We start from the raw sequence: 144,179 nt of genomic DNA on the forward strand, positions 1-144,179 counted from the left end.
GAATGTTGCATAGTGGCACTGTCATCCCACCTACTGGCTTGATAGAGAATCCAGAGGGATGCCCTGAGGAGTGTGATACATTATGGTACGGTCACACAGGAAAGATTCGAGGGCCTAAGACAATAGGGACAGACCCCGACAACTATTAGTCTTCTCTTGTTAGTGGAACACATGACTGGTTACAAGAGCTACATACTTGGACAGGGAAGTAACAAAGTCTACAAAATTCTGATCCCCATACCAGAGCAATATCCAGATAAAGAATCATATCTTCAAGGAGGCCTGGGTGATATTACTTCTAAATGCAAGTTGAGTGCCTGCTCAAAGTCTGTATAAACAAACACAGGCTGGTTGTGAAGCCAGAAGAAACCAGTTGCAGCAGACAGATCCATACACATGGTAAAGACATTTTGTACAGGGGAGCTTTTACAACACAAATGCTCAATGGAGTATCAAGAATGATGGCTGATGCCAATGAAGTATACCACTGTCTACAACTATTTCCACATCGCATAGTTGCTCAAACATATGCCGTGGTTGAAAGTGCCGCAGTGGTAAAACTGCAATGATGAAAGAGACAATACATCAAAACATAAAGAATATTGTACCCACAGTCTTTATTAAATCTAAGGTGGGCGAAGATATTCGAGCTGTGAGGACGGAGTTTGAAAAATGTATTGACTTAAAATGGAAAATTAACAATGTCAGGACACCCAAAAACGTATTAATAGTTGAAACAGCCTCTCAGGAGGATAGCAAAAGAATAGCTGCTGCCTCGAGGTGGAGGGCCAATGTGGAGGCTGGCCGGCTGGCCTCGCCCCTTCATGCTGTCAGTGGGCAGGTGTCCGCTCCTTCAGCAGGGCCCGAGCAGGCACACGGGGGCAAAGGCTTGCTGGTTATTGGGAGCTCCAACGTTAGGCGGGTGATGGAGCCCCTTAGGGAAATAGCGTACAGGGCTGGAAAAATTCCAACGTGAGCTCAGGTTTTCTGCCGAGGGGCTTCATCCGAGGTGTGAAGACCGCTGGCCTCGCACGTGGGGTGCAAGCAGAGCTCTCTATTTGCAGCATCGTTCCCACAGTGGATCGGGGTCCTTCGGTTTGGAGCGAGTGGAGGGTCTCAACCAGAGGCTTCGTCGACTCTGTGACGGTCTCGGCTGCAGATTTCAAGACTTGCGCTATTGGGTGGGGAATTGTAGGACGCCCCTAGATAGGTCAGGGGTGCACTACACAAAGAAAGCGGCTACTCCGGTAGCAGAGTACTTGTGGCTTGCACATGAAGCTTTTTAGGCTAGGCAGTAGTGCGTGGTGTCCCGATGAATACTCACCAGTCGACGTGCAGGGAGGGAAATCAGGACACACTCAGTATAAAGACACTTCAGCTATCAAGATATTAGCAGTACATACTCAGAGTGTTCGGAATAAAGTTTCTGGATTTACTGCCCTCCAGGAAGTATGTGGCGTGGAAATTATTCTCAGGACTGAGACCTGGCTGAACCCTGAGATAGGAAGTTCTGAAATACTCAGTGAGGGTCGGAACGTGTACCAGAAAGACAGATTAGATACCGTAGGAGGTGGTGTCTTCATTGCAGTTGACAAAAATATTGCGTCTGCTGGGGTCAAAGTAGAGGGTGATTGTGAAGTTATCTGGTCACATTTAACAGGGGTAGGGGAAATAAAGTTAATTGTGGGGTGTTATTACTGGCCACCAGATTCCACCGTGACAGTTCTAGAATCATTAAAAGGGAGTCTACATTCTGTATCGCAGAAGTACCCGGATCACGCTGTATTAGTCGGAGGCAACTTCAACCTACCAAGTATAGACTGGGATGTCTACGGATTCATTACAGGTGGTACAGACAAATCATCGTGTGAATTACTTTCGAACACATTATCCGAAAACTGACTGGAGCAGCTAAATCGACAGCCAACGCGTAATGGAAATATTTTAGATCTGGTAGCCACGAACAGACCAGACCTCATCGACGGTGTCAGTGCTGAGACAGGGATTAGTGATCATGATGTTATTACGACTATGGTTACGAAAGTTAAAAAGTCAGTCAAGAAGGCTAGAACAGTATTCTTAGTAGAAAGAGCAGATAAGCAGTTGTTAGCATCCCGCTTAGCAAATGAATCGACTTCATTTACTTCCGGTACGATGGACGTGGAAGAATTATGGGCAAATTTTAAACACATTGTAAATCACACATTGGACAAGTGCATGCCAAAAAAGTGGGTTACAGAAGGAAAAGACCCACCGTGGTTTAACAGCGCAATTTGGACGGAGAATGCTCAGGAAGCAAAGGCAGTTGCACTCACGGTACACATTACATTTATGTCCATGGACCGGTTATTGGATGCCGTGTACACACATAATTTTGACGTATCGATTACAAGCGAAGAATTCGAAAGTCAGTTCAAGTTAAGATTTAAAGTAGGTTTGGGAGAGAAACTAACAGTTCATCATGTCGCTGAGGCGCCACCAAAATTATGGAAACTCCTGACAAGAATAGGCAAATTGTATGCTGGCTACTGAGTACTGAATATTAAAGACTACTAGGCAGTTCCTCCATGTACCACGTGCCAAGATCTAAACATACAAACAAGTATTGTGCTGAAGTTCAGACTGTATGTGCCCATTGTGGGCAGTCAGGGCACGAGAGGAAGGACTGTCCAAAAAAAGACAGGCCTCCGGTTTGCACACCGTGTAAAAAGAGAGGTCAAATGTCTGGAGGACCGAAGGACTGCCCGACCTACAAAATGTTTCTTGATAGGATGATTCAGTGAACCAATTAAGGTGACCCTTAAGGCGCCTAGGAAGATATCCCAAAGTAAAGCGAAAAGGGATGCAGAAAGGCATAGGCTAAGCAGTAAATTTATTTCTACAGGTTCACTTGCGAGTTCTGAGGATCCTTCAGGGTCCACCAGCTGTCCGACGGTGAATGTCAGCGTCTAGACTGATGCTGTAGTGGAAGCAGCTACGAGCTGGCTGACATGCCGGCCCTTGGGACCAGAGGTGGAAGAGGTTGCAGAACGCGAACTCCAAAAAGAAGATGGGGAAGATAAAGACGGTATTGTCCCTACAAGACTTTGTGCTGCAAATGGTCCGACATATGCAAATATTGTAAATAAAAATGGTAATGGTAGATTGTACGAAGTAGTTGGTCCTGGTAGCATATATAAGAATTCTGCTGACATGTTACGTCTATCAAGATTGGAAGAGCCTGCATTGTTAACAGTTGCTCTGAGGCAGCTTCTTCGAAATGAATGTAGTTACGGGGAAGACACTACATACCCAGCCTCGGAGGACGTTGACTGTATTCAATTAGAGGCGGCAAATATTCGGTCAAAGACCGAATAAACACAAAATGGTGGTTGAACAGGTGTAGGCTAGAAGGGGCCGTAAATTCGATGTCGAGAAAATCTTTAAAGATATGGTCAAAATGTACGGTAGAAACGTATCTGATCTATCAAATTCATTGCCTGCTAGCCACCTGCATGTTTTTTATCCCCCTGGATAATGGCGAAATTAGAAATGTTACAAATTAATGCCATGCATAGCCGTACGGTTACGCGTGACTATGTGAAATGGCAGAAAAGAGTGGTAAGACATCCTCGAGATACAAAAGCCAGGCTCCTGTGCTGGTCGAGTCAGGGGATTTCCAGCTACTGTGCAGGTGTTCTTCTCTGGGGAGCACCCCACGAATGTGGTTGTGATATTTAATAAATTGATTAAAATGACTGTTCTGATGCAGTTGTGTATTGAACATACAACAGTGCTTCAGCTTAATTTGAAGTCACCGAGTTTGCTTATTGTTAATGTTTACTGCCCATTTTTGCTGCATACTGTGGTTTTCTTGCGTCAGCTGAACTGGATTCTAAGGACATTAGCAGGACAGCCTATATTTGTATGTATGGATGCCAACTCTAAGTCCCATTATGGCACAGTGTGGAGCAAGATGAGCGGGGATCTGAGCTTGAAAATGTAATTATGGAGACACACTTACAACTTTTAAATCAGCCTGGACACCCGACTACTTTTTGAGGTAGGGCGGATGCTGTCACCTTAGCAAGTATTAGTGCAGTGTCCCATGTAATTAACTGGACAGCTGTTGAAAATCTCACTATCAGTGACCGTAACTGTATAATTTTCAGGTACGGCACTGTGGCCTTGGAAGGTACTGGAATCTGGCAAGAAAGGTACATCTACTCAAAAACTGACTGGGGTTGACTGGTGAAGGCGTTCAGTCCTTCAGAGCTAGGACCTGAGGTGGAGATACAGAATGTGAATGCGGCAGCGGGAGACTTGGTAACTGCTATAGAGATGGCTATTGCTGTGGCAGTTCCTCAGGTCGCAAGGTATGTCCACAGGCAGCCAACTCCGTGGTCCCCAGAACTGACCGCACTAAAACAATCTGTCGGGCGGGCACCACAGAACTATCAGAGGAGATTTCACCAGGAAGAAAGACGTTATCATTTACAGACATATCCCCATATCAGAGAGAGATATAAGAACCTAATACAGAAGACCAGACAGCATTCGTGGAACAACTTGTTATAGACCAGTTGGGGACGGACCTGTGGGGCGGCCCCTACAAACTGGTGAGGGAAAGATCAGGTCCCCTACAATGCTGTCCACTTTACAACTGGATGGGGGACAGAATACAACAACTTGGGCTGGGGCTGCAAGAGTGCTTCTGGACACTCTGCTGCCTGTGATGTAGAAGAAGAAGATACAGTAGAATAGCGGAGAATACGCCGGGCACTGCTGGACCTGTATATCGTTGATTCCGAAAGGGTCGCTCGACTCAGGATGCGATCGGTGAGGTGTCTCCGACTGTCCACTCGGCCAGAGAGAATTATGTTCTGAGAATAACGGTAGATATCTCGGGGACCTTCGACAACCTGTGACTGCTGGGCTTTTCTCTCGCTTGCGGGAGACGAGGTGCCCCGGGCTGCCGTATGATTGCCTGGAGGCCTACTGTGACAGTAGACGTGCCAGGATTGCAGCTTTTGGGACTGTGGTATCTCAAACGATATCCCAGGGTTGTCCCCAGGGATCAGTGTTTGGTCCCGTTTTTTGTGATATTAATATGGAATCTGTTAAACACCTTGCAGAGGGATGCTTCAGTGTTGGGTGTCGTTGCCTATGTGGATGACTGTGGGCCGTACCCTTATTCGGGGAACATGCTAGATAAGCTATTGGGTTACAGCAGAATAGGTGTAATCGGTCCAAGCTAATAGTTGCATCACATAAATCAGTATATATGTTGTTAAAAGGGACGCTTCACAGAGACCCAACACCTTGGATTAATGGTGTTACTGTTTCTAGATAAGGCTCAGCACGATTCCTGGGTGTGCATTAAGATGAACGTTGGAATTTTGGTGCACATATGGAACAAATAGCTGCTAAATCATTGGCTCTGTTCAATAAACGAATAACAATTGGACAACGGCACTTCCACCTGCCGGTGATACCACTCCCTAAATCACAATTGTTTATCAGCAACAATGGAGCAAGCGTGTGGACCCACAGATTAACCATGGCTCTGGCAGTCAGGAGAATCCTAAGAAATGTTTTACTAAGATGTGTAGATGCTTTTAGCACCAGCCCAACACATGCCCTGTTGGTTGTTATGGGGTTGTGTTCATTGGTTTTAATCATTTGGCAGCAGGCTGCATTTTACTGGTAACAGAAAAAGGACATTCAACGTGTTCATGATATAATGAGTGTGCCCCCACAACCATTAACGCAATAAAGGAACAGTTATTAAATATATGGCAAGAGGAATGGTATTGGTGCGAAACGATTCAGAGAGTACACACTTTCTTTCCAAGTGTTCTATGTTTAAATAATAAGATTATGGTGCCCTCTCAGGGCACCATACACTTTCTGACTGGCCACCGACCTACCCGATTTACTTACACCAGATAGAAACCTCTGCCAGGGTGTGTCTGTGGGTCCCCGGAAGGTACTCCGGGTATGCAGTGTTCCAATGTCCGATATATGAACAAATTACCTCGGAGGAGAAGCAGCTCCTACTAACACGTGACTTTGTTGACATATTCAACAATGAAAACCACTTTAAAACATTCTCTAATTGGCGAATGCTCTGTCTAGCGGCTCAGCGATTATACCTAAGGAGAGACTGAAATGAACACGACAGGGCACCATTTGGTACTGATTATCTTAAAGTAAATGGGACACAGTAAGTCCGCCCCAGGAAATGGCGACTATTGTTGGACCACCTGGGGTAAGGCAGCTGAGAAGTGCTAGAAAAGGACTCACTGGGAGAACAATTGTGTGAAGAGTATCTATTCAGTCGTTACTGCTAGGTAGCCCCGGCCCGCCTCCTCTTTGGCTAGGGATGGACACCTCTCTGGGAGTAGCCCAGATTCGCTAAGAGGCCAATTTATATTCACTGCTATAGAGTAGAATGCTCTTTTAATTTTGTTTGTGTTGCGTTCAAAAATTAACCATAATTGTACTATGTATCACTGTTTAGTCATTAGAATTCCAGTGAAAAACTCCTAGTAACTGGGTTTTTGTATGTAAAATAAATATGAAAAAAAGTACTTATGAAGCTATTTGTATATAGTTTTGAATGCTGCTTTTCCCAACGATTGTGTGGCAACAGCAGGAATTGTGCTGCCCCTCGCCACACTCGCCCACGCCTAACAGGCGGGACAGCAACTGCCTCCTTGCCAACTGGCGGACTTTCACTGTACCTATGAAACTATGAGGAAGACATCCACGAATTCCAGATGCACATCTGCAGTCTCCTATCAGAAAAGAAATTTGAGTGTACTTAATCCTTCCAGAGGACGAGTGTCCTCCTTAGATGGACAAGGCAATTAAAGATCTCCGCAGTCTTGGGATCAATTGATATACTGTTTGAGGAAGTTGATGGGAAAATATTACAAACTCTATTCGATGAGAATGTCCCACTTAATCCCTGAGTTGCTCATCATTACCAAGCAGCATACAATATTGTCCTTGAAACTGTCACAAAGGTGCATCAATACTTAGTATGACAGTACACCGCATAACTCCTGGAATCTCAGCAAAAGGTTTAAGAAGGCTTCCTTTCACATGGGACTGGACGCATTTAAGGAGATGCATGCAAAAAGCCAGAGAAAAGGATGGTCCATTTCAAAAAACTGGAAATAAAAGAAATAAATTATATGGCCCTTGAGAAAAGTCTACTATTCTGGCCACTTACGTCTTTTCACATTTGGCAATGAACATGACGACACTGTTTATGCATTAGATTATGAGGAAGTCATGATGACCTGTGACATCATATTGGCTACAACCTATTCCATCTGGTGTCATAACACCTTACCAAGAAATATACCTGGAAAACTATCAGAACAATTTCTAGTGAACTGTACAGCATCTATGATGCATCTTTTGAGACGTTAGGAAATTCTCTGTTTGAAGAAATCAGTAGACTTTAATCTATAGTTGTACGGTATACTCATTCACAATCATGATGATGTAGAGATTAGCAAAACATATTGGATCTAAAGTTTATGGTATACTCATTCACGATCATGATGATGTAGAGACTAGCAAAACACACCTTCAATGGCTTGAGGTGATACCTCCCCTTGTAACCAGCAAAGTGCAGCGAGACTTCTCAACTGTCACCTAACCAATTATCAGAATTACATGGCGCCTATAAACACTGGGTCATCCCACAATGGATGAGGAATCAGGTCGTTGGAAAGTGAAAACCATAAGAAAGACATGCAACCATTTAGACATAGTTTGCATAACAAACAACTGTATGCTTTCTCAAAAGGCAATTTCATGTGTCCTATTACTATAACCGTGGAAGACCTCCTCAAATGAAAAACAAAGCTTCTTCAGATGAAAGCCAATTTGGAAGTTTTTGGTTATGAGAGGGAAAACTGATAATGTGGACTTTTCTGAGCTCACATTACTAGAGTGGAGTATAGTGGAATTCTCTAAAACCTTTGATTTTGATTGCAGACCTGATTACACAGAATTGTTAGAACATACATCTCTTGTCCTGTTAAAAGAAGAATTAAGAGCCACTTATTGTTCCCAAAAACTAGGATACACCCCTCCCAAGGGGAGCACAACTAGGAGGGTCCTAGAAGATATATTAAATATAATCACTATTATAATTCAAGAGACATGCAAGTTGGTGGCAGATAGAAGGATTCCAGATAGCTGGAAAATTATAATACTAGACACAAAAGAAAGAAAACTCAAGATACTGGCATGCCTGTTTGCTGTGATGGTTTTGGAATTGCGTTCTTATTTTGTAGTCACTGAGTCAAACATTTCCAAATTCATCTTTCCATATTATCCTAAGGAGTCCCTGGTTTGTCAGTTAGAGGTGGGACTCCGTCACCTCCAAAGGTCCGAGGCATTTTGCTCTGATTGTTGCCAGCATCATATTTAAAGTACCAGGGAAGCAGTTGCTAGCCTTACTTGCCCTGAGTCCCATTGGGTTTTACCCCTAACGGCTGAGGGACTAACCAGTGGATTTGGTAGTCTTTGCCGTATGAGCACAAAGGTGACTACAACTCAGAATATGTCCAAGATGCCCAGCCTTATTCCAAAGTAACTGGTATCCCGACTGTCGGGACCACTTACTTGGCCACTCATACGTTGCCCGTGGTTCATGAACTAGGACATGACAACAGGAACCCACACCATGAGCCACTGGAAACAGAAAAGTTTGTAACAGCTACAGAGGCATCTCTTTAATCAGCGTTGTGGGTAAAATCTTCTCAGGTATTGTTGAAAGGAAAGTGCGAGTATTAGTTGAGGACCAATTGGATGAAAATCAGTGTGGGTTTAGGCCTCTTAGAGGTTGTCAGGACCAGATCTTTAGCTTACGGCAAATAATGGAGAAGTGTTATGAGTGGAACAGGGAATTGTATCTATGCTTTATAGATCTAGAAAAGGCATATGACTGGGTTCCTAGGAGGAAGTTATTGTCTGTTCTACAAGATTATGAAATAGGAGGCAAACTTTTGCAAACAATTAAAGGTCTTTACATGGATAGTCAGGCAGCAGTTAGAGTTGACGGTAAATTGAGTTCATGGTTCAGAGTAGTTTCAGGGGTAAGACAAGGCTGCAACCTGTCTCCACTGTTGTTCATATTATTTATTGATCATATGTTGAAAACAATAGACTGGCTGGGTGAGATTAAGATATGTGAACACAAAATAAGCAGTCTTGCATATGCGGATGACTTAGTTGTGATGGCAGACTCGATTGTAAGTTTGCAAAGTAATATTTCAGAGCTAGATCAGAAATGTAAGGACTATGGTATGAAGATTAGCATCTCCAAAACGAAAGTAATGTCAGTGGGAAAGAAATATAAACGGATTGAGTGCCAAATAGGAGGAACCAAGTTAGAACAGGTGGACGGTTTCAAGTACTTAGGATGCATATTCTCACAGGATGGCAACATAGTGAAAGAACTGGAAGCGAGGTGTAGCAAAGCTAATGCAGTGAGCGCTCAGCTACGATCTACTCTCTTCTGCAAGAAGGAAGTCAGTACCGAGACTAAGTTATCTGTGCACCGTTCAATCTTTCGACCAACTTTGTTGTATGGGAGCGAAAGCTGGGTGGATTCAGGTTACCTTATCAACAAGGTTGAGGTTACAGATATGAAAGTAGCTAGGATGATTGCAGGTACTAGTAGATGGGAACAATGGCAGGAGGGTGTCCACAATGAGGAAATCAAAGAAAAACTGGGAATGAACTCTATAGATGTAGCAGTCAGGGCGAACAGGCTTAGATGGTGGGGTCATGTTACACACATGGGAGAAGCAAGGTTACCCAAGAGACTCATGGATTCAGCAGTAGAGGGTAGGAGGAGTCGGGGCAGACCGAGGAGAAGGTACCTGGATTCGGTTAAGAATGATTTTGAAGTAATAGGTTTAACATCAGAAGCGGCACCAATGTTAGCACTGAATAGGGGATCATGGAGGAACTGTATAAGGGGGGCTATGCTCCAGACTGAACACTGAAAGGCGTAATCAGTCTTAAATGATGATGATGATGATGATGATGATATTATCCTAAACAAACAATGACCCTAGATGAGAATGAATTGCTTAAGTGCCTCCTATTCTTCTCTGACACAAGTTGAGACCCACCAAGATACTTAAGCATACTTTGTAGTATTGATTTTTCGTCTTGGAATGTGTCACACTTATGCTCTCACATGTAAGTTCTTTTCATTCTTGGACTCTCTATTCGGAACTCGGGGCCTGTACGCCAATACCCACTGGTTTTTCGAAAATTGCATAGTGGCACTGTCATCCCACCTACTAGTTTGATTGTGAATCGACATGGGTGCCCTGAGGAGTGTGATACATTATGGTATTGTATGGTCACACGGGAGGATTCGAGGGCTTGGGACACAAGGATTGGACTTTAATTACTATTGGACTTCTCTCGTTAGTGGAAGACATGACTGGTTTGAAGAGCTACATACTTGGACAGGCAGATAACCAAGTTTACAAAATTCTGATCCCATTACCAGAGCAATATCCAGATAAAGAATCATATCTTCAACAAAGTCAAGATGAAGTTACTGCTAAATGCAAATTGCTTATCCAGACTTTGACTGAGCAGGCACTCAAACTCAGGCTGGTTGCGAAACCAGAAGAAACCAGTTGCCTCAGACAGATCCATATACATGGTGAAGACAATCTGTACAGGGGAGTTATTACAACACAAACGATCAAGGGAGTATCACACACGATGCCTGATGCACATGAAGTATACCCAAACCTGTATACAAGTATTTCCACATTGCATACTTGCTCAAACATATGCCACAATTTAAACTGCCCCAGTGGTAAAAGAGCTGACGGCTGAAGAGACAATACTGCAAAACATATCGATAATTGTACCTACAGTCTTTATTAAACCTAAGGCGGGTGAAGATGTTCGAGCTGTGCAGACGGTGTTTGAAACATGTATTGATCCGAAATGTTATAAGATTAAAAAAGGTAAGACAAAAGATTAATAAGATTAAACGTATGAAGAGTTGAAACAGCCTCTCAGGAGGATTGCAAAAGAATACCAATCAACCATCAGCTAGCAAAAAAAGTAAAGCGTGAACGTCCACAAAGGAGACTACTTCTGACGTGTTTGTATATAGTGCCTACATTCATGTCCACGGACAGCTTACTGGATGACATATACACTCAGAATTACGAGGTATCGATTACAAGGGAAGAATTTGACAGTCAGTTCAAGTTAAGATTTAAAGTAGGTCTGCAAGAGAAACTAACAGTTCATCATGTCATTGAGATGTCACCAGAATTATGGAAACTCCTGACGAGAATAGGCACATTGTACACTGGCTACAGAGTACTGAATATTAAAGACTACTTGGAAGTACCTTGATGTACCAAGTGCCAAGATCTAAACATACAAACAAGTATTGTTCTGAACTTTAGGATGTATTTGCCCATTGTGGACAGTCTGGGCATGAGAAAAAGACTGTCCAAAAAAAGAGAGGCCTCCAGTTTGTATACGTTGTAAAAAGAGAGGTCTAATGTTTGGAGGATCGAAGGTAATCCCCAACTACAAAATGTTTCCTGACAGGATAATTCAATGAACCGATTATGGCGACTCTTAAGCCACCTAGAAAGAAATCCCAAAGTAAAGCAAAAAGGAATGCAAAAAGGGGTAGGGTAGTCAGTAAAGCTCTCTCCACAGGTTCACTTCCGACCTCTGAGAATCCTTTGAAGTCCTCCAGCTGTCCAATGGTGAATGTCGGCGCCAAGACTGCTGCCGATGTGGAAGCAGCTATGAGCCAGCTGACATGCCGGTCCTCAGGACCAGAGGTAGAGGAGGTTGCAGAGTGAGTATTTCAGAAAGAAGATGGGGAAGATAGAGAGGGTACTGTCCCGACAAGACTTGGAGGTGGAAAGGGTCCAAGTAATGTAAATGTTGTAAATAAAAATGGTGATGGTAGATTGTACAAAGTAGTTGTCCTGGTAGCATATATAAGAACTTTGATGTGACGTTATGTCTATCCAGGTTGGAAAAGCCTGCGTTGTTAACAATGGCTCTGAGGCAGCTAGTTCGAATGGAACATACCAATGGGGAATACAGGGCGTTTCAAAAAGAAAGAGCAGATTTCAAACATTTATTTCTCAAAAACTACAAATGATAGAAACACAATTCCAACGGTCCTTCACTCAATATGAGTACCAAATGTTACACAACAAATATCAAAACTGTACCTCAATATGAGCACCATTTGTTACACGACAAATATCAAACCGGTATCTCATTTCTTGCCACACACGACGCAACTGGTCTTTAGTTACCGAATTCACGGCCGCAACAATTCGATGTCGTACCTCTTGAAGAGTAGCGGGCATAGGTGGGACATAAACACAGTCCTTTATGTACCCCCACAAATAAAAATCGCAGGGAGTAAGGTCTGGTGACCTGGGAGGCCACAGACGATGACATTGATCTTGTGCTCCTGCTCTTCCAATCCACCGTCCTGGAATGGTGTTATTTAGGTACCGTCGTACAGGTTCAGAGAAGTGTGGTGGGGCGCCATCTTGCATGAAGATGAAGTGATTTGAATCTTCCTGAAGTTGAGGAAATAGCCAGTTTTCTAACATGTCCAGGTAAATGGTTCCTGTGATAGTTTTCTCCATGAAAAAGAAAGGTCCATAAACTTTGTTTACCGAAATTGCACAAAAGACGTTAACCTTTGGTGAGTCTCTTTCATGTTGAATAACGTCCCTCGGAGTTTCACTCGCCCAAATTCGTACGTTATGCCGATTAACTTTACCAGAAATGTGAAACGTTGATTCATCTGAAAAAATTAATCGTTCGGCAAAATTGTCCTCTTCCATGTCCTGTAGAATTGCAGTTGAAAATTCGAACCTTTTGTTGTGGTCGTCAGGACGCAATGCTTGCAATAACTGCAGTTTGTACGGCTTCATGTGCAGACGGTTACTCAGAACGCGCCATACCGTTGTTTTAGACATGTTTAGTTCGTGACTTGCCCGTGTCGTGGATTTTCTAGGGCTCCTTTCGTAAGCTGCACGGACACGCTCGACATTTTCATCCGATGTGCGTGGACGACCCGTGCTTTTTCGCTTGCAGATGCAACCATCTTCTACGAATCTGTGATGCCACTCATAAATTTGCTTATGACGAGGCGGCTGTTTGTTGAATTGACGGCGGAATGCACGTTGCACACCAACAATGGACTCTAACTTTGCAAATTGCAGCACACAAAATGATCGTTCCTGTGGTGTCGTCGCCATTTTCCTACAAACAAACGCCAGCGCCACTGCGGATTTGCATGGAACTTCTGCGCGGACCATTGAAAAACTTTGAACCTTTCTCTGACAAGAAACGTTTGAATTGTGTTTCTATCATTTGTAGTTTTTGAGAAATAAATGTTTGAAATCTGCTCTTTCTTTTTGAAACGCCCTGTAATGGAGTTGGAAAAGCCTGTGTTGTTAACAATGCCTCGGTGGCAGCTTGTTCCAATGGAACATCACAATGGGGAATAATGGAGGGCGTTGACTGGATTCAATTAGAGGTGGCAAATATTCCGTAAAAGACCGACTGAACTCAAGAGCTTTGTTGAGCAGGTGTATGCTAGAAGTGGCCGTAAATTTCATGTCGATAAAAGCTTTATATATAGGGTCAAAAACTACGATATTAATGTATATGATCTATGACAGCCATGGCCTGCTAGCCGCCTGCAAGTTTTTTATCCCCCCCGGTTAATGGGGAGATTTGAAATGTTACAAATTAATGCAATGCGTAGCCATACGGTTATGCATGAACTACGGGATATGGCAGAGGAAGAGAGGTTAGACACCCACATAAATACAAGAGCCAGGCACCTGTGCTGGTCAAGTCAGGGGATTTCCAGCACCCATGCAGGTGGTGATATCTCAGGAGCACCTCGTGAGTGTGGTTGTGTTATTTAATAAACTAATTAAAACGACTGTTCTAATGGATTTTTGTAATGAACACACAACAGTGGTTCAGCTTAATTTGAAGTCACAGTGTTTGTTTATTGTTAATGGTTACTGCCAATTTCGGCTGCATATTGTAGTTTTCTTGGATCAGCTGAGCTGGATTCTAAGAACACTAGCACCACAGCCTATAATCGTATGTATGGATGCCAATGCTAAGTCCCCATTATGGCACAGGGTGGAGCAAGATGAGTAGGGCTCTGAACTTGAAAATGTAATTATATGGAGACACATGAAGGACTTTTAAATCAGCCTGGTCACCAGACTACTTTTCCAGGTATGAAGGGTGCCTCCTCCAATATAGATTTCACCTGGATACGTAACTAGAGAGTTGTTGAAAATCCCACCATCCGTGATCATATTTGTATATTTTTCATGTACGGCAGTGTGGTCTTAGAAGAGACTGGGGACTTGGAAAAAAGGTACAACTACTCAAAAACTGACTGAGATTGACTGGTGCAGGGCCTCAGGGTCCCAGAGCTGGGATCAGAGGTGGAGATAAGGGGATGGGGACGCAGCAGTGGGAGACTTGGTATCTTCTATAGAGACGGCTATCGCTGTGGCAGCTCATCAGTGGTGAGGTATGTCCGCAGGCAGGCAACTCCGTGGTATCCACAACAGACCGCGTTCGAGCAGTCTGTCAGGTGGGCACGGGGCAACTATCAAAGGAGCTTTGTCCAGGAAGAAAGGCATAAACATTTACAGCTATACTGCCATCTCAGAGAGACATATAAGAACCTTATACAGAAGATCAGACGGCAATTGTGGGAACAATTTGCTAGAGACCAGCTGGGGATATAGACCTGTGGGGCGGCCCCCACAAACTGGTGAGGGAACGATCGGGTCCCCTACAATGCTGTACAATGTACAACTGGATGGGGGAAGGAAGACAACAACATGGGCTGGGACTGAAAGAATGCTTCTGGAAACTCTGCTGCCTGATGATGTAAAAGAAGAAGATACAGTGGAGCAATGGGGGATACATGGGACACTGTCGGAACCGTAAATCGACAATTCCGAAAAGGTCACTCCACCCAAGATACGATAAATCAGGTGTCTCGCACTGTCCACTCGGCCAGAGCGAAGTATGTTCTGGGAATAATGGTAGATATCTCGGGGGCCATTGATAGCCTGTGGTGGCCGGGGCTTTTCTCTCGCTTGTGGGGGACGGGGTGCCACAGGCTGCTGTATTGCTGCCTGGAGGCCTACTGTGGCAATAGGCTCGCCAGGATTGTAGCTCCTGGGACTGTGGAATCTGAAATGATCTCCCAGAGTTGTCCCCAAGGATCAGTATTTGTTCCCATCTTTTGGGATATAAATATGGAATCTCTGTTCAACACCTTACAGACGGATGCTTCAGTGCTGGGTTTTGTTGCCTATGTGGACGACCTTGTCATACTGGTCTCTTGCCTCCTACAGGGACGAATTAAGAACCATTTATTGTCGAGAAAAACAAGGATACACGCCTCCCTAGGGGAACACTAGTAGGAGGACCCAAGAAGAGATATTAAATATAATCACTATTGTAATTCAAGAGACATACTAGTTGGTGGCAGATAGAAGGATTCCAGATAGCTGGAAAATTATAATACTGCACAACAACGAAAGAGAACTCAAGATACTGGCCTGCCTGTTTGCTGTGATGGTTTTGGAATTGCGTTCTTATTTTGTAGTCACTGAGTCAAACATTTCCAAATTCATCTTTCCATATTATCCTAAACAAACAATGACCCTAGATGAGAATGAATTGCTTAAGTGCCTCCTATTCTTCTCTGACACAAGTTGAGACCCACCAAGATACTTAAGCATACTTTGTAGTATTGATTTTTCGTCTTGGAATGTGTCACACTTATGCTCTCACATATAAGTTCTTTTCATTCTTGGACTCTCTATTCGGAACTCGGGGCCTGTACGCCAATACGCACTGGTTTTTTGAGAATTGCATAGTGACACTGTCATCCCACCTACTAGTTTGATTGTGAATCCACATGGGTGCCCTGAGGAGTGTGATACATTATGGTATGGTCACACGGGAGGATTCGAGGGCTTGGGACACAAGGATTGGACTTTAATTACTATTGGACTTCTCTCGTTAGTGGAAGACATGACTGGTTTGAAGAGCTACATACTTGGACAGGCAGATAACCAAGTTTAAAATTTCTGATCCCCTTACCAGAGCAATATCCAGATAAAGAATCGTATCTTCAACAAAGTCAAGATGATGTTACTGCTAAATGCAAATGGTTTGTCCAGACTTCGATAATGGGGAGATTTGAAATATTACAAACTAATGCCATGAGTAGCCACATGAGTAGCCATACGGTTATGGAAGAACTACGGGAAATGGCAGGGGCAGAGAGGTTAGACGTCCTCATGATACAAGAGCCAGGCACCTGTGCTGGTCGAGTCAGGAGATTTCCAGCAACTGTACAGGTGGTGTTCTCTAAGGAGCACCTCATGAGTGTGATTGTGTTACTTACTAAACTGATTACAACGACTGTTCTAATGCAGTTTTGTAATGAACATATAACAGCGGTTCAGCTTAATTTGACAGCACAGAGTTTGTTTACTGTTAATGGTTACTGCCAATTTCAGCTGCATATTGTAGTTTTATTGGATAAGCTGAGCTGGATTCTAAGAATAAAAGCAGGACAGCCTATAATTGTATGTATGGATGCCAATGCTAAGTCCCCATTATGGCACAGGGTGGAGCAAGATGAGTGGGGCTCTGAGCTTGAAAAATGTTATTATGGAGACACATGTAGAACTTTTAAATCAGCCTGGTCAACAGACTACTTTTTCATGTAGGGCAGGAGCCGTCTCCAATATAGATGTCACCTGGATATGTAAATGGAGAGTTGTTGAAAATCCCACCATCCGTGATCATATTTGTATATTTTTCGTGTATGGCAGTGTGCTCTTAGAAGAGACTGGGGACTGGGAAAAAGGATACAAGTACTCAAAAAGTGACTGAGATTGACTGGCGCAGGACTTCATTCCCCCACAGCTGGGATCAGAGGTGGAGATAAGGGGATGGGAATGCAGCAGTGGGAGACTTGGTATCTTCTATAGAGATGGCTATTGGTGTGGCAGTTCCTCAGTCACGAGGTATGTCCACAGGCAGGCAACTCCGTGGTACCAACAACAGACCGCGCTCAAGCAGTCGGTCAGGCGGACATGGGGCAACTATCAAAGGAGCTCTGTCCAGGAAGAAAGACATAAACATTTGCAGATATATTGCAGTCTCAGAGAGACATATAAGAACCTTATGCAGAAGATCGGTATAGACCTGTGGGGCGGCCCCCACAAACTGGTGAGGGAACGATCGGGTCCCTTACAATGCTGTCCAATTTACAACTGGATGGGGGACAGAACACAACTTGGGCTGGAACTGCAAAGGTTGTGATCAGTGAGGTGTCTCGGACCATCCACTCAGCCAGAGCGAACTATGTTCTGGGAATAATGGTAGATATCTCGGGGGCCTTTGATAACCCGTGATGGCCGGCGCTTTTCTCTCGCTTGTGGGGGACGGGGTGCCACAGGCTGCTGTACTGTTGCCTGGAGGCCTACTGTGGCAACAGACTTGCCAGGGTTGTAGCTCCTGGGACTTGTAACATTATGTGATTGGCTTATCATTTTAAATCATTCACTAATCGAGCAGTCGCTCGGAAACAGCTACAGTTAGCAAATAATGTTGCGAGAATGTAAAAGGTGAAGGACCTGTGACGTAACTTGTTTATTGTCGAAGTGCTGTCAGAGATGCAGTGAGTTATTGACTTTGAAAACCACGGCGCGAAAAACGAACAGTTTTTTTTTTTTTTTTTTAGGTACGAGATATTCTCGATGAACAGTTACTCATTCTTCTCTTGTCTCCTGTAACTTGTGTCGGACGCGCATGTCTTGCCGCCATATTATTATTGTTAAAAATAATATTGTTCTAGTGTAAAGTAAATGTGTAATACTAAAAGTGCCTAGCAGTAGATTTATTGTGCGACGTGTATGTGAAAACGTCAAAGGAATTGTTTTCATTAAGAGAAGTGCCAGTCAAAACGGCATCCATGTTAAATCCTTCATTGCAGTGTAAGTTCGTCTATTAATTGCCATAAATTCAGAGTTAAATGGAACTGGTGTATGGACTATTCATTTACTATAGAATCTATGTCTCACTTCTTCATGAAATTATTTAATTTTCTGTATGTTTCTGCCAAATAGAGAGTTCACAGTCACGAATTCTTTCGTCGAGTTTGGACGGACGTTGCATGCGGTGAAATATTTTCTCCGCGCCATATTCTACTGGTAAATGCATGATAAAATACGGTCCCTTAGGAAATTCACGTTGAGCTATCCAAAATAATTATATTTTGAATAGGCATTTACTCTCCTCTGCAATGCAACTTCCGACTGATCAGACGATCCAACAAGAAACAGCCGCACACAGTCGGCGTTCCCAAATATGTTTCCACCGCTGATTATAGCTATATGTTACAGCACAAAAGTAACATATCGTTATAATTAGCGACTACGAACAGGGACATTTATAACTGTATGTTTATGTATACACATTACGTAAACATATCGTTATAGACTGTGGTATCTGAAATGATCTCCCAGAGTTGTCCCCAGGGACCAGTATTTGGTCCCATCTTTTGGGATATAAACATAGAATCTCTGTTCAACACCTTGCAGAGGGATGCTTCCGTGCTGGGTTTTGTTGCCTACATGGACGACCTTGTCATCCTGGTGGAGGGAAACAGCCGTACCGTTATTGAAGAGCATGTTAGCTTAGCTATGGGGTTACTGCAGAACTGGTGTAATCAGTCCCAGCTAACAGTTGCATCACATAAATCAGCGAATATTTTGTTAAAAGGGAAGCCTCACAGAGACCCAACAGTTTGGATTAATGATATTGTTTCTAGACAAAGTTCAGCATAATACCTGAGTGTGCATTTAGATGAATGTTGGAATTTTGGTGCACATATAAAACAAAAAGCAGCTAAATCATTCACTCTGCTCAATAAACTTATAACGATTGGACAACTGCACTTTCACCTGTCGGTGAAACCGGGACATATATATCACAATTGTTTATTAGCTCCTATTGTAGGATATGGAGCAAGTGTGTAGCCGACATACTACCCCTGTTGAGCACGACTCTGGGAGTCAGGAGACTCCAAAGAAACATTTTACTAAGATGTGTAGGTGGTTTTGGCACCAGCCCGACAAATGCCCTGTTGGTTATTTTGGGATTGTGTCCATTGGGTTTTATCATTCGACATCAGGCTGCCTGTCATTGTTGTTCATGTGTTCGTGACATAATGGGAGTGCTCCTGACAAGCATCAAGGCAATAAAGGAACAGAGATTAAATATATGGCAAGTGGAATGGGATTGGTCTGAGACAGTTCGGAGAGTGCATACCTTCTTTCAAAGTGTTCCATGTTTAAAGAGTAAGATTGTGGAGCCCTCTCAGGGCATCTTACACTTTCTGACTGGCCGTGGTTTAATTACACTTGATAGAAACCGTTGCTGGGGTGTAACTGTGGGTCCCAATAACTTACTACGTAGCATGTAGTGTTCCGATATATGAACAAGTAGCCACAGAGGAGAGGCACGTCCTAGAAACATGACATTGTTCACGTCTTGAACAATAAAGACAACTTTAAAACATCCTCTAAAATTGAGAATGATGTGCCTAGAGGCTCAGCAATTATACCTAAGGAGAGACTGAAATGCATATGACAGGACACCATTTGGCACTGATTATGTCAAAGTAAATGGGACGTAGTAGGTCTGCCTCAGGAAATGGTGACTATTATTGGACCACCTGAGATAAGGCCGCTGAGAAGTGCTATAAAAGGACTCAATGGGAGGAAAATTGTGTGTAGAATGTACTTTTTATTTCTTAGTTACACCATTCAGAAGCATGCTTGGTGATGGTAGGACACCCTCTCGCTGAATAAATCATGTGTAAATTTAAAAACCCAAACACAAGGAGAGGTCAAATTTGTTTTCCAATTTATGAATAAATAGATATTTGTGAATACATGTAGTTAGTTGCTCAGAATGGCTGGTGCAGGGAGTTAATGTATGTATTCAGTGGTGTCGCCTAAGTAGTAGCCGGATGCCTCCTCGCTGGCTAGGGACAGGCAACTCTCTGGGAGTGGCCGAGAGAGGTTAAGATGTCCGTTACTATAGAGTAGAATGCTCTTTTAATTTTGTTTGTCTTGTGTTTAAAAAGCAAAGACAATTGTAACATGTAGCATTGTTCAGTCAGTTGCATGCCCACACAAAAGTCTTAGCACGGGTGTCTTGTGTATGTATAATAAATAGGGATAAAAAATGTACCTGTGAAACTATTTGTATCAAGTTTTTGACACTGCTTTTCCGGGTGGCCACACCTGAAAGGCGGGAATTGTGCCGCTCGATGCCACACTCGCCCACACCTCACAGGCAGGCCAGCGACAGCCTGACTGCCAATGCGGACTCTCGCTGTACCTATGAAACTATGAGGAAGACATCCACAAATTTTTGCTGCTCACCTGCAGTCTCCTAACAGAAAAGAAATTAGACAGTGTTTAATCCTTCCAGAGGAGGAGTGTCCTCCTTACATGGCTAAGGCAATTAAAGTACTCCGCAGTCTTGGGATCAACACATACACTGTTAAAATTGACACTGAGAAAATTTATAGGAAAATATTACAAACACTATTTGATGAGAGCACTCAACATTACCAAGAGGCATACAACATTGTACTTGGAACTGTCACAAAGGTGAATGATAACTTAGGTATGGCAGTACCCTGCATCACTCCTGGAATGTCAGCAAAAGTTTATGAAGGCTTAGGCATTAGGTTATGAGCAAGTCACGATGATTTGCGGCACTGTATTGGCTAGGACCTTACCAAGAAATATACCGGGGAAATTATCAGAACAATTTCTAGTTAACCTTCACTCATCTATCATGGATCATTTCAGATGTTAGGAAATTCTCTGTTTGAAGAAATCAGTAGATTTGAATCTATAGTTTCAGTTATACTCATTTATGATCATGATGATGTAGAGATTAGCAAAACATACCTTCGAAGGCATAAGGGGGATATCTCCTCTTCGAAACAGCAATGCATAGCGAGAGTACTCAACTATACCAGATCAGCCCAACTGTCACGTAGCCAATTATCAGAGTTACATGGAGCTTATCGACACTGGGGTAGATAAGTGAAAACCACAGGGAAGACACATAACCAGCCAGACATACTTTGCATAACAAACTCTAGGCTTGCTTAAAAGACAATTTTATAACTCCTATTCCTACAAGCATGGAAGACCTCCTCTGGTAAAAAACAAAAACTTCTTGAGAGGGAAGCCAATGCGGAAGTGGGAAAATTGTTAATGTGTAGTCTTCTGAGCTCACATTACTAGATTTGAGTTTAGTGGAATCCTCCAAAACCTCTGATTTTGATAACAGACCTGACTACACAGAACTAAAAAGAAGATAAGTCTCTTGCCTTGTTAAGAAACAATTATGAACCTTTTATTGTCCAGAAAAACTAGGATACACCCCTCCCAAGGGGAACACAAGTAGGAGGGTCCTACAAGAGATATTAAATAGAATCACTATTGTAATTCAAGAGACATGCAAGTTGGTGGCAGATATAAGGATTCCAGATAGCTGGAAAATTATAATACTGCACACAAAAGAAAGATAACTCAAGATACTGGGCTGCCTATTTGCTGTGATGGTTTAGGAAATGTGTTTATGTTTTGTAGTCACAGAGTCAAACATTTACAAATTCATCTTTCCACATTATACTCAACAAACCATGACCCTAGATGAGAATGAATTGGTTAAGCATCACCTCTTCTTCTCTGACACAAGTCGAGACCCACCAAGATATTTAAGCATACTTTGTAGTTTTGATTTTTCCTCTTGGAATTTGTGTCACACTTATCCTCTCACATATAAGTTCTTTTCGTTCTTGGACTCTCTATTTGGAACTCCCCGCCTGTATGCCCATACCCACTGGTTTTTTGAGCAGTGCATAGTGGCACTGTCATCCCACCTACTAGCTTGATAGCGAATCCGGAGTGATGCCCTGAGGAGTGTGATACAGTATGGTATGGTCACACGGGACGATTCAAGGGCCTGTGACAAAAGGGATGGACTTTAATTACAATTGGTCTTCTGTTGTTTGTGGAACATGTGACTGGTTTGAAGAGCTACTTACTTGGGCAGGGAGATGACCATGTTTGCAAAATTCTAGTTCCCATACCAGACCAATATCCAGAAAAAGAATCATATCTTCAAGGAGGTCAAGATGATATTACTGCTAAATGCAACTTGTTTATCCAGACTTTGACTGAGCAGGCACTCAAACTCTGGCTGGTTGCAAAGCCAGAAGAAGCCAGTTGCAGCAGAAAGATCCATATATATGGTAAAGACACTTTTCACAGGGGAACCTTTATATCACAAATGCTGAAGAGAGTATCAAGAACCTTGCCTGTCTACAACTATTTCCACATTGCAAACAGCAGGAATTTCTGCTTCACAGAAAGGTTTTGAGTACACAACTGCATACTGTTTGGCAACAACTGAGTCTTTGGTGTCTATTATGGATGAGATAAAATCTCAACATATCGATAGATCAATTGCTGAAAAAAAATACATGATACTAATGGATCCATCAAGGTAACGATCTGTCGTCATCCCCTACTGACGCTAATACTGTCAGGGTGCCGATTCATCGGTACTCTGCTTTGTCTTGTTTAGCTTACAGGATCAGGCACTAGATAGTGTTGGCATGCTGATTACACATGCTCTTTGCCTTGAGCTATGTGTAGGTTGATAGCTATCGACAACTGAGCATAGTTCGATCATTCCACTTTTGCATTGTTTATCTATTGACGTCGTGTTTCGCAGTACATGTTTACATTCTGTTATTGCATTCCTTGCTCTTGTTTTTGCACATTACTGTTATTTATCATTGTTTCTCTGTGTTTTCCTTCATGTTAAAGAGTTTACAGCTTGTTTATTTTCTCCAATTTTTGTGAAAAATGCGACCTACACCAGGCCACAGCAGGGGACTTGCTGACAAAGAAACTTGTGAACTTCTAGAATTTACTAGTGATAAAGAATGTTTTAGCGAAAGTAGCAACAGTTCAGAAAGTGACAGTGATGTACTTGACAATATTGTAAACGAAAGTGAAGACCAAATGGAAGATGTACAATACACCGAAGTAATTGCACTTGAAACACTACAGCCATTACCACAGCCATTCCAAGAGCTACGAGGACCAAAACATATGCCACCAACAGGATCTCCTGTGACAGAGCGTTTCAATCTATTCTTTACTACAACGTTGCTGCAGCTTATTGTAACTGAAACAAATCGCTGAGCTAAACAGGGTATAACTAAACATCCTACATTGTACAAACCGTATAAGAAATGGAAGAATGTGACACGTACCGAGGTAAGAGGTTTTATTGCTTCCTTACTAAATATGGGACTCAATAAAAGGCCCACAATGCTCTCATACTGGAGCACAAAACTGTCACAGGCATTTCCATGGTTTGGTAAAATGTTTTCTACCCACTGATTTAGGCATCTTACGAAATTCTTTCATCTTGTGGATAGTGATAAACGTCCAACACCAGGGCATCCTGATTATGACCCGTGTATCAAGTACCAGCCATTGCTAGATCATGATAACAATATATTTATCAAAACTAGACATAGTTGTCTCACTGGGATTCCGCGATCGTCCATTAAATAAAATATGGATTTTCAGTCTTCGATCGCTATTCTTTATTTTCAATTAAATAAAGAATAGCGATCAAAGACTGAAACTCCATATTTTACAATATATTTAGACATCATTACACAACTCATGAACAACTTAACATTGATGAGAGCCTAGTTGATATTAAACGTCATACTTCCCTATTACAGTATTTGCCATACCAACACAAACATCGATGGGGAACCGAATTCTGGGTGCTGTGTGACTCTATAATGCACTATTGCCTTGGGTTTTATACTTACAGAGGTGCCAAAATCCAAGAAGATAAGGCTGAGATTGCAGGACATTGCTTAGGTTACTGTGTTGTCCAGCAGTTCCTGTGTTTGGGCAACTATATGAACAAGGGATGTCATATCTTTGTGGACAACTTTTTCATATCAGTACCAGTTGTAAAAAGTATTTATAAGTGCATGCATTACTGGCACTGTAACAAAAAAAAAAAAAAAAAAAAAAAAAAAAAAAAAAAAAAAAAAAAAAAAAAAGGAAATATTTGCCAGAGCAATTTAGAAAGAAATTTGGAATTGGGGAATAGATGTATTGTAAGTCAGGTCCAGTACTAGCATGTGCATATTGGGAAAAAAAAAAAAAAAACAGCACACCCTGTTCTCTTATTGTCAAGTTGGTGCTGGTGACATTGAAGTCCAAAACAAAAATAAAACGGTACAAAAGCCATATGCATATTTGGATGAGAGGCAAACTCTTCATTACTGGAAGAAGGTAGCTTTTAACATAATGTCAAGAGTGGCGCTGAACTCTTACATATTATACAAAGAGCATAATAAAGGAAGGAAAGTTGTTTGAAGATATGTATATACTGTAATGATAATTGAAGCCTTGTCAGATGATCCTTGTGGTTCTCCAGATTTGAGGAAACTTCCAGAGAAGAAAGAGTCAAAATGCTGTGTGTGTACTAGTGAGGGAAGGAAAAGAAGGTGAAGAACTGTTTGTAATAGATGTGATAAGGGGTTGCATGATGAATGTTTTCCTAAACGCAAATGCTAAGTCATCCTGTAGACATGGAAATTCTGTAATGTTTTCGTCAAATAAATTATTATTATTATCTTTCTAAATAATAACACGAATTTCATATCCCTCATGTAATTTTACTCAGAAATGTGTGTAGATGCTATGGACTGTAGTTAGACTTCTTAAACTAAAGAAAAGTGTTGGATATAAGGAATCAAAGTCAAACTTATAATATTAAAAAAAATGTATATTGTATTTGGACTGTCGAAATCAAATTCATTTGAAACATTGTGATAACCTGTGTAAGCCATAATATTCTACATACTTCTATGGATAAGTGGTAATTTTTTATATTTTTGAAGTGAATGCTGTGTGATTTATGGCAATTTAAATACAACATATTGTAGGGATATAAATCTGCGTGACATTTTTGGCACACACCTCTCCAAATCGGCTGACTGCAAAAGGGTTAAGAAATTTTTTATATCCATCAATTCAGATGTGGGAAGAAATCAAATTCTAAACCCTCTTAAGTTATTTATACCGTGGACACCAGGATGCTCTCTGCCTATACAACATACCTTCATTGAATCAAAGGTTCAAATTCTTGGGCCTTAAGAGTACTGCATATGATGGAAAATGAGTTGTTTACACCAAGATCACCTGATCCAGAAGTGTTGGTGTCGAACCAATGTGCTCTGAATTTGGAAGGTCCCCCAACAGTTGCTAACCTTCTGAAAAACAAACTGGAGAGTTTGTTAACACAAGTGACAAAAAAACATAGATTTATCTGAGATATTTTCAACTGCATCAGACAATGCTGACAAGAAATTCTTGGACTACTTGCTTTCAATTAGACCATGCCATCTCAGACTCGTCCTTGAGATGATCTTCAATTCTGTTAGAGGAACAATATCATAATATGTTACCAAGCACCAAAATACAAGAACAATTAGACTCTTGCTGATTAGAGCTGGTCTTGATACAAATCTGGTGAGTAGTCAATGAATTGGATTTCTTTTTACTGGCCAATTGGTTTAAATTGTATAAAAGAGGTCGCAAACTCTAAGAACAAATTGTCGTGTTTCTATGTGTCCTACTTCAGTTGCCAACCACAACAGGAACTATTCATGGGCTATCACAGTTCCAGAGGGGCTGCAAGGTGTGACAGTTCCCCACCCCATCCAGCTTATCAACTTCATCCTAAATGGAGATCATTGGAAAATGTTGAAGCACAAGACAGCCAAGACAATAGTAGTGAATTTGTCTTAAACCAGTGGACTGATCCTTCGACTGTAGACCACTTATCTACACAACATCCTTACAGTCATTTTATCAGGTCAAAAACCACTGAGAAAGTTACCGGGGATCGTCCAGGTTTTGTTTGTATCTAGACCACTAGAATACGAGCTAAGTGGGTATGTGTACTAAATGGTAATTTCTACAACATGTTGATAAAAATGGCAGCTTATAGAACAGATCTGGATTTGGAAGTTCTCAAATTGATAACCCACTCTGTAGTTGGAGGATCGGTAGTTCATAGATTGCATCATCATGTGAAGAGTGTCAGCACTAGACTTGGCTACAGTTTCTATGTTTCGATACAGTGTATCGGTATGTGGAACTGTTTCAGTGTTTCGGAACGGCTGTGGTTCACTGTTTCGAAACTGATGTTTCATTCCGCCCCTGTCTCGGATAACCGGACCAGATTCGATCTTGAGCCAGACACAGAAACTGTATCGCTGTTTCAAAATTGTTTCAGTCCACCTGTGCTTGGAACGGACTAATTGTATCGAAAGTGGTATTTCATTCCGCTCTGTGTCGGACGAGATTCGGGCTCGGCACAGGTACTGCAACACAACATACCACTTCATGAAACACTTTCAAGAGTGTCGAAATCTTTTTGACGGGCAATAGCATGAAGCTTAAGATATCCGAAAATAAAGCTTCATTTCCAGCTCACTGTCCGATTCCGAAATGGCGTAACATCTGCTTTATAAACACTAACCAAACAATAAAACAATGCATACTATTCAAATTCAAAATAATAAATATGTGAAAATCATTCAGTTAAATTACACTTTTTTTTATAACATACGCTTCTCTGTTCATGTACAGAAATCATATTAAGAAACACAAGTAAGCCTACAACATTTTGAATAAAAAAAGGCATAGAGTGACAGTTATTAGACATATACATAAATTTGATGTAAGTATAATTGCAAGCAATCTGAAAACACACTCTGTTTCACTGTTTCAAAACAGTGTATTGAAACATTACCTTGTACTATTTCATTTGTTTCGAAACAGATACGTGTTTCAGTTTGCGCACCTCTAGTCAGCACATTAAATGATGTTCGGACAAGTATCACCTCCCCCATCTATGTCTCAACTGATCTTATGGGAAGATTCTCCAGAGGGTTGGATAATTATAATGTGCATTTTCAAAGGAGTAGTACATTAGGGATTTCTTCTGGTTTCTTTTGAGTGTTGGAGGACTGGTGAGATAAACATCTGCATGGAGTTAAGATATAATGGTCATTGTTGTCAGGAGATTTTAGATGATGTAAAGTTAGACTCAGACTCCCCTGGATCTGATTTCAAAACATATCCAAATAACCTATTGATCTACAGAAAGATTGATTGCTGTCCACAGACGAGACATACTCCAGTGGCAGGTATCATTTCACTAGTGAAGAATCCAAACCCTGTACAAGCAATAGCTTGTATCTTAGTTTCCATGATCTTCAGAGAAATGAGCTTGCATGTGGTTGGCCACCTTGAAAAACCAGTACCGATTCACTCAGTTATCAGTTTGCCGATACATAGGGTTGCAGTCTAAAATGTGTTGTCTTGCACATTGCTATTTATCCGAGCCTCTGCTTGGGAGAAACTTTTTATGATCGTTACACTGCCTTTTACTCAATGTCATCGACTTGTTTTCATGATTCATCCAGCACAGTCCTGCTTTCAGAGCTGATTACAGAGGTTGAAGATCCGTATGGTGGAGGGTTTACCTGAGATCCCTACGCATTAAAAATTTGATCCGCAGGATGTTATATTGTACCTGCAATCCCTTGGGGATGAGAGGAAAACGTCCAGAATTATACGTGATGATGATGGTGTGTGTGTGTGTGTGTGTGTGTGTGTGTGTGTGTGTGTGTGTGTGTGTGCGTGTGTGTGTGGTGAAAGATCCGCAGTGTCTCACACTGCATGAAAGGTTGCTCGATGTGTGCGGATGATGCTGACTTGTTGGTGTCATCTGTGTCCGGCTGGTGACCTTTTTCACTTCAGCGGGAAAGAGGCGTCACGCGCACGGGACGTGGTGGCTCGGCCATAGCCAGGTCAGTTCTCGATCTGGATACTGGACTTCAGGTTGGCATTTCTCTTGCACTCTGAGGGAGAGTGTGCACATAGCCTCTCCTTCCCAAGTGCCCCTATCTGCCTTCTTGCAGTGCGGATGTTGAGCCTTCGAGTGGACAAAAGGTAGGGGTGCAACAGTGCTCTGTACATCTCGCGCACTGTTTCCGACGGCCTGGATCGCCAGGGCGGGATTCTGGCCCGAGCCGACAAGTATCCTTCACTGTGTGTCTGGATTTCAGGGACATGATCCACCAAGCCAGGGCACGGTGACATGTCCTCGGCTAGGTTGGCTGGGTCCAGACCCCTGAATGTCTGGGTGAACAGCCCAGCATCTGAGTAGTACCGGTTCCTTGGCCTTGCGTAGGAGCCCGCCCTGTAGCGGGGGTGAAGGACTGTAACGGTACTTTGACTACCGTGCCTCCACCAGAGCAAAGATGTGAATTACGATCGTGCATGCAGAAGAGCGCTGCGCCAGCAACAGATTTTCATAAGTAATTTTGATCTTCTCTTACTTTTGCGTAGGTTCTTGTTTTAACAACTAGTTCATTACTCTCTTGTTATATTGTCTTCATACGTTTAAGAAGTGTATTTTTTGGCACTGATGTTAAAGAATGATTTCAATTGGAAATTAAACCTATATTATGAAACAAACACACGGCGTCTTCAAGTTATTTCAGTAGTGATTCGCAATGGTTATCACCAAATTTATAAATCAATCCAGACAGTGAGAACTTCAAAAAATTTTCATCAGACGGAGAACAAGAGTACCAGCGAACAATGAAAAAAGGATATCCTACAAGAAAATCAAGAAGTATTCCAGATGCAGCCACGAAGAATCTATTATAATAGATACTACTTTTATGACTCAATTATAAGGTAAATTTCAACTTATTTCTAATGCTATTTCCTTACAGTAGCTTTTTGTAGTGTTGCTAACCCGGTCTGCCATTCACGGTCAAATTACGCCTTCCCGGAGTGTGGGGGCCACTTGCCAGGGAAGGAATGGATGAAATCCTCGATGGTGAGGCTTTCGAAGAGGACGAGAGTGCTGGAAACGGCTCACTCAACCTTGCAGTTCATATGTGCCCTTGGTCTAGGGGCGGGACCGGTGGGCCAGCTGCCATTAGCCTCCCCCCATTTTTCACGCTTCAAAAGTTACTATGGCGGAAAACATGGAGAGTGAATTGGCGCTTTCAGAGCATAACAACACAAGAAGATAGTTACAAAACGAGTGTGATTGAGAGAGTCACGTTTCCTACGCTTGTTGGATGGAAGCGTAAGACATGGAAAAATTAATACTGAACAGATAAAGGTCTTGGAGGAGAACATTTCCAACTGGGCTTAACCCCATGCCAACCTGGAAAGGCAGTATGCCGGAGTCAAGGCGGAGAATGAGTGTCTTCGAAAAGAGGTACAAAGTCCAATTAAGACATGCTGCAGTTGCAGCTGCAACACTGACAAGAATGACTGTGCGAGAAACCATTAAGCAAATCATTCAGAAGTCTCTAGCAACTGTCTTCGTCAAACCCAAGAAGGGTGAGGAGCTACGGAAGGTGAAAATGTTTTGAAAAAACCATAAATCCAAAAGCGGACAACATTAGAATCAATACAATTCAAAGCACCCGCAATGCCTTAACAGTTGAAGCAGCAACACCTGAGAACAGTGATAAACTATTAAACAATACTAAGTTAAAGTAACATTTCACATGCGAGAAGCCGCGGAAAAGACGTCCTTTAATGATGATATACGACTTTCCATCATACAGGTATATGAGCCAAGATGATTTGCTAGAATCCATATACTCACAAAACTTTGAGGAATGATTGTCCAGACAGGAGTTTCAGGAGAAATTTAAACTAAGACTCAAAGCACGATCTAGAGATCGGCCCACTGTGCACCGTGCTGCAGAAGTGGCACCTGATCTACGGAAAACAATCATAAAAATCGGCAGATTGTATATAGAATATAGTGTACTGTCACTAAAAGATTACACAGCACTACTGAAGTGCACTAAGTACCAAAATCATACACACGTGGCAAAGTATTGTGAGTTTAAAAATCCAGTATGTGTTCATTGCTGGGAAGATGGCCATAAAAGGAAAAACTGTCCAAAACAAACACAACCAGCAATCTCCATCCCACGTAAACATAAAAACGCACATGCAGCACTACTGGCAAGGAGTGCTTTATGTACATGTTGCTCTTACAAAGGCTAATACAATGTACAGATTACGGAGACCTGTGAAAAGACTCCAAAATAAAAGTCACCAAGTAAATTGGCTAGGGGTGCGGAGTGCTGGCAAAAGTTGAAGGCCTCCCAAATTTCTCTTACTTATGCACCAGCTGCTGCGGCTGGTCCGACTTCAGGCACGGTGCCAGGTTCCAGCTCGGAGCCTCCATCTGTGAGATCGGGTCGGCTAGAGCCCGGCTGCAGTGATCGGGCTGAGCCAGCAGTGGCTACTGATGGGGGCGGCCTGATGGATAAGTGTAAAGAACTTAATGTAGAAAACCTGGTAACTGGTGCAGGTTCAACAAAGTCTTTAACTTAGACAGACAGCTCCCCTGCTAGAGAGAATTATACACAACGCCTCTCCTAACAATACTTACACTAATTGCAAACATGCTGTGAAGCTTCGCAAAATAGAAGAACCGCCAGTGCTCACAGTGGCATTGAGGCAGCTTGTGCGGGTTGGGCACCCAGATGGGTTGAGAATTACCTTCCCAACTCTGGAGGATGTTGACTGCATTCAGATGGCATCGGCCAACTTGCCTCGTGAACACGAAGAACTTTCGAAGTTAGTTAAATAAGTGTTTTGTAGAAGGGGAAGGGAATTTAATTTACAGAAAATATATAAGGGAATGATAAAAATGTATGGCAGGGTTATGTTTGTTCCCTCCCTACAGTTTGCCAACAGTTACATATATACAAAGTACCCTCCCAATGACTGGTTTGAAAGTTCTTCAAATAAATGCAATGAGAAGCTTTTTAGTAACCCAAGAACTGTGTAGACTAGCAGAGGAGCATGAAATAGATATTCTAACAATTCAAGAACTGAACAATAACTCTGGTTGCGTCTCTGACTTTCCTGTAATAGCACAGGTAATAACTTTCGGTGATAATCCCATGGCTGCACTTGTAGATAATAAATTAATTAAAACAACTGTTCTAACTCAATTTTCTAATACACATGTCATAGTACTGGAATTGAATATGATGCAGACCTGTATGCATTAAGTCAATGTATATAGTCAGTATCGAGAATGTATAAATCCTTATCTGCAGCAGTTGACAACAATCCTTAGAGCATTAGAAGGAAAATCAGTAGTGGTAACTATGGATTGTAATGCTTCTTACATGTCCTGGGGAAGACTCTGGAGAAGTTACAGGTTAATTGATTGTCAAGCCACAGAGTCCTGAATGGAATGAGCGATTTGCAATTCGATTTCAGAAAAGGCAAATCAACATCTGATGCCATAAATAAAGTAACTGAAATTGTTCATTCATCCACCAGGAGATATGTCTTGGGCATCATGGTGAATACATTCGGTGCCTTTGACAAACTGTGGTGGCCGGATCTCTTCTCACGATTGAGGGAGATGGGATGTCCGGGTCCACTATATGGTTGTCTGAAGAACTACTGCCAGAAGAGGGTTGCCAAGATCACGGCTCCAGGCGCAGTGGCGTCAAAAAACGTAACGAAGGGATGTCCACAGGGTACTGCTCGCAGAGTCCAGTGTTCCGGGATGTAAACATGAACCCTTTACGGAACAACTTACAGCAGGACAATACTGTGCTGGGTGCTCTGGTATATGCTGAGGACCTCCTTATTATGGTGGAAGGAGACAGTGGAACTGAAGTTCCACGTCACAAATACTAATATAATGGTGCCAAGAATCAAAATTACAGGTTGCACCAAATAAGTTGAATTATCTTTTGTAAAAAGGAAAACTGACTTGGGACGCTATAATCCATATACCGTATTTATTTGAAGCTAAGCTGCCCTTTATTCTGCTTTTTGTAACCAAAAAAACCGCCTGTGGCTTAGAATTGAGTGCAAAGTAAGCGGAAGGTCGGAAAAATGTTGGTAGGTGCTGCCATCGATAACTTCTGCCGTCTAATATATGTAGCGCTACACAGGCATACTTTGCAGCCACAAAGTTAAATACTGGCGCCAAAACCTCTGTGTCATTAAAAAAAAAAAAAAAAAAAAAAAAAAAAATGCACATGCTAATACTGGACCTTATTTACAATACAATACTGTTTGCTATGATGGTTTTGGAGATGCGTTCGTATTTTGTAGTCACTGAGTCAAACATTTCCAAATTTATCTTTCCATACTATCATCAACAATCCATGACCCTAGATGAGAACGAATTCGTTAAACGGCTCCTATTCTTCTCTGACACAAGTCGAGACCCACCAAGATATTTAAGCATACTTTGCAGTATTGATTTTTCCTCTTGGAATGTGTGTTACACTTATCCTCTCCATATAAGTTCTTTTCATTCTTGGACTCTCTATTCGGAAGTCCCAGCCTGTATGCATTGTGGCACTGTCGTCCCACCTACTAGTCTGATTGTGGATCCAGAGGGATGCCCTGAGGAGTGTGATACAATATGGTATGGTCATACGGGACGATTCAAGGGCCTGCGACAAAAGGGATGGACTATAATTACAATTGGTCTTCTCTTGTTAGTGGAAGACATGACTGGTTTGAAGAGGCACATACCGGGACAGGCAGATAACCAAGTTTGCAAAATTCTGATCCCCTTACCAGAGCAATATTCAGATAAAGAATCATATCTTCAACGAGGTCAAGATGATACTACTGCTAAATGCAAATGGTTTATCCAGAATTTGACTGAGCAGGCAATCAAACCCAGGCTGGTTGTGAAGCCAGAACAAAACAGTTGCAGCAGACAGATCCATATACATGGTAAAGACATACTGTACAGGGGAGCATTCACAACACAAATGCTCAAGAGAGTGTCATGCGCGATGGCTGATGCAAGTGAAGTCTACCCAAACCTGTTTACAACTATTTCCACATTGCATACTTGCTCAAACATAAGCCACAACTGAAACTGCCCCAGTGGGAAAAGTGCCAACGACTAAAGAGACAATACTGCAAAACATGTAGAGTAATGTACCTACTGTCTTTATTAAACCTAAGGTGGGAGAAGATGTTCGAGATGTGAAGACGGTGTTCGAAAAATGTATTGATGCGAAATGTAATAGGATTAAAATTTAAAATGTCAGGACACCCAAAAACGTATGAACAGCCTCTCGGGAGGACAGCAAAAGAATACTAATGAAAGTGTGAACCTCCACAAAAGAGACTACTTCTGACGTGTTTCTATAAAGTACCTACATTCATGTCCACAGACAGCTTACTGGATGCCACATACACTCAGAATTATGATGTATCAATATCAAGGGAAGAATTCAACAGTCAGTTTAAGTTTAGATTTAAAGTGCGTCCGCAAGAGAAACTAACAGTTCATCATGTCAGTGAGATGTCACCAGAATTATGGAAACTCTGGATGAGAATAGGTAGATTGTACATTGGCTACTGAGTACTGAATATTAAAGACTACACGATGTATCAACTGCCAAGATCCAAACATATAAACAAGTATTGAAGTGAAGTTCAGGATGTATGTCCCCATTGTGGACAGACGGGGCATGAGAGGAATGACTGTAAAAAAAAAAAAGTCAGGCCTCCAGTTTCTTCGTATACAGTGTAAAAAGAGAGGTCTAATGTCTGGAGGGCTGGAGGACTGCCCCACCTACAAAATCTTTCCTGACCGGATAATGAAATGAACTGATTATGGTGACCCCTAAGAAGCCTAGAAAGTAATCCCAAAGTAAAGGTAAAAGGGATGCAGAAAGGGGTGAGCTAATCAGTAAAGCTCTCTCCACTAGTTAACTTGTGACCTCTGAGGATCCTTCAAGGTCCTCCAGCTGTCCGATGGTGAATTTCAGCGTCAAGACTGATGCCGACGTGGAAGCAGCTATGAGCCGGCTGACATGCCGGTCATCAGGACCAAAGGTAGAGGAGGTTGCAGAACGAATACTTCAGAAAGAAGATGGGGGAAATAGAGAGGGTTCTGTCCCGACAAGACTTGGAGGTGGAAGGGGTCCAACTAATGTAAATGTTGTAAATAAAAACAGTGATGGTAGATTTTACAAAGTAGTTGGTCCTGGTAGCATATATAAGAACTTTGAAGAAACGTTACGTCTATCAAGGTTGGAAAAGCCTGCGTTGTTAACAATGGGTCTGAGGCAGCTAGTTCGAAAGGAACATAGCAGTGGGGAATAATGGAGTTGGAAAAGCCTGCGTTGTTAACAATGGCTCTGAGGCAGCTTGTTCGAACGGAACATAGCAATGGGGAATAATGGAGGGCGTTGACTGCATTCAATTAGAGGTGGCAAATATTCCGTAAAAGACTGAATGAACTCAAGATCTTTGTTGAGCAGGTGTATGCTAGAAGGGGCTGTAAATTTGATGTTGGTAAAAGCTTTATATATATATGGTCAAAAAGTACGGTATTAATGTATGTGATCTATGACAGCCACGGCCTGCTAGCCACCTGCAAGTTTTTTATCCCGCCCGGATAATGGGGAGATTAGAAATGTTACAAATTAATGGAATGCGTAGCCATACGGTTACGCACGAACTACGGGATATGGCAGAGGAAGAGAGGTTAGACACCCTCATAAATAGAAGAGCCAGGCACCTGTGCTGGTCAAGTCGGGGGATTTCCAGCAACTCAGTAGCACCTCAAGAGTGTGATTGTGTTATTTAATAAACTGATTTTTCGTGCACAGCAGTGTGGTCTTAGAAGAGACTGGGGACTTGGAATAAAGATACAACTACTCAAAAACTGACTGAGATTGACTGGCGCAGGACTTCAGGGATCTGAGGTGGAGATGAAGGGATGGGAACGCAGTTGTGGGAGACTTGGTATCTTCTATAGAGACGGCTATCACTGTAGCAGCTCATCAGTGGCGAGGTATGTCCGCAGGCAGGCAACTCCATGGTACCCACAACAGACCGCACTCAAGCAGTCTGTCAGGTGGGCACGGGGCAACTATCAAAGGAGCTTTGTCCCGGAAGTAAGGCATAAACATTTACAGCTATATTGCTGTATCAGAGACACATATAAGGACCTTATACAGAAGATCAAACGGCGACTGTGGGAACAATTTGTTAGAGACCAGCTGGGGATATAGACCTGTGGGGCGGCCCCCACAAACTGGTGAGGGAACGATCGGGTCCCCTACAATGCTGTCCAATTTACAACTGGATGGGGGACAGAACACAAAGTAAAGTCTACAGTTCTGGTCACTTATGTCTTTTCACGTTTGACAATGAACATGATGACAATGTTTATGCAATAGGTTACGAGCAAGTCATGGTGATTTGCGGGCACCATACTGGCTAGGACCTTTTCCATATGGTGTCGTAACTACTTACCAAGAAATATACATGGAAAATTATCACAATTTCTAGTGAACTTTTACTCATCTATCATAGATCATTTCAGATATTAGGAAATTCTCTTTTTGAAGAAATCAATAAATTTGAATCTATAGTTTCTGTTATATTCATTCACAATCATCATGATGTAGAGATTAGCAAATCATACCTTCGAAGGCGTAAGGGGAATATCTCCTCTTCTAAACAGCAACGCGTAGCGAGAGTACACAACTATACCATATCAGCCCAACTGTCACCTAACTAATTATCAAAGTTACATGGAGCCTATCGACACTGGGGTAATACCACTGCAGATGAGGAAGCAGGTTGTTGGAAAGTGAAAACCATAGGGAAGACACATAACCAGCCAGACATACTTTGCATAACAAACACTCTAGGCTTGCTCAACAGACAATTCCATATCTCCCATTCCTATATGCATGGATGCCCTCCTCGGGTAAAAAACAAAAACTGCTTCAGAGGGAAGCCAACGTGGAAGTTTTTAGATATCGGAGGGAAAATTGTTAATGTGTACTCTTCTGAGCTCACGTTACTACATTGGAGTTTAGTGGACTTCTCTAAAACCCCGGATTTTGATAACAGACCTGACTACACAGAACTGATGGAAGAAAAGTCTCTTGCCTCCTACAGAGACGAATTAAGAACCATTTATTGTCCAGACAAACAAGGATACACCCCTCCCTAGGGGAACACTAGTAGGAGGGTCCGAGAAGAGATATTAAATATAATCACTATTGTAATTCAAGAGACATACAAGTTGGTGGCAGATAGAATGATTCCAGATAGCTGGAAAAATATAATACTGCACACAAAAGAAATAAAACTCAAGATACTGGCCGCCTATTTGCTATGATGGTTTTGGAAATGCGTTCTTATTTTGTAGTCAGAGAGTCAAACATTTCCAAATTTATCTTTCCATACTATCCTCAACAAGCTATGACCCTAGATGAGAACGTTGTTGTTTGGTTTGTGGGGCGCTCAACTGCGTGGTTATCAGCGCCCGTACAATTACCCAGTCTTTGCTCAGTCCAATTTCGCCACTTTCCTGGATGATGATGAAATGATGAGGACAACACAAACACCCAGTCATCTCGAGGCAGGTGAAAATCCCTGACCCCGCCGGGAATCGAACCCGGGACCCCCTGCTCGGGAAGCGAGAACGCTACCGCGAGACCACGAGCGGCGGACAGATGAGAACGAATTGGTTAAGCGGCTCCTATTCTTCTCTGACATAAGTCGAGACCTACCAAGATATTTAAGCATACTTTGTAGTATTGATTTTTCCTCCTGAAATGTGTGTCACACTTATTCTCTCACATATAAGTTCTTTTCATTCTTGGACTCTCTATTCGGAATTCCCGGCCTGTATGCTTTGTGGCACTGTCGTCCCACCTACTAGTCTGATTGTGGATCCAGAGGGATGCCCTGAGGAGTGTGATACATTATGGAATGGTCATACGGGACGATTTGAGGGCCTGCGACAAAAGGGATGGACCTTAATTACAATTGGTCTTCTCTTGTTAGTGGAAGACATGACTGGTTTGAAGAGGCACATACCTGGACAGGCAGATAACCAAGTTTGCAATATTCAGATAAAGAATCATATCTTCAATGAGCTCAAAATGATGTTACTGCTAAATGCAAATGGTTTATCCAGAATTTGACTGAGCAGGCACTCAAACCCAGAAGAAAACAGTTGCAGCAGACAGATCCATATACATGGTAAAGACATACTGTACAGGGGAGTATTCACAACACAAATGCTCAAGAGAGTGTCATGCGCGATGGCTGATGCAAGTGAAGTCTACTCAAACCTGTTTACAACTATTTGCACATTGCATACTTGCTCAAACATAAGCCACAATTGAAACTGCCCCAGTGGTAAAAGTGCCGACGGCTAAAGAGACAATACTGCAAAAGATGTAGAAAAATGTACCTACTGTCTTTATTAAACCTAAGGTGGGAGAAGATGTTCGAGCGGTGAAGACGGTGTTCGAAAAATGTATTGATGCGAAATGTAATACGATTAAAATTTAAAATGTCAGGACACGCAAAAACGTATGGATAGTGTAACAGCCTCTCGGGAGGATGGCAAAAAAATACTAATGAAAGTGTGAACCTCCACAAAAGACACTACTTCTGACGTGTTTCTATAAAGTACCTACATTCATGTCCACAGACAGCTTACTGGATGCCATATACACTCAGAATTATGATGTATCAATATCAAGGGAAGAATTCAACAGTCAGTTTAAGTTAAGATTTAAAGTAAGTCCGCAAGAGAAACTAACAGTTCATCATGTCAGTGAGATGTCACCAGAATTATGGAAACTCCTGACGAGAATAGGTAGATTGTACATTGGCTACTGAGTACTGAATATTAAAGACTACATGATGTATCAAATGCCAAGATCCAAACATATAAACAAGTATTGTAGTGAAGTTCAGGATGTATGTCCCCATTGTGGACAGACGGGGCATGAGAGGAATGACTGTAAAAAAAAAAAAGAAGTCAGGCCTCCAGTTCGTCGTATACAGTGTAAAAAGAGAGGTCTAATGTCCACGACGGCTGGAGGACTGCCCCACCTACAAAACCTTTCCTGACAGAATAATGCAATGAACTGATTATGGTGACCCCTAAGAAGCCTAGAAAGTAATCCCAAAGTAAAGGTAAAAGGGATGCAGAAAGGGGTGGGCTAATCAGTAAAGCTCTCTCCACTAGTTAACTTGTGACCTCTGAGGATCCTTCAAGGTCCTCCAGCTGTCCGATGGTGAATGTCAGCGTCAAGACTGATGCCGACGTGGAAGCAGCTATGAGCTGTCTGACATGCCGGTCATCAGGACCAAAGGTAGAGGAGGTTGCAGAACGAATACTTCAGAAAGAAGATGGGGGAAATAGAGAGGGTACTGTCCCGACAAGACTTGGAGGTGGAAGGGGTCCAACTACTGTAAATGTTGTAAATAGAAATGGTGATGTTAGATTGTACAAAGTAGTCGGTCCTGGTAGCATGTAAGAACTTCGATGAGACATTCCGTCTATCGATGTTGGAAAGGCTTGCATTGTTAACAATGGCTCTGAGGCAGCTTGTTCGAAAGGAACATAGTAATGAGGAAGATATAACATACCCAGCCTTGGAGGAGGTTGTCTGTATTCAATTAGAGGCGGCAAATATTCCGTCAAAAACCGAATGAACTCAAGATGTTTCTTTGCAGGTGTATGCTAGAAGGGCTCATAAATTTTGATGTCGAGAAAATCTTTCACTATATGGTCAAAATGTATGGTAGAAACGTATCCGATCTATCAAAGCTATGGCCTGCTAGCCGCCTGCAAGTTTTTTATGCCCCCCCAGCAGATAATGGGGAGATTTGAAATGTTAAAAATTAATGCCATGCGTAGCCATACGGTTACGCATGAACTACAGGAATTGCGGAGGAAGAGAGGTTATTCACCCACATAAATACAAGAGCCAGGCACCTGTGCTGGTCGAGGAAGGGGATTTCCAGCAACAGTGCAGGTTGTGTTCTCTGGGGAGCACCTCATAAGTGTGACTGTGATATTTAAAAACCTGATTAAAACAACTGTTCTAATGCAGTTTTGTAATGAACATATAACAGTGGTTCAGCTTAATTTGATGTCACAGAGTTTGTTTGTTGTTAATCGTTACTGACAATTTCAGCTGCATATTGTAGTTTTCTTGGATCAGCTGAGCTGGATTCTAAGAACATTAGCAGAATAGCTTATACTTGTATGTACGGATGCCACTGCTAACTCCCCATTACGGCACAGTGTGGAGCAAGATGAGCGAGGCTCTGAGCTTGAAAATGTAATTATGGAGACACACGTAGAACTTTAAAATCAGCCTGGTCACCTGGCTTCTTTTTCAGGTAGGGCGGGTGCTGTCTCTATTATAGACTTCACCTGGATGTGTAACTCGAGAGTTATTCAAAATCCCACCATCCGTGATCATATTTGCATATTTTTTGTATATGGCAACGTGGTCTTTGAAGAGACTGTGGACTGGGAAAAAAGGTACAACTACTCAGAAACTGACTGAGATTGACTGGCGCAGTACTTCAGTCCCCCAGAGCTGGGATCTGAGGGAGAGATAAGGGGATGGGAACGCAGCAGTGGGAGACTTGGTATCTTCTATAGAGACAGCTACTGCTGTGGTAGTTCCTCAGTGGCAAGGTATGTCCGCAGGCAGGCAACTCCGTGGTACCCACAACAGACCGCGCTCAAGCAGTCGGTCAGGCGGGCACGGGGCAACTATCAAAGGACCTTTGTCCAGGATGAAAGGCATAAACATTCACAGCTATATTGCCATATCAGAGACACATATAAAAACCTTATACAGAGGATCAGATGGCAATTGTGGGAACAATTCTTTAGAGACCAGCTGGGGATATAGACCTGTGGGGCGGCACCCACAAACTGATGAGGGCACGATCGGGTCCCCTACAATGCTGTCCAATTTACAACTTGATGCGGGACAGAGCACAACAACTTGCGCTGGGACTGGAAGAGTCCTTCTGGAAACTCTGCTACCTGATAATGTAAAAGAGGAAGATACAGCGGAGCAGTGGGGAATACTCTGGGCACTGCCGGAATCGTAAATCAACGATTCGGAAAGCGATACTCCACCCAGGATGCGATCAGTTAGGTGTCTCAGACTGTCCACTCAGCCAGAGCGTAGTCTGCTCTGGGAGTAATGGTAGATATCTCAAGGGCCTTTGACCTTCGATAACCTGTGGTGGTCGGCGCTTTTCTCTCGCTTGTGGAGGATGGGGTGCCCATGCTGCTGTATTGTTGCATGGAGGCCTACTGTGGCAACACACTTGCCAGGATTGTAGCTCCTCGGACTGTGGTATCTGAAATGAATCCCAGGCTAGTCCCCAGGGACCAGTATTTGGTCCCATCTTTTGGGATATAAATATGGAATCTCTGTTCAACACCTTGCAGAGGGATGCTTCAGTGCTGGGTTCTGTTGCCTATGTGGACGACGTTGTCATCCTGGTGAAGGTTAACAGCCGTACCGTAAATGAAGAGCATGTTACATTAGCTATCGGGTTGCTGCAGAATTGGTGTAATCAGTCCAAGCTAACACTTACACCACATAAATCAGCATATATGTTGTTAAAAGGGAAGCTCCACAGAGATCCAACAGTTTGGATTAATGATATTGCTTTGAGACAAAGTTCAGCATTTATACCTGAGTGTGCATTTAGATGAATGTTGGAATTTTTGTTGCACATATAAAACAAATAGCAGCTAAATCATTGGCTCTGTTCAATAAACTAATAACGATTGGATAACGGTACTTTCACCTGCTGGAAAAACCGGGACATATATATCGCAATTGTTTATTACCTCCTATTGTAGGATATGGAGCAAGTGTGTAGCCCACAGACTACCCCCATTGAGCACGACTCTGGGAGTCAGGAGACTCCAAAGAAACATTTTACTAAGATGTATAGGTGCTTTTGGCACCAGCCCGACAAATGCCCTGTTGGTTATTTTGGGATTGTGTCCATTGGACTTTATCATTCGACAGCAGGCTGCCTTTCATTGGTTACAGATACAGGACACTGAATGTGTTCGTGATATAATGGGAGCGCTTCTCACAATCATTAAGGCAATAAGGGAACAGATATTAAACATACGGCAAGAGGAATGGGATTGGTCTGAGACAGGTTGGAGAGTACATACTTTCTTTCCAAGTGTTCCGTATTTAAAGAATAAGATTATGGTGCCCTCTCAGGGCATCTTATACTTTCTGACTGGCCACAGATAATACCCGGTTTAATTACACTGGTGAGAAACTGTTGCTGGGGAGTGAATGTGGGTCGCAAAAAGTTACTCCGGTGCATGTAGTGTTCCGATATCTGAACAAGTAGCCTCAGAGGAGAGGCTATACCATATCAGCCCAACTGTCACCTAACCAATTATCAAAGTTACATGGAGCTTATTGACACTGGGGTAATACCACTGCAGATGAGGAAGCAGGTTGTTGGAAAGTCAAAACAATAGGGAAGACACATAACCAGCGAGACATACTTTGCATAACAAACACTCTAGGCTGGCTCAAAAGACAATTTCATATCTCCTATTCCTATACACATGGAAGACCTCCTTGGGTAAAAAACAAAAACTTCTTCAGAGGGAAGCCAATGTGGAACATTTTTATATGGGAGGGAAAATTGTTAATGTGTACTCTTCTGAGCTCACATTACTAGATTGGAGTTTAGTGGAATTCTCTAAAACACTGGATTTTGATAACAGACCTGACTACACAGAACTGATGGAAGGTAAGTCTCTTGCCTCCTACAGAGACGAATTAAGAACCATTTATTGTCCAGAAAAACAAGGATACACCCCTCCCTAGGGGAACACAAGTAGGAGGGTCCTAGAAGAGATATTAAATATAATCACTATTATATTTCAAGAGACATACAAGTTGGTGGCAGATAGAAGGATTCTAGATAGCTGGAAAAATATAATACTGCACACAAAAGAAAGAGAACTCAAGATACTGGCCCGCCTGTTTGCTATGATGGTTTTGGAGATGCGTTCGTATTTTGTAGTCACTGAGTCAAACATTTCCAAATTTATCTTTCCATACTATCCTCAACAAACCATGACCCTAGATGAGAACGAATTTGTTAAGCGGCTCCTATTCATCTCTGACACAAGTCGAGACCCACCAAGATATTGAAGCATACCTTGTAGTATTGATTTTTCCTCTTGGAATGTGTGTTACACTTATCCTCTCACATATAAGTTCTTTTCATTCTTGGACTCCCTATTCGGAAGTCCCGGCCTGTATGCATTGTGGCACTGTCGTCCCACCTACTAGTCTGATTGTCGATCCAGAGGGATGCCCTGAGGAGTGTGATACAGTATGGTATGGTCACACGGGACGATTCGAGGGCCTGCAACAAAAGGGATGGACCTTAATTACAATTGGTCTTCTCTTGTTAGTGGAAGACATGACTGGTTTGAAGAGTTACATACCTGGACAGGCAGATAACCAAGTTTGCAAAATTCTGATCCCTTTACCAGCGCAATATTCAGATAAAGAATCCTATCTTCAACAAGGTCAAGATGATGTTACTGCTAAATGCAAATTGCTTATCCAGAATTTGACTGAGCAGGCACTCAAACTCAGGCTGGTTGTGAAGCCAGAAGAAACCAGTTGCAGCAGACAGACGCATATACATGGTAAAGACATACTGTACAGGGGAGCATTCACAACAAAAATGCTCAAGGGAGTATCACGCACGATGGCTGACGCAAATGAAGTATACCCAAACCTGTATACAACTATTTCCACATTGCATACTTGCTCAAACATATGCCGCAATTGAAACTGCCCCAGTGGTAAAAGTGCCGACGGCTGAAGAGACAATACTGCAAAACATATCGATAATTGTACCTACTGTCTTTATTAAACCTAAGGCGGGTGAAGATGTTCGAGCTGTGAAGACGGTGTTTGAAAAATGTATTTATCCGAAATGTCATAAGATTAAAATTAACAATGTCAGGACACCCAAAAATGTATGAATAGTTGAAACAGCCGCTCAGGAGGATTGCAAAAGAATACTGATGAACCATCAGCTAGCACAAAAAGACAGTGTGAACGTCCACAAAAGACAGTACTTCTGACGTGTTTGTATATAGTACCTACATTCGTGTTGTAATGGGTCCGTAGGCCCTTACTATAAGTTTGCACTCGGCACAGGTCGACAGGGCAAACTATCGATTAGTGTGTCGTGTTGCGAGAGCGAGTGGAGAGTTGAGTGTGTAGTTCCCGTGTGGCGGGCCGAGCTGTGCGGAAGCCAGCAGTTGTTGTAATGCAAGGTTTACCGACAAAGGGAGTGGCCATCGCCAAGGTTTAACCCCTTTGTGTTAGAATAAAACGGGAAAGTGATAAAGTATATTTACGAGAGTGATCAGTGATATTTCTGTGCCGTTACTTTGATTTCGCGTCTACCGCGCCGGCATTATTTTGGATTTGCAGTGTTGGATTGCAGTGATTGTATCAGCGTGTGACGAATATGAATAACGAAGAAGCCTGTGCTGGGATTAGCCGTTATTAAAAGTGTATGACGAAGGCAGTGGCTGTATCCTTTTTCTTGTGTTGGCGTTATTCTTGTCACCAGACATTTCATTATTACAGCATTTGAGAAGGATAAAATGGAATGTAACAACTCCGTAGCAGTCCATTCCGACTGCCAGCCCCATTAGGTACACGGTCACTTATTTAATTATTCATTTGGGCAGCTATTAGATCCCGATCGAGCGGGATACATAAAATACGGACGTGTTACAATGTCCACGGACAGCTTACTGGATGACATATACACTCAGAATTATGATGTACCGATTACAAGGGAAGAATTCAACAGTCAGTTCAAGTTAAGATTTAAAGTAGTCCGCAAGAGAAACTAACAGTTCCTCATGTCATTGAGCTGTCACCACAATTATGGGAACTCCTGAAGAGAATAAGCACATTGTTCATTGGCTACTGAGTACTGAATATTAAAGACTACATGATGTATCAAGTGCCAAGATCCAAACATACAAACAAGTACTGTGCTGAAGTTCAGGATGTATGTGCCCATTGTGGGCAGTCAGGGCATGACAGGAAGGACTGTCCAAAAAAAGACAGGCCTCCAGTTTGTATACGGTGTAAAAAGAGAGGTCTAATGTGTAGAGGATCGAAGGTAATCCCCACCTACAAAATGATTCCTGACAGGATAATTCAATGAACTGATTATGGCGACCCTTAAGCCTCCTAAGAAGAAATCCCAAATTAAAGCTAAAACGGATGCAGAAAGGGGTAGGCTAGTCAGTAAAGCTCTCTCCACTAGTTAAATTGTGACCTCTGAGGATCCTTCGAGGTCCTCCAGCTGTCCGATGGTGAATGTCAGCGTCAAGACTGATGCCGACGTGGAAGCAGCTATGAGCTGTCTGACATGCCGGTCGTCAGGACCAAAGGTAGAGGAGGTTGCAGAACGAATACTTCAGAAAGAAGATGGGGGAAATAGAGAGGGTACTGTCCCGACAAGACTTGGAGGTGGAAGGGGTCCAACTAATGTAAATGTTGTAAATAGAAATGGTGATGTTAGATTGTACAAAGTAGTTGGTCCTGGTAGCATATAAGAACTTTGTTGAGACATTCCGTCTATCGAGGTTGGAAAGGCCTGTGTTGTTAACAATGGCTCTGAGGCAGCTTGCTCGAACGGAACATGGCAATGGGGAATAATGGAGGGCATTGACTGTATTCAATTAGAGGTGGCAAATATTCCGTAAAAGACCAAATGAACCCAAGAGCTTTGTTGAGCAGGTGTATGCTACAAGGGGCCGTAAATTTGATGTTGATAAAAGCTTTATATATACGGTCAAAAAGTACGGTATTATTGTATGTGATCTATGACAGCCATGGCCTGCTAGCCACCTGCAGTTTTTTATCCCCCCCGGATAATGGGGGATTTGAAATGTTACAAATTAATGCAATGCGTAGCCATACGGTTACGCATGAACTATGGGATAAGGCAGAGGAAGAGAGGTTAGTCACCCTCATAAATACAAGAGCCAGGCACCTGTGCTGGTCGAGTCGGGATTTCCAGCAACCGCACAGGTGGTGTTCTCTCAGGAGCATCTCATGAGTGTGATTGTGTTATTTAATAAACTGATTAAAATGACTGTTCTAACGCATTTTTGTAATGAACATACAACAGTGGTTCAGTTTCATTTGACGTCACAGTGTTTGTTTATTGTTAATGGTTACTGCAAATTTCAGCTGCATATTGTAGTTTTCTTGTATCAGCTGAGCTCGATTCTAAGAATACTAGCAGAACAGCCTGTAATTGTATGTATGGATGTCAATGCTTAGTCCCTATTATGGCTCAGTGTGGAGCAATATGAGCGGGGCTCTGAGCTTGAAAATGTAATTATATGGAGACACATGAAGGACTTTAAAATCAGCCTGGTCACCAGACTACTTTTTCAGGTAGGGTGGGTGCTGCCTCCAATATACATTTCACCTGGATATGTAACTTGAGAGTTGTTGAAAATCCCACCATCCCTGATCATATTTGTATATTTTTCGTGTACGGCCGTGTGGTCTTAGAAGAGACTGGGGACTTGGAAAATTAGATACAACTACTCAAAAACTGACTGAGATTGACTGGCGCAGGACTTCAGGGTCCCAGAGCTGGGATCTGAGGTAGAGATAAGGGGATGGGGACGCAGCAGTGGGAGACTTGGTATTTTCTATATAGAGAGACTTGGTATCTTCTATAGAGACGGCTATCACTGTAGCAGCTCATCAGTGGCAAGGTTTGTCTGCAGGCAGGCAACTCCGTGGTACCCACAACAGACCGCGCTCGAGCAGTCTGTCAGGCGGGCACGGGGAACTATGAAAGGAGCTTTGTCCAGGAAGAAAGGCATAAACATTTACAGCTGTATTGCTGTCTCATAGACACTCATATCAACCTTATACAGAAGATCAGATGGCAATTGTGGGAACAATCTGTTAGAGACCAGCTGGGGATATAGACCTGTGGGGCGGACCCCACAAGTTGGTGAAGGAACGATCGGGTCCCCTACAATGCTGTCCAATTTACAACTAGATGAGGGACAGAACACAAAGTAAAGTCTACAGTTCTGGTCACTTATGTCTTTTCATGTTTGACAATGAACATGATGACAATGTTTATGCAATAGGTTACGAGCAAGTCATGGTGATTTGCGGGCACCACATTGGCTAGGACCTTTTCCATAAGGTGTCGTAACTACTTACCAAGAAATATACATGGAAAATTATCACAACAATTTCTAGTGAACTTTTACTCATATATCATGGATCATTTCAGATATTTGGAAATTCTCCTTTTGAAGAAATCAGAAATTTTGAATATATAGTTTCTGTTATATTCATTCACAATCATCATGATGTAGAGATTAGCAAAACATACCTTCGAAGGCGTAAGGGGAATATCTCCTCTTCTAAACAGCAATGCGTAGCGAGAGTACACAACTATACCATATCAGCCCAACTGTCACCTAACTAATTATCAAAGTTACATGAAGCCTATCGACACTGGGGTAATACCACTGGAGATGAGGAAGCAGGTTGTTGGAAAGTGAAAACCAGAGGGAAAACACATAACCAGCCAGAAATACTTTGCATAACAAACTCTCTAGGCTTGCTCAAAAGACAATTTCATATCTCCTATTCCTATAGGCATGGAAGACCTCCTCGGGTAAAAAACAAAAACTTCTTCACAGGGAAGCCGATGTGGAAGTTTTTGGATATCGGAGGGAAAATTGTTAATGTGTACTCTTCTGAGCTCACGTTACTACATTGTAGTTCAGTGGACTTCTCTAAAACCACAGATTTTGATATCAGACCTGAGTACACAGAACTGATGGAAGATAAGTCTCTTGCCTCCTACAGAGACAAATTAAGAGCCATTTATGGTCCAGATAAAAAAGGAAACCCCCCTCCCTAGGGGAACACAAGTAGGAGGGTCCTAGAAGAGATACTAAATATAATCACTATTGTAATTCAAGGGACATACAAGTTGGTGGCAGATAGAAGGATTCCAGATAGCTGGAAAAATATAATACTGCACACAAAAGAAAGAGAACTCAAGATACTGGCCCGCATGTTTGCTATGATGGTTTTGGAGATGTGTTCCTATTTTGTAGTCACTGAGTCAAACATTTCTAAATTTATCTTTCCATACTATCCTCAACAAACCATGACAGTAGATGAGAACGAATTCATTAAGCGGCTCCTATTCATCTCTGACACAAGTCGAGACCCACCAAGATATTTAAGCATACCTTGTAGTATTGATTTTTCCTCTTGGAATGTGTGTTACACTTATCCTCTCACATATAAGTTCTTTTCATTCTTGAACTCTCTATTCGGAAGTCCCGGCCTGTATGCATTGTGGCACTGTCGTCCCACCTACTAGTCTGATTGTGGATCCAGAGGGATGCCCTGAGGAGTGTGATACAGTATGGTATGGTCATACGGGACGATTCACGGGCCTGTGACAAAAGGGATGGACTTTAATTCGAGATGTTCGAGATGTCAAGACGGTGTTCGAAAAACGTATTGATGCGAAATGTAATAGGATTAAAATTTAAAATGTCTGGACACCCAAAAACGTATGAATAGTTGAAACAGCCTCTCAGGAGGATAGCAAAAGAATACTAATGAATGTGTGAACCTCCACAAAAGATACTACTTCTGATGTGTTTAAAAGTACCTACATTCATGTCCACGGACAGCTTACTGGATGCCATTTACACTCAGAATTATGATGTATCAATATCAAGGGAAGAATTCAACAGTCACTTCAAGTTAAGATTTAAAGTAGGTCCGCAAGAGAAGCTAACAGTTCATCATGTCAGTGAGATGTCACCAGAATTATGGAATGTACAATAGGTAGATTGTACATTGGCTACTGAGTACTGAATATTAAAGACTACATGATGTATCAAGTGCCAAGATCTAAACATGTAAACAAGTATTGTAGTGAAGTTCAGCATGTATGTCCCCATTGTGGACAGACAGGGCATGAGAGGAATTACAGTCAAAAAAAAAAAGGTCAGGTCTCCAGTTCGTCATATACAGTGTAAAAAGAGAGGTCTAATATCTGGAGGGCCGGAGGACTGCCCCACCTACAAACTGTTTCCTGACCGGATAATGCAATGAACCTTTTATCGCGACCCTTAAGCCACCTAGGAAGAAATCCCAAATTAAAGCTAAAAGGGATGCAGAAATGGGTAGGTTAGTCAGTAGAGCTCTCTCCACTAGTTAACATGTGACCTCTGAGGATCCTTCGAGGTCCTCCAGCTGTCTGATGGTGAATGTCAGCGCCAAGACTGATGCCGACGTGGAAGCAGCTATGAGCCGGCTGACATGCCGGTCCTCAGGAGCAAAGGTAGAGGAGGTTGCAGAACGAAGACTTCAGAAAGAAGATGGGGAAAATAAAGGGGCTACTGTCCCAACAAAACTTGGAGGTGGAAGGGGTCCAACTAATGTAAATGTTGTAAATAAAAACAGTGATGGTAGATTTTACAAAGTAGTTGGTTCTGGTAGCATATATAAGAACTTTGATGAAACGTGACGACTATTGAGGTTGGAAAATCCTGCGTTGTTAACAATGGTTCCGAGGCAGCTTGTTCGAAAGGACCATAGTAATGGGGAAGACATAAGACACCCAGCCTTTGAGGACACTGACTGTATTCAGTTAGAGGTGGCAAATATTCCGTCAAAGACCGAATTGACTCAAGATCTTTGTTGAGCAGGTGTATGCTAGATGGGCCCGTAAGTTTGATGTCAAGAAAATCTTTAAATATATGGTCAAAAAGTACGGAATTAATGTATGTGACCTATGACAGCCATGGCCTGCTAGCCACCTGCAATTTTTATCCCCCCCCCCCCCTTCCCCGCGGATAATGGGGAGATTTGAAATATTACAAACTAATGCCATGCATAGCCATACGGTTACGGAAGAACTACGGGAAATGGCAGAGGAAGAGAGGTTAGACGTCCTCATGATACAAGAGCCAGGCACCTGTGCTGGTCGAGTCAGGAGATTTCCGGCAACTGTACAGGTGGTGTTCTCTAAGGAGCACCTTATGAGTGTGATTGTGTTACTTAATAAACTGATTAAAACGACTGTTCTAATGCAGTTTTGTAATGAACATATAACAGCGGTTCAGCTTAATTTGACAGCACAGAGTTTGTTTACTGTTAATGGTTACTGCCAATTTCGGCTGCATATTGTAGTTTTATTGGATAAGCTGAGCTGGATTCTAAGAATACTAGCAGGACAGCCTATAATTGTATGTATGGATGCCAATGCTAAGCCCCTATTATGGCTCAGTGTGGCGCAAGATGAGCGGGGCTCTGAGCTTGAAAATGTAATTATGGAGACACACTTGGAGCTTTTAAATCAGCCTGGACACCCGACTACTTTTTCACGTAGGGCGGGAGCTGTCTCCAATATAGATATGTCTGGATATGTAAATGGAGAGTTGTTGAAAATCCCACCATCCATGATCATATTTGTATATTTTTCGTGTATGGCAGTGTGCTCTTAGAAGAGACTGGGGACTGGGAAAAAGGATACAACTACTCAAAAACTGACTGAGATTGACTGGCGCAGGACTACATTCCCCCACAGCTGGGATCAGAGGTGGAGATAAGGGGATGGGAACGCAGCAGTGGGAGACTTGGTATCTTCTATAGAGACGGCTATTGGTGTGGCAGTTCCTCAGTGACGAGGTATGTCCACAGGCAGGCAACTCCGTGGTACCCACAACAGACCGCGCTCAAGCAGTCGGTCAGGCAGATATATTGCAGTCTCAGAGAGACATATAAGAACCTTATGCAGAAGATCAGATGGCAATAGTGGGAACAATTTGTTAGAAACCAGCTGGGGATATAGACCTGTGGGGCGGCCCCCTCAAACTGGTGAGGGAACAATCGGGTCCCCTACAATGCTGTCCAATTTACAACTGGATGGGGGACAGAACACAACAACTTGGGCTGGGACTGCAAGAGAGCTTCTGGACACTCTGCTGCCTGATGATGTAAAAGAGGTTACATTAAAGCAGCGGGGAATACGCCGGGCACTGCTGGAAATGTATTTCGATGATTCCGAAAGGGTCACTCCACTAAGGATGTGATCAATGAGGTGTCTCGGACTCTCCACTCAGGCAGAGCGAGGTATGTTCTGGGAATAATGGTAGATATCTCGGGGGCCTTCGAAATCCCGTGGTGGTCAGCACTTTTCTCTCGCTTGCGGAGGACGGGGAGCCCATGCTGCTGTATTGTTGCATGGAGGCCTATTGTGGCAACACACTTGCCAGGATTGTAGCTCCTCGGACTGTGGCATCTGAAATGATCTCCCTTGGTTGTCCCCAGGGACCAGTATTTGGTCCCATCTTTTGGGATATAAATATGGAATCTCTGTTCAACACCTTACAGACGGATGCTTCAGTGCTGGGTTCTGTTGCCTATGTGGACGACCTTGTCATCCTGGTGGAGGGTAACAGCCTTACCGTAAATGATGAGCATGTTACATTAGCTATCGGGTTGCTGCAGAATTGGTGTAATCAGTCCAAGCTAACACTTACACCACATAAATCAGCATATATGTTGTTAAAAGGGAAGCTCCACAGAGACCCAACAGTTTGGATTAATGATATTGCTTTGAGACAAAGTTCAGCATAATACCTGAGTGTGCATTTAGATGAATGTTGGAATTTTGGTGCACATATAAAACAAAAAGCAGCTAAATCATTCACTCTGCTCAATAAACTTATAACGATTGGACAACTGCACTTTCACCTGTCGGTGAAACCGGGACATATATATCACAATTGTTTATTAGCTCCTATTGTAGGATATGGAGCAAGTGTGTAGCCGACATACTACCCCTGTTGAGCACGACTCTGGGAGTCAGGAGACTCCAAAGAAACATTTTACTAAGATGTATAGGTGGTTTTGGCACCAGCCCGACAAATGCCCTGTTGGTTATTTTGGGATTGTGTCCATTGGGTTTTATCATTCGACATCAGGCTGCCTGTCATTGTTGTTCATGTGTTCGTGACATAATGGGAGTGCTCCTGACAAGCATCAAGGCAATAAAGGAACAGAGATTAAATATATGGCAAGTGGAATGGGATTGGTCTGAGACAGTTCGGAGAGTGCATACCTTCTTTCAAAGTGTTCCATGTTTAAAGAGTAAGATTGTGGAGCCCTCTCAGGGCATCTTACACTTTCTGACTGGCCGTGGTTTAATTACACTTGATAGAAACCGTTGCTGGGGTGTAACTGTGGGTCCCAATAACTTACTACGTAGCATGTAGTGTTCCGATATATGAACAAGTAGCCACAGAGGAGAGGCACGTCCTAGAAACATGACATTGTTCACGTCTTGAACAATAAAGACAACTTTAAAACATCCTCTAAAATTGAGAATGATGTGCCTAGAGGCTCAGCAATTATACCTAAGGAGAGACTGAAATGCATATGACAGGACACCATTTGGCACTGATTATGTCAAAGTAAATGGGACGTAGTAGGTCTGCCTCAGGAAATGGTGACTATTATTGGACCACCTGAGATAAGGCCGCTGAGAAGTGCTATAAAAGGACTCAATGGGAGGAAAATTGTGTGTAGAATGTACTTTTTATTTCTTAGTTACACCATTCAGAAGCATGCTTGGTGATGGTAGGACACCCTCTCGCTGAATAAATCATGTGTAAATTTAAAAACCCAAACACAAGGAGAGGTCAAATTTGTTTTCCAATTTATGAATAAATAGATATTTGTGAATACATGTAGTTAGTTGCTCAGAATGGCTGGTGCAGGGAGTTAATGTATGTATTCAGTGGTGTCGCCTAAGTAGTAGCCGGATGCCTCCTCGCTGGCTAGGGACAGGCAACTCTCTGGGAGTGGCCGAGAGAGGTTAAGATGTCCGTTACTATAGAGTAGAATGCTCTTTTAATTTTGTTTGTCTTGTGTTTAAAAAGCAAAGACAATTGTAACATGTAGCATTGTTCAGTCAGTTGCATGCCCACACAAAAGTCTTAGCACGGGTGTCTTGTGTATGTATAATAAATAGGGATAAAAAATGTACCTGTGAAACTATTTGTATCAAGTTTTTGACACTGCTTTTCCGGGTGGCCACACCTGAAAGGCGGGAATTGTGCCGCTCGATGCCACACTCGCCCACACCTCACAGGCAGGCCAGCGACAGCCTGACTGCCAATGCGGACTCTCGCTGTACCTATGAAACTATGAGGAAGACATCCACAAATTTTTGCTGCTCACCTGCAGTCTCCTAACAGAAAAGAAATTAGACAGTGTTTAATCCTTCCAGAGGAGGAGTGTCCTCCTTACATGGCTAAGGCAATTAAAGTACTCCGCAGTCTTGGGATCTACACATACACTGTTAAAATTGACACTGAGGAAGTTTATAGGAAAATATTATGAACACTATTTGATGAGAGCATCCCACTGAATCCGGGGGTTTCTCAACATTACCAAGAGGCATACAACATTGTACTCGGAACTGTCACAAAGGTGAATGATAACTTAGGTATGGCAGTACCCTGCATCACTCCCGGAATGTCAGCAAAAATTTATGAAGGCTTAGATTCACATGGGACTGGACACTTTTAAGGAGATGTATGCAAAAAAGCTAGAGAAAAAAGATGTCCCACTTCAAAATAGTTGGAAAGAATACAAAGAAATTATATGGGGTTTGAGTAAAGTCTACAGTTCTGGTCACTTATGTCTTTTCACGTTTCACAAGGAACGTGGCAATAATGATTATGCATTAGGTTATGAGCAAGTCACGATGATTTGCGGCATGTATTGGCTAGGACCTTACCAAGAAATATACCTGGAAAATTATCAGAACAATTTCTAGTGAACCTTTACTCATCTATCATGGATCATTTCAGATGTTAGGAAATTCTCTGTTTGAAGAAATCAGTAGATTTGAATCTATAGTTTCAGTTATACTCATTTACGATCATGATGATGTAGAGATTAGCAAAACATACCTTCGAAGGCGTGAGGGGGATATCTCCTCTTCGAAACAGCAATGCATAGCGAGAGTACTCAACTATACCAGATCAGCCCAACTGTCACCTAGCCAATTATCAGAGTTACATGGAGCTTATCGACACTGGGGTAATCCCATGCAGATAAGGAAGCAGGTTGTAGATAAGTGAAAACCACAGGGAAGACACATAACCAGCCAGACATTCTTTGCATAACAAACTCTAGCCTTGCTCAAAAGACAATTTTATAACTCCTATTCCTACAAGCATGGAAGACCTCCTCTGGTAAAAAACAAAAACTTCTTGAGAGGGAAGTCAATGCGGAAGTGGGAAAATTGTTAATGTGTAGTCTTCTGAGCTCACATTACTAGATTCGAGTTTAGTGGAATTCTCCAAAACCTCTGATTTTGATAACAGACCTGACTACACGGAACTAATAGAAGATAAGTCTCTTGCCTCGTTCAGAGAACAATTATGAACCATTCATTGTCCAGAAAAACTAGGATACACCCCTCCCAAGGGGAACACAAGTAGGAGGGTCCTACAAGAGATATTAAATAGAATCACTATTGTAATTCAAGAGACATGCAAGTTGGTGGCAGATATAAGGATTCCAGATAGCTGGAAAATTATAATACTGCACACAAAAGAAAGAGAACTCAAGATACTGGGCTGCCTATTTGCTGTGATGGTTTAGGAAATGTGTTTATGTTTTGTAGTCACAGAGTCAAACATTTCCAAACTCATCTTTCCACATTATACTCAACAAACCATGACCCTAGATGAGAATGAATTGGTTAATCGTCACCTCTTCTTCTCTGACACAAGTCGAGACCCACCAAGATATTTAAGCATACTTTGTAGTATTGATTTTTCCTCTTGGAATGTGTGTCACACTTATCCTCTCACATATAAGTTCTTTTCGTTCTTGGACTCTCTATTTGGAACTCCCCGCCTGTATGCCCATACCCACTGGTTTTTTGAGCAGTGCATAGTGGCACTGTCATCCCACCTACTAGCTTGATAGCGAATCCGGAGTGATGCCCTGAGGAGTGTGATACAGTATGGTATGGTCACACGGGACGATTCAAGGGCCTGCGGCAAAAGGGATGAACTTTAATTACAATTGGTCTTCTGTTGTTTGTGGAACACGTGACTGGTTTGAAGAGCTACTTACTTGGGCAGGGAGATGACCATATTTGCAAAATTCTAATTCCCATACCAGACCAATATCCAGAAAAAGAATCATATCTTCAAGGAGGTCAAGATGATATTACTGCTAAATGCAAATTGTTTATCCAGACTTTGACTGAGCAGGCGCTCAAACTCTGGCTGGTTGCAAAGCCAGAAGAAGCCAGTTGCAGCAGAAAGATCCATATATATGGTAAAGACATTTTTCACAGGGGAACCTTTATATCACAAATGCTGAAGATAGTATCAAGAATGATGCCCGTCTACAACTATTTCCACATTGCAAACGGCAGGAATTTCCGCTTCACAGAAAGGTTTTGAGTACACAACTGCATACTGTTTGGCAACAACTGAGTCTTTGGTGTCTATTATGGATGAGATAAAATCTCAACATATCGATAGATCAATTGCTGAAAAAGAATACATGATACTAATGGATCCATCAAGGTAACGATCTGTCGTCATCCCCTACTGACGCTAATACTGTCAGGGTGCCGATTCATCGGTACTCTGCTTTGTCTTGTTTAGCTTACAGGATCAGGCACTAGATAGTGTTGGCATGCTGATTACACATGCTCTTTGCCTTGAGCTATGTGTAGGTTGATAGCTATCGACAACTGAGCATAGTTCGATCATTCCACTTTTGCATTGTTTATCTATTGACGTCGTGTTTCGCAGTACATGTTTACATTCTGTTATTGCATTCCTTGCTCTTGTTTTTGCACATTACTGTTATTTATCATTGTTTCTCTGTGTTTTCCTTCATGTTAAAGAGTTTACAGCTTGTTTATTTTCTCCGATTTTGGTGAAAAATGCGACCTACACCAGGCCACAGCAGGGGACTTGCTGACAAAGAAATTTGTGAACTTCTAGAATTTACTAGTGATAAAGAATGTTTTAGCGAAAGTAGCAACAGTTCAGAAAGTGACAGTGGTGTACTTGACAATATTGTAAATGAAAGTGAAGACCAAATGGAAGATGTACAATACACCGAAGTAATTGCACTTGAAACACTACAGCCATTACCACAGCCATTCCAAGAGCTACGAGGACCAAAACATATGCCGCCAACAGGATCTCCTGTGACAGAGTGTTTCAATCTATTCTTTACTACAACGTTGCTGCAGCTTATTGTAACTGAAACAAATCGCTGAGCTAAACAGGGTATAACTAAACATCCTACATTGTACAAACCGTATAAGAAATGGAAGAATGTGACACGTACCGAGGTAAGAGGTTTTATTCCTTCCTTACTAAATATGGGACTCAATAAAAGGCCCACAATGCTCTCATACTGGAGCACAAAACTGTCACAGGCATTTCCATGGTTTGGTAAAATGTTTTCTACCCACTGATTTAGGCATCTTAGGAAACTCTTTCATCTTGTGGATAGTGATAAATGTCCAACACCAGGCCATCCTGATAATGACCTGTGTATCAAGTACCAGCCATTGGTAGATCATGATAACAATATATTTAGACATCATTACACACCTCATTGACGAGTGCCTAGTTGACATTAAATGTCACACTTCCTATTACAGTATTTGCCAAACCAACACCAACAATGATGGGGAATCAAATTCTGGGTGCTGTGTGACTCTATAACGCACTATTGTATTGGGTTTTATATGCCAAAATCCAAGAAGATAAGGCTGAGATTGCAAGACATGGCTTAGGTTACTGTGTTGTCCAGCAGTTACTGCGTTTGGGCAATTATTTGAACAAGGAATGTCATTTCTATGTGGACAACTTTTTCATGTCAGTACCACTTGTAAAAAGTATTTATAAGTACATGCATTACTGGCACTGTAACAAAAAAAAAAAAAAAGAAAGGAAATATTTGCCAGAGCAATTTAGAAAGAAATTTGGAATTGGGGAATAGATGTATTGTAAGTCAGGTCCAGTACTAGCATATGCATATTGAGAAAAACAAAAAAAAAAAAACCAGCACACCCCGTTCTCTTATTGTCAAGTAAAGTTGGTGCTGGTGACATTGAAGTCCAAAATAAAAATAAAACGGTACAAAAGCCGTATGCATATTTGGATGAGGTGAACTCTTCATTACTGGAAGACGGTAGCTTTTAACATAATGTCTTACATATTATACAAAAAGCATAATAAAGGAAGGAAAGTTGTTTGAAGATATGTATATACTGTAATGATAATTGAAGCCTTATCAGATGAATGGCAATTGATGATCCTCGTGGTTCTCCAGACCTGAGGAAACCCCCAGAGAAGAAAGAGTCAAGATGCTGTGTGTGTACTAGTGAGGGAAGGAAAAGAAGGTCAAGAACTGTTTGAAGTAGATGTGATAAGGGGTTGCATGATGAATGTTTTCCTAAACACAAATGCTAAGTCATCCTGTAGACATGGCAATTCTTAACGTTTTCTTCAAATAAATAATTATTATCATTCTAAATAATAACACAAATTTCATATCCCTCATGTAATTTTACTCAGAAATGTGTGTAGATTCTATGGACTGTAGTTAGACTCATCCTTGAGATGATTTTCAATTCTGTTAGAGGAGCAGTATCATAATATGTTATCAAGCACCAAAATACACAAGAACAATTAGACTCTTGCTGATAAAAGGTGGTCTTGATACAAATCTGGTGGGTAGAGTCAATGAATTGGATATCTTTTTACTGGCCAATTGGTTTAAATAGTATAAAAGAGGTTGCAAACTCCAAGAACAGATTGTCATGTTTCTATGTGTCCTACTTCAGTTGCCAACCACAGCAGGAACTATCCATGGGCTATGACAGTTCCAGAGGGGCTGCAAGGTGTGACAGTTCCCATCCAGCTCATCAATTTCGTCCTAAATAATTATCATTGGAAAATGTTGACGCACAAGACAGCCAAGACAATAGTAGTGAATTTGTCTTGTACCAGTGGACTGATCCTTTGACTGTAGACCACTTATCTACTCAACATCCTTACAGTCACTTTATCAGGTCAAAAACCACTGAGAAGTTACCGGGGTAATCTTCCAGGTTCTGTTTGTATCTAGACCACTAGATTCATCTAAACGAGCTGGGTGGGTATGTGTACTAAATGGTAATTTCTGCAACATGTTGACAAAAATGGCAGCTTCTAGAACAGATCTGGATTTGAAAGTTCTCAAATTGATAACCTGCTCTATATCTGGAGGATCGGTTGTTCACAGACTGCATCATCATGTGACAAGAGTAAGCACATTAAATGATGTTCGGACAAGTATCACCTCCCCTATCTACCTCTCAACTGATCTTATGGGAAGATTCTCTAGAGGACTGGACAACTATAACATCCATTTCCAAGGAGCAGTACATTTTGGATTTCTCCTGTCTGCAGATGCAAAACTCAGGTTCACCTAATTGCCAGCCGGTACTGAGACTGGGAGTGGCGAGTGAAGCATTTACAATGCTGGCTGGATCCCCACTGATTATGGCATCTCCCAACCCACATGACTTTCTACCTCTCCCTCTGCAGAAGGCAGAGATCCTGAAAAGCCCATCATCTTACCATGTTGGTGTAGCCTACCTACCAGGCCACGGGAGGGTAAATGTTGACGACATCACACGGAACAGCGTCCTAGGCAGGCCTTGCCTATTTGTGCATTGCGTGTACCCTAAGTCAACCCTTGCCAAATCTCTAATGGAGGTTGCAGCTCAGTCATACGATGACTATGAAGGGCAGTGGGAGCAATTTCTCGAGACATACAAAGTCGCAGCCACAAGGACTTTGTCAGATGAAATGTTGGCAAAGCTAAGTGCCATGTCTGTAATTTCAGATGACTAGGTCCTCGCCATAAGAAACTTCGCAAACAACCCCTCAGAGGCAACTCTCGGGAAATTCAATGAAGCAGTGAAAACTAAAATAGCTCTGGCTGTCTCATGCTGTGGGCCTGTAAGTTGCACGGGACCACGGTTGGCAAAAAGCAGTGTGGGGAAGGATGCGTCTCAAATAGCCTCTCCTTCCAAAGTGCCCTTGCCCGCCTTCTCGTGGTAGAGCTGTTAAGCCTCAGGGCAACCGAAGGGTAGGGGTGCGACAGTGTGCCGAACATCTCGCACACCGGTTCCGACGGCTGCGTTTGCCACAGTGGGGTCCTGGCTCGAGTCGGCAAAGATCACCCACCCTGCCCCTGGATTTATGGGGCATACGCCGCCAAGCGGGGGCACAGTGACATGTCCCTCGTCACGTCAGATGGGTCCAGACCCCCAGTGTTTGGGGCAGCTGGCCGGCACCCGATTAGAACCGGGTCTTTAGCCTTTTGGTGGGAACTCGGCCGAGCCGGGGGCGAAGGACGGAGAGTGAATCCGCTCGCCCAGAATGCAAGTGGTATTCAACGACAAGGGAGCTTCAACTTTGGTGCCACAGATGTCAAAGAGGACTAGTACACTGCACCCACATCGTGCTAAGCCTAGCAGCTTTATTTTAGAGCTCTTAATCAAGGGGCGGGACCGGCGTGCGAAGTGCATTGTAGCCTCCCCCCGTGCCAGAGAGGCCGGTCCGGGGCAAGAGACGGGCCTCCGATCTTTTCACTCTGCAACAGTATCAGATCAAATCAGGGTCGTTAAGGAGCACATAGCCAACTGGGCTTTAGCCGATGCGACCTTGACGGCCAATACGCCAAAATTAAAGCAGAAAACGACCAATTGCAAAAATAAATGGAAAAGCTGCAGAAGTCTTATTTCTGCTGCGATTGCAACAGTATCAGTATTCAAAACAATGGTCCAAAAGAACATAAAGCAAAATCTTGAAAAGGCAGAATCCACGATATTTGCAAAACCAAAAAATGGGTATGACGTGGAAAAGGCAAAAGAAAAATTTGTAAAAAGTGCCAATCCCTGCATGGATAAAATAAAAGTAAGTTCTCCCCGTCCATGGACTAGATGACAAAAGCCCAGCCTATTATTGACGAGAATATCTGGATTCAGTTACGTGCAGCTCTAAGAAAAGCAATGTACACCGGCACGTTCAGGAATTCCCTCCAGAGCTCAACCACATAGCAGTTCTCCCATTTTTGGACACAGTTCTAAAAATGATAAAGAGAACAAAGCACGGAATTCGAAGGAAGACTGAAAGCCAAAAGGAAGAATGGTTAGTACAAAATGTGGTGGCCCGCTTCCCTACCACAGGAGTATCTGTGATGTGGAATGGCCCAGTAGCTATATTGAAAATGGGAGGGAAACTACACACCATATGACAAGCCTATCCACTCTTCCTACATAATAGGATGGCAGATATCTTCTCAGTTCTTCTGAAAGCTTCTTATCAGGATGGAAAATCATTGGAAAAGATCACACATGTACAGCCAGACAACAGGGGTAAATGAGTCAGAGACGAAAAACATACAGATACAAACAGACAGTAATGAAAAACAACAAGGTACAATACAGACATAAATATATCCACTGCGCTATACAGTTCTTGAACACAACTTACGACTCTCCAGGCTCGAAGACACACTGTTATTTCACACAGCTCAGAGACTACTTGTTAAGAGAAGTTACCCAAAAGGCCACGATATTTGCTTCCAGACAACTGGACAAACACATGCACTCATCCTAAAGGCGGCCAAATTGACAACTGACACAAAGAAACTGGCACAACTTCTATGACAGACTTGCACAAGACGCTCACAAAATTTCAACCTCAAGCAGGCATACAAAGACTTCGCAAAGGCACATGGATAGATATACTATGACATCAGAGAAACCGGACCAAAAAGTTACATATAAGCAAGAAACCCATGAGAATCCTACAGCTCAATGCAAACAGGAGCACACTAGTCAGCACAGAGATCCCCAAGACAGCAAATGATTTAAACCCAGATGTGATATGCTTGCAGGAGCCTCACATTATAAAAGGAAAATTCAGATTCACCATAGATACATAACCATTACACAATCAAACACCTCAAAAGCAGCTATTGTCATAACAAACAGACTGTACACCATAACTAAAGTCACGTACCTGTTGAACTAAACAGTGGAAATAAAAACTGGGTAATAGTATCTCTATATCACAGTACTCTGCTGAAATACAACCCTACATTGCAGATACGATTAGTCTTTTGTCCAAGGCACAGTCAGCGACGTCCTCGATGTGCTCAGACATAAACGTTCACTCGACAATTTGGCACTCTAATGTCAGTGACACTGAAGGTCAAATGGTGAATGACGCACTACATGAACGTGACCTCTACATAGTAAACAACCCCAAACAACCGCCAACTTACAGAGGACACACAAATGCCACTAGCAACATCGACATCACGATTGCCAACACAAATGCACTACCTCACGTGAGAGATTGGAAGGTCATAGAAGGAGTAACACAGCAATCACAACATAATCATTACTGACACACAGGCACAACAGAATACATCAATGCACAACACACATAAGCGGCTACTACTTCATAAGGCCAATTGGGAGAAGCTCAAAGAAACAATGTCAGATTCTCAATTATACACAGTTGATCCACGAGTTGACTACAAAGCCCATATCCTTACAGAAGTACTACAAAGAGCAGAAGACATCAATACCAACAGGAGATGCAAAACACACTTAAAACACCCGGGTCTAACAAGCTATTGAGACTTTGTAAGGAAACTACAAATAAACATAAGTGGTACCAGCGAGCTGTGACAGTTAGGGAAAGAGGAGAAAGACTCACACAATACAGAGATGCAAAATAGACGTACAAAAACAAAAGAGGCAAAACAAACGTACAAAAACGAATTCATCAAAACCAGACAGGAACATTGGCACAGAAATGAGCAGACCCAACTACAGACAAACATCCGGGGTGAGCCTTTTAAGGTCCTAACAGAACGTGTCAAAACACCACTGGTTCTCACAACTCTGTGAAAAGAGAATGATACCACAACCAAGGGATGGAGAAAGATGACAGAATATTTGTTCAATAAGCTCCTTCCCAATGACAGTCCACTGACTGACAAACCACTGCACGCAGAAAAGTGTGACAAAATGGACAAAGAGTACCAAGATGAAAGTGAAACCTCGGTGAGGTGGCTAATGCAGACGTCGGAGAAGGAGAAGCGCAGTACCTGAACTAGAACAGGCGGAGGCAGCAGCAGGAGCAGCGCCGGCAGTGGGTGAGCAAGCGCCCCCAGTGCAACGAGCGCCCCTTCCGACAGCAAATCTGTTAGGTCGGGCACCTGCAACGAAGATGACACAAGAACGACGACAGATTCTGGAGCCGTTAGGCATTCCAGACAAATTTACAATTGATATATCCACGATTTGCCTTAAACAGTGCTTTGTTTGAGGCGATTGCAACAAGAGTTAGAATGACAGAGAAGAAATACAAAATGGGAGCTTCACTACACGAACACGCTAATGGTTCTGTAGCACAATGCCCTTTTGTTGAAAAGGAAGACGTATCAGTACCATTCTATTGGTTGCGGTACTACTGTGACGGAGGAGTTAGAGGCGCCTGTGGGTATCAGTTAGATACTAGGATAGCTGTAGCAGCGCACGTAACTACCTACAGATTGAAGAAGGAAGCAGATCGTGACGACTGACATTACTGGGCATGTTATGCGTTAAATGGGTACCAAAATGTGCCACAAGACTGGATTGACTCCCTTCACAAGCGATAAAGTCGCACTTGCAATTGCAAGGCTAAAATCCAAAAAAGGCTCTGGTTCCATATAGTATGCACTCTGAGATGCTTAAAAGTATTCCACCCCAGATTTTTCCATACTTGACAGACCTAATAAATGAAGCACTAAGACTAGTACGGGTGCCCGCCATCTAGAAGACGTCGAATGTTGTAATAATAAAAAAATTGGAAGATAAAGACCCTGCTGAGCCAAAAACGTATAGGCTAGAATGAGATTTTCACTCTGCAGTGGAGTGTGCGCTGATATGAAACTTCCTGGCAGATTAAAACTGTGTGCCCGACCGAGACTCGAACTCGGGACCTTTGCCTTTCGCGGGCAAGTGCTCTACCATCTGAGCTACCGAAGCACGACTCACGCCCGGTACTCACAGCTTTACTTCTGCCAGTAGGAAGGTAGGAGACGAGGTACTGGCAGAAGTAAAGCTGTGAGTACCGGGCGTGAGTCGTGCTTCGGTAGCTCAGATGGTAGAGCACTTGCCCGCGAAAGGCAAAGGTCCTGAGTTCGAGTCTCGGTCGGGCACACAGTTTTAATCTGCCAGGAAGTTTCACGTACAGGCTAATCTGCCTAATTAACACGCTGGCCAAGGTTCAGGAACGGTTACTGTACAACAGGCTGCAGTGGCACAGACAAGTTGCCCTCAATCGACATCAGTACGGTTCCAGAGAGCAAAAATCAATAGATGACGCAATTAACACAACCACTGAAAATATTCTAACCACTAACACCAAATATGCAATTGCCATACTGATTGACGTATCAGGGGCATTTTATAACCTATGGTGGCAAGCCGTGTTCGCTCATCTGAAGGAGATACAGGTACCTAGGGCCCTATACAATAGCCTCCTCGACTACTGTAAAGATGTAGTGGAATGGCGGGCAGGAAACCAGAAAGTTATCAAGAAAATCACCAACAGCTGCCCGCAAAGGTCAATCTGTGGTCCAATTTTCTGGGACATCACCTTTGAATCCCTCCTCCATCAACTTGATGAGGATAATCGAGCAAATGGTGTGACTGTCTATGGAGACGACCTCCTGGTGATAGTCAAAGCAGACTCGAGGGCACAACTGGAACACAAATCATCACATTTACTAAAGGATATCAGCACATGGTGCAACAACAATAGACTACAAATGGGCCTGCACAAAACAGTCTACATTCTACTGAAAAGTTTGCCGGCAAGAGATACGACAGTTAAAATAAACAATAAGAACACACGAAGTCGACACGCAACACGGTACCTAGGTGTACACCTAGATGAAAGACTGATGTTCAACGAATACATACATATTATGACCAACAAAGCGATTAAAATAATACATAAACTTGCCAGACTTAACATCGCACAGTACAGACTACCACTATCAACACTTAGGAGATATCACTGTGCACTCTTTGAGTCCGTGGTCTGCTTTGCGACCAGTACATGGGACCATAGGCTGCACCTAGTAACTTACAGGAACACTGTTAGGAAGGAGCAAAGAAGCGCACTGGTCAGATTATCTGGAGCCTCCGTAGCACTTTGTGTGATCCTAGGAATCTTTGCCATTGACCTAACAATCTGACAGGGCAGCCATGTACTGGCTAAAGAAAGGAAGACATGACAACGTGACAGAGATCACAGGGCACAAACGGAATGATAGATGCCAACTTACTGAGTGGAGGGTGGACACATGGCAGAGGAAATGGGACACAGACGACCGGGGCCGTGAAGTCTACCAATTTTTCCCAAACATCAGGGAACTTTCTCTCGGGTCACGACATATAACCCGCAAACCTCCATCCCGTGGGACTCTGCCTCAGTGACACCTGCATATGTGGCGTAAATGGATCATCAGAACATGTGGTATTTCACTGCCTATTACACATTGTAGACATAACACATACACAACTACAGATACAACTGGACGACATAAATACGGCAATGAGGAATGAGAACAAATGGGAGGAAATTAACCGGGTGACAAACGACGTATCCCGGGTACTCCACAAAATCTATAATCAAACAAGGCCGCACCACAGATTGCAATCACAGACATAAAACACATGGGATACGGAACTACGGGCAACTGACAGGTCTGACGAAGAGAATGACACGGACATTGAGGCAAACACAAACGCGGTAATAGCAATAATACGTCACTCACTCAAACACAATGACGACTCTCGACACCCTGGACTTCACCTGGCTGTAGCACCGACCTAATACAGGAACTTACGACTAATGCTTTAAACGTGTGTTGTGGGCAGGGAACGGATGGCGCGAAGTACATTTTGCGCCCTCCAACCCCTACTGGCGAAACGGGGACAGTCAGACCCTTTCCCGAACACCTCACAACATTCCTCCACCACCCTCACGACCCACAAACCACACCCACATTCCCAAGTCTCCAATAGGCTAAGTATAGTTGATAAGTTTTGATTTTAAAGTTCCCACCATAATTTTTTTGTTTCCTTTTCTTTTCACTATTGTATAGCATTTTTTGTAAAACATATTGTAATTGTATCCACATGTGAATTCCAATCTGTTAAAGTATGTACATGAAAATGTGATACCACCCAACAGCAAATAAGTGAACAATGCAGAAACTTGTCCACCTCCACGTGGCAGGGATGGGCAACATCGAGGGTGGCCGGAAGCTGACAAACTTGCAACCACTCATGATGGCAAAGTGGACCAGCAAATCTCGTAGGGTGTATCACAAAAATTTATTTTATTTTTACTTTCCCAAAAAAAAAAAAAAAAAAAAAAAAAAAAAAAAAAAAAAAAAAAGGAGGACCAGCCATATATAGATAAACAGCTGGTCACCCTCATGGTGTACTGGAAAAAAGTCCTACGAAACTATTTGTATCATTTTGAATGCTGCTTTTCCCGGCGGCTGTGCCTCAATGGCGGGAATTGTGCCCCCCCCCCACCTCACAGGCTGGACAGCGACGCCCTCAGTGCTGATCAGCGGACTCTTGCTCTAACTGTGTAACACCTGATCCTAAAACCAGGAAAGACTTTGCCATCGACATCCACCACTGTGGACGCTAGCCAGAAAAGAAGTGCTTTTAGGGATCCTTCTGATATTCTCAATGACAGAAAATTCTATATTGCCTTACAATTAGGTGATGTTAAAAGCTGATTATGCAATGTGCACAATCAAACTATCAGTCACTGGGCTGATAGGGCTATCCTCAAGATGTTGAAAGACCACTTGCAAGCTACTCCAGAAGATCTGACAAAAGCCAGTACTCACCAATTTCCTAAATTCTATCGGAGAGACATCAAACATCATATCTGCAAGGACTAGATGACAAAAGCCCAGCCTATTATTGACGAGAATATCCAGATTCAGTTACATGCAGCTCTAAGAAAAGCAATGTACACCAGAACGTTCAGGAATTCCCTCCAGAGCTCAACCGCATAGGAAACTTTCTTCCATTTTTGGACACAGTCGTAAAAAGGATAAAGAGAACAAAGCCCGGAATTCGAAGGAAGACTGAAAGCCAAAAGGAAGAATGGTTAGTACAAAATGTGGTGGCCCACTTCCCTACCATAGGAGTATCTGTGATGTGGAATGGCCCAGTAGCTATATTGAAAATGGGAGGGAAACTACACACTACATGACAAGCCTATCCACTCTTACTACATAATAAGATGGCAGATATCTTCTCAGTTCTTCTGAAAGCCTCTCATCAGGATGGAAAATCATTGGAAAATGGTGCTTACGAGATCACAGAGCAGTTTATATCAGAACTCAGTCATCTGGTACAAAGACATCAACAACAGTATTATCCTGTAGCCAAAGTGTTGGGATCTGTGGTAACTGGGATTAGTCTCCAACAACTGGATGGTTATAACAGTTCCACTTATCTCAACACCATGCTGGATGAACTGAATGAATTGACTAAAATAGATATTCGTCAATCCGTTATTGTCAATACATTAAAGCAATGCTCCACAGCACTACATCACAAACTGGGGTGTTTACTGAAGATCGTGGATCATCCATATGTAGACATGGATAGTGGGGTATTGAAGTTTTACAAAAATGTACAGGAAACCCACGAAATAGACATCAGTTTGGTGGGGATGACACTGGCCCACTGTATTTGGCAGTTCATAAAGGCACACATACTCAGACACTCGAAATGGCCTTTAGTTAAAGCTCGCAGAAAATTACATCCAGAACTATAATTTGCGATGCTACACAATAGAGACCCGGACAGCCCGTACGTCACATCAAGATTTATGGAACCTATACCTCCTATGACATATCTGGATTTGGATTTACAACCAATTCTACAGTTCAACGACTTGGACAATTTTATCCCATACCTGAAGGATAGAACTATGTCAATCATGCGGAGCAAAAGTATTCCGGACATACCTGACCAATAACCGAGACCGGATTTCATGGAAAGAAACCCGGGTATTACTCCACTTTTTCCTGCAATCAGATCATCGGTCACATCAGAGATAATATATAGACAACCCTGAATTAGATGATCTTCTAGACTATTTAGTCATTTGTGTAGTACCTAAAGAAAAGGAACTCAAAGAAGCCTTCGGTGGGTTTGGTTGCGAAACATAGCTTCACCAAGCAAGAAGTATTGCTCAAGAGACCAATGTGAAGCACTTCCCCGACTTATACTGCCACGAGCAAGCAATGACTTGAACTGAGCTTGAGATCCGGAGAAGATTTTACAATTTTAGATCTATTCAGGTGGAGTATCCACGATACACGCCTATCTATATTGTGATACACGCATCTGCTTGGAATAAACACTTCCGACAAGAAACTGTAGATCATATCATGGTTGATTATCTATGCAAAATCTTCCAGACCAGAATATTTACTAAAACCATGCTAGCATATGAGAAAAGCTTAGTGTATGTACCTGATACAGATGGTATATGGTGGTGGAAAGAAGAATTAGGTGGCACAGAAAGTTTGAACCTGGATACCTGGGTCAATGTTTATATCAGACAGATACATGCAGCAATGACCTATTTCTTATATCCATACCACATTTTCTGTAAAGGAGATGATATGCGTTTAGTTGTGTGTGTCGCTGAAGAAGTTCTAAACTACAAAACACCGGACCAGATCAGAAGTGCTACAGTCCAGCACATCAGCGAAACATTGTCAAAGTTAGGACACAAGATTAATGTTCAAGAGAGCCATGGGTCACAATATTATTTTGCATTCTCGAAGGCTGCATCATGTGGTACCGTTCAGTTACATTCGTCTTTTAGGAAGATTCAAAAGACATATGGAGCAAAAAATACCTTCCTAACAATCGGAGCATCTTATAGCGATGCCCACAGCTCATGCAAACAAACTGTGCACTATATATCAGCATATAAAGTGGCGCTGACGTGGGCCCTCTACCATCTGTTACGGGACCGCCTCTACAGGCAGTTCACTGAGGATGAGTTGACTGGACTTTTGCTTATTCTACGAATACTGGGAGGATTCCCAATTATATTTCTCCATAATGTGTTTGTCCTCACAGAGTGTGATCTACTAAGTCCATTTCTTGGATTGTTCCAATTCCGTGGGAAGAAATATCCTAATGTAGTATTGGTCATGAAGAACTTCTTAATCGCCAATCTTCTTGGTCAAAGAAAGGCCTTCCCCGGTCTCTTAATGGATGAGTATTCACTGTCACTGCATTAACATATAGCTGCATCCAACATTCTATGATCCTGCATATCTATATATATAAAACAAAGTTGGGTTTGTTACAACACTTATAACTCGAGATCTGCTGGACCAATTTTCATGGTTTTTGATTTGTTGGATTTGTCTCCGCCCCGAATAGCAGAATACATCTTAAAAATAATGAAAAATTGATGAATAAAAATTTTCATGGTTTTTGATTTGTTGGATTTGTCTCCGCCCCAAATAGCAGAATACATCTTAAAAATAATGAAAAATTGACGAATACTTGAAAAATGCGTTATTTTCCCTAAAATTTCTTTAGTTTCGGAGCTGTCAAATTTTTTTGTCAAAATCTGTAAGTAATGATTGACATTTATGCATGCGTTCATAAACTATTTATAATGGATGAATAAACTATTATGTGTATTTTTTAAAAAAAAAGATTGAAAAATATTACGCGGGCGTTCAAAAATGTGTAATGAATACTTAATCATTTCAATAAATGCTCATTTGTTTATTACATGTCAAACATTTGTTGTCCAATCCTGTCAAATACTGTAACAACTATTTATGTGTGCGTTCAGAAATTTATTTTGTGTAAAATGTCTCGAAAGTTCAGGTAGGTACTGTTATATTTGTTTGTTTTAGACATTAATTTGTGTAAATTATTTATTAAATTAATTAAAGATTTATTCTACAGGTTAACAAAAGTGTAAATGTCTTTTCATAGGTTGTCTATGATTTTTCTTGATAAGTTATTGTCTATGTCTCAATTGTTTTATGTGGTTTTGTGCGAGTGCATATTCAGTATTACTATTAATAAAAATGCCGCGTCCTAGAAGATCTAATCTTTCCCAGCGGAGCCGTAATGCAATTAGGCAACGGAATATCGTGAGTCAATTATCTGACGAAGAACGAGAAATTGCCCGAGAAGAGCGCCGCGTTAGGATGGAGCAAAGAAGGGCCTTAATTCGTGCTTCTCAAACACAAGAGCAAAGAGAGGCAGCCCGTGAAACGGCTAGATTAGAAACGAGAAATCGTCGAGCTTATCGTACAGATGAACAGAGGAATAATCTTAAAAGTGCAAGAAGAAATGGTTCAAGTATTGATTTGAATCGAGCAGCGTTTCGATATAATTGCACCATCGACTACAGCTTGCATCGTTTAGTTTGCATTGGTCCAATGGACGTTGTTTGCCAGCATAGTGGCGCATTGAAGTTTGCTGGTGAAACGCCTGGTTTGTGCTGCCTTAGTGGTAAAGTGACATTGCCATTAGTGGTCCCCCCACCAGAGCCATTGCGTTCCCTGCTTTATGGCGAAACACTATAATCACCGTTGGTTGCGAAAGCTAGAATTTTGTGTGTTTGTTTGTGTGTCTATCGACCTGCCAGCACTTTTGTTGGTAAGTCTCATCATCTTTCTTTTTAGATATATTTTTTCCACGTGGAATGTTTCCCTCTATTTTACACACACACACACACACACACACACACACACACACACACACACACACACACACACACATATTTTTGTTTGTCCAGCACAGTTTTTACAGAAGTGTGGAATCTCTTCCAATGTGATATATATGTAAAAGTTAATCCACAGTAATTTTCGGCAGTGATATGTTAATCGTGAAATCAAAAGGTAGCGAAAGCCCATTACTACTTATGGTTTACACATACATCACCTGTAACTCGCTTTTCAATGTCTTTACAGAACCATTTATTACTTTTTCAGATTTCCTGATTTCCAGATCTGCAACCGCTGAAATCCTTTGCAGTATCTCTTATGTCAAGAGTTTCATTTGAAGCTAAACACAAACACATGCAATTTTCCTAGTACATGCATAGTTGATTAAAATGAATTTTGCAAAAATATCGCATTTACACATTTAACAAAAGCCCATTCAATTATTAGTTTGTATAGAAGTACGAAGCTATTTTTGCTTCCTAACTACTATTGTATTAGTACACATTTTTACGAGGGAGGATCCAAAAGCAGCTGGGCTCCAAGGGCGCTGCCACTCGTAGACGTAGTGCAGGGTTGTCACACTAGATGGTGTGTAGACATAGTGCAGGGTTGTCACGCTAGATGGTGTTAGTAGAGACCTTCATGAAACAGCTGTGCAGACGGCGTCAGTGTAGAGCTGAACGTGCTTATGGCAACTTTAAAAGAACAAAGAGTATGTGTGAAATTTTGTTTCCTGCTTAAAAAAACTGCAACGGAGACACACCAAATGCTCCAGGAAGCTTTCCAGGAGGACGCTATGAGCCGCACACAGGTTTTCGAGTGGTTTGGGTGCTATAAATGTGGTGAGATGTTTGTTGAAGACCAAGCTCGTCCTGGATGCACTTCAACATTGCGAAATGAGGAGAACATTGAAAAGGTCCGCCAAAAGATCAATGAGGATAGTCGTCAAACGATCGACCAAATTTCAGCAGAGACAGGAATCAGTTGGAGCTCATGCCAGCAGATTTTGAGTGAGGATTTGCACTTGAGACATGTTGCTGCTAAATTTGTTTCACGCGTTCTCACACAGGAGCAAAAAACCAACCACATGAATGTGTATCAGGACTTCAAAACAGAGATTGTACGTGATCCAAACTTCTTGAACAAAGTCATTGCAGGGGATGAGAGTTGGTGTTACGGGTATGACCCAGAAACCGAGCAGCGTCAAGTCAGTGGAGGACTCCCAACTCTCCTAGGCCAAAAAAAGCAAGGCAAGTGAGGTAAAATGTGAAGACGATGATCATTGTCTTTTTTTATGTTCGTGGAATTGTGCATCGGTAATTCATAATCCGTGGCCAGACTGTTAACCAGCACTTTTACTTGGATGTTTTAAGGTGTCTGCGAGAGGATGTGAGGAGGAAACCCCCAGACCTTTGGCGATCAGGTGACTGGTTTCTGCATCACGACAACGCTCTAGCACACACGGCCTTACAAGTGACCCACTATTTGGCATCTCAGAGGTGGTCTGTCATTCCTTACGCCCCGTATTCGCTGGACCTAGCCCCGTGCGACTTTTTCCACGAATGAAAAAAAAAATGCTAAAAGAGGAGCGTTATGACGATGTGGAGGCGGCAAAAACAGCTTTGCAAAGGGCACTGGACAATATCAAACTTGAAGAGTTCCAAACATGCTTCCAACAGTGGGAAAAGAGACTTGACAAGTGGATCACATGTAATGGAGAGTATTTTCAAGGTGACTGAAGTAATTTTGTAAAAAGGTTCATCAATAAATTTTTTATGACAACAATCCGGTTTCTTTTGGGTCCCCCCTTGTACAAGGATATTATTGTTTCAGAATGTCTGATGGTCGTAAAAGGCTGTCTGGCTGTCAGTACAAAAGGAGAAGGTTGGAAAAGCAAACCAATACACAGAAACAAGACAGAGATTTAGTCAGTTATTTACAAGGTAGCTCGGATGGACCCAAAACAACGGAGTGTGAAGCTCATCATCTAGTCAGGATGAATGGAAAGGAAATCAAGATATATTACTTCCAGATAGTGATGGTGATCAAGTAAAGAAGCGTATTTCCAAACCAACTGTCAGCACACTGTCACTCACTGAAGTACTTCGCCATCCTTGAGCTCTAATCCTGCATCGTGGAAGAGAATTTTAGAAGATGCAGACACAAGTTTTTTGGTGACACTTGGTGCACATAAACCTGTGTATTATTACAGATTTCCCTATGAGGTCACTGATCCTAAGTTTAGCTCAAAGTATTATATTCGCCTTTTAAGAAATGGGGAGCAAGTCACAAGAGATTGGTTAGTTTATTCTATTTCAAAAAACTGCATATATTGTTCCTGTTGCAAACTTTTTTGGCTGCATGTCTAGTTCTCTTTCAAAAGAAGGTTTTGCTGAGTTGGAAGCACATCACTGAAACTTAAAAAGATCGTTATTTTCAATATACATAAATGATCTGGTGGACAGGATTGGCAGTAATATGCAGCTGTTTGCAAATGATGGTCTGGTGTACAGGGAAGTGTCATTGTTGAGTGACACAAGATGGCTCAGACACAATTTGTAGTTGCTGTGATTAACGACAGCTAGCTCTAAATGTAGAAAAATGTATAACGCAGATCAGTAAGAAAAACAAACCTGTAATGTTCAGATATAGCATTAGCTGTGTCCTGCTTGATACAGTCACATCACTTAAGTATTTCGGGATAATGTTGCAAAGTGATGTGAAATGGACCAAGCACATGAGGATTGTGGTAGGGAAGGTGAATGGTCAACTTCGCTTTATTGCAAGAATTTCAGGAAAGTGTGGTTCATATGGAAACGAGATCACGTTGTTTGGATAATAGTGCAACCTATTCCTGAGTACTGATAGAGCAATTTGGATTAAAGAAGCTGAAACAATTCAGAGGCAAGCTGCTAGTTTTAGTATCAGAATGTTCGAACAACATGGAACCCTTACTAGGATGCATTGGGAACTCAAATGGGAATCCCTGGAGCGAAGATGTCGACCTTTTCAAGAAAGACTACTAAGAAAATTTAGGGACCCACATTTGAGGCTGACTGTGGAACATTTCTGCTCCCTCCAAAATAAATTTCATGTAAGTACCATGCAGTTAAGATACAAGAAATTATGGCTCATACAGAGGCACATACAGTGTCTTTATCCTTCACTCTATTTGCAAATGGAAGAGGGAAGGAAATGAATAGTAGTAGTACAGAGTACACTACACCATGCACAATATGGTGGCTCATGGAGTATGTATGTAGATCCAGATATAGAGCAACAAGGCCATCATCTGGGTCAGCTGAGTTGACGTTGGAGCTGCGATGGCATCAGCAGTGGGTGCCGTTTTCTTCATTCGCTGTGTGGAGCTTCACAGCTGAGGCAGCACTCTTCCTCGTCTACCACGGCACGACACTTCCGAGAGGTCTGCGGTCTCTCTATTGGTCATCTTGTATTGCACATTTAAGCATACATCATACTTGCTTCTGGCAGGCCTGTGGTTTCTCTAGTAGCCACACCTCGCAATGCTGCTTCTGGCTTCTTGGGTAGGCGTGCTGCTAGGTTTGTTACAGTTAGATTCAATCAGCACAGGAGATGCTTGTTCGTTGATGTCAAGTGGGAACCCCTGGAGTAAAGACAATGTTCTTTGAGAAAATTTAGAGAACCGACATTTGAAGCCGACTGCAGAATGATTTCACTGCTGCCGCTGTATATTTTGTGTAGGGACCACGAAGAAAAGACGAGTTAGGACGTGTATGGAAGCATACAAACAGTCGCTCTATTTGCCACTGGAATGGCAAAGAAAGTGACTAGTAGTGTACCACGTACCCTCTGCCATGCAGCATATGGTGGATTTCGGAGTGTGTGGGTGAGTGCGCACATATGCGTACATGCTGACCAGGTGGGAGGAAGTCTTCCACATGGCAGGTACACACATACCATCTAATAGGCCATGTTACGCAGAAATAGCTACATTATTCTCTCAACGATGCTCTAAATTCTTATGTCCTTTGTCTGTTGTTTATTTCTAACTGCAGGCATTGTTATTAAAATAGTGCTGACTCCTTTTTCCATTTTATGTAATGATCCCATATCTCAAACCGATGGTAAAAGGGATTTATACCAGTACCAGTTTTAAACAGTCAAATTTTCCCATCACTGCCCCACCCCATAACGGACGAGCCGTGGCTGGCGGAGCAGCCTCCAGCTTCTTGATCAGCCACAACTGGCGGAGCAGCCTCCAGCAGTGATATGGCTTCTTCGGTAGCCACATCTGGTGGAGCTGCCTCTGGCTTCTCGGGCAACAACAACAGGAAGTTCCTTGGGTAGCCACAAAGGTTGAAGCTGTGTCCAGCAGTACTGTGGCCTCTTGAGTAGCCACGACTGGTGGGGCTGCTTCTGACTCCACGGGTGGCCGCGACCGTTGCAGCAGCCTCCAGCAGGGCTGCGGCTTCTTCGGTAGCCGCAGCTGGTGGAGACGCCTCCGGCTTCTCTGGTAGCCGTGACTGGCAGAAATCCCTCTGGCACCGATAAGGCTTCTTCGGTAGCCACAGCTGCCCCTGGCAGTGCTACGGCTCTCGGCTACCCACAACTGGAAGAGCTGCCTTTGGCACCGATATGGCTTCTTCAGTAGCCACAGCTGCCATTGGCAGCAAGGCAGTGGGTAGCAACGTACATGTCTGCTGACCGTGCAGGGATGGGATTTTTTTATTTTTAAATCAAAATTTTTCACAAACTAGTACTGTTTATCCAGAAAATTACCATTACTTTGAAATATTGGATTATTACATAAATTGAAAAATGCACCCAGCACTGTTCTAATAACGACGCCTGCAGTTAGAAATTAGCAGCTAACATGACAGAAGAATCTACAGCATTGCAGAGAGAGTAATCTACCTGTTTCTGCATGGCCTGACCTGTTGCGTGCAGTGCAAGTATGTGCACTGTGCAAGACTTGTCCCCACCTGGCCATCACCTACACACACACACACACACACACACACACACACACACAAGCCACCATGCAGTGCACTGCAGAGAATGCCCAGTACCACTGCTACTGTTCCCCATTCCAACGGCAAATAGATCAGGCGAGTAACGACTGTCTATATGCCTCCGTACGAGCCCTAACTGGTCTTAAATTCGTGATCCGTACACAAAATGTAAATCGGCAGCAGTCTGCTTCAGAGGCCAGTTCTCTAAATTTTTTTCAGTAGTGTTCCTCGAAAAGATTGTCGTCTTCACTCCAGGGATTCCCATTTGATTTCAACAAGCGAGTGTCTCCTTAATTCTCGTGTGTTGATCCAACCTACAGGTAAAGAATGCAGCAGCATGCCTATTGCTTCAATTTTTTTAATCTGACTTTGTGCAGATCTCGAACTCTCCTGTGGTCACCAAGAATAGGTCGCACTAGCATCCGACGTGCGGTCTCCTTTCCGACACTTCTCCCAGTAGACTGAAGTAAACTGTTCACCTTCCCTACTTCACCTTTACGAGTTCGTTCAATTTCGTATCGCTCTGCAACGTTACACCCAGATATTTAATCGACAGGATTGTGTGAAGCAATACACTACTAGTGCCGTATTCACACATTACGAGCTTGTCTTTTCTACTTATCTACACGAACTTACAGTTTTCTACATTTAGAGCAAGCTTCCATTCACTGCACCAGTCATCTCGTATCCTCCTACAGTAACTTAATGACAACATTGTCACGCACGACTACAGCACCCTCAGCAAACAGCCCACAGATTGCCGCTCGCCCTGTCCATCGCATCATTTATGTACGAGGCACATTCAGTAAGTAATGCAACACGATTTTTTTTTTGAAAGCCGGTCGGTTTAACGTTCAATCTGAGAGTCTTACGCCGCCTTACTGGGAAGGCCTGTATGCCCTCACAGTAACACTTCACTGGTTAACAGTGCCACAATGTTGCTGCATCATTAGCCTCCACATCATCCACAGACTGCTTCCTGCGAACGGCACCTTTTGTCGGGCTCCTGGACTGGAGTCTGAAGTTGCGAGGTGTGGGCTCTGGGGCACATGGAGGAGGACAGTCCACCGAAGTTTTGTGGACTACTCTCGGACGCACAGGCTCGCTGTCGTGGAGAAGGAGACATGCGTCAACATTTTTGTGACGATGAACAAGCTGAAGTTGCTTCTTTAGTTTCCTGAGGGTTGCAAAATACACCTCGTATTTGATCGTTGCAGAATCAGGGAGGACATAAAACAGAATAACCCCTTCAGAGTCCCAAAAGAGTGTCACCACAATGCGCTCGGGGTGTGGCTTTTAACTTTCTCTTCAGAGGTGTGACACCACTCCGTGCATTGCTGTTTTGTTTCTAGTTCTAAGTGTCGAACCCACATTTCATTGCCTGTGGCAATATTCGACAAAAAAATGTTACGGCCAGCCTCGTAGTGTGCGAGCAGCTCCACACGAGTGGTCCTCCATTGCTCTTTACGGCCTTCTGTGAGGCGGTGAGAAACCCAGTGGGCAGACACCTTCGAGTAAACCAACTGGTGGACTTGTGTGTCATCCCTACTAACAGAGATGTTGTAATATTATTGGAATTTCCGTAGCATGAAAGCTGTGAGTACCCTTGGAAAGGAAATCACCCATCTGTATATTAAACAATCAACTTATGAGATGAGACCTATTCTTTGAAAGACATTTGTTTTATATAATTTACGTAACTGTAAAGATGCGCATGTAGCGCAGACACTAATACATCGATTTCGCAGTCAGAGAAACATTTTAACAGAAGCTGAACTGAACGTTCCGCTTCGATCAAAATAAAAGATGACAGTAAAAACTTTAGTAGATCTTCAGATTTTATCATACTTCTGCTCATAATGTGAAAGCGTAAAGAAGGTCATCTTTAAGCCATAAAAGTGAGCGGTCTTGCCAGCGTGCAGACAACAGTTATTAATTTATAAAATTCAAGTAATTTAGGTTCGATACTGTAAATCGGCAAGTTATTGTTATGAAGGTGTTGAACAGTGTAAGAATTGTCTCGAAGGAAGGAGAAAAGTAATGACTGTAATTTGTGATAAAAACGTGAACCGAGAAACTAGTACAGGACAGGCTGAAATCTGATCGCACCATACAGTTAGAAAAGTACTTATGTAAGTTATACTGTCTATAAATAAGCCCTAATTGCTTGTGAGAATTATTTGAATATATTTAGTGTTTACCAGATTTCTTATTCTATTCTTTTCCTTTATAATTTTTTTACCTCCACGTCATATTATTTTTATAAATGTCAAACAGCCTCTACTACAGCAGAGAATACTGCGGCATCCTGGTCGTGAACAGAAGGCCGCCCCTTGTCTTCTATACCACTCATAGCTGCCCCATTTATTAATGATTTCATTAGCAAATGCAATTTTTTTTATTGTTCATTGTTAAAGGTCCCTTAGGTGATTATAAATTTCATACTGATTTACGTAAAGAAATCCGGGTTGTTCTTTTCCAAATAATGGAAGTCTTTGCGTAATCAAAAAACTAGCCTCCTTCTGACAATGATCAGGAGCCGACCAGAAGCTGGACGTCTTCGACCGCTTTCGTGTTTCCTGTGGCAAAGCTGTGCCAAACTGGGAACACGACATTCTAGTTAGAAAAAAAAAAAAATCGAATATATTTAACTTATTTGTTTTTATCATACTAGGATGTCGAGATGAGCTATGTACAATGCTGCCACCTATCGAAAGTCCACAAAAGTATAGGAGCCAAAATCTGAAAATTCCATGATGTACCACAACAATTTCCATATATTTCCAACCGAACCAGTCGACAACAAATAGTGTCGCATTATTGGACGCTACTCGTAAGTAAGATAATAAGAGCGGTTCTAGCAGACTTCCTCGGGGCATTCCTGACAATACCCTCGTCTCTGGGGAACGCTCACCATCGAGGACACCTCACTGTTGCCTCTGTACATGTCATTACATTTTCATTACGGAAGTCTGTGGGCCACTCAGACAACTGTGTGCTCATACCTTCATTAACAGTCTGCAGTGGTGCACTATATCAAATTCTTTATGGAAATTTAGTAATATGGAATCTGCCTGTTGCTCTTGATCATCATATCATTCATAAAATTCTTGGGGTCCAGCTGGGTCACGTCGCAATCACGATATTTCCGCCTATGTGTCGTCCCTGATGAAAGCTGTACCGCTCTTCTTGTAAAACTATATAAGCTGGCCACTACTACCTCCACCACCTCTCTCCAGTCGTCCACGCGGCAGCCGCAGTGGATAGTGACTGAGGTAGGGAAGCGGCACCTCGGTCTCTGCTTTGCCCTGCAGTGTCCACACTGCCACCCTGGGGTGCTGACACCACCATTCGCAAACACCTCTGTGAACGAGTGTGTGCATAAGAAGCCTACAGAAACCGGACTGCAACCTGGGGCACAGTGTGTACAGGAAGCCTACACACGCCGATCTGTATCTGCACGCCTTCAGCAGCCACCACAACTTCCACTTTGAAGGCGTTTTACGGAGACTCGTTCACAGGGCTCGCTCCGTCTGCAACCCGGACAGCCTCCCAGCTGAGCTGAAGCGTCTCGAGACGGAATTCGGAAGAGGAGAGTGCAGCAATAAGCAGAGCGTGCAGACAGACTGTTTCGAGGCAACAGTACGACAGAGAAAATGAAGAGTTTATTCACTGGTGTGCAAAATTCCAGAAAAATCGGCAGGATGCTAGACCGACACCACGTACAAAATGTATTTCGAACTCCTGCGAAAACTTTGACTCTACTCGGCTCAGTAAAGGATGATTTAGGCCTCCGTAAACCAGGTGTTTACCAAATCCCCTGGCAGTGCACCAAATCATACATTGCGGAAACCTTTTCCACTGTCGAAAAGATGTGCCATTAATATAAACTCCGTACCTCACTACAACAGACCAGCAGATCAGCCGTGACCAACCATAGGATAAAAAATAACTATACTGTAGATTACGAAAACACCAAAATACTTAGCGGTCCTTCTCCTCCTCGGGTTGTACGATTAAAGATGCCATCAAAATCAGACTGCAGGATGGTCTAATCTGCACTGAACTTGGAGAGGAAGAGACGTTCCCAGACTCTGGCGTCCGTGTCCAGCAGTGATAGTGCGGACACTGCACACCAGAGTGCGAACCGAGTCCGACCTCCCGTCCACTGCGGTAGCTGTGCAGGGAGCAAAAGGAGTGAGTGGCAAACACATATAGGGCGCCGAGAGCAGCAATGCAGCATTCATCAGAGACCAGGCTGGCCATCCGAGAATCTATAAATGATGTGATCCTGAGGACCTTCCCCCAACCACCATCACCGTACACTGCGGTGGCCGTGCTGACAGCATTCATTCTGTCAGGCCACAAATGTGGACAATCGTTCATTATTTTTTTTCCCCAACAATAGGCATACTTTTCTGCATATAGGCCAATGGGCCACAAGTGTGAAGCTTCTAGTCCTCTGTTTCAACATGAGGGCACAGCACCTTGTAAGGAACGACTAGTGTATTAGTTTAGATTTTGCCATGTGCTGAAAATGGCTGTTTCTACACGTCAAAAAGGTATCTAAATAATTATCATGCCTAAATATCTGTGTTTTTTTTTTTCCTCAAAAAGTGGCAAGTTTCTAGATATTCAAAATTACTTCAGATTTGCTCAATTTTTTTTTTTTTTTTTTTTTTTTTTTTTTTTCCTCTCCTCTCCTTAAGTGTGGTAAGAGTTCTAGATGTTGAAAATTTGTTCAGATTTGCAAAAATATTGTTTGTTACCTATGAAATAACATTTTATGAGTGTCCTGGTAGGTGGACCTCACTTTGGAATGCATATTTGCTAGTTACAATTTGGTCTTCGTAATGTAATACTCACATGTATTACTGAAGTAACCATCATTTTTAAGCTTTATAGACATGTGTAAAATCTTTACAGATGAGTAACTAAAAGCTCTTCTGAATAATAGCAATGAAGAATTATCTGATGGGGAAGATGAAAAATTCTCGTTTTTCACTTAAGATAGTACTGTTGAGCTTAAAGACAATGACAAAGATGAAGCTGGTGTAGACAAGACATTGGATTATTGTGATGAATTAGATGAGGGCAATCGTTATTTTATCATTATATGAATTATCAGCAATAATTAAAATTATGTAGTCCCATTACCCATGTTTTATTTGTTTTTAGATGCCCCATACAAAATTCTCGTTCCACCTTATCTGCAAGTACAATCCATGAAGTGGAAGAAGAAACAAATGCCACATATGTATCCTTGAGGAAGTAACATTCACCTTCCAGATTATCAAGAATAGAAAGGAATTTTTGAATCCTTCCTAGAATATCTTCCACTGTCATTCCAGTAAGAATTTGCTCTAGAAACCAATTTATATTCAAGTTCAGAAACTAGAGCTAAGATCTATTAACACCAATACAGAAGAAATGTTGCATTTAGCTGGGACAGAAGTTATAATCCCATCCTGGGTTATGCAAAAAATAAGCTTTACTGGCATAATGATACTCGGGTTCCAGTTATGACTAAGTGAAAGACAAGAGAGTGGTTCAATGAACTGTGGATACCACCACTAAGTACCACGAGAAGCTTAGGAATGTAAAACCTTTTCTTGATTATGTGAAAAAGAAGTGCCTCACCCTTCCAAGATCATCTTTCCACTGATAAACAGATGGTGCCATTTTCTGGGAAGTGTGGCTTTCTGACTTACATACCATCGGAACCTAATCCGTGAGGTTCAAAATGCTTCATTTTCGCTGCAGCTGATGGTCTTGTGTTGGACTTCGTGTTTTATACTGGAGCAGGTACTGTGTCAACTGAAGATCAGAAAGAATGTGGTCTTGGTGCAGTAGTTGTTAAACTGATGAGAGTTCCTAGAGACAAGCAGCATTGTGTATACACTGACAGATTTTTCACAAGCATAAAATCTGTACACATGTTAGTGGAGAGAAACGATTATCAGGCAGGTCCAGACATGAAGAACAGGTTTGGTACAGCTGTGAAGAAATTGAAAAATGAGACTAAGATGACAAAGTTTGTGTTAGTAAGTGGAAAGATATAGAAGTGTGCTGCTGTTATCAGCCATTGGAAGCAGCCCTCTTACTACATGTAAGAGGTAATCAAGAGAAGAAAAAAAATTAAATGTTCAACAACCAATAGCAGTGAAACACTATAATGAAAATACGAGAGGTGTTGATCTTTATGACAGATTTATGTCATATCATAGGTGCTACATTCGCACAGGAAAATGGCCTGTAAGGATGTACAGTCATTTTATGGATCTTGTGACTGTCAATTGTTGGGTGACATACTGCACGTGGTGTTCAAACAATCAAATACCCAAATGACAGGTTGTCACTAATGGAATACAAAATACATGTTGGCAAAGCTATGATTAATTACAAATATGTCGTGTCAGTGCTTAGGAGGAAAGGAGGCCCCAGTACGGTGATTCCTCTGACAGTGAAGGTGTAGATGATGCAGGAAATGTAAATAGAAAGCCAAGGGGAGACCTGTCACAACCAATTGCAGACATTAGGTTTGACAATGTTGGCCATCTACCAAAATTTGTTGAGGCCAAGAATGTCTCAAAATGCAAGAAACTTGGCTACAATTTCAAGACGAGAGTCATGTGCATCAAACATGAAATTTATTTATGTGTTGTGAAAAATAATTGTTTTGAAGCCTCTTTTCAGTGTCAGTAGCAAATATCTGTATTAGAAATAGTATTTTTCAATATTAAAATACATATTTTCCAGGAGTTAATTGCTTCAAATAAAAAAATTTCTTGCTGAAAAAAGATTTTATTGGGAAAAAAAGGGGGTGGGGGTTTATGTTTTCACAATAAGCAAGACCTCAGTTCCACACATGTGGACCCCCCTTTATGTCCTAGTGAATAATAAAAAAAATTTCTTTTGCATTTTTGTCACGAAAGGAAAAATTTCATGTGATTTGTTACCTTGGGAGTGCAGAGTGTAGGACACCATCAGGAGCAGTTCTTGACACTCTATGTCCATCATCTCCAAAAAAGCATCATTGTCACTAGATTGTTGTTGTTGTTATTGTGAGTTAGGAAGTAGAGTAGAGCAATTACGGGTGGCCAGTATTTAGGGCCCCCTAGTGTTAGGGGATGCAGCAGAGCCAGGGCCTCTTTAGCAGCAGGACCAGCCCACGTTCTGCTTGATAGGCCAGACCAAAATCAAAATGCTGGTCCATCTCCACGAGTCCCCCAGCCCGTCCCCCACCAACCCCACTGGGAAGGGCTCACTGAAGCTTCAGCCCCATCACAGAATGCGGCGGACAAGACACATTCTGGAAACTGGAACAAAACAGAGATCACCATCATGCACACCAATATAGATACTGATGACCTATACATATTTTCCAGCTACAGTAGCATATGTAGTTAATTGTTTCAAATAAAATAAATTTCTTTCTGAAAAATGATTTTGTTGGGGGGGAAAAAAGGGTGAGAGAAAATACAAGGCAAAGACTACACGACACACACCACAACCCAGCACAAGCGGTGAACCGAGCCGACAGACGGAACAACCACAACACACTTCCACACCCAGACTCCCACCCCACCTCAAAACGCAGACTGCCGGGGGCCAAACGCTCCCCAGAACGTCGGCAACACCCCAAATGGAATGCACTGGCAAAACTCTCCTTCGAGAGGGAAAACATGTACTGAGCTCTTGACCTCATTGAAGAGCTTCTGACAGCGTCTGTGATGCAAAATGAGCCTAAGGAAACTAAACAAAATGCTACAATGTGTGAAACAGTTCCAACTGGAAGCTCCAACACAAAACAAAGGGACCAGATGAGCCCTGACACAGAATACAACCCCAGGCAACTTGCAACATAGCCACCAACAACTTCCCACTAATCTTAGTCCACCAGCCTTGTAACCACCAAAAAATCAACAGGGCATTGAATAACAAACTGAAAGGATCACAGAAACCCATCCTCCGTGGAGATACCATGATTTACCACTGTAACACACCGGAAGACTTCAGAGAGGCCAAAAAGCTCCTCAGAGAGGAAAAATTACCATACGTCAGCCACCAACTTGCAGACCAACATTGTGGGCAGTTAGTCACGAAAGGGCTGCAACCTAACACACCAGAAGAAGTAGTGAGGATGGCACTAACACATAAAATGCCACCAGATCTCTCTCAAAAAGAGACAGGGAAACAACCATCCCCCAGAGCACCTAACAAACAGTAACACCACAAATGAGAAGCTGACAAACTGTGTGGTATCCATGCGCTGCTGGGAATGTTTGCTCGTGTAGAAGGATACAGACCAAGAAATGGACCTTCGCAATGTCATTATTGCCAAAGGCTAGATCACACTGTCAATTACTACGAAATACCAGCACGATGTGTGTGCTGTTCTGGACTACGTCACTCCAAAGACTGTCAAGATGCCGCGAACAAAAACAATGCTAAACACTCTGCTACTACTCAACAAACAGAACCTTATAGCAACAATTATAACAACATTTAACAAACTCCATGCCACCCACGACACAACAGCAAAGGCAGTGATGCAGCTGGAAGTAGCTATAATGCTCACTAAGTAAAAATGGTGGGCCACAGACAAAAATGAGCTGCAAGAATTTGCGTCTGGAAAGCAAATGGTATTAAGAATATAAAGGCCAAATGTAAGCATTCATTGCCAAGAAAGACATCTACATCATACAAGTAACTGAAATCCATCTGCAGCCAACAGACACATTCGGGCTTTAGAACACGACCTGTTACAGATCTCACCAATGTAACCAACAAGGTTGAGGCAGTGCTATCTTTCTAAAGAACACAATAATTAATGACACCATAAAAACCCTGAATTACAACAGCTAGAAATAACACTCATCAATATAAACACTAATAACAGGGTGATGCTAATCAGGACCACGCATCTCTCTCCAAACTTCCAGCTAATAGAGGATGAACTCCAAACAATACTAGATCTCTGCCCCAGAATTCTCCTGGGAGAGACCTAAATGTAGAGCATCCTTTCTGGAATTCACGGATGGCGAATCCAATGGAACTAGCTCCAGGCATTGTCCAAGGAATTGATGACCCTCCATACACAAACCGCTCTTATCACAGCTTAAACCGGACAGCTTGAAATCTTAATATGTAACTGTGTAAATATCTGGTGTTCACTATTTGAACAATTTGTTCCAGGTGGTAGCTGAGATGCCAGAGAACCAAGCAATTTTCTTGTCACTGAAATTATAGGCCATCATGCAATTCTTGTTTCTCAGGGATAGTTGACAAAGGACATACACACTGACACGTCACAAAGACTGGGAGAGAAGTGTGCTTCCTTCAGCACTGTGGCAAGTTGGATATCCCTTTTTGAGACTAGCAGTTTCACGGTGGGAGCATGTCTTGCCCTACAACTGCTGATTCTTCAAGACCTACAAATATCTGTCAGAAAGGTAGCCGAGGTACTGGACATCTACCAGAAGCATGACGATTTGAGTATCGCCACAATTCTAGATTCGTATGAGCTTTCGGCAAATTGGTGCCCAAACATCTGAACTGTGATTGGTGGAAGATACACATTTGAGGTGTTCAGACCATTCTGAAGCTCCAGAGACCTTTTGATGAGGTTAGTGACTGAGGATGAAACTCGACTTAAATTCTATGACCTTGAAACCAAGGAAAAAAACAAAAGAACAGCGCCAGAACGGGTCCCCGTGGCCAAAGTAGTTCCGGACTCAGAAATCGACCAAAAAAGGTACAGCATCCGCTTTATGGGGCAAAGACGGCAATCTGTTGGTGGATTATTTACCTCAAGGATCTACTATAACCAGAAAATATTATGCTAAGCTGTTGGACAAGTTCAAGGAAGCAATTAAAAATAAACACCGAGGAAAGCTGACTGACGGGATTATTTTGTTGCAGAACAATGTACTTGCACACATATCCAATGCTGCCAAATTTATGACCCTGGATTCCAGCTGGTCAACCGTCCTTCCTACTCATAAGAACTAGCCTCCTTAAACTATTACCTGTTTCCAAACTTACAGAGACACGGGAAGGTTTTCAGGACAATGAAGATGTCAAAGAGGCTGTGAAGAGCTAGTTTCGCAACTGACTGCGCAACTTATTTGAACAGACTAGAAATTCTGCAATAACTGTGGTAGTTTATCAGTCTCAGGGGAGAATATACAGAATAAATCAGCAATTTCAAAAGTAGCTTTATTCTTTCTTGGCAAAGCCATGAACATATCAGCACCCCCTCATATGTAGCTGAATCAAGAGGCAGTATGTAGAATATTGGGCAATAATCCAAAACTACAAACACGGTAAGCTTATGATTCCCATTCATGTTTCTAGTGAGGTTCTGTAATCTTGAACAGGAAACAGATTAAACTCACGACGAGACTCGTGACTGTCTGTGGGAACGACGAGTATAGACGAAGAAATCCCTAAGTGTAGACTATGTGGTGAGAAGGATGAAACTGCGCCACGTGCAATTTTCCAAAGTAAAAGTATGGAGGATGAGAGACAAAGAATGGTCAGGTCAGCAGAGCCTGAATAAATCATTTCTAATAAGGAATTAGTAAAGGGCCTCCTGCTACTTATTACGGGTACCAATTGGCTTTACTAAAGTCACAGGGAGCAAAACCTCACAATAAACTCAGTTTCGGTGTGGACACTTGTTTTTGTCTCCCTGCACTGGTCAAATCAAATGAATATTTTTCTTATGTTTGCTGCTGGCAGGCTTCATCCAGTGTTAGTTAAGTGCTCTGAAAATATATAAAGGAATGGTATCTACAAGATTGCTCTCCAAGTCACAATTAAGTGCACAGCACATTTAAGTTACTTTTCTACCTTTTTCTTATTTTACTGTGATAATCATTTCTCTCTAAAAAGGTGGGCGCCAACACAACATTTTCACACTGTGAGGAGAAAATGGGTGATTGAAATTTCAAAAGAGGGTCCTGCTGCAGCGAGAAAAGCCTTTGTTTCAATGACTGTCACTCCTATTTGTGTACGATATCCACAGTACTCTCTCTCCCCTATTTCACGATAATTCTGCTCTTCTTTGAACTTTCTCAATATACTTCAACAATCCTATCTGATGCTGATCCCACAACTCACAGCAGTACTCCAGAAGAGGGCAAACAAGCATAGTGTAAGCAGTCTCATTAGTAAGTCTGATTTATTGGCACAGCACTTAGAAAATTTAGCACAGTCTTTGCTTTCCTTTCCCCACATTATGTATGTGACTGTTCCAATTTTATTTCTTCATAATTGTAATCTTTAAGTATTTATTTGTGTTTACAGCCTTTAGATTTGCGTGATTTATCGCATACCTGAAATTTAGCAAATTATTTTCAGTGCTTAAGCCGATGAATTTGAGTTCACGATTTAGAGTCAATTACCACTTCTTGCACCATAAGATATCTTGCCTAAACCATTTTGCAATTTGTTTTGATCATCTGATGACATTATATGACGAAAAATGACAGCATCATCTGCAAACAAGATCAGAAATAACTGAGGGCGTACAACACTTCCTTGGGGGAATGCCAGATATTACTTCTGTTTCACTTGGTGGCTTTCCATCCATTATTACAAACTGTGACTTTTTTGACAAGAAATCATGAATCCAGTCACAGGTGCTGCAATCAAAAGACAGTCTGCACCCCCCCCTCCCTACCCCCCCCCCCCACACACACACATACACACACCCTCTACCAAACGACATTTGTTTCTTCTTAATCTCCTAAAAAAATGCTATACCTGTTCATTGTAAATTTGAAACAAATGTGAACATTAAGGTACAGCAAGTCAACTAGCACGTTCCGCAAGTCGTTTGTGAAAGCTAATTCTGGCAGGTGCTAAACATAGAAACGCCCCCAGCTTGTCGACATTCGCAAGTTTCGTGAACTGAAGCTCCCACAAGTCAATGGAGACAGTTTGTTGCATGCTGCTGCCAAGTAGTTGTGCTGGACTTGCCAGTTGCTGGAAGTTTTTCTCACACTTTTATAAGTTTGTCTCAAAAAGGAGAATGATGCAAAGACAGATGGGTCAAACCAAATGTACTGTTATAAACTGCCATATATATACAGAGTGAAGGACAATTGAGTGACAAAATTTTAACCCTGGATAGCTGATACCAGCACAAGCAAAATTGCTAATATTGTGTAGGTCGACAACGCACCATTTTTAAACTACGGAAACTTTGTTCCACACGCTCTGGTTGGCCGTGGGATTACTCTGTTGCTGTTCTTCAGTTGGCAGGTAGTGCTATGGTTGTCAGTGCACACATACAAATGTCCCTCACCCCATCACTGCCTCAATATGATAAGCACACGTGTCAAATAGGTCTTGCTGTTTGTCTCCACCTCACATCAGGGGCATTAACACATAAGCTTCACTTCGGAGCACACACGTCACCTGCGATTTAGTCATACAGTAAGCATGGCAGCACAGTGTTCATTTGAAGAACAGGATACAGTTTTTGTTTATGGACCAGCCGACGGTAATGCAATTCACTAGCGACTTGGCGAAACAGGCTCATTAGCTGGATATCGTGGTGATGCTGGAAGATCTCCAATGCAATGGGACGCTGCATTTGAAAAGACTGTTCTGGAGCACTTCGAGGAAGCGCCTGCAACAAGTACTCGAGCAATTGGACACAACGTGGGGGTCACTCATTCACCAGAAGGGGGAGCAGAATGCCAGTGCAAATGTCTTTGTAATTTGGCATGTTTGTGTGTGTTAGTGTAAACATAAATGCATTAAATTTGTAAACAAAGCAATAAACACAGTTTGCAAAAAATGGAAATTAAAAGGCCATCTCTTGCTGGTATAGCTTGCCAAACTTTTTGTTTCCTGTTCTCGACTGGTTGTGCAATAGGTAAGAATTGTTCGAAACTAGCAAACAACATTTTCAGAAAGCGACTGAAGTCTTCTGATTTTATGTCACTCAGTAGTGTTTCTTGGTATGTCTATGTTGACATAATTCTTCATCCAAACATTTCTTTTTCCTTAACTTCTTTTTCTTCTTCTTCTTCTTCTTCTTTTACAACAACAACGACAATACTGTACTAATTGTGGCGGTTGCTCTGTTGTAACTCCCACCTGTTTATCTCAAAATGAGACTCGGGTGGAAACACTTCTGTTCTTGAAGTTACGCCCTAGTTTACATTTTTTGTGCGAAACAAGTTGCATGCAAATGATTTCGTATGTCTGTAGACATCTGTGTGAGAAAAGTAATGAGTCTGCCACACTGCGAGTGATCTGCCGAGGCAACACCTTGTTGTTATACTCCTGTAGATCAGTGTGTTCATCACTTCCAGGTGCTCTGACCAAGTTACAGAACTGTACAGCCATCATGTAATTTCTGAGTCTGCCATCGGTGAAGCTGTGTTTTGTTGCATGTTACAAAAAGCGGAACAGCAGAATTCAGAGCAACGCAGTCATGTTTTGTGTTAAACTTGCAGAGTCCGTGAGTGTGACCTTTCAAGATCTGAAACAGGTATATGGGAAACATTCCTTATCGAGAGCACAAGTTTTCACTGTACAAATCATTTTTGGAAGGCCAAAAACACACTTAAGATGAACTTCGCTCAGGGAAACCTTCGACTTAGAAAACTGACAAAAACATGGAATGTGTGCATACTCTTGTGACATTTAACAACAAGAGTGATGAACACTTCTCCCACACATCACATCAAACTTTGACCAAATATTTGTAAATGCAAAGGATTTGTGTCAATATGGTACTGAAAAACCTCACAACTGTGAAGAATGACAATTGAAGAAATGTGTATGTTCATCTTCTTTAGAATATTGCCAATAACTATGAATGGTTCAGTTCTGGTGATGAACAGATCTTCTATCAGTGTTATCATGAGACAAAGTGGCAAAATGAGGAGTGGTACACTGAGACATCTTCTCGACTGAAAAAAGCTTAAATGTGCAATCAAGGATAAAAATAATGCTGATTTGCGTATTTGACAGTAAAGCTAATGTGTATAAAGAATTCGTTCCTCAATGACAAACAGCCAACCATGTGTTTTACAAAGATGTCCTTCAAATGCTTAGGAAAAGTGTGAATCAAGTGAGATCTGACACTGACGACAACTGGGTGCAGCATCATGACATCAGCCCAGTATCACACGGCCACTTCCATCACTGAATTTTCCATCTCAACAGGCATTCCTGTTGTTGCACAGCTCCCTTATTCACCTGAACTGAGTCCTTGTGACTTTCGTTTCGCAAAATTGAAAAAGTCTTGAAAGAACCTCATTTTGGGATTCTAGAGACCATCCAAAAGAATGTGACCGACATGTTAAAGACCTTGCCAGTTGAAGCCTTTCACCGCTGCTACCGAGATCGGGAATGACTCAGCTACTTTGAAGATGACAATACTGTTGCTTCAAAACAAAAAAATTAGTAAATAAAAACTTTGGTAGATAAAAATCAATCTCATCTCATTTCTTTTCTTTTCTCGCACACCACGTAAGTGCCATAGTCATGTGTTAAATGAAAGTTTTAGTAGCTGCTTGTGGTGGAGTCGTTTGTTTGTGTGGAAACATTGCATAAGAAAAAGGTAAAGAAATACAAAACCTTGTTCTGGTGCATGACTGGTAAAGAAAAAATTTCAGCTCAGTTGCTCAATGACCTTGACGAAAAAAGTTGTAGTTGAAGACCCTACAAGTTAATGTCACCAGAACACTTCACGTTTCTTCTAGATATAGTTAATACACAATAAGCATGAAAAATACCATGATGCATGAAGCATTGTCACCGGAAATGGAATCACATATCACAGTGTGTTTCATGGGAAGTGCAGATTCCCATTTCTCGCTACACACAACCTCCAAATTTGTTACATCTGTTTGTGATACCATCTGTATGGGACTTAGAGAAGTGTCACAAATGTAAAGCACAACACCAATTAATTATTTAAGTAATATTATCAAAAATAAAAGATACATCTATAGTAACAGCATGCCATCCAACTTGAGAATTAATGTGGTGTAATATTAGAAGGTGATAGCTTCTAGCTCTGGTAGCCCTTCTTCACCACCCAGTACTTTCTTGCCAACAACAAACTGTTGTGAGTGGACCTGTTCTTTCTTTTGCCTCCAATATAGGCAATTAGGAATTACATTTCCTCCATTAGGAACTTTCACCACTGTCTTCTTCACAGTTGCTGACATTAATTATTGTTTCACTTACTTTGATAAACATGAACCAGGAAGGGCATTTTGTGGTTGTATTTTTCCAAGCCATACTCTAAAACTGGCAATAGAGTCCAGAAGCCTTGGTCTGTCAGAATATGCTGCTTTAGTTGGTGATGGCACACTTCAATTAACACCATATTTAATGAAGCCTTTTTCAAAGTGTGGCGCACTGAGTTTGACAGAAAGAATGTTAAACCTTCACTACACAGCTTTGCATGCCTGCAAACTGGAATTAAACAACGTTTTCTCAGGTGTCTTTGCTAGTTTAACATTGAAGTCTCCTTTACACAACTGCAATGCTTCATATCCAAAACTGTGGGCAAAAATTTGCCACTAGTCGGCCCCAGTGTCGACTTATACAACTTCCAAACTTCAGTTTGGTATTAAGCACCATCTTGTAAGAGTCTGTACATGTGGTGAAAATGAAAATAATGTATACTCATGATTCAATAACAGTAGTGACAGTGTCTTCATGTTCATGCATATTTCTGCTAATTAACAATTACGTAATAATTTATATTATTCTGTTTGCACATCTGTAAAAGTGTGTGATGTGGTTGTAGTGTTGTTTTCAACTCTTGCATTACACAAATTCCAACTACATGTTTTTTGTTTCAGTTTCCTGTACAGTTGTTGATAAATCATTACTGTGATGGATTCCAATGTGTTATTGGGATAATGGAAAATATTAAGGTTTTGACATCAGATAGATGAATTGATGGCGATGGTTAGCCCTTGAGGTAGTGGAGATGGGTTCTTTTCCTTTCTCTCCTGACAAGTTCCCATTCACAGGAAAGAACAAATTACAGCAATCAGTTCGAGAGCTATCTACACCCTACCAATTTTTTGTAATATTTCCTCACTGATAAAATTATATCACAAATTGTAGATGAAACAAATTTATATGCTATTCAACAAAATCCAAACACGCCAATTGATTCTACAAATTGTGACATTTACAAATTTTTTGGCATATGCTTCATCAGTGCTTTGGCCCCAACAGCCAACATATGTGGTCTAGGGAATGATGTATTTTGAGTTGAGTTGGTAGAACAGACTGTCACAGAAGTACTTCGAGAGACCTTATAGTACTTTGCATTTCAATGACAACCTGAAGCAACAAAACCCCAAAGTGCTGAAAGTGACAAACTATAGAAAATAAGGCCAATACTAGACTACTTGAACCAAAGATGTCTTTCAGTACCCACGGGTGAACGTCTTTCAACTAATTAACAGAGGTATGCTATGCACATGAAAATGTACATGAGAGATAAACCACACAAGTGGGGTTACAAACTCTTTATGCTTTGTGGCAACTTGGAGTTTGCCCACAAATTCGAAATTTACAGTTGACAGGAAAATGATCCTAAATTTTGCCTGCCTAGGTTACTTCCCTTCAAGTGGACTTTCCCAGTATTCCACTGTTTCGTTTATCACAACCAGCATCAGTAGTATTGTTGGTGTGTGTCGTTACGTGTTTACGTGAATGTTTAAGTTTAGTTCCTTTGCTCGTTTTTTCGTTTTTGTCACTGTCAAAATGCTAACCATTGAAAAACGTGTGTTTTTAGTCAAACGAGTTTTCAAAGCTGGTGGTAAATACACAGTTTCAGTTCGTCAAACATTTAATTCAGTTTTCCCGAAGACAACACTCTCACATCGCGATACTGTATGAGATTTGATCAACAAATTTTGAAGTATGGGTTCAGTGACAGACGCACCGAGAACTGGTTGTCCTAGCGTTTTGTCTGAGGATAAACTACTTGATATTTCCAATAAAATGTCCATGAGTCCGAACAAGTCAGTAAGAAACCTCGCCCAGGAAATCAATGTTAGTGTCAGAAGGACCCGCATAGCTGTAAGGAAAAAATTAGAACTTCCCCCATACAAATTGACAGTCGTGCAATAAGTGAAAAATGATCATGGCAAGAGACTGCATTATTGTCAATGGTTCAACAATTTTGCTCAACAAAATGGAAGGGATATTCTTAATGAAACGTTTTTCACTGACGAGACATGGTTTCATTTATCCGGGTACAGGCACTCACAAAATTCTCATATGTGAAGTACTGCGAACCCATTGTGTGTTCACAAGGAACCATTTCATTCTGTGAAAATAGGAGTTTGAATTGCAATTTCTAGACTTCAGATTGCAGATTCCACATTTTTCAACGGAACAATAAACGCACAATGATACTGCAGTGATATTCTGTACTCATTCATAGGAGAACTTGTGTTAAGTGAAATACTGAACGCATACAGCTCGCTTTTCAATGTCACTGCTTGCTGATGTTTTTGGTGACCACATAATTTCACAGGGACTTTGGCCTCCATGATTGCCTGACCTAACACCACCTGACACTTTCTTCTGGGGTGCAGCGAAAGCAACTGTCTATAAAAACCGTCCAAAATCCATCGATGAACTGAAAACTGCAATATCCACTTTCACTGCTTCTGTTACAGAAGAAGTGTTACAGTTTGTGTTTGGAAACATGACTAGACGAACTGAATTGTGTATTCAACAACAGGGGGGACACTTTCAACATTTAATGAGAGAATTTGTAAGTAAAAATTAATATTCAATAAATTAATAACTTGTATTTCACTGAGTTTCATTTCGGTGTACTCACTGCGGCATACGGCACGTGTGGCTAACAATCATACGGCACTGCGGAGAGACTTTAGAATTTCTATCTGCAAGTTCTGTGGCGAAAAAGTACTCACAAAGGAATAATGTGGTTATTCAGAGGAATTCACAACAAATTTTGAGTCAGTTGACAGTTCTACTGTTTTGTACAAGGACAAAAATTTGCAGTTTACTCTCCACTTTTGTTGGACAACTTCCCAAATCAGAAGTGAGAAGATTAGATAGGAAGGAAAAGGAGCACGTAATGGTACCTTGTCCAGCAGTTGTCTCTGTATACAACTCTCACATGGGAAATGTTTATTTGCTTGACAGCAATATGGGAAAATAAGATCAAATGAATGATATCTTCATCTATTTTTTTACCTGCTTGTTAACAAAGGTAAAAGAATTCATGGATACCGTACCGAAGAACACTTCTTGAAATAGGGTCAACAGACAAGCCCATGAACCAAAAGAGGTTTAGGACTGAGCTAGATCAAACTCTATGCCAGGTAAGCCAGGAGCCAAGAAAGCATGAAAGACTAAACAGCTTGGACCCAATAGAGAACAAGAGAATGAAAGTCGAGGGATCTTCACTATACCAAAAGATGTATGACTGGATCCAGTAAAATGAGAAAAGAACAATGTTCAAAAATCTAGAGTGTAAAGGCTAAACATCTGTTTCATATGAAAAATGTAAAGTAAATTTGTGCTCGAATAAGACAAATAACTGTTTCACCTCATTTCATGAAAAATGGCATCGCTTATACAGATTTTGATTACAACACATTTAAGTTTTTCTTGTATTGTTGTAATTTTGATAATTTTGTTACAACATTTTGTTTTATAAGAAAAATAAATACTTGTTTGAATAATGAAAATAACTGTTTCACCTCATTTCATTGATGTAAAGTCACTTAGTTGCATGCAGATATACTGAAGATAACATTTCAGATTTCTTCACTGTTTTTGTCAAGTCTAAAGTTTTGAAACCTTTCAGCTTTTTGTTGTTGTGTTTACTTTATCACTTAATTCGGCTATATATGTGTGGATTTGCATATGCACGAAGTGTCAAATCAACTTCTCAAAAACTGTAAGCGGAAGATTTTTTAAAATGTTATCTAACCCATCCTAAATGTGTATCAAATCATAGTTACTGGAGGGGGGGAAGGAAAGAAAGAAATGAAATGAAATGTTTAACAACAGACCTTCGAAAGTTCACTGTGTTGTGGAAAATGCTTTTAAATTCTGGTTGCCAATTTCACGTTTGTGAGTGAATACGACTTTGCTTACTAAGAGTGGACAGAAATGTCAGAACTATATGTGCAGTATATAATTGGGAGAGTAAAACGGCTCACCAACAATACGTATAACCACAACTGATAGACCGTAATAATGTGGACAGTGGTGTTTACCAGCCAGGAACATGGGGAAGCAGAAATGCTGGGGGACTGATACACTATGTGATCAAAAGTATCTGGACACCTGGCTGAAAATGACTTACAAGTTCATGGCAGCCTCCATCGGTAATGCTGGAATTCAGTATGGTGTTGGCCCACCCTTAGCCTTGATGACAGGATCCACTTGCACAGGCATACGTTCAATCAGGTGCTCGAAGGTTTCTTGGCAAATGGCAGCCCATTCTTCATGGAGTGCTGCACCGAAGAGAGGTATCGATGTCAGTCAGTGATGCCTGGCATGAAGTTGGCGTTCTAAAACATCTCAAAGGTGTCCTCTAGGATTCAGGTCAGGACTCTGTGCAGGCCAGTCCATTACAGGGATGTTATTGTCATGTAACCACTCCGCCACAGGCCGCACATTATGAACAGGTGCTCAATCCAGTTGAAAGATGCAATCGCCATCCCTGAATTGCTCTTCAACAGTGGGAAGCAAGAAGGTGCTTAAAACATCAATGTAGGCCTATGCTGTAGTAGTGCAATGCAAAACAACAACAGGTGCAAGCCCCCTCCACGAGAAACAGGACCACACCTGGCAGATGACATTCACCGGGCATTGACCGTACCCACACCCTGCCATCGGATTGCCACATTGTGTTCCATGATTCGTCACTCCACACAATGTTTTCCCAATGTTCAATCATCCTATGTTTACAGTCCTTGCCCCAAGAAAGGCAATGTTTGGCATTTACTGGCATCATGTGTGTTTTATGAGCAGCAGCTCAACCATGAAATCCAAGTTTCCTTACCTCCTGTCTAACTGTCATAGTACTTGCAGTGGAGTACCTGGCAATAGGTGGCAGCAAAATTCACCTAATATGGGAAACTTATGTTTTTGGGGGTGTCCAGACACTTTTGTCGACATAGTGTAAGTGCAAAGCTACACGCCTGCAGCATTAAGAAGAGGAGGTTTGGCAAACTACTCTCTTGCAAATTGACATGTAATGTGGCAACATTTGAAAGATGAAAAACAAGTACCGCCTGTATATATATATATATATATATTTAAAAAGAAAGATGATGAGACTTACCCAACAAAAGCGCTGGCAGGTCGATAGACACACAAATAAACACAAACATACACACAAAACTCAAGCTTTCGCAACAAACTGTTGCCTCATCAGGAAAGAGGGAAGGAGAGGGAAAGACGAAAGGATATGGGTTTTAAGGGAGAGGGTAAGGAGTCATTCCAATCCCGGGAGCGGAAAGACTTACCTTAGGGGGAAAAAAGGACAGGTATACACTCGCACACACACACATATCCATCCATACATACAAGACACAAGCAGACATTTGTAAAGGCAAAGAGTTTGAGCAGAGATGTCAGTCGGGACGGAAGTATAGAGGCAAAGATGATGTTGAAAGACAGGTGAGGTATGAGCGGCGGCAGATTGAAATTAGGAATTAGCGGAGATTGAGGCCTGGCGGATAGCGAGAAGAGAGGATATGCTGAAGGGCAAGTTCCCATCTCCGGAGTTCTGACAGGTTGGTGTTAGTGGGAAGTATCCAGCCGTACTCTCTGCTGGAAATATCACTTTGCCACGAAGAAAAATGATCCTAATCCTACTCCCAATGATCCAACTCCCCAAGATACTATCCAAATTGAACCATGCCTGGAACAGTTCCGTCCTCCGTCACAGCGGGACCCACCTCCTCTTCCTCAAAATCACCCTCTCCTAACCTTCCAGGAATTTCTGACTTCCAGCCTTGCCTCTCAATCCTTCTTAAAAAACCTTAATCCTACTCCCAACATCACCACTGCTGAAGCCCAGGCTATCCGTGATCTGAGGGCCGACCAATCCATCGTCATTCTTCCGGCGGACAAGGGTTCCACGACTGTGGTACTTGATCGTCGGGAGTATGTGGCTGAGGGACTGCGTCAGCTTTCAGACAACACTACTTACAAGGTTTGCCATGGTAATCCCATTCCTGATGTCCAGGCGGAGCTTCAAGGAATCCTCAGAACCTTAGGCCCCCTACAAAACCTTTCACCTGACTCCATCAACCTCCTGACCCCACCAACACCCCGCACCCCCACCTTCTACCTTCTTCCCAAAATTCACAAACCCAATCATCCCGGCCGTCCCATTGTAGCTGGTTACCAAGCCCCCACAGAACGCATCTCCGCCTACGTAGATCAACACCTTCAACCCATTACTTGCAGTCTCCCATCCTTCATCAAAGACACCAACCACTTTCTCGAACGCCTGGAATCCCTACCCAGTCTGTTACCCCCGGAAACCATCCTTGTAACCATTGATGCCACTTCCTTATACACAAATATTCCGCATGTCCAGGGCCTCGCTGCGATGGAGCACTTCCTTTCACGCCGATCACCTGCCGCCCTACCTAAAACCTCTTTCCTCATTACCTTAGCCAGCTTCATCCTGACCCACAACTTCTTCACTTTTGAAGGCCAGACATACCAACAATTAAAGGGAACAGCCATGGGTACCAGGATGGCCCCCTCGTACGCCAACCTATTCATGGGTCGCTTAGAGGAAGCCTTCTTGGTTACCCAGGCCTGCCAACCCAAAGTTTGGTACAGATTTATTGATGACATTTTCATGATCTGGACTCACAGTGAAGAAGAACTCCAGAATTTCCTCTCCAACCTCAACTCCTTTGGTTCCATCAGATTCACCTGGTCCTACTCTAAATCCCATGCCACTTTCCTTGACGTTGACCTCCACCTGTCCAATGGCCAGCTTCACACGTCCGTCCACATCAAACCCACCAACAAGCAACAGTACCTCCATTATGACAGCTGCCACCCATTCCACATCAAACGGTCCCTTCCCTACAGCCTAGGTCTTCGTGGCAAACGAATCTGCTCCAGTCCGGAATCCTTGAACCATTACACCAACAACCTGAAAACAGCTTTTGCATCCCGTAACTACCCTCCCGACCTGGTACAGAAGCAAATAACCAGAGCCACTTCCTCATCTCCTCAAACCCGGAACCTTCCACAGAAGAACCCCAAAAGTGCCCCACTTGTGACAGGATACTTTCCGGGACTGGATCAGATTCTGAATGTGGCTCTCCAGCAGGGATACGACTTCCTCAAATCCTGCCCTGAAATGAGATCCATCCTTCATGAAATCCTCCCCACTCCACCAAGAGTGTCTTTCCGCCGTCCACCTAACCTTCGTAACCTCTTAGTTCATCCCTATGAAATCCCCAAACCACCTTCCCTACCCTCTGGCTCCTACCCCTGTAACCGCCCCCGGTGTAAAACCTGTCCCATGCACCCTCCCACCACCACCTATTCCAGTCCTGTAACCCGGAAGGTGTACACGATCAAAGGCAGAGCCACGTGTGAAAGCACCCACGTGATTTACCAACTGACCTGCCTACACTGTGAAGCGTTCTATGTGGGAATGACCAGCAACAAACTGTCCATTCGCATGAATGGACACAGGCAGACAGTGTTTGTTGGTAATGAGGATCACCCTGTGGCTAAACATGCCTTGGTGCACGGCCAGCACATCTTGGCACAGTGTTACACCGTCCGGGTTATCTGGATACTTCCCACTAACACCAACCTGTCAGAACTCCGGAGATGGGAACTTGCCCTTCAGCATATCCTCTCTTCTCGCTATCCGCCAGGCCTCAATCTCCGCTAATTCCTAATTTCAATCTGCCGCCGCTCATACCTCACCTGTCTTTCAACATCATCTTTGCCTCTATACTTCCGTCCCGACTGACATCTCTGCTCAAACTCTTTGCCTTTACAAATGTCTGCTTGTGTCTTGTATGTATGGATGGATATGTGTGTGTGTGCGAGTGTATACCTGTCCTTTTTTCCCCCTAAGGTAAGTCTTTCCGCTCCCGGGATTGGAATGACTCCTTACCCTCTCCCTTAAAACCCATATCCTTTCGTCTTTCCCTCTCCTTCCCTCTTTCCTGATGAGGCAACAGTTTGTTGCAAAAGCTTGAGTTTTGTGTGTATGTTTGTGTTTATTTGTGTGTCTATCAACCTGCCAGCGCTTTTGTTGGGTAAGTCTCATCATCTTTCTTTTTAAATATATTTTTCCCACGTGGAATGTTTCCCTCTATTATATTCATATATATATATATATATATATATATATATAATAGAGGGAAACATTCCACGTGGGAAAAATATATATATATATATATATATATATATATATATATATATATATATATATAGAGAGAGAGAGAGAGAGAGAGAGAGAGAGAGAGAGAGATTCCACGTGCGAAAAAATATATCTAAAAACAAAGATGATGTGACTTACCAAACGAAAGCGCTGGCAGGTTGATACTGTCAGAACTCCAGGGATGGGAACTTGCCCTTCAGTATATCCTCTCTTCTCGTTACCCGCCAGGCCTCAACCTCCACTAATTTCAAGTTGCCGCCGCTCATACCTCAGCTGTCATTCATCATCATCTTTGCCTCTGTACTTCCGCCTCGACTGACATCTCTGCCCAAACTCTTTGCCTTTACAAATGTCTGCTTGTGTCTGTGTATGTGCGGATGGATATGTGTATGTGTGTGTGTGTGTGTGTGTGTGTGTGTGCGTATACCTGTCCTTTTTTCCCCCTAGGGTAAGTCTTTCCGCTCCCGGGATTGGAATGACTCCTTACCTTCTCCCTTAAAACCCACATCCTTTCGTCTTTGCCTCTCCTTCCCTGTTTCCTGATGAAGCAACCGTTGGTTGTGAAAGCTTGAATTTTGTGTGTGTGTGCCTGTTCATAGTTAATTCAATATCTTATTTTTGTATACTTCAGCCCCAGTCAACGTACAAGCACCGATCTCCAACCTGATCTCTCACATACGGATACCCTTCACTAGAGCAGCAAATGATTATTGTGGCGAACATGTAGTACAAAAATTAAAAGGGGACACCAAAAGTGTCCAAAACATTGTACAATATAAAATTAATAAAATATTATTTTAAGCAGATATGAGCAATTTTTGATTAACAATCTGATATAGAACAGCAAACTATGATTTACCAAATGTTCGAATGCTATTCTACTAGTTCGAACAAAACTGACTTACAGTTTATAGTTCTTTGCTTAACTGAACCTTTGAACATACTTATATAAAGATTAACAGCAATCGTCTTGCCAGGTGACCCACCCAACAGAGTTAAAAAGATGTGCAAATACATTTAGAATATATGCATGTTTCTTTGAAGATTTTCGAGGCATAGATCTCAATGGTAAAATAAATTGTGTTCATTGCCTTACCAGCACCTGCCAAGAACCACACTTCCATAATCAGCTTCATTGTTGAGTGTTTGTATACAAGTGTCTAACTCTGGCTGCTGCTTAAAAAATTATGCAGGTGTTTGCATCCAGAAGCATATATTTCCCCAACACCCCGGAAACTCCAAACAAAATTGTTAAAGTGTTCTTTACTATCCCCTATCTCTGCCGAGTCTGTACTCGAACACAAGTTCCATCAACTTACGCATGCTCACTGGAGTACAGTTTCAATATATGTTCATGCAGGCCAAACGCTTTGTCTCCAGTAAATGTGTAATGCGCATTTTTTGTTCCTCCTGCTAGTGGAACTGCCTCTGATATACCTAGAACATTAGCTTCAACCTGTTTCCAAAATAAAGTATTTTTCAGAAGTCCGCCATCTGACATGTGTCCTTGGGAATCGACATCTGGAAATATAAAATTATATTCTGCATCAACGACTCCTAACAGAACTACACTGAAGAAGCCTTCATAATTGTAAAACTCTGTTCCACTATTGGCAGGACTAATTTCAAAGTGTCTGCCATCCACAGCTCCGAGGCAGTGAGGAGAGTTCCACTGCTCTTCAAAGCCCTTCGCTTTGTGAAGCTGATCTCTTCTTTGATGAGGAAGTGAAACAAGAAGAATAATTATATTATTTTACTGTTCTGGCCTTCAAATCTATAAATGGCACTTGTTCAGCAGGAACTGTGGACACACATTGCTTCATACAGTTCCATATTACTGACCAACTTATTAGACTATTCTGTACGAGTATGTACAAATGTAAGTGTAAGTTTTTATCTTCGCACATTATATTATCCCTAAAAACTACAGAGCATATTTTATTACACAAAGTAGTGGACCCCAACCTGGGAGTAATCACTCCATTGGCTATAAAATGAAATTTTCTGAGGGGGGAAGCAAAAGGATTTCATTATGTCTGTGAAAGAACTAAATTATTGAAGGATTGTTGTTATTAGCACATAAACATGCATTCAATTTTGTACCACGCATAGGAGTGAGACACGCAAGTGAAAAATGCTAAATGTATGAAAATGTCTCCTTTGGTTTTATATAGTTCCTACAATGCACCAAAAATTTTTGCAGTATTCAGTTTGAATCATCATCATCATCATCATCACCACCACCATGTGTCACTGCTCAGACATGAAGCACTGACATGCTGAAGTATTACCATTTCAGCCAGTTCGAAAGTAAGGAGGTCCAGCAATCAATTTAATAACAGTAAGTACAGTCAGCACCTTTTACTTGAGGGTAGAGAGTGTGCAAGAAGCAGATACCAACAGGCAGCGCAGCCTTCTTTTCTGAGGAGGAGGAGTAGACAGCACTTGTGATACACTAGCAACTGCTTCATCATTCATTCCAGCACAAAAACTACTGAAAAGAAGCACACTAAAAGAAGCATTGCATTCAACATATACATGTTTGAAAGTAGATATTTGATTATGATATCAATGAAGCAAAAAGGGCCTGAATAGACTTGGAGCTCGACTTAACAGTGTGCATTGTCTGAGGAGAAACCAAATGTAAAAAAAGATGATTAGAAATAAGCAGTACCACTATCTCAGAGACTCATTGGTTCTTTGTTTAATAAAACACAAACAAGAAGTAAATATTGTTTATCTTCCATCACTTTATAAATAAAAGTGGTCAATTTTTTTCATTCTAAAATGAAGTTTGGCAATAATGTTTGGGATCTGGGAGGGAGGGGTAGCAGGAATTATCTATTATGATTGCACTGAGGGGAAGGGGTAATGATCTTAGAATGGTTGGGAACTGCAGGCATGAAGTAATAGATATTTTATGGACTATGGAAGGTGATCTGTATATTTTTAACTTACATTATTTATATTTGTTGAAATTATTTTCCCTACATTAATATAATCCTTGAGCACTTTGCATACAGCACTGAAGACTTCGGGAACTATCTGTGATATAGCTGTTGTTGAAATTTGAAGTAAATACTTAAGACTAGTGTAACAGGAAAAAACCTTACCTTCTCAGGGGTTACTCAATTTAGCACATGTCACAATGAAGGGCTAAGTAAAGAACTCACATCTTTTTGTTTTCTCCAAAAAAAATTCTGCTCTGAGAGACAGTCCTCCAAAGATGACACTGTGCATACAATTCTGAAGATGTGAATTTGGAAAAATTTTTATCTCTCTAACGGTTCTGGGTATTTTGTTGTTTCTTTTATTTGAAAGATAATTGCTTTATGTTTACAAAGAAATGCTCCATTTGGAATTATCTGTCGAAGTTCTTTTACTCTAGCATTCTGAACATTTTTTTATAATTTATGGAAAAACTTTTTTTTCAAAAATGCCAACCCATAAAATTTTGACTTTTTGTCTGTTGATTAGTACCATATAGTTCTACATTCCACCCCCATGAACCATGGACCTTGCCGTTGGTGGGGAGGCTTGCGTGCCTCAGCGATACAGATGGCCGTACCGTAGGTGCAACCACAACGGAGGGGTATCTGTTGAGAGGCCAGACAAACGTGTGGTTCCCGAAGAGGGGCACAGCCTTTTCAGTAGTTGCAGGGGCAACAGTCTGGATGATTGACTGATCTGGCCTTGTAATACTAACCAAAACGGCCTTGCTGTTGTGATACTGCGAACGGCTGAAAGCAAGGGGAAACTACAGCCGTAATTTTTCCCGAGGGCATGAAGCTTTACTGTATGGTTAAATGATGATGGCGTCCTCTTGGGTAAAATATTCCGGAGGTAAAATAGTTCCCCATTCGGATCTCCGGGCGGGGACTACTCAAGAGGACGTCGTTATCAGGAGAAAGAAAACTGGCGTTCTACGGATCGGAGCGTGGAATGTCAGATCCCTTAAGACTTTTATCCATTGTGGATGTGGAACACTGCGACTGTGGTGTGAAAAGGTTTTCAGAAATTACTGCAACCAGTCGCCTTTTATGTAGATGTATTTTATTTAACCATGACCGGTTTCGAGCTGCCTAGCAACTCATCATCAGATGGTATATACATTTAGTGCTTTTTTGTGGCTAAGTGTGTTCAGCGATGTTTACGAAAAACAAGATATATGTTTCCAACAGTGCCTCATAAAAGTAATATACATCTAGTGAAAGTTTTAACTTGTGTAATTGTGAAAAACAAGACACAATGGTTTCAAAAATACGTCCTAAAAGAGATATATATACCTGCAGAAAGATTTATCTGTAAGTAACACCTCAAAACGTAAATTAAACTGTAAATATTTCATGTAACTGTACCACATGTAGTGATTATTTGCTCTTATACGTTAAACATAAATTATTCTGTAAATATTTCGTGTTACTGTACCACATGTAGCGATTATTTGTTCTCGTTTCTGTTTAGCCACAGATACTCAACCACCCACACAATGGGTACAAAAAAGCACTAAATGTATATACCATCTGATGATGAGTTGCTAGGCAGCTCGAAACCGGTCATGGTTAAATAAAATACATCTACATAAAAGGCGACTGGTTGCAGTAATTTCTGAAAACCTTGTCAGATCCCTTAATCGTGCAGGTAGGTTAGAAAATTTAAAAAGGGAAATGGATAGGTTGAAGTTAGATATTGTGGGAATTAGTGAAGTTCGGTGGCAGGAGGAACAAGACTTTTGGTCGGTGAATATAGGGTTATAAACACAAAATCAAATAGGGGTAATGCAGGAGTAGGTTTAATAATGAATTTAAAAAATAGGAGTGCGGGTAAGCTACTACAAACAGCATAGTGAACGCATTATTGTGGTCAAGATAGACACGAAGCCCATGCCTACTACAGCAGTACATGTTTATATGCCAACTAGCTCTGCAGATGTGAAGAAATTAATGAAATGTATGAAGAGATCAAAGAAATTATTCAGGTAGTGAAGGGTGACAAAAATTTAATAGTCACGGGTGACTGGAATTCGAGAGTAGGAAAAGGTAGTAAAGGAAACATAGTGCGTGAATATGGATTGGGGGAGAGAAATGAAAGAGGAAGCCGCCTGGTAGAATTTTGCACAGAGCATAACTTAATCATAGCTAACACTTGCTTCAAGAATCATAAAAGAAGGTTGTATACACAGGGTGTATACGGGGACAAGGAAAAAAAATTCCCGGATTATTCCCGGATTTCTCCCGGATATCCCGTTGTAAAAAATATCGAAAATACACTTTTTCTGTGCTAAGTGACAGTAGGTTTTCAGTAGATTTTCCCTCGGAACTGTAAAATTTATCAATCCTTTGAATGGTTAACGTTTTATATAATCGCGTAGAACTTCCCGAAAAATAAAAGAAAAGACGGAGCAGAGAAGTTTTGGAGAAACTTTTAATAAAAAAAAAGGAGAGAAGTTTTGGAAAGACCTTTGATTTGCAGCAACATATACGCTGCATATTTTTGTATTATGAAAGTATAAATTCGAATTGCACTAAACACAGCGCGTTAGTTTCCGGAACGATGCAACCGAGGTTGCCATGTCCTTTTGTAAGCGAGTCATATCTCAAGCCGCGAGATCTCGCCAGCCGATGATAGCAGCTATTCAGAGCATAGGACACGTGTTATAGTCAGCCAATAGCAAGATAACTGGTTACATAGCGCGACCACGCAAGAGGAAAAGTTAACGGTTTAAATTAATGTACACGGTACCGTATATCTACAAGAAAAGCTAAGCTTTCACATATAATATTGGTCTCTAAGATTTACACGCTACAATAGAAGTTAAACTTTCACATGTAATATTGATCTTTTTTTGCGTGTGTTATACTTCAAGATACATCACACCACTGTGCCATTAAATTTAAAATTATGACATAAATGCCTCGGCTCGAAATTCTTGTAAGTGGCTGGTCCTCAAACTGTTCAGTTTCGAACGCTCTGTGATTTAGATGTCCATTCCACTTTCTCACATGTAACATAATTAATCGTGCGTGAAAAGAAATTTCCTTTGAAAGTAACGCTTTTGTAACCACCGTTCGCAATACTGTTAGAAATAGGTTCGATTTACTAGTTGCCAGAGAGCTCCAGAAAACGCATTATTGTGCGTGTGCAACTGCAGTGGTGTAGGAAGCCCGCATGTTCGTGTGTATAAAGCACTAAGAGAGCTTACATCGCACCATGAAAGAAACAGGGCATCAGAGGATACTCCAACGAGCATCGAAATTTCGTAAACCATACTAAAATGCATAATTTGGCTTGAAGTGCAAATTGGCTTTTTCCAGATTCGCAATGAAGTAGGTCCCATCTGATATTAAGTTTTCAGTGTGGGTTTTGGAATGTAAATTTTCTTGGAGTACCAGTACTCTACGATCTCATGTTTGGTTCTTCATTATGGCGTAATGCCATACATGGCAGAAGATGATAACGTGCACTTGAAATTCAGCGAACAGTTGGAACTAGCCAATACTGTAGAATGAAACACTTTGTTTCAAATAAAATGATTGCCTCAGCGGAATTTCTTTAGAAAACTTGCAAAAATAACTTCATTCTTCTGCAAGGCGATTAATGCTTGACTGCTACTAACTTGGAAAGAAAATAAAATCTGAAATTGAAATTAATAATATATTTTTGCCCTCCCTAATTATGTGAGTGTATTTTAATTCACTTGATAGCTCCCGGCCACAGAAATCCGTTTTGTTTTCATTTGACTGTGGAGCTGTACACGAAGAGAAGCATCGAAATCACTTAACGTAAACACGGGTCACGTAGGACTAACCCCCTCCCCACTACAACTCTGTGCAAGCGCGAATCTGGCAGCTAGGGCGCGCGAGAAAAATTTTTCTCGTTTGCATCTGGCTGCTTGCTGCTACTACCGATACAACTAACAGCCAAACTTCAAGTAGCGGGAAGCGGTAGAAGGTACTGCTTATACGCGAGTCAAATGCGCATGCGCAACAGACCACTGGCAACTGGTCAAACGAACCTAATGTGAACAGTTGTTACGTCATGCTCATAGCAAGCAGTTTATTGTTACGAAGAATTGCAGTCTGCGCCCTACGGCCTTTGACATATTTTTGCTATCTGCGAACGCTTGTGCGTGCATGGTGTTTATTGTCCTAAATTGCACATTTCCTTTGCCACTAAAGTTTTATTTTTTCCCCTCTCGTTTATATTTTATTGCTGCAGTTCTCCAGTAGCCAGGATACAATAACATTCTTTGCTAGAGAATCAATACTGCAGTCAAAATCACAAAAATTTAACAGAAAGCTAAAACAATGAAAAATTCCCGGAATTCCGAAAAATTCCCGGGTTTTTCCCGGTTTTCTCCCGGATGAAAAAATTCCCGGGTTTTTCCCGGATTTCCCGGTTGTCCCGGGTCGTATACACGCTGATACATGGAACAGATAGATTATATAATGGTAAGACAGAGATTTAGGAACCAAGTTTTAAATTGTAAGACATTTCCAGGGGCAGATGTGGACTCTGACCACAATCTATTGATTATGAACTGTAAATTAAAACGGAAGAAACTGCAAAAAGGTGGGAATTTAAGGAGATGGGACCTGGATAACCTGAAAGAACCAAAGGTTGTACAGAGTTTCAAGGAGAGCGTAAGGGAACAATTGACAGGAATGGGGGAAAGAAATACAGTAGAAGATGAATGGGTAGCTCTGAGGGATGAAGTAGTGAAGGCAGCAGAGGTTCAAGTAGGTAAAAAGATGAGGGCCTACAGGAAAATTAAAGAGACCTTTGGAGAAAAGAGAGCCACTTGTATGAATATCAGGAGCTCAGATGGAAACTCAGTTCTAAGCAAAAAAGGGAAAGCAGAAAGGTGGAAGAAGTATATAGAGGGTCTATACAAGGGCAATGTACTTGAGGACAATATTATGCAAATGGAAGAGGATGTAGATGAAGATGAAATGGGAGATGCGATACTGTGTGAAGAGTTTGACAGAGCACTGAAAGACCTGAGTCGAAACAAGGCCCCGGGAGTAGACAACATTCCATTGGAACTACTGACGGCCTTGGGAGAGCCAGTCCTGACAAAACTCTAGCATCTGGTGAGCAAGATGTATGAGACAGGCGAAATACCCTCAGACTTCAAGAAGAATATAATAATTCCAATCCCAAAGTAAGCAGGTGTTGACAGATGTGAAAATTACTGAACTGTCAGTTAAATAAGTGACAGTTGCAACATACTAACGCAAATTCTTTACAGGTGAATGGAAAAACTAGTAGAAGCCGACATTGGTGAAGATCAGTTTGGATTCTGCAGAAATGTTGGAACACGTGAGGAATAAAATACTGACCCTACAACTTATCTTAGAAGAAAGATTAAGGAAAGGCAAACCTACGTTTCTAGCATTTGTAGACTTGGAGAAAGCTTTTGACAATGTTGACTGGAATACTCTTTCAAATTCTGAAGGTGGCAGGGGTAAAATACAGGGAGCGAAAGGATATTTACAATTTGTACAGAAACTAGATGACAGTTATAAGAGTCGAGGGGCATGAAAGGGAAGCAGCAGTTGGGAAGGAAATGAGACAGGGTTGTAGCCCGTCCCCAATGTTATTCAATCTGTATATTGAGCAAGCAGTAAAGGAAACAAAAGAAAAATTTGGAGTAGGTATTAAAGTCCATGGAGAAGAAATAAAAACATTGAGGTTCGCCGATGACATTGTAATTCTGTCAGAGACAGCAAAGGACTTGGAAGAGCAGTTGAACGGAATGGACAGTGTCTTGGAAGGAGGATATAAGATGAACACCAACAAAAGCAAAACGAGGATAATGGAATGTATTCGAATTAAGCCGGGTGATGCTGAGGGAATTAGATTAGGAAATGAGACACTTAAAGTAGTAAAGGAGTTTTGCTATTTGGGGAGGAAAATAACTGATGATGGTCGAAGTAGAGAGGATATAAAATGTAGACTGGCAATGGCAAGAAAAGTGTTTCTGAAGAAGAGAAATTTGTTAGCATCGAGTATAGATTTACGTGTCAGGAAGTCGTTTCTGAAAGTATTTGTATGGAGTGTAGCCATGTATGGAAGTGAAACATGGACGATAAATAGTTTGGACAAGAAGAGAATAGAAGCTTTCGAAATGTGGTGCTACAGAAGAATGCTGAAGATTAGATGGGTAGATCACATAACTATGAGGAGGTATTGAATAGAATTGGGGAGAAGAGGAGTTTGTGGCACAACTTGACAAGAAGAAGGGATCGGTTGGTAGGACATGTTCTGAGGCATCGAGGGATCACAAATTTAGCATTGGAGGGCAGCGTGGAGGGTAAAAATCGTAGGAGACCAAGAGATGAATACACTAAGCAGATTCAGAAGGATGTAGGTTGCAGTAAGTACTGGGAGATGAAGAAGCTTGCACAAGATAGAGTAGCATGGAGAGCTGCATCAAACCAGTCTCAGGACTGAAGACAACAACAACAGTTCTACATTCCCTGAAAAGGAGAGCTCCCACTTTCAGGTTGAACAGGTTTCACAAACAATTGAAATTTTTGCGACACATAAAACCTGTCTATTACCACATTATCATACAACAGGCTCATAAAATTCAAAACCCAGCATTATTTAACATAATTTTAGTTTTGAAAGATAAGTAATTTTAGTTTTGAAAGATGAGTAAGAGACTCATTTTTTAAGCATTCTAAATGGTTCCAAATGTAAGTGAAAGGTCCAAAGACTTAAACATTTCACTTTATACAACTTCTGTGCACTCTGTTTTGTACTTAGATTAGCGAGGCAGTTAACTAAAAATGTGTTCCAGTGCTTCAGTACCTTCCTTTGACAGAGTGATGCCTTCCTGTTGAACTAATAGGAACCGGAGCACATACAATCTACAAAGCATTGTAAACAGGAAGTGAGCACTGCTGGTGTTGTTGCTGTCCCTCATCTAGAAACATATATCCAGCAGCTGGTCCATGTGGTAGCATAAAGTTCACTACAATTTTGTGTAACTCATAACTGGTGTCTATAATCTCTGCAATCCACCAGTCACAGTCATACACACACACGCCACAAACATCCCCCTTCTCAGGTTGTGAATCTGAATATTATCCAGCTGTTTCTGAGGTGTTGGCCGAATGAACGAAATTTCTTCTTTCTTGCTCTTTAAAGTGCATGCAACATGAGTTCGCTCATCACTTTAAGTTCAAAAATATGTCTTCTGAATTCCTTTCATGGGAGTAGTTTGTTTGGACTCTTCTTCTTTTTTCTGCTCATGGACTTCTTCGATTTCCTCTTTGGACAAAAGAATGAGGGCTGTGGATGTGTAAGATTTCACAACTCTCGTAAAATCCTCAGCATTCTCAATCGCAGCTGGATTTGGTCTGGAGAGACTATGTTTTGTAGCATGGTGCTTCAGCAGACTTCCTACACCATCGCAAGGCCTCATCCCGTGACCAGTAGCACTGTATATCCATTCGGTTGGCACAAGCGACTTACTTAGTGTTGTAAAATTCCTGGGAATTTAAAATCGAAGAAATATTCCCTTAGCAAGATAGCTCAAAAAACTGTTAATAGATAAAAGCAGTAATTATATGGTTAAATCTTATATGGGTCTGGACTTAACCTACTTGTTAAAAATAAACACAATTTTTGGTTTTCAATGTTTTAAATATCAAAGAATTAGCCCTAGAACTGCCAAGCATCAACATTTATGACACTTACATTTCCTAGAACATTGAAAGAATCAACCTTTAGAAAAACCGAGTTTATAATATTGATATGCCAGGAAAGTTTGTTTATTCGATTTTTTCAGTTTTCCATTGGCATTAGAGGTATTTTAGGCTATAAAGTTTAATAAACTCATGCAAATTTTGTAAACATTAGTAATTGAAAACGACATTTCGGGGAAAAATTATGCGAATAAACCGGCCGAGATTTATGATTTACTTGAAAATAGAAGTGATTTTAATGATATAGAGCATGGTATAATATTGATTATCAATTCTAAAAGTGAAGATAACTGCCATATTTTGGAAAATAAATTTATAAATTATAATTCATCACATGAAATGAGGAGTCTTTGAATTCTGAAAGTGAAACACCTCTAGTTATTTGTTTGGAAAAATTAAAAAATATACAGATAATGGCCGATTAAGAATTACACCTCTAGAGAAATATTTTGTAAGTTTAGGTTTCATTCAGAGAAGTGTGGGGTTTTAACTTGCCTAAAAATAGTTGGCCTAGCGAATATTTTAAATTATTGAAACTTCCTGGCAGATTAAAACTGTGTGCCCAACCGAGACTCGGACTCGGGACCTTTGCCTTTCGTGGGCAAGTGCTCTACCATCTGAGCTACCGAAGCACGACTCACGCCCGGTCCTCACAGCTTTACTTCTGCCAGTATCTCGTCTCCTACCTTCCAAACTTTACAGAAGCTCTCCTGTGAACCTGTTCGTAGGTAGAGCACTTGCCCGCAAAAGGCAAAGGTCCCGAGTTTGAGTCTCGGTCGGGCACACAGTTTTAATCTGCCAGGAAGTTTCATATCAGCGCACACTCCGCTGCAGAGTGAAAAATCTCATTCTGGATTTTAAATTATTGTTTTCCACCAGACTTATGGTAAATGATATTTTGCATAGAATTTGCAAGAAAATTTCTGCATGGAATGATAAATCTTGGATTAAAATGTATGAATTTACTTAGTTAACCTAGTTTTATGGTTCTTTTAACTGTTAATAAGTGTTAAAACATTCAAAATCTAAAAATTTTCATAATTTCCCAATTTTTGGGAATCTTCTCGTGCCAAACAAATATTTCCGGCAATATTCCCATTTTATAAGTTCCCTCCTACTGGGAATATGCCCGGCCCACATCACTAGACTAACTCAATTCAAACAGCTGTTAAAGATTTTTAAGATTTTGAAAAGATGTCACGCCTGTAAAAACTGAAACCTGGTCATTACTCCAATGACACCCTTGTACTTATTGTGGGGAAATTACAGACCAGTACCAGCAAAATCACATTGAAGCAATAAACATAGTTCTTCAGCCTGGAAACACACTTTCACTTCTGCAATGTGTTGTTGTTGCAATTTCTTCAGGTACTGGTGTGCTACTGCTTTCACTGACCATTTACCAAGTTCATTAATGAAACTGTCGAATGCAACAGTTTTCTTAATTAGTTTATTTTCCTCCCATGTCACATATGTAATTTCTGCAGAGTTATCCACTACGTCTTCTGGGCCATGTGTCTGTAAACACAGTCCTCCCTTTCCAGGGGAGTCACCACATTCTTAAGACAAACAAGTCTCTCGTTTTACACCACAGACTACCGTATTTACTCGAATCTAAGCCGCACCTGAAAAATGAGACTTGAAATAAAGGAAAAAAAAAAAAAAATTCCCGAATCTAAGCTGCACCGGAAATTTGAGACTCGAAATTCAAGGAGAGAGTAAAGTTTTAGGCCGCACCTCCAAATCGAAACAAAGTTGGTCCATTGTAATATGAGACACAATTTAGGTCGAACGAATGACGATACAGCTACAGTAGTTTGGTTCGAGTCGTAAGCTTAGCAGTTAAGCTTTACCAGGTAGCCATTGCTACGCGTCAGGCGCTCTGTCCGTATTTATACGGGTACCCTTCCTTTTTCACGTGTTTCGTCTGGTTTGATTCGATTGCTTATTTTGCTTTGATCTGATAAGTGCTGTTTTCTTTGTTATAGGTGTTTGCGTCACTCTAAGCTGAAAATGCATTACTGTACTGTGTCATGCATTGTTTGTCGCATTCTGATAGTGCGTGTTTACGGCCTGTCGCCGCTCGCGGCATGGCTTGCTTTTGTGCGCGCTACCACCGCTTACAATTAAAAAAAAAAAGAGAGAGTAATCGTCTCATTAGCGAAACAATGGCAAGAGACTACTATTTGTTGTTACTTACACTGCTGCTTTCTTTGATAATGATCAACAAGAACCAAATAATAGACTGCGTATGATAGAACATGTTCTGAACGAGAGTTTGGCGAAAATTTTTCTCCGTTTGAAAATCTTTGCGGCCGCTTCTTTAGTACACCAAATTCTGCACAGAAATTAGTCATCTTAGATTTAAAAATCTAGTCAGTTGCCGTGCTTCATTTCTGACTGTATCACTATTAGGCATAAGAGTAATACTAATATAAACATGACACGATACGTATATTCTTCCGCGTTTGCTGTTGTCTCACCCTAGTTTCGTAGTTTATTTGGCAGACAGGATTTAAATGAGATAGAAGCAAACACAAAAGAATACATGGCAAAATGTTTATATTCGTATTATTCTTGTGGTGAAGAGAATACTGCATGTGATTCACATTTCATCAGGTTCCTATTAGCAACCATCTCTTCTCACAGGTAGGAAAAAATTCAGAATGTAGAGTTGGCCATTTTGACAAAAATCCCAGTATTACCAGCCGGATTTTTGTAGTACATTGAAATTCGAAGATGAACAATACGGAATTTGTATTTAATTCATTGGATAATGTATGAAAGTGCAGTGGTCGAAACTCGGGGCGGAGAAAAAAAAGCTCGTCTTCCACTTTTTTTTAACTGACGCGGAGGTTTTGGCGCCATGCCTGTGTAGCGCTACATATATTCGACGGCAGAAGTCAGTTGTGGCGGCACCTACCAATATTTTTCAGAACTTCCACTTGCTTTGCACTCGATTCTAAGCCGGATTACAAAAACCGGAAAAAAGTGCGGCTTAGATTCGTGTAAATACGGTACTAATGACTTCACACATCCAACCAAGGTGTCATTGTCACATGCTCCAGTTCAAAGTTACCACAAAACGTTCAAAATTTGCGCAGTACACACAAAAACAGACATCTCTAAGTGGGTGTGGAACTACCCACCTAGGTCATACTACATAAAGTTTTGATCTTCCAATACTTCAAGTTGTATAGCTGCTCTTACAAACTGAAAAAGTTTCTTTAATACTGCGAGTCATGAACCTCTTCACTTTCACAACTGTTTGACCTTCAACTGTTACTGTTATAGTGTCTTTTTTGTTGGAACTCTGGGGAGAACAGTCCCATTTATCTTCCAGATAAAATGACTGCACTATTTGAACTTGAGATGCTTCTACGGGGTGACCATAATAGGGATCTGGCCTTCCAAAGACTCCTTTTACACACCTCACATTTCTTGATTTATCTACCATGTACTTTGATACTGATGGAACATGGTTGAAAATTGTTTTCTTTGAAAATGTCTTGGAATAAGAGTTGAAAACTTGCACCTATTCACTGTAGGATGCACAATATTCAACACCTGAATTGATATTTGTGAAAAATTCCTGGCAAGAGGTGAAAGAGAGCTTTGGTTCATTTTCTTCTGAAGCTTTAGTAATTTCTCTCTGCTTTCTTGATGCATAGAACTTATGACTCTACTTCACTGACCACAGTTTCTTAACAGGGCTAACACCTACCTCTGTACTTGACTAATTCAGGGTATTTAATTCTTCCTCTATTGATGGAAAACTGCATCATCTGCACCAGGGGAGGCTTCACCTTGTTCAGATACTATCATTACTGTTATTCTGTTAATTTTTTTTTTTTAATCTTATGTCACTCTTTCATGGACATGCAAATAGTCAGCACCCTTCAATCTCATGTGGCCCCAGTCATCAGGCATTTCAAACAGTGCTTTTCACAAAACACACTGCAACTCTGTCAACTGGCAAATTCCTCACAAAACACAGAACTCACTGGATGGTCTCAGATTTCTTAGAAGCCTCTTCAGTAAACAAATTAGCACAGAACAACTATAATACAGAAACCGGCAACGAACAACCACAACAAAGAAAACTGACAAAAAAACTACAACAAAGTATAAGAAATATCTGCAACAATAAAAGTGAAAAGAAACAACTGCAACAAAGGAAATAGAAATAAACATTGTAACAAAGAAATTAGTAAGAAACAATTTGAGTGAAGACATACATAACTCTTGAAAAAAAAAAAAAAAATTCAAAAGGCGAGAGTAACAGAACTTTGATAGATATATACAAACGGAGGATACCATTATAATCATAAAGCAACTATATTTCAAATAAAAAAAATAACAAAATATCTAGAACTGTCACAGGGATACAGTGTTTCAAAAATTTTTCCAAAATTCACATCTTCAAAACGGAGGCGTTTGCAGTGTCATCTTTGGATGCCTGTATCTTGGGGCAAGCATTTTTTGGGGAAAACAAAAATATAAGAGTTTCTTACTTACCCCTGAATTTTAACATATGCTAAATTCAATAACATCTGAGACTATGAAGGTAACCCCCCTGCCTGAAGTGATACGGATTATGCCTGGGATAAAACTGTATGCTCCCTGCAATTCAGCAACTGAATTCATGCTAAACTGTGATGTGTACACAGGCTCTGCAGGGAATAGCAGGGAAATGGAAATCAAAATTAGATGTTTAGTGTATGTAAAAAAAGGCATAATCATAAATCCAGATGTAATCATTGACTACAATAAGAATAAAACTGGTGTCAACAGATCAAATCAGCTCTGCAGCTACTATCCATTTTCTTGAGAGACTGTGAAATGGTTGAAAAAACCATTTTTCCTCCTTTTTATTACGCCAAAAGTCGACAGTTTCATCCTATACAAAGAGAAGATCAGGAAGAACATATCCCTAGTAGACTTTATGAGCATAGTGGGGAAGAAACTGGCTGATAAGGGAGGAGACATTTCTGTGCAAAACACAGCTTTATTCTCACAAATTGAAAGGATATTTGCATGCCATTTCCACCTAGTGCAAATAAGGTGAACAGAACTTGATACTGCAAGGTCTGCTCAGGCAGAGGGGAAAAGGAGACTGGTGGGCACACCGGGAAGGAAAATAGATGGTGGTGCAAGATCTGCAATGTCGGCCTTTGCACCCCACAATTACCACACAAAATTAATTACATGTGAACAACAGAAAATATTCTCAGTTACAGAAATTTACTTTCAAATGTCGTCATGCTACTTTTGTGAGTATACAATGAGTAGCAATTGTATCACCTGACAGAGAGAACATGTAAAACTTTTCTTTTCCTGAATCTTATAGGTATTTTCTTCTAATTACACCCTTTGTTTGTATTGTATATTCTCAAATAAAATCATATTTGTCTAACACACATACTTTTCCCTTTAAAATGATGGAAGAATCATATTCCTAACACATTTCTCAATTTTGCGATTTGATTTCAAAGATCCCACAAATTCACCAGTTCACAGCCAAGTACTTCGTGGGAAGAGGGCAGTGTTAATTCACTGTCTCTGAGAAGCAAGAGGATTAAGAAAGCAGACACAAAGAGGCAATTTCTGCACAAGAAGAACTGACTGTTTGCTTGAGGTGGCTGATGTTTCAGCTCTACCAATTCCATTATGGAGTTCCTGTTCCGTGCCTTGACATGCCGTATAGTAGAGAATTTCTCTTTTAATATTGCATGCTTTCAAAAAACTGATCTATAAACAGTATTGATTTACCCATTGTTAATTTAGGGCCCTAACTTGCAACAGTCTTATAAACAGCTATTTACAGTGTCTAACATGCCGTAGCTATGTGATGTAAGACAAAAATACATCAGTAATGATAATATGTAGGCCTATATCTGCTACAGTTTGTCCTGGAAAGACTTGTTTTTACTATAATAATCAAGTCTGAAAATTTTTTTCGGAAGTTTGAGATGTGTTGTTTAGGATTCTTCACGATTTTTACTGCAATGATCAGCTCCTATGATAAGGGGTATTTTCAAGAAATTTACATGCGCCAATATGAGCTGGCGGACAATATACTTTGACTTTAGTGTTGGTTCATGTCCTAGTCATAGAAAGCTGCCTTCAAAGGAAGTATCCCTTGGCTCAATATACTTTCATTAGTGAATGACCTTAAAATATCCCTGTCAAGTGCAAACTGGCAGCAAAAAATTGCAGGAATGGGGGCCAGTGCCTCATTCTAATGTCTGTTCCAATCATTAATAGCTAAATTTGATGATTTATTTCCAGAAATCCACAAGAAGTATCCTACAGGTAAAGCTAAAGGAAGGGACAAACCTACTACATGGAAGATGTGGTATACCCCCGAGCTAAACAAATTAAAATGCATTGTGCTAATTTTCAGGGACCGTATAAAAGCATCTAGAGATCTCCCATCTAGAGACCTGCTTCATTGTAACTATGTAGGAGCCAAATGAATTTACAGAAAGCAAGTGGAGGAGGCAAAAAAGAGATACAATGACAGGTTCATTAAAGAGGCTCACAATCCATGGAAAGCAGCTTGGAATCTGGTAAACGAGTGCAGAAAACAGCCCACCTCAGCCTTCAATTCCGGTAGCCCTGACGCCTTCAATCAGTACTTTGTTAGGATAGTGAAAGAAAATATTAATGAAATACCTGACTCAGGCTTAGTCCCCAATAGTTAAGTCATACAAGAACTCACGAGAGCGAAGATAGCTATGGTATGTCTTGCACGATGCTGAAGAAAATTATTCTACAGCTTGCTCAATAACAAATGCTTATCCTCTGGTATCTTCCCAAAATTTCTTAAACTAGCACGGACAGTACCAAGCTACAAAAAAGATGACCCGTGTGAAGGGTCCAGCTACAGACCAATTTCTATCATTCCTATTCTAGCTAAAGTTATGGAGTCTGTTATGAAACTCCAGTTACAGAATTATTTTGACATAAATAAGCTCTTCAAGGACACACAGCACGGTTTTCGCAAGGGAAAGTCAACGTTTATGGCAGCACTGGACTTGACCAGAAAAATAAGGCAAGGATTCAAAGACAGAGAAAGTGTGGCACTGACACTCTGTGATATTAGCAAGGCATCTGACTGCATTTCCCACGAGATACTGCACAATAAATTGAAGTGTTACGGTGTCGGAGGCGTTGTTCTGGCAACTTTTCAGTCTTATCTGGAAAATCGGAGACAAGTGGTATCAATTCATGGAGCAACATCACAAGAACAAAAGCTGGAATATGGAGTACCCCAAAGGTCCGTCATAGGGCCTCTCCTGTTCCTTATTTATGTGATGATATGGGTTATAACAACAATATGTTACAGTTTGCTGATGACACCACCCTTTTTGCCAAAGAAACAACTGCTGTAGAATCACTCTAAGAAACAGACGTACTCTTCCAAAACATTAAAGAATGGTTAATCAAAAATAAAATGAAAATGAATGAAGAAAAAACACGGCATCTGATATGCACCCTTAACAACATCGGATGCCATGATAATATGGAGGCTGTTAAACTGTTGGGCTTCATGATAGACAGGAAACTAACAATGAACGAACACACAGTGTACTTGTGCTCCAAGCTCTCCCGTGTAATATACTTTCTGAGGAGGTTAAAAGGTGTATTGAGTGACCAATATCTCGTAACAGTATATTATGCCCTATTCCATAGCCACATCAATTATGGCCTATTGTTATGGGGACATTCTGCATGTTGTATGGATGTACTAATTCTATAGAAAAAAGCTCTCAGAATAATCACATCAAGCAAAAGACAGGAGCACTGCAGGCCTATATTCAAGCAGTTAGGAATTATGACAGTCTACAGCTAGTTTGTGTTTTTATGTCCCATCAGCGTGAAAGAAAACCAAGGAGTCTTCAGCATGAGGCAAGATATATACAATCACAATACCCGTAACAAGAGGAGCACCAAAATACCCAGGTGTCAACTGATGGGAATGCAAGAGAGTTTTCCAGTGGTTGCCCTAAAAGACGTTAAACTCACTGCCTCAAGAAGTGCAATCCCTGCTGCTAGGAACATTCAGAAGGAGAGTAGCACATGACCTGAAAGAACGCCCATTGTACTCCATTGGTGAATTCTTTTATAGTGACCAAAGTGAATGGACAAACAAATATTGTTTCTATTAAGTATAAATGTCTTAATTTTGTGAATATTTTTTTAAATGTATATATGTAATTAATCTTGACACAGTCTGTCCAGTCATGACTGGTAAACAACACAGATCTAGTAATAAAGTAATAAAGAATATCCAAGGTGCTTTAAGAATACGTACACTTGTTAGTCCCCAAATTAACTAATCTGGTTATTTCTGTATCTTGAAGGCTTGGAGGTTATGTTTTTCTCATACTCTGGGTACCCATGTCATATCTAATTACTGGTTGTATTTAAATTATGCTTGCCCTAACAAAAAAAAATTGACAGCCAATACAGCGACAATTTCAATTTTCATAATACAAAAAATAATGTTTAGCTGATTTAACACAATATTCCACATGATCAATGTATCATTAATTCTTATTTACAATTACACCAAGATGTTTTCCAAATTATGCAGTAGTAAAATCTTTGCTTGTTTTAGTTTACTTTCATGCAGACCCTGGAGTTTATTTATTGACCTAAAATTTAGGCCTATCATTTGCAATTTGTGCATTTTATTTTCAAAATAATTCTGAACCTGTGAGTGACTTTTACACTTACTTATTGGTGTTGACTGCATCTGAATGTATTTTAGATGGTAAGTAATATAGTCAGTATAAGAATAACAACAGCAAAGTATCAACCTTTGTTTTGGCAAAGACAGGCCATTACACACATTGTACCATATTTCTTTTCCGTAAGAGGTTATAAAGTTGCACAAATCTGTTGGACAGGCCTACAATTATTGAATAGAGATTGTGTTTGTCTATTTAGTTTTTATGTAAGTAATTTCTGATTTCGTTTATTATTTTTGTTAATTCTTCTTTTCCTCCTTCCAGGTTCTTGCCAACAACAGATTCTTTACAGACAATAGACTTCAGCTTTTGGCTAGGGCACTCTACAGTGCATAGGATTGTCTATGGAGTGGGCCAGGCAGTTATTGACACCAAACTCAATGTTGTGTACAAGAGAACAGCGACTGGCAATTGCCAATTAATTTTGGAAATGATGGAATTTCCCCCTTTGCACTGGTGCAATTGATGGAAAGCGTGTGGACATAATTCCACGTGCAAATAGTGGCCCCCTTTTCCACAATTACAACCACACCCTTTCTGTGGCATTGCTAGCACTTGATGTACATTATAAATTCACAGCAGAGGATACAGGAGCGTACAACAGAAACAGTTACGCTGGGATTTATGCACAGTCCAATCTGGGCAAAGCACTGGGAAGCAACAGCTTAGGTGTGCCCACTGGCAGGAACCTGCCTGGCACAGACACGCCAGCACGCTTTGTGATTGGGGAAGACAAGACTTCCCCACTCAAGAAATATCGATGAGGCCGCATCCTCGAGTGACAGTCAAGAGGAATGAAACTTTAACTACGGGCTTTCTCAATCCAGGTGAGTTTTGGAAAATGCTTTCAGTAAGTTAGCACAAAAGTTCAGAACATGTTTTAGGAAAATTAATGCATTTCCTGGAATTATAGATACAATAATTTTGAGTGCATGTATTCTACATAGTTATATTAGAGATAATGACCTAATAGACTGTCATGCTGATGCATCAAATGGATGACTAATATTGCATCAGCGAGGTAAAGCCTGTGATGTAGCATTTAGTATACACCTAAAATTTACAGACCTTTCAGTCAGCAATGTGACTAACTACATACCGGGTGATAAAAAAGCCAGTATAAATTTGAAAACTGAATAAATCAGAGAGGTACAAATTGACACACGTGATTGGAATGACATGGGGTTTTATCAGAACCAAAAAAATACTAAAGTTCAAAAACTTTTCGACAGATGGCGCTTCATCTGATCAGAATAGCAATAATTAGTGTAACAAAGTAAGACAAATTAAAGATGATGTTCTTCGCAGGAAATGCTCAATATGTCCACCACCATTCTTGTACTCAAGGAATAATGTTGTGAACAGCACTGTAAAGCATGCCCGGAGTTATGGTGATGCATTGGCATCAAATTTTGTCTTTCAGCATCACTAGAGATATCGGTCGATCATGATACACTTGCGACTTCAGGTAACCCCAAAGCCAATAATCACACTGACTGAGGTCTAGGAACCTGGGAGGCCAAGCATGACGAAAGTAGTGGCTGAGCATACGATCACCACCAAATGACGGGCGCAGCAAGAGATCTTTCACACGTATAGCAATATAGGGTGGTTCTAATAAATCCCCATGTCATTCCAAGCATGTGTGCCAGTTTTTACCTCTCTATCTACATTATTCCGTGGTTTATTAAGTTTGCTAATTTATACTGACTTTCTGATCACCCAGTACATAGTGGCTTTTCTACTGGGGGGATGGGGTTGGGCGGGGGGGAGGGGGGAGAGTTTTTTCATTAAATGCTCTAAAGATAACGCTAATTCCAAGAAACTAAATGAATTTATTCTAAACATTTTATAGAGCAAAAAATATTTGTATTGAACATTCTCATTTTATGAAGTTACCTTGGCTTCTGAATGCCTGATGTAAGAAAACCAAAGTTTTGTTTCTGCACATGATCACACAATCACAGCTCTGGGAATTTGAGAGCACCGAGTTAACATTGTCAAAAGCCCACTATCTACTATAAGACAAACACTTGAGACAGACGTGTGTACTCCACATGAAGAACAAGGAGGCCACTAGAAGCGTATGCACATTACCCGAGAAGGAACACTGCACAGTCCCTAAATATCTTGGGGTCTCTTCGGACCGAGCGCTGACCTATAAGAAAGAATGCCTAAATACCGAGCAGAAAGTGGTTGCAAGAAACAATGCGGTACCGAATATCGCAACAGCAGCAGTTCGGAAGAGTGGAGGCAGCAATACTATCCTATCCCCATTAGCTTCGTGCTACTCTGTGGCAGAACATGCCTGCCCCGTGTCATATCAGTCTTGTAATTCTAAGACTGCAGATGAAGCTCTTAATGAAAAACACGACACGGTCACAGGCTGTCTCCACTCCATACTTCTGGAGAAGCAGTACCATCTTGCTGGAATTGGACCACCAGACATATAAAGGCTTTCGGCAGAAGATAATGTGGACGGAACCATCTGCAGTCTACCACTTGTTTAGTTACCAGCCAGCACAACCGAGACTCGAGTCGAGGAAGGGCTTCCTGGGAACAACCTAAGCAAGCAATACTTCAGAAGATGCACTCCAGCAGCCAACAATGGAAGACTGGTTGGTACTGGACGAGAGAATGCCCCCTGGCCACAAGGACACCTGGACCCTCAGAAGACACTCGACTGACTTGAAGCAGTGTCACAAGTTGTAGATCCAACACACACAGTGGATACCTGGTTTAGTCTCGAACAGGCTACAGACTGTCTGTTGCACTGTAGCCTGTGCCCAGCTACGTGCACTGTTCAAGATTTGGTCGAGGCTTCAGCCGACACACACACTGTAGCCAAATACTGACCCGGGAAAATTTTAGATACATGTAATTTTAGCGATTTCCATTCGAATAATCATTACCAATGCATGTAACTTATTGTATACTTCTGTTTTAATTATTATGACACACGTTACTAAGTTACTGTGGAGCTCTTCGAAGTACGAATGCTTCCGTCACTAGAAATAGATAAATAAAAATGCTGGCAGCCGAGACAGTGCATCAATTACTCGAGTTGCAAATTCTACTTGCAACTGTCGCAGACTTGGCAAGAGTCTGGCAGTCACTGGGGCTCTGTGTACAGTACCTGAGGTGTGTCAGAGCTGAGCAATAGCTTGTCACTTCTGTTGAAAATAAGGTTCGTGTAGCACAGCAAAGATGAAGCCTCAGAGTTGCTAGACGTCAGCTGGTGGCAGAAGCTGTTGTGACCACCTGCAAAAAATGATACCACGTACTACACACGAAGTTTTATGGGGCAAAATACAGATAATTTAAGTAGGTCGATAGATTTATATGATGGAGAGGTAACACAGACGTATGGTTGAGACAGAGGCTAATGAATTCGAACCAAGGATTATGGAAACGAGCCTCAGTGAACTAAATACATGTAGGATAAGAGAGCTAACTTGTCTCGAGCAACGTTACAGCACTATATTACAGTAACAAGTCAGAATATCAATGTGCAGCCAAATGCTTGAATCAGACTGGGACAGGAGGAGGAAAAACTTAAGAAAAATGTGATAAAAATAAAACAATAAGCGGATAATGCAGTAAAAGGAGTAATGAAGATCTGTACTACAAAACTGAACAATTAAATTTATGTAGGCCTATGACAAAACTTACGAGGGAAGGCCACAACATTGGAATCACAAATTTACTTCAAACTTTGTGCACCTTTAGTAGGCCATTAAAACAACATAATGTGCAAGGTACTCTGGCTATATATATATTTTGTCACTGGTCACATTACTTAATTTATATTACATTTTAGAGGTAATATAATGGAAAAGAAAGAAAGAAAAAAAAGTCCATTTTCATGAAGTTGTACTGAGTTTCATGTGTTATTTGACTATTTAACTTATAGCATACGCCAAATCAAGATCAAAAACGTCTGTTGTGACCTTTGTTGACTTTCAAAAAGTGAATGACTCAACTGATCAAGAAAGAATAAAGAACACCCTTGCTAAATTTGGTCTAGATAGGAAAACAATCAATCTGATAAGTGCCACTTTAAATAACACAGTGTCAAAGGTCAAGTTCAGAGGCAAACTATCAGAACCATTTGAAATCTGTACAGGGGTCGGACAAAGTGACCTGCTCTCTCCATTGCTTTTCAACTGTGTCCTGGAAAAGATAATCAGAAAGTGGAAAACAACCATACTGCCAGGTTATGGGATTCAAATTGGACACATAAGAAATGGCCTCAGTTGGCTTTTGCTGATGATCTGGCACTCATTGCAAATAATATTGACAAAGCTAAGGTTCAAGTGTCCAACCTACAATCAATTGCTGCTAAGACTGGCGTAAAAATAGCATTTAAAAAAACTGAATTCATCACAAACATCAAACACGCTCCTCCCCATATTTAAATACAACAAGAGAAAATCAAGCTGTTGAAGAAATTTAAATAACTTGGGAGAAATAATTACACCTGACGGTTCAGAAAATGCAGCTGTAGAAAGTAGGTGCTCTAAACTAGAAGGTGCTTTTCATCTGTGCAAAGACTTATACAAAAGCAAAAGCCCGTCTTTAAACCTAAAACTTTGTCATTATAACAGCGTAATTATACTGTCAGCTTTGTATGCATCAGAATGTTTAAACATGACGAAGAAAGGACCACTATGAAAACTTGAAATAAAAGACCGGAAAATTTTGAGGAAAATCCTTGGTCCTATCAAAGACAATGGAGAATTCTGCTGAAGACACAACTGTCAATTATAATAACATGCAGAAGACGTTGTTACCACCATGAGGAAGTGGAGAATGATGATTTTTGGTATTCTGGAAAGAATGAACCCGCAAAGACTTACTCATCGCATACATTCATCAATTTCAAAAACAAAATCATATTCAAAATGGGCAAGCCAAGTTAAAAAGGATTTACAGGAAGCTGAAATTTCATTTGATGACATTCAAGATCGAGAAGTTTTCAGAGAAAAAGTCAAAATTACTAAAAACCTTATTTGGCTTACTACGCCAGTTCCACATCCTACAGGAAAATGCCAGTGAAAATGAAAATCTACTGGCAAAAGAGGAAAACACTATCAAGGAAGAGATAAAAATCTTCATTGTCCATAGCAGGCCGAAAAAATAGGGGAAACAAAATAATGACGTCATGCAGTAACGTAGTAAGTCACCACGTGCCAGGTGACAAGAGTAATGTACAATTACTCATTGGATGTGTTCTCGATATCACACGTTGCGGGATGGTATTTGCCATACAGACATGGGAAACATAAATTAATGCAGTTTTCCCACATTTACAGGGAATGTTCAGAGTTTCTAAGACAAAATACACCTTGTTGACATTTTAAAAATGTCTCTTTCTTCTGATAGTTTGGATGCACACCACGTATGACCAGTGAGGAAAAAAAATATAGATAAAAATTAATTGTGAGCGAGAGTATAATTGTTGTCTCGTACACATAAAACTTCTCTTACACTTTTCTCAGAACTGCCAAATTAGTGCACCATACTATTTGCACATTATGTTGTTTTAATTGCCTATTAAAGGTGTACAAAGTTTGAGGTCAACCTGTGAGCCAAACTTCATGGCCTCCCCTTGTTAGAATGGTGTCTTACTGGCTTCTGATACGCAAAATGAGAACATGATAGAGTAGAGAATTTTTGAATGTGTCAGCTAGAAAATATCTCTCTGCAGCAAGTGGCTCCAAAAATTAGATGCGATACAAAAGAGAATGATATGCTATGAAGTTCTGAAATAAGACACATTCTAAAGAAGTTTTTAGATTAACATCTCCACAGGAAAGCAAAAATAGTAAACTGAAGCAATATTGTAAGAAATTTAGAAAGAACATCACTCAATCTGATCGCATAAAAATTTCTGGAAAAATTGGAAGGTAAATCAGGAGTAGTTATTCGCGTCGCCCATACAAGACGCATCTAGAGTACGAAAACTATGAAGTGTAAATGCAGTAAAATATAAGAGGACCATATACACACATTCTAAGATGCACTAGGAAAAAATTACCCAAATTTGACAGAAATCGGTATTGCACATGTACAGATAAGTGAATGATCACAATTTCAGAAAAAAAAAAAAGTGTGATTTATTTGAGCCAAAGGGCTTCAAAAATTGAGCACCTCTGGTCCATATGCAAGCAGTTATTCAGATTGGCATTGATCAAGTCGCTGGATGTTCTCAAGGAATATCGTGCCAAATTCTGTCCAATTGGTACATCAGATCATCAAAGTCCCGAGACCTGCCCATAATGCACCAAACCTACTCAATTGGGGAGAGATCCAGCAACGTTGCAGGCCAAGGTAGGGTTTGGCAAGCAGTACAAACTGTCACTGTGTGAGGAAGGGCTGAAATGTCCAGGACGGCTTGCCACAGAGGGCAACAAAATGGACATCAAAGATTTTCAGCACACTGCTGTGCTAAAGGATGTCGGAGGTAACGACCAAAGCGATCCTGCTATGAAAAGAAATGGCACCCGTGGCCATCACTCCTGGTTGTTGGGTCTTTATGGTGAGCCGCTGTCTGGGGCAACTACAGATGTGTCTTAGGCCTGGAATCTCACTGACTGGAGTATAATTGTCTACTGGTGAGACCCACTTCGAACTGAGCCCCAATGACCAACAGATGTGTGATTGGAGACACCCTGGACGGTGGTGAGTACCAATGCAAATGTTGTCAGCCATACTGTCTGATGACCGGGACTGGTGATCCGGGATGCCATTTCTTTTCATATGAGGGCCTCTGTAGTTGTCATCCGTGGCACACTTACAGCACAGCGGTATGTGGACAATATTCTGTTCCCCATTTTGTTGCCATTCGTGGCAAGCCATCCTAGGCTTACATTTCACAAAGGAAATGGCACCTGCACACAGCCAGAGTTTCTCCTGCTTGTCTTTGTGTTTGCCAAGCCCTACCTCATTCAGCAAGGCAGGCAGATGCCTCACCAACTCAGAATGTTTGGAGCATTACGGGTACGGCCCGCCGAGCAGCTCAGGACTTTGACAATTTAACATGTTGAATGGAAAGAATTCGCTTCAGAACTGCTACAAATTCGTCAGGCAGTAGACTGTGCCGCTCAAACTTTCGACACAACTGGCACTGCCGAGAGTATCCTACGACTTCCACACTGCTGGCGACAGATTATACAGTATGCTGGTGACTACTTTGAAGGTCAGAAAAACTTGGAAAAATATTATCTATTTTGTACGAGCTGCAAATAAATAGTTGCCACTACTAAAACTTCTAACCCTCACATTACAAAAATGGTATCATCAAATCAGCCTAAAACTAGCATAAAAAATGCTTACATTCAAAGTGGCAGAATGACTCTCATACTTGCCTTCATGAGGCAAAATTCCAAGTGCTGTCAACATGCACATTTAAAAGCACATAAAAATATTATCTGTATCTGGTTTTTAGAAGTGTTGGTTCCTTCCTCAGGGAGGAAAGGCTGGGAAAGAGGGTGTAGCTAAAGAGCCCAGGGTGAGAGGGATTGGGGGAGGGGGGCGGAGGCACCCACTGTGGGCATGAGAAGGGGGAGGGCAGGAAGTGGGGAGGAGGTAGTCAGAAAGAAGGGGAGAACGTCAGACAGAGAGAGGGGAAAAAGTCTAGAGGCAGGGAAAAACGTCTATAAGCAGGGAAAAAAAGTCTGGAGGGGGGGAAAGTCTAGATGGGGGGAGGAGTCTAGAGGAGGAGTTTAGAGGTGGGGGAGGAGTCTAGAGGTGGGGGAGGTCTAGAGGTGGGGAAGGTCTAGAGGGGGGGAAAGTCTAGAGGGCGGTGTGGAAGGAGGAAGTCGGAGAGGGAGAGGCAGGAAAATCACTCTTTATCCATTGTGGTCTGAAATTGTGATGTGTTTAATTCACTTGAAGCACAAATAATAGGAAAACACAACCTGAAACCAAAACTCCCACACTCTCGGTTGAAATACACGATTGTTGACGACACAGTCAGAATACTCAAATGTAGTGCTGGGAATGCATTGTGGACGGAATCAATGATCAAACTTGATTACTAGAGGTCTATTCTTTGCTACAGATTGTAGATTACCCTAATAAAATTTGCACAATGACTGAAATGGAAAAAGGTAATTTCTGCAAAATGGATATTGAAGGTCAAATTGCTGTGGCAAAATCTAATTGCAATCAAAGAACTAATAACAAACCATTTTGTACTGAAAGGTAGAAACAGATGAATGAGGGGTAGGCACTCAAATATTTTCACAGCCAAATAACTTACTGCTTTCTGAGTAATACTAAAGCTGCGTGATGCACACAGTAAGTAATTTCTCCTTCTAATATTCTATTTTGGAATGTTAATGTTTTCAAACTATGATTGTTCAAAAAAAACTTCATTATAGAGTAAACATATGCTCCACTGTATAAAGAGCTGTCTACAACATTCCAAAGTGAACATCACATATTGTGTGAATTACATGCTTCTGTGCAACAAATGCATTTCCCCCTCAATGAAACATATGAAACATTTCTGAATGCAAACAGGAAAAGTCAAATTTGACATTTTCATCTCCAAAATCTTTATGGCTACACTTAAAATGTGAAACATAAAACTGACCCAGTTAATGTTCTTTATCTGTCTACATCTGTTGCCAGTAATATCATATTATTAATGTTTAGCTTATGTCTACGTGCAACAAAAAAAAAATGCTGCTCTTCAGACGCACTTAGTTACTTACTTACTTACTCACTCACTGGTCATACCGGACTCGAGAGTCCATTACCACAGCAATGTATTTTCGCTATCTGTCCCTGTCTTGGGCTATTTCCTTCCATTCACCTTCAGTACCTAGGATCCTCAAATCAGCCTTCACAATGTACTCCCCTCTACGCCTCGGTCTCCCCACAGGACGTTTTTCCTCTAAGTGCCCTACCAGTACTCTGTGCGCTGCCCTGCCCTCATCCATTCGATATACGTGACCCACCTATCACAGCCTATGTGATTTAATAATACTGATTATGTCAGGGCTCGAATAGAGTTTGTGAACCTCTTCGTTATGCAGTTTTCGCCACCCTCCGCTAATGTCATCCCTTTTTGCTTCGAAAATTTTCCTCAAAATTTTGACTTCAAATACTCAAAACGGCTTTTCATTTTGCACATTGAGAGACCAAGTCTCACACCCATACACCATAACTGGTAGAATAATAGTTTTGTATATTCTAATCTTTAAATTCCTAGACAATATCCGTGATGAAAGTAATCTATTCAGTTAGAAGTAGCACGCATTTCCCGCCCGTAATCTCTTCTTCAGTTCGGATTCAATCTTATTTCTCGAGGTGATGTCCACGCCTAGATACTTAAATGTGTTCACTTTTTGAAACTGCATATCTCCAACTCTTAACATTTCCTGATCTACTGCTGTTGGCATTCTAGTAGTAACAAGGTATTTAGTTTTGTCTTCACTTATCCTTAGACCTACATCTTCACTAGCCTTGATTAAAGCATTCACATTTGCTGTTACAGATTCTTTCACATCACTAATGATGCTGCTGTTGGCATTCTAGTAGTAACAAGGTATTTAGTTTTGTCTTCACTTATCCTTAGACCTACATCTTCACTAGCCTTGATTAAAGCATTCACATTTGCTGTTACAGATTCTTTCACATCACTAATGATGTTTAGATAATCTACATACCCTAATATCTTAATATTTCCATTTAACTCCACACCCTCTGAATTATCTGCTGCCATTCGTACAATATATTCTAGGACTAAATTAAAAAGTAACTTAAGTCCATTCTTTATTACAAATTCTTCTGGCTCCAATTTTCCACCACATGCTCTACCTTTTGTGTTTCTCAAACTCGCTTCTATAAGTCTAACATACTTCTTTGGTATTCCAAGTTCCAAAAGAATTCTGTACAATTTTGATTGCAATACTGAATCATATGCTTTTGTAAAATCTATTAAAAGATTATGAACTGGTTTACTGTATTCCCATTTCTTTTCCAAAATTTGACGCAGGGTGAATATTTGGTCTACAGTTGATCTGTTCCTCCGAAAGCCAGCTTGGTAATCCCCCACAATTTTATCTGCATATGGTGTAAGCCTGCTTAGCAGAATATTCGAGCAAATTTTGGAACATACTTGTAATAGCGATATCCCTCTATAATTAGTACAATCCATTTTGTCGCCTTTCTTAAAAATTGGGATCAGAATCGACTCCTGCCGCTCTTCAGGTATCATCTCTGAGTTCCATACATTAGTTATCACTTTGTGAACTACTTCCACCAATTTCTGTCCCCCCACTTTTAACTAATTCTGCAGTTATGCAATCTGATCCTGGTGCTTTATGGTTTTTCAATTTGTTGACTGCTTCTCTTACTTCCCGTAACGTTGGCTCAGGTATCTGGGGTTCTGCTGTATGTATTTCGTACGCCTGCTCATTTCCTGCTTCCGGGTGTACATTTAATAGATGCTCAAAATACACTCTCCACTTACTTAATATAGCACTGGGGTCTGTCAGTATTTCCGCAGCATCCCCTCGAAGTGCATTTGTCCTAGCCTTGAAGCCCTTCCTATACCCATTTATGTCTAGGTAAAGTTCCCTAATGTCTTTTGTTTTACTGTTTGTTTCAATTTTTGTAATCTGATTGTTCAAATAATCCCTCTTCTTTGCCCATAGCCTACGACCAACTTCCCTTCTCAAGTTCAAGAACTCATCTCGTTTTCTGTCTCCCATTCTGTCCCAATCTAATCGCGCTTTTATCCTTTCCTCTACCAATTTCTTGCATTCCTCATCAAACCACGGTTTCCTCCTGTTCTTCGTAATTGTACCTATTGTGACCTTCGCTGCCTCTTTGATATTATCCCTCACAGTGATCCACTGTTTATTTACATCCTCGTCGATCTTCGTGTGTCCTGAGAGCATCAAACCTATTTAAATTTCTATCATGTACCTTCTTCTAAAGTTTCCATCATTTAGCTTGTCAATGTCGAGCCTAACAAGTTCTGCACTGTGACACCTTGATGTTGCTGTAGATAGCCGTTGGTGAACTTTGGTAACTACAAGAAAATGATCAGAACCGCAGTCTGCTCCCCAGAAAAGTCCTAACATTTTCTATACTAGTGTGCCATCTCCGATCTACAAGAACATGACCAATTTGGTTTCGGGTGTGTCCATCCGCATAGATCCAAGTTGCTTTATGAATGTCCGTCCTTTTGAAATATGTGCTCTCAACAATCATGTCTTTTGAAACAGCAAAATTAATCCCCCTTGTGCCATTATCATTCGAAATGTTATGCAAACTTTCTTTTCCAATTCTAGTCCGAAATGCTTCCTCCTTCCCTATCTTTGCATTAAAATCACCTACGATTGACTTTGTATCATACGAGAACTCATCCCACAGATGATCTAGTTCTTCATAAAAGCCGTCTTTTAACAACCTCTTCAATGTCCTCAGTTGGTGTGTGTACATTAATTACTACTAGTCTATTCCACCATAGTCGGTCACTAATGAACCTTATATCTCTGATTGCGTGAAGCACTTTTCTCTGTACTGCGAAACCTGTTCCGAAACTGTGAGCTTCCGCACCTCCATAGAAAAATGTATAGATACCCCTCTTTATGCTACCCTCCCCCTGCCAACTAGTTTCTTGAATAGCTGTAATGTCTACATCGTATCTATCTAATTCGTCTAATAATGTCTGGAACGTTCCCGGCCTGTTCAAACTTTTAACGTTCCATGTTCCCAACCTGAAAGTTCCTTTCGGCCTGAATCTCTTCAAAGTAGGTTCCGCCCGGAGATCCGAAAGGGAACCTAGTTTACCTCCGGAATATTTTACTTCAAAGGGACCCATGCCCATTAATGTTACTAATTCTTGATGAATAGCTTTGATAGTTTTATTTATTTATTTATTTATTCTTTGCCCATGGACTCCAGCTGAAAATCCAGCTGAGAGTATTAGATGTGTCATACAATAGGCTATTATCATCAAAAGAAGAAGAAACAGGGATGGTTCATCATGCCATCGCCTGCTCCCCACCGGCTGTCTGCGACTGCTATTTTTTGTAATCGCAGCTACCTTACATATCTGAAGGCCGTATCCCCTATCCGCAACATGGGGACGCGCTGTGCCGTGGTGGTAGGGGCCCACGAGACAGGACGCACTTAGTTACATCCTACAAATTATCAACATAATAACAGTGTCCAATGAAAGAACAATTAACATATATCCCAATATTTTTTTGATGAACCCACTAATTAATGTCACCTGAAAGTCTGTTACGCTACACAGGAACTTAAATTTTCTCCAGCAAAGGTCACTACTGGAAACGCAAATCTTAATCCAGGTAAGAAAAGGACGCTATGTGTATTTATATTTCAGGTATTTATTTACACTGTATAATGATGACAGATCCCGTTGCATTATGAAATAAATAAATAAGGAGGAAAGGAGGCAGAAGAAATAATTGCAATAAGGTCTGCCTCTACTACACGAAAATCACATTTCAGACTTTTGCCATCCCCCATCTCCTCCAGGAGCACCTCATTATGAGTCTACATAACAAGATGAATTTAATTTTAATGTAACCTAGGACTTTATCAGATCACGGAGGTGAAGGTAATTTCCAAGAACGATTGCCTATCGAAGTCGCGGGGTCCAAACGATACATATCGAACGTGCAACCCTAAATTGATCATGCGACTCTGGTGGCGGAGGTTATGATTAATTATTTGTGATTGTCATTTTTATCTGCTTTCCGTCGTTCTCTTAGTTGCTCTAAATTATATACCTCCGCGAATAATTTGTGCGTTGGCAGGGAAACCCAGACGTTTTACGTCGGTAGTGAGTGTGATGTCTGGTGTTCCTGACGTTTCTTCGGCCGATTCTCTCTTAATTCCATGCTTATCCAGCGTAGAAAATTGACTTTTGGTCGCAAATATGGAGTACGACGGGACGATGACAGGAGGGACTGTGGTGGTACGAAGTGAGTAAAACTTCGTAAGAAGAGTTTCGATGTTGAAATACCGTTACAATTTTACTGCGGACAGTGCGCAAAACGAACGAGTATCGGGAAGAATACATGGTTCGACTCAACCACATTATCCATTCACACCAGCGTAATTCTTCTATGTTGCTGGATTCGAGGCGCGACTATTTTGGGTTTTGCAGAGAACTGTGTTATGTAATAGTGACGAACGACAATGTGCCGATTGGTTCAAGTGGACGAATCTCACAGCAAGAACCAGAGAGGATGACCTTCTCAAAGAATGAAACCGATCATATTTGGGTATTCGGTGGCAGCTTCGTCTTATATATTTATTGTTTGTACAGACCTTAAGCCTTCGAGTGTCTTGAAACAGTATGACTGCAGTGTATTTAATCGTTAATACACAGCATTCACAGCATTCAGAACCTGTCCAATCACTCGGCACAATTCAATATCCAGTGACGAGGGCTATAACAATGCAGAAAATAAAGTGTGGCAGCCTATTTGCAAATTTGGCCTTACTAAAGAGAAACATTCGCAGCTAACACAGTAAAACCAAGTTTTAGTAGCCGACCGTAGTGACCGGGCGGTTCTAGGCGCTACAGTTTGGAACCGCGCAACCGCTACGGTCGCAGGTTCGAATCCTGCCTCGGGCATGGATGTACGTGATATCCTTAGGTTAGTTAGATTTAAGTAGTTCTAGGGGAATGATGACCTCAGAAGTTAAGTCCCATAGTGCTCAGAGCCACTTGAACCGAGTTTTGGTAAACAATACGGAACTTCCCCGTTTGTTCTAACAGACAATTTCAATTTATTCGACAAGTCGCACGAGATTGGTCATGCCATAACAACATGCTGTCGACCCTCTGCCGTAAATGTATTTACAGCAAACAGATTCGTTATTATTTTTCACGTCGAACACTTTCCTCTAGAATCTATAACATAAAGGTAAATGAAATGTCTAGATTCACAAAACTGTCATATTTGAGTTGCGCTATTACGACGATATTCAATGAAAAGCTTCTACATAATAAGGTTTCCCAGTACGGCACATTTTTAATTTAAAGAACTGCCTTTCCTTTGGGAATTATTAACACTATAGTCTGCGGTATCTACAGACATAAAATCTGAGTGATACAAGATTGAGGTTACTAGCTGTAAACTAACTGGCCAACTTCAAAATTAAAAGGGCACGCGCTGTAATTACTGAACTTACGTAGGCCCAGCATTGTCGTCGCAGCAATAATAATGCATAATTTAACTCAGTACACACCACCACTAAATTCGTATTGACACCACGTGACCACACACCTGCTCGAACAGAAGCACAGAAGTTAACATTAAAACCAGCACCCAAAAATTCGTCAAAATGAAATATCTCCATATTTTCTTGCAAAAGTAGAAAAAATAAAACTTATTTTAAAGCATTATACTCATTACTTTAGTTTATGCCTCGAACAAACATTTAAAAATCCGCTAAAATCAGATATCTCCGTATTTTCTTGCAAATAAAAAGACGAAATTAAAATTTATTATAAACATACCAATTCCTAATTTGCGAGGCGGAGAAACATTTTAAAATCAGCCGAACTCGGCCAAAATATAAATTATTATATATGCCTACCGTAACTATATCAGATTCTAATCGAACAGCAACAAGCAAATTTAAATACGCTCTATTAAATTTCGGGCGTGCAATCGCACACATTCAGCCTGTACTTCTAATACCTCGGCTTTATAACGTCCAGTCATCTTCTGAATGAACCGACAGACAGATGGCTGAGCAATAATACAGCAGAAATATTAGAAGAAGCCGAAATTATGTGAAGCACTCCCTAAACTTAATGGAGCAGTCACTGGGGCACGAAAACGTGAAGATGCACAAATTTACAATATATTTACTCACCTATGCTGATTAAAATAATAACTGTCCATCCACATCGTCATCTGCCCCTTCTTCAGTTGACGGGTGCTGAATTGTTGGTCTCCTCGATAAGCAGTCATTGTGACAATTTGGTTCAAAGCCTGTTCTGGTAAGACGTAATTACGGCAGCACTTATTCACACGCCGAAGTTCGCCCCGCACAGTGAGAATTGCGTTTACCATATTGGTTTTAAGTCTGTTATTTTCACATTGTTGAGCATGTTAAATGCTTTTGCGACCTCAGTATTTGACCAAGGTAACACCAAAAGCATTACTGCATAATCTTAAGAGCTCCTGAAATGGATTTTGGGAACTAGCGTCTTTATGTATCCGATCTCTACCAAAGTTAAACATTTTTTCCATTGAACAGTAGTTAATTTTGACACTGAAAGTCAATTGTTATTTCTGTGTCAGGTAATTGAAATTCCTGAGCTAGCGGGGTTATACTTTCTTTCGCCACCCTCAAACACTGTTCTGGAGCAATTAGACAAACTTTTAGCAAAACCTTGACATTATTCGGCAGTCGCCTCTGGAGCCCCTCTGCTAAGCAAAGCAGAAAATTTTCGCGTCTACGGCAAAAAACTTTTTCGTTTTCTGCGTTAATTTTGTTCTTTCATCATATCTACCAATGAAACCTCTACTTCATGACCAAGATAAATATTGTATTTTCTAACGTCTCTGTTAGCAAATCATCCTTAAAACTGGGGACAACAATGCGCCTCCTAAGACCTAGAATAAGAATAAAAATGGTTCAAATGGCTCTGAGCACTATGGGACTCAACTTCTGAGGTCATTAGTCCCCTAGAACTTAGAACTAGTTAAACCTAACTAACCTAAGGACATCACAAACATCCATGCCCGAGGCAGGATTCGAACCTGCGACCGTAGCGGTCTTGCGGTTCCAGACTGCAGCGCCTTTAACCGCACGGCCACTTCGGCCGGCTAGAATAAGAATAAGAACTGAGTCTTGCAGTAGCTTTTACCGGTCTGCTGTAGTCGACTGGAATTATTTATTAACGGTTTGACATTCTTCTAGAGCTGGTCTAAGAAACAGAAGACGAAGCTTACTGATGGCGTCCGAGTACATACTATATAATAATTCAGCTATGTAGCACATAGTTCAAGCCACTGACTTAAAATGCTATAACATCAACTTCGGTCGATTGCCACCTTGTATCCGATAGGTGTAGAATTTTAAGGGGTTTGGCTTTGCTTTAAACAACTCCCTACAGATGGCTTGTCGAGGACTAGATTTAGAAAACCAAGAATAGCTTTCACAAATTAAGAACTCAAGAATCCTTGATAGCATTTGGACAGCAGAGGACACTGCCAACTGAACTGAATGGCAAACACTGGGGAGCAATACAAGATTAGGGACTTCACATTTCAGTTTCTGGTAAACCCCACTGTTAACATCCACCATTACAGAGGCGTTTCCTCTCATTTGTTAGACCACAATCTGAAAGCAATGACTTTACTGCAGTAACAGTACATTCAGCATTCCCCCGTTCCAGTTCAAAACTTCCTAAAAATGTGGAAATAACTCGGATTTGTTGTTCTGAAAAACATGCAACGCACAAAGTCAACAGTATGGTGACAACAATGTCTGTAGAGTCATCTATAAGAAGACTAAAATGTCCCTTACCAACATCATTCTGTAGTTCTGATTTACAGTGCTGGAAGAGAATGTTCCTGATGTGTAGCTGTAAAAAGAGATGCACGGTCAGCACTTTCTAAAAAGTTGTTGGTTAGATCTGAAAGATGATCGACGGACCTATTTGCACAGTGATTAACTACAAACAATGTAAGACCAGGTTCGGCAGCTGCACGTGCGTTCGTATGTTTGATAAACTGAAATGACAATGTTGACTGTCGTGACGATGAAAAAGATTCAGACGCTTTTAAAGGTTTCTTAATTTTTCAATGCAGAAGTAAACCTGACAAACGCGCATTCAGGTTGCACTGACAGTATTTACACTGTGCAGTTCCCCGGGCACCCATAACAATCAATCTTTTAATTGTTTATCACTTAACCACTTTTCTGAAATGTCGTACATACCGCTTGACATTCTTTTCAGGCACGTTCAGTCAAACAAAAAGAGCACTGGACACTGGTTGTTGAGCACACAATAACTCACTACAACACTGTAGTTCTGCAACCTGGTACGCAGCTCCCTGGTTATGATCGGTAGCAGTCGGCAGTACCCGGGAAAATTCGTGCAAATGTTCGTTGCCAACAACGCAACGTACAGTTGGCCGATGTTGACTGCATTGTTGTTGTCTTTATTGCTGCTCTGAGCTGTCTGTCGGTCTCTGCCTTTTTTTGCTATTAGATAGATATGGGCAAACTGAAACACATAACTGTTTCGAAACAAATGAGACAGTACAATATAATGTTTCGAAACAGTGAAACAGTTCGTGTTTCGTAATTGTACAGGCCCACACATTATATCATATTGAGTGTCAACTGTACAAATATTGCCGGCCTCTGGTGGCCGAGCGGTTCTAGGCGCTTCAGTCTAGAACCGCGCGACCGCTACGGTCACAGGTTCGAATCCTGCCTCGGGCATGGGTGCGTGTGATGTCCTTGGGTTAGTTAGGTTTTAGTAGTTCTAAGTTATAGGGGACTGACGATCTGAGATGTTAAGTCCCATAGTGCTCAGAGCCATTTGAACCTTTTTTTTTTTGTACAAATATTGCCACATAAACACAAATAAGGTGTGAGAGCGCCAATCATAATATCGCTGAAAGTATGAAAATTTCACTTAGGTGTCTTGGCAGTCTCGTATTTCCTACAGCAAATGCGCTGTTTTCGTGTCATGTGACTCATATTTTCAATTGGCTGAGGTCAGAGTTTGTATGTTTGACATAACAGATTTTGCCAAACTCGTTTCCCTGTATTCTAGTGCCTAATTTTGATAGGTTTCATGAGTGATGATCTGGATGTGCTGTTCAAAAGGCATATATTGGATATAATTTATTGAGGTAGCATTCTGGGAAGCGCGGCACTGAATTAACATTTATGGGTCTGCCACTCACACTTTTCTTACTCAGTTAGATTTTCCATTGTTTGCGGCATGTTTCCTTGAAGTATAAAAGCCAGACTAAAATTTAAAACAATTCATGCAGTGTAATGCCTTTGTGAGACCTATATCATGGCAGATCTGGCTCGACACCACAAAGAGTGTAATGCCTTTGTGAGACCTATATCATGGCAGATCCCGGCTCGACACCACTTAACAATTCTTGTTAAGAAAGTTTGTTTGAAGCACAGGTATATGGAGTTCCCTCAAGTACTAACAACAAGCAGATATATTATCATTTTATTACAAACTTCCCCAGGAAATCAGAGATAAAGTTAAGTTGCTGTCGAAACGCAATTTTTATCACAGCATCTGAAAGCCAAAAACAAAAGTATCAAAGTACTGTTGTTGGTTTGCCTGAGAATTATCTATGACACACAAGTATTAAGATGCCTATACAGGGTGTTACAAAAAGGTACGGCCAAACTTTCAGGAAACATTCCTCACACACAAAGAAAGAAAATATGTTATGTGGACATGTGTCCGGAAAGGCTTACTTTCCATCTTAGAGCTCATTTTATTACTTCTCTTCAAATCACATTAATCATGGAATGGAAACACAGCAACAGAACGTACCACCGTGACGTCAAACACTTTGTTACAGGAAATGTTGAAAATGTCCTCCATTAGCAAGGATACGTGCATCCACCCTCCGTCGCATGGAATCCCTGATGCGCTGATGCAGCCCTGGAGAATGGCGTATTGTATCACAGCCGTCCACAATACGAGCACAAAGAGTCTCTACATTTGGTACCGGGGTTGCGTAGACAAGAGCTTTCAAATGCCCCCATAAATGAAAGTCAAGAGGGTTGAGGTCAGGAGAGCGTGGAGGCCACGGAATTGGTCCGCCTCTACCAATCCATCGGTCATAGAATCTGTTGTTGAGAAGCGTACGAACACTTCGACTGAAATGTGCAGGAGCTCCAACGTGCATGAACCACATGTCGTGTCGTGGAGGCCAATCAGCTGCTGATAGTGCCTGCACACGCTGTACATGGTACGGAAACAACTAGTTCTCCCATAGCACTCTCCATACAGTGACGTGGTTAACGTTACCTTGTACAGCAGCAACTTCTCTGACGCTGACATTAGGATTATCAACTGCACGAAGAATTGCCTCGTCCATTGCAGGTGTCCTCGTCGTTTTAAGTCTTCCCCAGTCGCGAGTCATAGGCTGGAATGTTCCGTGCTCCCGAAGACGCCGATCAATTGCTTGGAACGTCTTCCTGTCGGGACACCTTCGTTCTGGAAATCTGTCTCGATACAAACGTACCGCTCCACGGCTATTGCCCCGTGCTAATCCGTACATCAAATGGGCATCTGCCAACTCCGCATTAGTAAACATTGCACTGACTGCAAAACCACGTTCGTGATGAACACTAACCTGTTGATGCTACGTACTGATGTGCTTGATGCTAGCACTGTAGAGCAATGAGTCGCATGTCAACACAAGCACCGAAGTCAAAATTACCTTCCTTCAATTGGGCCAACTGGCGGTGAATCGAGGAAGTACAGTACATACTGACGAAACTAAAATGAGCTCTAACATGGAAATTAAGCGTTTCCAGACACATGTCCACATAACATCTTTTCTTTATTTGTGTGTGAGGAATGTTTCCTTAAAGTTTTGCCGTACCTTTTTGTAACACCCTGTATTGTGTAATAACCAAACATAGCACATTTACAACAGACAAACGTATACATACATAAATCATATAATTATTCTCGAACACATAAATAAATAAATGGACTAAAACAAATTAAACTCACTGAATGGTCAGCAAATACGGAAGTGTCTTCTGCGTACAACAAATCTGTGAAAAATGTTCTTATCAGGTAGCTACATCTAAGATTTAGTGGACTAAACAAAATCCAGTCAAAAACAAATTTAGTGCATATTTGCCAGACAAGGACAAAATCATCTGAAATTTTACTGTTTCATTTCTGTGTAGATCTACTGCACTTATTCTAAGTTGTAGTTTAGAAATACCATTTTTGATACTTTTTAGCTTGAAAGACGGGATCGTCTGTCCGTTATTGTTTGCCCCTGCTTTGAAAATATGCGCTGACATGGAACAGAGGTGGCCATAACAGAAAGACGTCGTTACATTATTTCAAACAGCGTAGGAAACGACACATAATTTTCTTTCCACCACAGCAATGGATCTTGTGATTCGTGTATCAGTGGCATCTTCATACATTTATCAAGCTCGACTGTAGTTGCAGCACGTGTATGTGTAACTTAACTGAATGTTTTTCACACTTTTATTATTTTGAATGCGAATAATGTGCGTTATTTAATTGTTTGTTGGTGTTTATAAAGCAGATATTACGCCATTTCGGAATAGGGCAGTCAATTAAAAATGAAGCTTTATTTTCGGAAACCTTAAGCTTCGTGCTGTCGTGTGTCATGAAGTGAGATGTTTCATGAAGTGAGATGTTAAATGTGTTTCAGTGGCGGCCGCGGTGGCCGTGGGTTCTAGGCGCTGCAGTCCGGAACCGCGGGACTGCTACGGTCGCAGGTTCGAATCCTGCCTCGGGCATGGATGTGTGTGATGTCCTTAGGTTAGTTAGGTTTAAGTAGTTCTAAGTTCTAGGGGACTGATGACCTAAGATGTTAAGTCCCATAGTGTTCCGAGCCATTTGAACCATTTTTTGTGTTTCAGTATCTGTACCGTGTCCGAATTTCGTCCGAGACAAGAGCAGAAGGAAATGTCACTGTTTCGCCACAATTAGTCTCTTCCAAGCGCAAGTGGACTGAAACAGCTTTATTTTGAAACAGCGATACAGTTTTTGTGTCTGGCTCGAGATCGAAACTGGTCCCGGTATCCGAGGCAGAGCGGTATGAAACACCACTGCTTCGAAACACTGAAACACAGCCGTTTGGAAACACTGAGACAGTTCTACGTATCGATACACTGTATCGAAACATAGAAACAGAAGCTATATTCATTGTGATTTTTACGAAAATGGGTGACGATGCGCTTGCTGGCTCATCACGGGGAACTATCTTCTACTCCATTTCGGAAAAGAAAGCTGGTTATTAGGAGCTCACAGAAGCTGAAAACACACGTTTCTGTTGCCTGCACTGGGTGCTTACTATATATGGAGGTGGAGTTTGTTCCTCCTCCCCACGCAGCATAGCTTGTCCGCTCTCCCCTCTGCCCGCAAACCCCTCTTGACAGATGCCAAGTTACAATTCGCGGGAAGTACCGTACACTTATGTATTGCGCTCGCTATCTACAATTCGCGACATTAACTCATAGAGCAAAGAATATTTTTGTTAGCGTGCTGCTGGTGCTTGAGGCACGTATCGTGTATATAAAGCCAGTTCGAATCCTGGCGGTGGATGATACTTTCGCTGCCAGTATTTGGCCCGTCAGGGGAGAGGAGTTGGGTCCCGGATTAAATTCCAAACCTCTACATAAATCTCTCCTGAAGAGAGAACATCCGACACTGCTGATGGTGATTCGTCCGTCAGACGGGGAAGTTAAGATCGGCGGCTCCCTTTATGCTCTCCGAGATAATTACGCTACGTGCCAGGGCCGAGTTTCAAACTCTCCCTCTTCATCCATAAAAACACGAGCACGACACAACACAGTTCCAGCACTCATCACAGTTATCCCCTATGTACAAAAACACGTTCGACACTTCGTAACAGGTCGGAAGAGGGCAATGGCAAACCACCTCCACTGGGCGGTTTTCCCAGGATGGCGTTTCAGGATTCCTAATTCTGCTCCCTACGCCCATATGTTATTCAACCTGTATATTGAGGAAGCAATAAAGGAAACAAAAGAAAAGTTCAGAGTAGGTATTAAAATCCATAGAGGAGAAATAAAAACTTCGAGGTTCGCCGATGATATTGTAATTCTGTCAGAGACAGCAAAGGACTTGGAAGAGCAGCGGAACGGCATGGACAGTGTCTTGAAAGGAGGGTGTAAGATGAACATCAACAAAAGCAAAACGAGGATAATGGAATGTAGTCAAATTAAGTCGGGTGATGCTGAGGGAATTAGATTAGGAAATGAGACACTTAAAGTAGTAAAGGAGTTTTGCTATTTGGGGAGCAAAATAACTGATGATGGTCGAAGTAGAGACGATATCAAATGCAGACTGGCAGTGCAAGGAAAGCGTTTCTGAAGAAGAAAAATTTGTTAACATCGAGTATAGATTTAAGTGTCAGGAAGTCGTTTCTGGAAGTATTTGCATGGAAGTGAAACATGGACGATAAATAGTTTGGACAAGAAGAGAATAGAAGCTTTCGAAATGTGGTGCTACAGAAGAATGCTGAAGATTAGATGGGTAGATCACGTAAGTAATGAGGAGGTATTGAAAAGAATTGGGGAGAAGAGGAGTTTGTGGCACAACTTGACAAGAAGAAGGGACCGGTTGGTAGGGCATGTTCTGAGGCATCAAGGGATTACAAATTTAGTATTGGAGAGCAGCGTGGAGGGTAAAAATCGTAGAGGGAGACCAAGAGATGAATACACTAAGCAGATTCAGAAGGATGTAGGGTGCAGCAGTTACCTAGGAATGAAGAAGTTTGAACAGGATAGAGTAGCATGGAGAGCTGCATGAAAGCAGTCTCAGGACTGAAGACCGCAACAACAACAACAACAACGCTCAGTTCGTAAGTTTGGGACTCTTACATACTACTGTATCTTTGCTTACAACAGAAATTAGAGTCATTTGCCACCGCATTATGTTTGCTTTGTCGAGTTTGCCAGTCAGAGATGTTTGATACCGTTAGCTAAAAAACAGTCACATCTATTTCTCAATAGCAAGGAAATCTAAGGAGCTAATTTCAGTTAAGTTTTCGGTTATATCATACATGTATTTAATTTGAATTAACAAAACAGAAATACAGCCTGTTTTTGCAACACACTGAGTGAAACTTACAGTTTTCGTGAATACATCCATGGCACTGCCCTGTAGGTCCACAAAGATTTGCATTCGTAATAGTTTTATCAAAGATTTTTTTTTTCAAAATTAAATGAAACTAGAAAAATACGCCATAAAAGGCCCAGTTTTAATAACATCTGTCTGCAACAGGCTGCAGATCTCTTGACTTGCGCCATCGGGTGGTGGGTTTCCGGGTTCCGCTTAATAGGTCAGGAGTCCACTACACACAGGAGGTGGCTACACCGGTATCCGGTGTTGTGTGGAACGGAGTGGGCGGTTTTTTAGTTTAGAGGGTCTCAGGCAACCAGAGAAAGGCCGTCCGTCTAAAAGGGGGCAGGTAAAACACAGTAAGGTAATTGCAGAAACGATCGGTATTGTAGTTGTAAATTGTCGTGTTGGGAAGACGCAATCAATACCTTCACTGCACGATAACAGTGAAGCCACTGATGACAGTGCCACTAAAGCAGAGTTATTAAACACGGTTTTCCGAAACTCCTTCACCAAAGAAGACGAAGTAAATATTCCTCAATTCCAATCAAGAACAACTGCCAAGATGAGAAACATAGAAGTATATATCCTCGGTGTAACAAACCAGCTTAATAGAGCCAAGGCCTCCGGTCCTTATTGTATACCAGTCACGTTCCCTCAGAGTAAGCTGATACAATAGTTCCATATTTAGCAATTATATACAACCGCTCGCTCACAGAAATATCCGTGCCTGGGAAGTAGGAATAATCCGCTGAATTACAGGCCCAAATCATTAACGTTGATTTACAGTAGTGTTTTGGAACATATACTGTATTCGAACACTATGAACTGCCTCGAAGAAAACGGTTTATTGACACAGTCAGCACGGATTCAGAAAATATCGTTCTTGCGAAACACAACTAGCTCTTTATATTCATGAAGTAATTAGTGTTATCGACAAGGTATGTCAAATTGATTCCATATTTTTAGGTCTCCAGAGGGCTTTCGACACCGCTGATGATATTGTAATTCTGTCAGAGACAGCAAAGGACTTGGAAGAACAACGGAACGGCATGGACAGTGTCTTGAAAGGAGGGTATAAGATGAACATCAACAAAAGCAAAACGAGGAATGTAGTCGGGTGATGCTGAGGGAATTAGATTAGGAAATGAGACACTTAAAGTAGTAAAGGTCATACATAAAGCACACCAATATAGGAAGAAATGATGATCACGGTAAAATACGAGAAATCAGGGCTCGCACAGAAAAATTTAAGTGCTCCTTTTTCCCGCGCGCCTTTCGAGGGTAGAACGGTAGAGAGACAGCTTGAAGGTGGTTCATTGAACCCTCTGCCACGCACTGTATTGTGAATAGCAGAGTAACCACGTAAATGTATATATCAAAAAGTCCGTCAACCGTCAAAACTAAATTTTACGCGTCACACACCATGAAATTCCGTCAAATTTGATGGGAAATCCGTCAAACAGGCAACGCTGCCGTGTACAGAAGCGTCCAATGAGCAAAATGAACACCGGAAACAAAATAAACGCGTTGGCTCCAAACTAAATGTAGATCTTATGTTGCGCGTGCAGCTTATGACTTGCTGTAGTGGCATCGTTCACACAGGACGCCACAAATATATAAGACCTTTGCAACACCTGCTCGAAAGTAACGTGCTCCTAAAATAGCGTGAGCACCTCCAACTAATTTATAAGCACAACATGATGTCATAGGAGCAACGACGTATATGACAACCTGTTACCAAAAAATCATCCATAAAATACTTGGAAATGGCTTACGGCCGAAACTGTACAGTCGTACAGGAAATTAAAAAAATGGCAACTGCAGGCTTCAAGAAATCATTTAAAAAACTCATCGCAGCTGAGGACCCTATCGCATTGCAAATTATACACTACTGGCCATTAAAATTGCTACACCAAGAACAAATGAAGATGATAAACGGGTATTCATTGGACAAATATATTATACTAGAACCGACACGTGATTACATTTCCACGCAATTTGGGTGCATAGATCCTGAGAAATTAGTACCAAGAACAACCACCTCTGGCCGCAGTAACGGCCCTGATACACTTGGGCATTGAGTCAAACAGAGCTTGGATGGCGTGTACAGGTACAGCTGCCCGTGCAGCCAACGTGTGAATGCTCTGAAAAGCTAATCATTTGCATATCACAGCATCTTCTTCCTGTCGGTTAAATTTCGCGTCTGTAGCACGTCATCTTCGTGGTGTAGCAATTTTAATGGCCAGAAGTGTATTTTAGCTAGTGGCATAGGATTAACGTATACTGTTTCAGTTCAGATGCACACATTGCAACTGGAGTAGGACCAGATAGGCATTCCTCAAATATTTTATGAGAGACACTAGTGTTGTTGGTGCTGAGCATTATGCTTTAAGTATCGTCATTGGTAGGTGATGACAGCGGCTTTCAGATTGGAACTGTACCATGGGAACAGTGGATTCACCGGCTTGTGATGTTTTATGTTTTTTGGTTTGAGTTGACAACGGACGTGTGTAGCTTGTTGTTAAATTGTAACGATGCGTAGTGGCATAAATAATTTAAGGTACATTATAACTCAGGACGTCTGAAATCCTTTTATGTCTGTTGGTATACGGAGCAAGTTTTGTCTGGTTTCCTTGTTTTTAACTCTTGAAAATAGGATAATTTTCTTCCAAAAGATTTTGGGCCAATAATCACACGGTTGACAACTGGGCTGAACATACTCAGTATCGCTTACTTCAAACGAATACCAAGTCATCACTGGAAAATCTAGTGGGTAAAATACACTACTGGTCATTAAAATTGCCACACCAAGAAGAAATGCAGATGATAAACGGGTATTCATTGGACAAATATATTATACTAGAACTGACATGTGATTACATTTTCACGCAATTTGGGTGCATGGATCCTGAGAAATCAGTACCCAGCACAACCACCTCTGGCCGTAGTAACGGCCTTGATACTCTTGGACATTGAGTCAAACAGAGCTTGGATGGCGTGTACAGGTACAGCTGCCCGTGCAGTTTCAACACGAAGTAATGGCCGCTATCGACAGGGGATCTCAAGTTGATTCCGTATTTCTGGATTTCCGGAAGGCTTTAGACACCGTTCCTCACGAGCGACTTCTAATCAAGCTGCGGGCCTATGGGGTATCGTCTCAGTTATGCAACTGGATTCGTGATTTCCTGTCAGGAAGGTCGCAGTTCGTAGTAATACACGGCAAATCATCGAGTAAAACTGAAGTGATATCAGGTGTTCCCCAGGGAAGCGTCCTGGGACCTCTGCTGTTCCTGATCTATATAAATGACCTGGGTGACAATCTGAGCAGTTCTCTTAGGTTGTCCGCAGATGATGCTGTAATTTACCGTCTAGTAAGGTCATCCGAAGACCAGTATCAGTTGCAAAGCGATCTAGAAAAGATTGCTGTATGGTGTGGCAGGTGGCAGTTGACGCTAAATAACGAAAAGTGTGAGGTGATCCACATGAGTTCCAAAAGAAATCCGTTGGAATTCGATTACTCGATAAATAGTACAATTCTCGAGGCTGTCAATTCAACTAAGTACCTGGGTGGTAAAATTACGAACAACTTCAGTTGGAAAGACCACATAGATAATATTGTGGGAGAGGCGAGCCAAAGGTTGCGTTTCATTGGCAGGACACTTAGAAGATGCAACAAGACCACTGAAGAGACAGCTTACACTACACTCGTTCGTCCTCTGTTAGAATATTGCTGCGCGGTGTGGGATCCTTACCAGGTGGGATTGACGGAGGACATCGAAATGGTGCAAAAAAGGGCAGCTCGTTTTGTATTATCACGTAGTAGGGGAGAGAGTGTGGCAGATATGATACGCGAATTGGGATGGAAGTAATTACAGCAAAGACGTTTTTCGTCGCGGCGAGATCTATTTACGAAATTTCAGTCACCAACTTTCTCTTCCGAATGCGAAAATATTTTGTTGGGCCCAACCTACATAGGTAGGAATGATCATCAAAATAAAATAAGAGAAATCAGAGCTCGAACAGAAAAGTTTAGGTGTCCGTTTCCCCGCGCGCTGTTCGGGAGTGGAATGGTAGAGAGATAGTATGATTGTGGTTCGACGAATCATCTGCCAAGCACTTAAATGTGAATTGCAGAGTAGTCATGTAGATGTAGATGTAGATACCACACTTCATCGAGAGTAGTG

This window comes from Schistocerca cancellata, chromosome 12 (assembly GCF_023864275.1).
Source record: "Schistocerca cancellata isolate TAMUIC-IGC-003103 chromosome 12, iqSchCanc2.1, whole genome shotgun sequence".
Classification (NCBI taxonomy): Eukaryota; Metazoa; Arthropoda; class Insecta; order Orthoptera; family Acrididae; genus Schistocerca; species Schistocerca cancellata.